At 47.0% G+C, this 144,179-nt stretch overlaps 1 protein-coding gene across 1 annotated transcript; it reads right to left on the minus strand.

Moving 5' to 3' along the window:
• Positions 1-1,881: 1,881 nt before the first annotated feature.
• Positions 1,882-2,620, minus strand: LOC147984292 (uncharacterized). The gene is made up of 2 exons (XM_087543459.1): positions 2,041-2,620; positions 1,882-1,902 (listed from the first exon to the last, which is right to left on the minus strand). Exon 1 carries the CDS (start codon positions 2,534-2,536, stop codon positions 2,054-2,056), a length of 483 nt encoding a protein of 160 aa, XP_087399585.1. The 5' UTR covers positions 2,537-2,620; the 3' UTR covers positions 1,882-1,902; positions 2,041-2,053.
• Between the last annotated feature and the right edge of the window lie 141,559 nt (positions 2,621-144,179).

Below are 144,179 nucleotides of genomic sequence, written 5' to 3' on the forward strand. Positions count from 1 at the left end.
CGGTTAACCTCTCAAGAAAAGAACATCCGAAAATAACAGAAGATCAAAAGGAGGGCACTCATCAACATCGCAGGTAGTAGGATAAGAATAGCCAATCATCAGAGCACCGGGTTGCTAGGAGCCGAAGCATCAGCAAATACTACTATTTACTTGATAGATAAAAAACAGGCCGTTGGCTCGGAAAATTAACACAAGCAACCTTCCGAATTTATATTTAGCGAACCTTCGGAACATTCTTAACCTTGCATACGCATCCTGCAGGGCGAAATCACATATTTGACCTGAGGTCCAAATCAAATCACAAACTGACCTCGTTCCGAAAAAAATTCACTCTGCTGACCCTTTTGTGTGGCGCCCGACAGCTAGGCGCCACACACTACTATGCAGCGCCTCTCTATTGGGCGTCGCACCTCGTGCCAGCGTGGCAGCCCTGGTCCAGTTGCGGCCCCACAGACAGCACTGCAGCGCCTCAGACTTAGGCGCCACACTTGTAATGTGCAGCGCCTAGCTCTTGGGCGCTGCACAGTCTGTGTTCCACTTAGGCTGGCCCCACCCTCTCTCCCATCCCACCCCCACCCCACACAAATCCTTAGCCTTGCGCCTCTCCTCTCTTCCCCTCTCCCCTCTCAAATCCTTCTCAAATCTTGCAAATCCGAAGTATTTGACCGTGGATTTCGAAGCCAACCCCTCCCTTAGGGAGGTAATCTCCTTCGATCCCCTCGTTTTCATCCATAGGAATTGTCACATTTGCTCAAATATTGCTACTTTGGGGAAACCCTAGTTTTGGCTTGGATTTGCAAATTTGTATTAAATCATGTTATGTTTCTTTGCTAATTTGGGTTGGTTAGGCTTTCATAGTATGCTAGGGTTAGAGTTATGTGTGTTTCATGTTGGTGTTAGGGTTATGCTATGGTTAGGGTTGTGGTTATTGTTAAGTGGGGGTTAGGGTTATTAATTCATATATATGTTATGGCATATGTATTTTGTGCAAATATTTTTTGTTAAGTACTTACTTGATATATGTGTGTTTTTTATTATTGTAGGGATGGGGAGAACATGTGTTTATGTTCATCATGTGGATAAAGAGGCCTTTTTGAAAGGCAATGTTGAGCCGGACCCGGATGAGCTTGACATGGTGTTTGAGAGTAGTCCAAGCTATGCGGAGCTCTTGGACCAAGTGAGGAAGGATTTGAATTGGATGGACCCAAGTGACGTTGTTGAGTTCGTGGGAAGGCATAATGTTGGTTTTGGAATGCACATCCGTTGGAAGACAATGTGTGTGAACTCCGAGCAACGTTGGGTTGCATACAAGGAGACGGTTGCCGAATCTCTAGACAAGGCTCTTGAGTTATTTGCCTCCAAGAAGGTTGAGTCTACTTTGAATTTGGACTTGAACCGGAACCCCTCCCCGTTGGTTGCTAGCACTCCACCACCCATGAACCAAGATCAAATGAGTGAACCTCATTTCACGCAACAAGATTGGCCAACATTGAGCCCGACTCCAAACAACCAAAATGAAGGTTTTGAAGAGGAGAATGATGAGTACGAGGAGGATGACAACGAAGTTGATCTCCATGACAACAATGTGGGTGATCTCGACCAATATCATGTGCAAGAGACAATGGACCAATCCATCCCTTTTCCCCATGCATATGCATCGGACTCGGATGACGATGGTCCCGATGAAGAAGTTGATGAGGAGGGGTTCACACCGAAGGAGGCCCAAGCATTCAAGAAGGTATTCGGGCGGGATCACAAGACACTATTGTTCAAGGATCTTAGTCTCGCGGATGAAGCCGTTGTGGATGGTGGCAAATGCATATCTCTTGGACAGTAATATAACACACGATAAGACAGTAATATAACACACGATAAGACAGTAATATATGATTTTTGCCCATCCTGCATACATAAGACAGTAATATAACACACGATACACGTCACCCAATAACCACACAATAGCACTGACACCAATACAACTATATATACGCCAATACAAGTACGCATGTACACCGCGTAGGTACGTGAGGTGGAACATACCGAAGACAAGTCACTAGTATATGTGGGTCTTCTTTGCACGGAGGTCGCGGAAGTATGTCCGGGGAGCACCCTCGAACGCGCCGCGCGGCATGCGCACGCCGCCGCGGCCGGGAGCCACCATCGTTCGCCCGCCGCCGCCGCCGCGGCCGCAGCAGCAGCGGCAGCAGCACCGGGCCAGCCAGAACAGCACAAGCGCGCCAAGCGCGGCCGGGAGCACAACGGTGAAGCCGACGCGCACCCACTGCGCGAGCGTCTCCGAGCGGGTCTCCGGCGGAAAGAGCTCGTCGGCCTTCTTGCCGAGCGCGGCGAGGAGGCCGGTGAGGAAGGCCGCGAGCTCGGCGGCCTTCTGCTTGATGAGCTCCCACAGGGGGGCGAGAAAGCGCCCGGCACCGTCGAGGTCGAAGCCGAGGCCGGCGTCGCGCAGGGACCGCGTCATGGCTCCGCCGCCCCGTAGCAGGAGCTTCCACGCTGCAGGTGCCTCCGGGACGAACGCCATGGATTCGCTTCTTTCTTTGCTCAGCGACGACGACTGGGTTTGGTCTTTGGTGTGAGTGTAGTGGGGACTGACGGAGTGAGGTGCGGGGTCCGATATAAAGATGGAAGCGATCGATGGAAACGAAAGCGTTTGGCTTTTCCCCGAACGAATAACCAGTCCACTTCACCCGGTTTTCTTTTTCTTTTTACGCAACGACTTCACCCGGTTAATAAGCTGGATACATGTTCAGCTCCTTGTAGGTTGTACGTAGTTGTTTGAAGAGACAATACAGCACTGGCTGCACAGTGCACACGAGCTCCCTAGCTCATCTAAGCCACGTGACTCGATGTACTTGATAAAGTTTGATCATATTTATATGAAAAAAATGAACATCTATCATGCTAAAGTTATACAATATGAAAATTTAAATTATGACACATCTACTGATATTGATTTTAATATTATGAATGTTAGTATTTTTTCTATAAAATGGGTCAAACTTTACTAAGCTTGACTTTAGACAAACTATCACAAATGTCCGTGCGTTGCAACGGGAGAAAACGCTGGTTCCTATGAATCTGCCAGATCAAGGAACCATGTCGTTGGACAACGCTCGCTGATGATAAGAAATTGGTTCATTTCATCCGCATATGGGGTATGATTTCAAGTAAATTGATCTATCTGAACAACCACCTCTTGATTTTTAGTTCATTCTATAGATTATTTGTTCATTCTTGAACTTCAATAAATATGAAGTAATAGCAGCAAGCAAACTAACCTAGAATAATAATTGCAACAGCAAGCAAATGAATCGAGAGGAGTAATAGTTGCAGCAAGCATAATCTGTTCATTTAAAAAAATTGTTTAACTGGCATCACAACGTATTTTTTATCAATAATCTAGTGATATGTAGTATATATCCATAAGCACCTGAGTATTTTTTGCAGAAATTTTGTAAACTTACTTAAAGGTTCATTTTCAAGTTCTGCATAATTTGGCTGCATGCCGAGAGTCAAAAATCGTTTACATGAAAGATGAACCATGTATAAGTTGCATCCACACTATTTATAGAAACATGTGCCAACAACCTTGCAATGGAGGCAAAATAAATAAATACAATTCTAGTTCTTTATAGTGTAGCACAACCAGAAATAGTGTAGTGTCAAAAACGCTCTTATATTATGAAACGGGTGGAGTAGTATTTCTAGACTTTAGTAAAAGTGAAAATTCCAGGATAGCAGCTCAATGGTATATTCACACTCATGCCCAGGCTGTCAAGATGTCATGTGCCATGTATTAAGGATAGAGCAAAATGTAAATTAATTCAACCCGTCAGTTCCGCTGATCTCCCATGAAAATTGTACATCGTTGTTCATCTTCCCAAGAATAGCATGCATCTTCCTTCCTTGTATCTATCACGTCTTGCCTTGTTTTCGTATAGCATCGTGTCTCTCGTAGATTCCATGACAATCTGCATACATCCATTATCTCATCAGTCACCACCTAGGTGGTAATCATCCAGCAACCAGTTTCTGGGTAGGTGCAAATTCTGCACGTATATTAACTGGTGTGGTTGGATGTAAATAGTTGAGGTGGGACTATTTCATAATGAGTTGAACTCTTCTTCAAAACTCTAATAATTGCTAGCTCAATTGGTCTCGGCCTTACAGGCTCAATGGGAGGAAGTGAGTTCGATCCCCACGGTACTGCACAAAAATTTTTCTATCTTCGCCAGCGTAGATGGACCAACAATTTTTTTTTTCGGTCTTTGCCAGCGTACATGGGCCAGGCAGGTTGTCGCTGTGAATTCCAGGCGAAAATAATACGGCCTGCCTTAAGCTTTAGTACCACCTCGTGTATATTAAATTCAAACTGAAAGCGTAAATTCACAGGAAGAAAGCGTATTGTGATGGTAAACCCATGGAGTCAATCCGTGCTTTATTATTAGGGATAGATTTTATATGCGAACTAAAAAGGATCAGAGGAGTACTAGCCTGAAAGGTACTTGATGTAGTACTGGCGTCTACTGTGTCCATTAGAAATTCGGAATACAGTATATGGGTCTTGTGTTGGACCTGAAAACATTAGATAGAAATGATGACCAGCCTTTGCTCTGGTAATTTTGTATGAACTATGAGTTCAAATGGTTTTCTCCCACGGACTCCCCTAATCGAACGCCACTATTTTCTTAAAAGTAAGCATAGTATTTCGAAAAGAAAAATGATGTTACTGCACTTACAACTCGAAAAGAAAATGGTGTTTCTCCCCAGGCCCCATGAATAAACTTGAAACCAAAAAGCTCCGGTAGCACAAGTGCCATTCACCTACTGTAGCGTGGGTGCTGTTCAAATGGATCTGACACGTTGATCTTCAATCGGATGGCTAAAAGAGAGACCGGTGACATGTCTCTGGATCAAGCATGCAACATGAGAACATATATATTGATAGATTAATGCATACAACATGAGGACAACGCACATCGCCATCGCTAGCACATTACACAATGCATGCAGAATACAGTACATCTTCAGATATGTGGCGCATCGGATGCAATAGCTAGTGGCTAGTAGATCTACATGTAACTAAGAGCAACTCCAACGGACCGATTCAAACATATGGTAATTATATCTGTTTTTTGTCCGTTTAGGTCAATCAGGCGGACACGAACGTCCGCTTTTGCGTTTGGGTCGACGTATGCGCCAAGCGCTCGTCCGACCCATTTTGACGGCACGGATAAAAACTAAAATTGTGCATGCATATTTAAAATAAAAATAACTTAATTAAACATTAAAGCATGCCAAGAAGGCCGGCAAGAGTCCACACGTCCACACTAGTATTAAAAGAAACTAAAAACAAACTATACAAAGAGGCGCCGCGCTGCCCTATGCATCGTCGTCATCGTTGTCCACGGGGTCGATGAGGTCGATGAGCGTCGGCGCAGGGCCGGTCCAGGGAAACGTCGTGTTCCAGGTGGCGGCGATGTAGGCCGCTGGAAGCTGTTTCGGGGCGGGGGGCTGTGCCAGCGCGGGGTGCTAGACGACCGCCTATGCAGCCGCGGCCTGGCGCGCCTCCTCCTTAGCCTCACGCTGCTCCTCCTCGAGGTCGCGCTCGAGCATCTCGTAGTACTCGCCGCGACGGCGCTCCTTGGCCAGCCGTCGCTGGCGCCACATCTCGAGGTACGCCGCCTCCTGCGCCGGCTCGCCCCCATCAAACCGGTGACGCGGACACCCACTCGCGTAGTACTCCCGTCTAGTAGTAGCACTTGATGGGGGACGGCTGCGGCTCTCGGTCGGCCTTGACGTGGTGTCGGGGAGGGGACGACGGGGCCACCGACGGTAGCACGCAGTCGCCGGCCACGGAGAGGGCAATGGCCTGCGCCATGGCCACCTCGTATCGAGCCTCCTCTTCCTCCACCGCCTCCACCCTGCACCGCTCGTCCTCGTCGCTCTTACCTTAGACCGCCGCAAGGACCGCCTAGTAGGCGTCCTCCACCGCCCGGTCCTCCTCGCGGACGATGAGCGGGGGCGACGACACGTTGCGGTCGACCTCGCGCACGCCGCATCGCCTCGCCTCCTCGTGCTCGAAGGTGAACCACCTTTTCCAGTTCGGCGAGTCGGATGCGCAGGTGGCGTCGCGACGTTGCTCCGGGTCAGCAGCGCCCGCCAGCGCCGCACCTCCTCCGCGTGCGCCCTAGCCGACCGCGGCACCGCCGGCACTGGGATCCTCTCGGGATCCAGATGGCAGTCGTGCGGCAGGGTGACGTCGGGGTACGACAGAGGCACGCGGTGCTGCCAGTGTCACTCCGCCTGATGCACTGGCACGTTCACGCGCTGCCTCTGCCGGCGAGTCGGCGAAGGCAGGAGAAACTCCGAGGGGAAATGGACGGCGGGGGCCTTGCCCTTGGCCTTGCCGCTGCTGCCGGCGCCGGAGAAGATCCCCATTTGGCATGGCTTGGGTGGCTAGGGTTGGCTAGAGTTTGCCGGCGATGGGGGAGCGAGCGTGCCTAGATGTGGAGGGGGCTAGCTGGATGAAGACTGCTTCACTGCACGGTCGAATTAAAAAAGGGCGACCGCCGTCGCTGACGTGTGGGCCCGTGGTCATAAATTTAGCTGACCAGGTAGGTGGCGGGCCGTTGGACGACCGCCAAGTGAGGCCGCGGTGGACACCGAGAAGGCACGCGTGGCGTCCGTTCCGCGTCCGCGCTGGCGCATTTGGGACATAAAATTGGGCCGCAAATGCGTCGGAGCAGACGCCATTTAAGTTTGGATCGACGTGTTGGGCCACCACTTTTGTCCACGCCGACCCAAACGAATATAGCAGACGAAATGAGTCGCCTCATTAAAGTTGCTCTAAGCACAAATATTCGGCGATTAAGCACTACAACTCCATATATAGCGGGCGCGCAAGCACTTCAAATGGAAGACGCGCACGTACGCAGCGATGCCCTACACAGCGAAGGCGGCGGCCGCCGCCGCTACCCCGGCCGTACGGAGGATGCTGAAGTAGAGTTGCGGGTTGGCCACGAACGCTACGCAGGAGATGACGAAGCCGGCAGCTCCAGGCGCTTTCATCATGGCGCCTGCGGGGGGCGGGACGACCGCCGTGGGCCAGAGGAAGTAGGCGCCCACAGCGCCGCCGACGACTAGCGCGGTTCCCGCGGCGCGTTCACGCGTGGCGACCATGCCCTTCACCTTCTACTTCACGAAGTCAAGCGGTGCGAAGAGGTAGTTCATCTCGCAGGTCTTGCTCAGCTGACGAACTGGCTAGATGGGGTGCGTTGCGCTTGTGCTCGTGTTTGATGTGAGACCGGCCAAGGGCACGGGTGGGGTTATAAGGCCAACTCCAGGGCGCGATCCTATTCTGTCCGGGTGCGTTTGTTTAGGGCAAAACGGATAAACCAGACGACCCAGCGCACGGGCACAAATAGATTTTTGTCTGTTTTCTGTTTGCTTCCGATCCATCCCTGATCCAAGTTTGGACGGCTTTTGGAGCGAAACGGACAATGGGCGGACTAAGGGACCCACACGCTTGTCCTCCCCCGGCCCGCTTGTCGGTGGCACAAAGCAAAGCCCCTGCGTCCCATTTGGCGCCACTTCCCCCACGTCCCGCCCATCACTCTCCCCCGTCCATACTCGACGCCCCGCCGAATTCCGGTGGCCTGCCGTCGACCCGTCCAAAAAGGTGAAGAAGAAGGCGGCCAAGGGTCCAAGGAATCCGCGGTCGGAATACACGCCGGAGGAGCTCGTCAAGATGGACGTGAAATTGGTGAAGAGGAGGAACCGAAGGGCGGTCGTCAAGGGCAAGACCGCCGCGGCCAAGTTCGCCGCCGAGCGCGATGCGGTAGAGGCCGCGCGGCGCAAGACCGAGGTCGACGAGAAGGTGGCCATCGTCAACAAAGCGTACACCCTTCTCATGCTTGGTCTTTATCGTCCGGCGGGTTTCTCTGGTGCGGCTGTCGGCCCGGCGAGCACAAGTTCATTGGTCGCCAGGCCTCAGCACCGCCCGCCACCGACGTCGCGTACCACGCCTATGTCGTTCGACTTTTCCCACCAAGACAAGACCGTCAGACCTGTTTTTTGGGGCCGTCGGACGTTGGCGTAATCACGCCGTCCATCCCGCGTTACTCGGTCGTCATCAACCTTAACGTCACGCCGAGTTCCAGTCATCAACCTCAACGTCCCGCCGAGTTCCAGTAGCGACGGTAGGTCATCCGTCGAGATGCAAAGAAAGCAAGCACGGTCAACATTTACGGACACCATGCCGTCACCCCCTGTCCTGTTTGACGGAATGCCAACACCAACACTCGGTCGCTGGCATGGGTACCGGCCGCTGGGCTGTGTGCCGGTGAATAACACATTCATTTTAGATGCTGACTTTGTTACTGGCCGCTGGCTGTGTTGCCGGTGAACAAAAGTATCAATTTTAGAGGCTGGCTGTGTTGGCGGCCGTTAGCTGTGCTGCCAGCAAGGATGTGTAAGCCGATGGCTCAGTTGCCGATGTTGGCGGCCGTTAGTTGTGTTGCCGGCGAGGTGTGTAGGCCGCTGACTCTATTGTCGACGTGAACTAAGGGCGCTGGCCTGAAAAAGAACGTGATATTTTAAAACTTTGGTATTTGAAAATGGAGGGGTGCATGGCTACTGCATCCTAGGCTCTAAGAGCATCTTCAATAGCTTGTCTATATAGATGTCTATACTCGTTGTCTATATGATTGTCTTGTCTAAATATACATATTCTTTATATCGACCTTGATAATGCCCACGCCTGAACAATGTGAAGGCATTGTCTAAACTCAGCTGTAATCATGATTTTTTAGACATCCAAATATACACGTGCTATATAAATCATCCAAATATACACGTGCTATTGATGCGGGAGGTGCTCGGTGCGAACGAAGGAGTTTGGATCAGAATCGGTCAGTGACTCCATTTACACGGTTAATAGCCTGCAACACACAACCAGTCTGCTGGTTGACGTGACAATACGACACTGACTGCATATAGCCACGAGCTGCCTAGTTGTGACTCGGTCTACCCGGTTAATAGCCTGCATCACACAGCTGCCTAGGTGTGACTCCGTTAACCCGGTTAATAGCCTGCATCACACAGCCAGCTGGTTGACGTGACAATACAACGTGGCGGCACGTAGCCGCGATGTGCCTAGTTGATTTGATGGTACAGTACCAGCTTTAGAGTGTTCAAACGACCAAAACTCCTCTGCCCTAGGGTTCCTGCAGACTGCCGTAGTGGCTATTGGTGAGATAGGAGTACTATTCTCTTGCATTTCTCTTGCATTATTCCACGAGTAGCAAGCGCAACTCAATGATAAAAGGATAAAACCACAGAATAGTTAGTGCATGTTGATAGGCGATCATCTTCTATTGGGGATCTCTATTTGAAGCAGAACAGAGATCGGATAATTTCTGAAGTGTCGAGTGGATCATGCAGCCAGTACATGGATAAGATCATGAGAAGACAAGCAAAGCAACACCATGGAGTTTAAGACACATGCATGCACACACACACATATAGCGGTTACTACTTTACATTAGAGAGAGTAGCTTCAGACTGTTGACACGGTAGTAACATGGCCGAACATACACGCACAGCCCAGGTACAGAAGATGACATTGAACCTGATTGACACCAGCTTAGCTTGGGCAATACATACGTGCCCAAGTGCAAAAGATGCAGTCCCTACTCCTGAACTTGATTGAAACTAGCTTAGCTTGGGCAGTACATGCCCAAGTACCAAAGATCAGTCCCTATCCCTAACTCCATACTAGGTAGCAACCTAGCGTACTGCCACTAACTTTGGCATCAAACCCTGGCGTGCCTTGCCTCTCTAGGCTGCAAAGGCGGCGGCAGCCGCTGCAGCGCCTGCGTTGTGGAGGAGCTGGAAGTACATCTGCGGGTTGGCCGCAAATGCGGCGCGAGAGATGAGGAAGCCGGCCGCGCCGGGCGCCTTCATCATCCCACCGGCAACGACAGCCGCCTGCCAGAAGAAATAGGCGCCCACAGCGCCCAGGCCGACGATCACCGCAGCCGCGACGACGTTGAACACCATCTCCGAAGTCTGAACCTCGACCTGAATCTGTGTAGATCTTTCCCTGTGTGTGCTATGCTGCGGCGAGATTGGTAGATGAAGCGGACGTAAGAGCTAGCAGCGAGAAGGGTGACTTATATAGGGCTGGACACTGGAGTGCCCGCGAGCGCTCGCCGCTTCCAGTCGCATCGAGCGATCTGTTCACCGGGGACGCGTGGGCAATGGCCGGAGACAAGATCGATGGAGGGGAGACGCGTGCCGGCCAGGCGGCCACGTAGTCGGGTAGTTCATTTTTTGGCGGTAATCCTGGTAATCGAATGTTGGGTATAGCATTCCGCTTTTTGCTAATTGGGGATCGCATTTGTATCTCGTTTATCCTGGCGAGTTTTTTTTCCATATGTGTCTCATTAATAAAATAAAAAATCAGTTACAAGCCACGTAAACACCGACAATATAGAACTGAAAAGATAGGATAATTCTACGCGTAAAACCAGTGTCTCTCCTTCTCCATCAAGGAAAAAGTAGACAGATCACCTCGTCATCCGAGTTCAACGCGGCTCCATCACGGATCTGCAGCTTTACGGTCCTCCATATTAAGTAGTTTACCTCAAGCAAAATCATTGTCGTTAAAAGAATTAGACATGGACAATGTGTCCCCGGACACGCCATCGAACTCCAGATCTAACACCCCCCACCCCCGCCCCCGCATGACTACGATGTCGGAGGAAGAAACTAGAACTGTGAGCCTCCAACCACCAACCCAACATAGGATGCACCTTCCTCCTGGACGATAAAACCTCCGTGCTCTACCATGACGTCGCAGACAACACCGCAGCAACGGGGACAAAGTAGAAGGAGAGACACACCTGAAGAGGTCGCCATCGCCACCTCGCCGACACCAACCATGAACACTAACACCGCCGATCTGAAGGATCGGCAAACGCGCGATGCCATCAACTCCGAGACGCCGCCATGAAGAACACAACTGGTATGGGAGTGAAGCTGAGGCATATTTATTCGTCCGGGCGCCGCTCCCACCACCCCAACGGCGAACCACAACCTACAGAACCAAACCCTAACTATAGAGTGGAGGAATGGGCCCCCTCCCTCCTGTCATCAGAGCAGCAGTGAAGAGAGAGTAGACTGGAGGTAGAGGATCGCCTCCTTAGTCGCCTTCATGTGGCGGCGGCTAGGATAGGGAAAAGACATGACCGCTCTGGACTATCCTGGCGAGTTCTGTGAACCTTCGAACTGTTGTCAAATAGTATTTTACTTGTCTTTCTACGTCTATTGGTTGGCCTGCACGTGCAATTACGAAGAAAAAAAATGTTCTTCCTAGTTAGGCATCTCGATTCTCAAACCGTATCCGTCCAGATATAGCTGCCCGCACCCTACAATCCATCCAACGCCGATCTCATTGGTCCACGGAGCAGTTCGGATAAAATTTTCCCCGCAAAGTAAAAACACACTAAAGGGGCTTTGCGGGAGTCCAGACACGAGCCACGTATGACTTCGACACCCCCAGCCCACAAAAAACTGAGGTGGAGCCCACCCTTTTGTAGTTGGTCGCACTATTTTGATGGCAAAATCCTCCACTCTCTTCTTCCATCATGTCGCTCTCCACCAAATTCCCGCCTTTCCCCCCACTCTCTTCTTCCCTCCCTACGCCAATGCGTGAACCCGGAGAAGACCCTGCCGGAGACAGAGGTGATGGAGGATCCGAGCATCTCGCTTGCACAAAAGATCAATTTGGCGACACGGCAAAATCGCCAAGTCAAGCGAAGGCAAATGCGGAAACGCTAAAGAAGCAGAAGGCAGGCGGAGTGCGTGCTGGTCATGGACGTGGTGGAGGCCTGGGTCCCCGCCGTTCTCGCCGACCGTGCGGATGCCACCATAGGTGGAACATCACAAGACTCCGTACTACGGATACGCCTCCATCGTATCTAGTTTTCCAAACACGATTGACCTTGTTTTGGACTCTAACTTGTATGATTTGAATGGAACTGACCCGGACTGATGTTGTTTTCAGCAGAATTGTCATGGTGTTATTTTTGTGCAGAAACAAAAGTTCTCGGAATGACCTGAAACTTCACGGAGAATATTTTTGGAATATATAAAAATACTGGTGAAATAATCAACGTCAGGGGCCCCACACCCTGTCCACGAGGGTAGGGGGCGCGCCCCCTATCTCGTGGGCCCCCTGATGCTCGACCGACCTCATCTCCAACTATATATATTCACGTTCGGGAAGAAAAAATTACAGAGAAGGATCCATCGCGTTTTACAATATGGAGCCACCGCCAAGCCCTAATCTCTCTCAGGAGGGCTGATCCGGAGTCCGTTCGGGGCTCCGGAGAGGGGAATCCCTCGCCATCGTCATCATCAACCTTCCTCCATCACCAATTTCATGATGCTCATCGCCGTGTGTGAGTAATTCCATCGTAGGCTTGCTGGACGGTGATGGGTTGGATGAGATTTATCATGTAATCGAGTTAGTTTTGTTAGGTTTGATCCCTAATATCCATTATGTTCTGAGATTGATGTTGCTATGACTTTGCTATGCTTAATGCTTGTCACTAGGGCCCGAGTGCCATGATTTTAGATCTGAACCTATTATGTTTCCATGAATATATGTGAGTTCCCGATCCTATTTTGCAAGTCAATAGTCACCTACTATGTGTTATGATCTGGTAAAACCGAAGTGACAATGATCGGGACCACTCCCGGCGATGACTGTAGTTTGAGGAGTTCATGTATTCACTAAGTGTTAATGCTTTGTTCTGGTACTCTATTAAAAGGAGGCCTTAATATCCCTTAGTTTCCAATAGGACCCCGCTGCCACGGGAGGGTAGGACAAAAGATGTCATGCAAGTTCTTTTCCATAAGCACATATGACTATATTCGGAATACATGCCTACATTACATTGATGAATTGGAGCTCGTTCTGTGTCACCCTATGTTATAACTGCTGCATGAGGAATCGCATCCGACATAATTATCCATCACTGATCCATTGCCTACGAGCTTTTCACATATTGATCTTTGCTTAGTTACTTTTTCATTGCCACTATTACAATCACCACAAAACCAATACTGTTACTTTTGGCACCGTTACCGTTACTTCCATATTACTTTGCTAATAAATACTTTGCTGCAGATATTAAGTCTTTCAGGTGCGGTTCAATTTACAACTCAACTGTTAATACTTGAGAATATTCTCTGGCTCCCCTTGTGTCGAATCAATAAATTTGGTTTGAATACTCTACACTCGAAAACTGTTGCGATCCCCTATACTTGTGGGTTATCAAGACTATTTTCTGGCACCGTTGCCTGCTACCTCTTGAGCATGCGTTGGTTTTCCCTTAAAGGGGAAAGGGTGATGCAGCAAAGTAGTGTAATTATTTCCCTCAGTTTTTGAGAACCAAGGTATCAATCCAGTAGGAGGTAACACACAAGTCGCCTAGTACCTGCACAAACAAACAAGAACCTCGCAACCAACACGATAAAGGGGTTGTCAATCCCTTCACGGTCACTTACGAGAGTGAGATCTGATAGAGATAATAAGATAAATATTTTTGGTATTTTTATGGTGTAGATTGGAAAATAAAGATTGCAAAATAAACAACGATAGAAATAGCAAGTAGATATGAAAATATATGATGGAAGATAGACCCGGGGGCTATAGGTTTCACTAGTGGCTTCTCTCAAGATAGCAAATTCTACGGTGGGTGAACAAATTACTGTCGAGCAATTGATAGAAAAGCGCATAGTTATGAGAATATCTAGGCATGATCATGTATATAGGCATCACGTCCGTGACAAGTAGACAGAAACGATTCTACATCTACTACTATTACTCCACACATCGAACGCTATCCAGCATGCATCTAGAGTATTAAGTTCATAAGAACAGAGTAACGCATTAGGCAAGATGACATGATGTAGAGGGATAAACTCAAGCAATATGATATAAACCTCATCTTTTTGTCCTCGATGGCAACAATACAATACGTGCCTTACTGCCCCTGCTGTCACTGGGAAAGGACACCGCAAGATTGAACCTAAACCTAAGCACTTCTCCCATTGCAAGAAAGATCAATCTAGTAGGCCAAACTAAACTGATAATTCGAAGAGACTTGCAAAGATATTAAATCATGCATAAAAGAATTCAGAGAAGAATCAAATATTGTTCATAGATAATCTTGATCATAAACCCACAATTCATCGGATCTCAACAAACACACCGCAAAAACAATTACATCGAATAGATCTCCAAGAGAATCGAGGAGAACTTTGTATCGAGATCCAAAGAGAGAGAAGAAGCCATCTAGCTAATAACTATGGACCCGATATGTGGTAAACTACTCACACATCATCAGAGAGGCCATGGTGTTGATGTAGAAGCCCTTCGTGATCGATCCCCCCTCCGGCGGAGCGCCGGAAAAGCCCCCAAGATGGAATCTCACGGGTACAGAAGGTTGCGGCAGTGGAAATAGGGTTTCGTGGTGCCCCTTGATGTTCTCGAGGTATATGGATATATATATATATATATATAATAGGACAGGGCTATTTTGTTACTAGTAACAGAATAATATTCTGTTACTCGAGCGCCCTATAGAGAACGAGATGAATTTTCTTCGAACCAGTACGCCCGTGCGAAAAAATTCAAATCACCCACTCATGTGTCTGCAACCACCTCTTCCCACTCGCCGGCCTTCCCCTCCGCCCAGCGCGCCACCGGCAAACCTCCACCCCGCGCGCCCCCTGGCCAGCCTCCACCCTGCGCGCCGCCGGCCAACTTCCATCCCACGCTCCTACCGGCCACCCTCCATCCCGTGCGCCGCCGGCCAACCTCCATCCCGCGCGCCGCCGGCCAACCTCCATCCCACGCTCCCGCCGGCCACCCTCCACCCCGTGCGCCCGCCGGCCAACCTCCACCCCGCACGCCCCCGGCCACCCTCTACCCCGGGCACCCGTTGGCCATCCTCCATCCCGCGCGCCCCCGGCCACCCTCTGTCCCACGTTCCCGCCGGCCATCCTCCAGTCGCGCCACCCACCGGCCACCAACATCGCCCATCGCCTGCCTCCATCGTGTACGGGACTGGATATGCCCCCGGCACCTCTTCCTCCCCCTTCCCCCGCGCATGGAAGCTAGTGACTGGCACCATTCGATGCCGCTCTGCTCCATCAACTTCAACCACCGGCTCATGAGGTGCACGCCATGTGTTTGCTAAATTGAGTCAGTGCAGTGGAGCACCATTTTTACTTTGTTTCATGTTCATTTGTAGGTAGCTCGTTCTTGCCAAATGTTGTAGCTTCGATGACTTCAGAATGTTTATCGTGTGTGCTCTACCGTCACGAGCTAGTCCAAGAATTCCTATCGTCACATAAGTCCATGTATTACTACCATGGGAGTTCAAAGAAATTCCTGTAACACGCGCCGTGCCCCGGCCCCATATTCCGGCGTCGCCCTCCACAACCTCAGCACGCAGGCCGTTCACCTCCGCCACCAGGCCGTTCACCTCCGCCACCGATGTCAGTTCAACGCCACCAGGAGAACCCTGTGCGTCAACACCCCTGTCAACCCCGTGCGACTTTGTTCTCTCAACTTCAAAGAGGGTCAATTCAGAACTTTGAACGCCCAGAGGTTCAGTTCAGAACTTGGCCTGGTGATACATTTGGTTTCTTTTCTGCAGCTCACACGACCGAAATAACAGCTGACCATTTGATAAATTTTGGGTTCAGCTTCACACTGCGCAGGAGTGCATATTCTTCTGCTTGTAAGTTCTAATAATAGATGGGTGGTTTTGCTAATCAGTTCAAGCTCAAATAACAAAATTCCTCGCTGGATTGCATCGTTCTTATCTATTATTTTTTTGCTCGATTGATATCAGCCACTGCAAGTCCTTTTCTCCAGCCATGATAGAGATCCATTCAAATTAGTTGTTCTGTGTTTACACATTCAGATATACGAGTTGATCTGCTGAAAGATACGATATGTGTACCGTTGATAATCTCAAACATGTTTTACTCAACTTTAGAAAACATGTAATATTGTTGTGCTACTTTGCAGTGTCTCCAGCAGTCCTACTTCTCCATGACGACAAGGACGACGTCGCCATGCGTGCACACTCTCCTTTCTTTCTACTTCCGAGACGGTGAGGAGCTCCAGTAGGTGGCCACCGGTGGGATCCGCAGGTCACCCCCCATTTTCCACCTCCCCTACTCTCCTCTTCAGCAGGAGCAACACCATTAGGAGCTCGAAGTAAAATAAGGATGGCTGCAGCGATGCACCGTGCAGTTCGCCCGCTCCTATCCGACAAGTTCCCACCGTGCATTTTTGTGTGTGTAGAAATTCGGCTAATCTAGTTCGCAAATTTGGTCTATTTTTTGTAAATCTGTCAGTTCAAGACAAGTGCCTTCTGATCCTAGAAATTAGGTCCTTTGTGAATATTGCTTGTTTCAGAAAGAAATAGACTTTGTAATTGCATCACATGGTGTACTGATCAACATAAACATGGTGTACTGAACAAAACATACACATTCTATCTATTTAGCCATGAGTAACACTTAAAAAAGTTTGATATGCACAACAACAAATTGAGTCTTTGATACAGGAATACACACACCCAATGCCACTGTAGATAGATAGATGGCCACCCCCTACTTGATGTGTTTAATTCAAAGTTCCAAACCCAATGTAAACTGCTCCTACTGCTTAACAAAAAATCACTTATTTGGACTGAGGAATATTACTTATTGCCATGATCCATTGAAGCCAAGATCCACTGCAGCATTCAAATCCCTTCAATTCACTTCTATCTCCCTTGATAAGTTCAGTGTGTGTAATGGAAAAAACAAATATAATAGTTCAGTTCACTTCAACCAGTTGATATTGGATTATATTGGTTGATTGCAAAATACTTTGGTGTTTGACCATCGCCGTGGCCCTGCTCCCTAACCAACACCACCGGCCAACAACATGGCCCTGCGCCCTGACCATCGCCACGGCCCCTCCTTCTCACGCTGCTGCATCGTGCACTCACCACGCCGTGTGTGGCATCCTCTTGGCAAAGCGCCCGTGCTGTGTCGCGGGCCAATTTTCCGGTGTCACCCTCCGTCGCCTCAGCGCACAGGCAGTTCACCTCCGCCACCCCAGGCCGTACACCACTACGAAGAGAGCCCGTTCTACTATGTGATAGAGAATTTTTGTACCAGACTTAGTATTAGTTCGGTGTGTAATCTATCGCCAGTCCATGAAAAATCATAGAAATAGTTGGTGTGTGTGCAGAAATATCGTCAGTGCAAGTTTCAAAACTATGTAAGTTTAGATATATCATCTAAATAAGTAATGATTTGCAGCGAGTTTCTTCAAAATTATGTAAAGTTTAGATATATCACCTAAAGTATCGTGGGTGCAAGTTTGAAAATTCTGTAAGTTTAGATATATCGTAAAGAAAAATTGATGAGTCATCGTCTGCTTTATATTCATGTTCTCTGCAGCACAGGTAGCAGTGGGACTGACTGGGAGTGATCCCTGAACCATTTGATTAAATGCCATGGTTTCCAACTATGGTAATGCTACTAGAAAGTGTTAGGGTCCATGAAGCCTCTTGGCTTCTCCAATAAGCAGGTTTGGCTAGTCCTGAAGCGCCTCCTCAAGTTTCTGAGTACGTGATGCGTCGATGGACGCATCCTAGGCGGCCAAGCACGACGTGTTTTGTCCTCCACCCAGAAGCTTTGGAGGCGATGTGTTGCCCTTAGTACTTTCTTAACAAATCCAGCAGTGCTAGTTCATATAGAACTTGAAATTACCTATCTGCCATGGGGATGTACTGCCCTCAGTACTCTCTCAACAAATCTAGTAGTGCACGTTCTCTCGTGCACTAAGTATTTCCGGCGGCGATGCCTGCTTATATATTTCTGCTTTCATGTATTAAACCTTATAGTCTGGTACTATTTCATGATAATATGTGAACTGAAAGAAAGGTTCAACTATTTGTTATTTTAGCTGAGTTTAATTTCTTATTCTCATTTAGTTCAAATTCATATTCTACTTCAGTTCAATTTCTAAAATTTTGTTTAGTGTTATACATACCCAAGACTAGAACTCTTGGATGATTACATTAGATGAGTTAATTAATTAACTATGTTTTCCAACCTCAGGTGCAACCTTGCCAGCAGCATGTTGGCGATTCTTTGTTTCTCTTGTTGCTGCTCCAAGCTGCAACACCTCATGCCGTCATCATCTCTGCAGGGCCACCGCTTCAACCTGTCCCTTGTCGCAGCCCCACCACTCATTGCCGATGCACTCCAACCCGAGGACCTCCAAGATGGCGGTCGCCTCGCAGCCTAGCGACGAGGTAACTCATCTTCCGTGTGCGTCCTTCACCCACTGTGCACCCTGCTGCCCTCGACCTCCTTCCTCACAGGCATGCTACCCCAACTTTTATTTTGATTTTCAGTTTAACTTGTGTGTTCTTTTCAGTGCATTATGCTTTAAATGTGCAGAGTCCTGAGGCAAAATGATACATTTTAGTTTGCTTTGCCGCAAGGGCATTGCTGAAACTTAACTTCTGTCTAAACCTATAACCATCCATTTTGAAAACAGATGCTACTTTACTTTGCATGGATCCAGAATAAACACCATAGGGATGGCTAAACTTATTTGCTCTAGTCATCCCTGGTGTCCTTGCTGAATAAACACCACTAGGAATAGAAAGCAAATAGCTTCTATCTAAACTGCTCTAGTCGCCATTCCCTCCGGGGACACCGGCTCCTCCACCCCCATCGCAGTGCTCTGGACGTCATCCTGGAATAGCAAGGATGACTTGGTAGTGAATGGGATTCCCTGCAATGGCCAAATCACGCTGCTCATGATCTCCGCCTCCATCAGCTCCACTTTGCTGGAGCAATCAGTCCAGAGGAGGAGGTGTAGCCGGTCCACCCGATCTCCGACGTATTATTCCACCTCCAAAAAAATTTCTTTTTGATTTCTATTCTTCGTCACAGGTTCACTTCTATTACCTCGGTGCAAAAAGTGCCAAAAAGATCAGTTCGGACTTACTAAATGTCCATATTGTACATACTATTTGCATAGTCTTAAATTTCTGGAAAACAAGCTTCCATACAAAGAAGGTTCAGTACAAGGAAAATGGGTCAGTCAGTTCATCCATATGCAAACCCTCATAACGAAACATACCCCTGGAGTTCCTTCCACGATGCCTCGACCTCCTGTTCAGCCATGGATTCTTGCCATCCACCACGCCATCAGGAACACGATTGGTGAGAAACACCTTCGTGCTCCTCCTCTCCTACCCTTCAGTTCGCATACTGCCATCCATGAAGGCCATTTTTCTTGTAATCTAGATTTTGATCCAACTGAAAGTTCAGGAGTTCTTCGGGGGACTTCTCATAGATGCAAAAAAGAGACAGAGAGAGAGAGAGATGCAAAAAAGAGACATAGAGAGAGAGGCTACTACAATTCACTTGGGGGATGCTTTGTTGTGCAGGATTTGGGGGTGCCTAGTCTGGCAAGGGTTTTCAAGTATAATATGTGTGATAGTGGCAATTTTCAAAAACTTTAATAGTTCAAGTACATAAGAAAACATAAGTCCACTCTGTAAAAACAACAGTAGACGCAGAAAGTTCAGTTTTGCTATATACGATTGGTAATGCCGATGTGTTCCTTTGTGGTTTAGATTTCGGCAGTAAACTATGCAAACAATTTAAAAGTACTCAAGTCCAACTTGCAAACCAGTAGCAGTCCTATAGTGCAACATGCATCAAATTCAAAAAAATAGCAAACCTGACTTGAAGCAAATTCGCATCTGGTTGTTTATTTCGTAGCTCATCGTTTCTAATATAAGCCAATGCTTCTATTCTAATCTAGTTTTTTATTTTGTAGCTCACTTTTTCTAATATAATGTTAAAAGTCAACTAGATGACAAATTCTCTGTGTTAGCGATCAGTACTAGTGCTCATCAGTACGGCAAGCAGCAGTACTGATCAGTATGACTTACACAAATACTAGTACTGATTAGTACTTTCTTAATGTTAAAGATGAGCAGTAAAAGATACAAGTTACAGTTCCAGGGCAACCTGTCTCAGATCCTTTTCAGGTTCAGGTAATAAATGTTTGGTATTCTTATATACTTGCATAAGTTCAGACTCGCGGATACAATAAGTTGAGGGAAAACCCATACAAAAGTTCAAAGTTGAGAAACAGGGGTTCTTTGTTTCAATGTTCGCTAGTGTATGCAGATTGGTTTGCATGCATTTCATAGTTGGATGGCTACTGATCTCTATAAAACCTTGGAATCAGTGCTTGCATTACTAGTCCAACCATACTAGGTAAAACTGAATGTACCTAGCCAGTTCAATAACATCATCTCCTTGTGCAAAAAAGTAGTTAAAAAGGTCAAACTGACATCTGCTTCAGAATGTCGCACAAAAAAATATTTATCTGTATTTGTCTTTTTCATGTTGATTTATTTGAAGTAAAACAAAAATAGCTCACTTTTGTGACTTTCATCATTTGAAAATCTACATGCCTGCAGTTCGAGGATGGACACCCCAGGTTCTCAAGCAGCAAAGTTATCGCACAAAGTCAAACTTGCTGCTGCACCATCTTCACCAAGTCAAACTTGCAGCAGCCAGGGGATCCATAATCGCTGGGAGCTGTCCAAGTCGAGCTATGACCGCAGTCCAAGTGTTACTACGACCACCATCTTCACCCAGCGCTGCACCCATTGAGCACCCACACAGTGAGAACGCCATCTCATTTTTCTTTGAACATTTTCTTTCTGATTCATGCTCGCTGATGGATCAGCTACTATTCATTTAGTTTGTACTCTTTGAACTGTGGCTGGGGTTCTTCGCGCGCTAGCGCCGCTGCCGGCCCCGTACAGCTAAGTCCTTGGCCCACTGCACGCCATGCTGCCCTCGACCTCCCTCTCACAGGCATGCTACCCCAACTTTCATTTTGATTCTTAGTTCAAGTTGTGTGTTCTTTTCGTTGCATTGTGCTTTAAATGTGCAAAATCTTGAGGAAATCATGAAATATTATGTGTGCAATAAAGGTAATTAAGTGCCTTTAGAAATTCTGACAGTCCATCCCAAACTAAGCAAACAATACATGTTAGTGTTGGTTTTTTAAGAGAATTTAGTATTAGTTGATCAACATTTTGATGCTTTTCACTATGTCTACACTTCGTTATAGTTAAGCATTGATCCATTTCTCAGCTGCAAGTAAATAATGATCTTGCACTTCATTATAATGCCCTCCCCGTCTGTTTCTCTTCCTCTCTAAATCCCCTTTCTGTCACTAATTTATTTTCTCCCTGAATGCATCACGAGGGAGGCTGGAGCGACTGCAGATCAGTAACAAGAGCCACTTCAGTTCTGTTGTTTGTGTATTGGAAGTACGTATCTTCTATCTAGGCAGGAGATAGAGGTAATTTCTCCCCTAATGCAACCTATTTTGTAAGTAGCCTGAGACCCATCATGTCCTATATATAGATTCAGAGTTCAACACATCAATGGAAGTTTGTTCTGAAAACTGAAATTGTTCTGGATGTACTGATAGATTAGTTGTTAATTATTATAGTGTTTCGTTCTTGCAGAACAAAAATAAGATGTATGGGTTACTTCTTGTCCCAGCTGAGAGAACCCTCATGTTGAAAAGTACAAAGAAGTTCTGAAGCAATTCCTAGTTTCTTTAGAAGCATTCATGGTTAAAAGCAACAGCAATCTCCTCTGTTCAAGTTGAGCACTGGTCATCGTCCAAGTTGAGCGCTAGATGCCGTCCAAGTTCAAAGATGGTTGTATGCAAGTACAGAAGTTTGTTTTAGTGAGAAAAAATGCGGGTTTTTGGACAATATTCTGTATGTTTGGTTTGCTCAACCTTATAACTTGGAGATATCCACTCTATTTTTCTATGATGAAGGCACACATGAGATCATGTGCAAATGGTTATTCCCCTATTTTGTTTCTTCAAATGTGTATTTTGTTTCTTATAATGTGTTGTTCCCCTGTTCGATGAGGTAAAACAAAGAAAAATAGTGAAAATATCATTCAAGACTTGTCCGGTAGAAAGTGTGGAGAAGAAAGCAGAAGTTTTTAAAACAAGGGAATGGTAAAAATATAAGTCCATTCAACTATATAAACCATGCAGGTACGATGGCGATGACGCCGTCAGTAAGGATGAGAAGGAAATTTTAAAACTAAAACAAAAAGAGCTTTGAGTGATTATTTTTTGAGAAGTACGAACTCTCTAGTACCATAAGTTTGAATATTATTGTGCAAAAGGTACAAAAAAATGAATTCCCAGAAGAAAAGAACACTTACTGATAGAAAAAAAATACCTTGTGAAAGTTTAGAGCACAAAAAGGTCAAGTTGCAGAAAGAATGAAGTGCAGAGTTGAGCACTGGTCCGTTCAGCAAAAAAATACGATTGGCCTCCTCATGTTGAGCACTATGTGCCGTCCAGGTTCAAAGAGGGTTGTATGCAAGTACATAAGTTTGTTTTAGTGAGAAAAATGCAGGGTTTTGACAATATTCTGTATGATTCATTTATTCAACCTTAGAACTTGGCGATATTCAGTCTATTTTTCTATGATGAAGGCACACATGAAGTCCTGTACAATGGTTACCCCCCTAGTGCTTCAAAGATTTGTATTTTGTCCTCAGAATCAGTACAACGAAATGACAGTATCAGTACAAATGCTCGAATTCATCAGTTCAACAATACTAACACGATGGCGTGATGAACTGCTAAAAAGAATAATATCCCCCTCATAAAAATACAATCAGTCCCTTAGGAACAGAGGGTCCATGACATGCTATCCATGCCGAGGGTGAACTTCACAAAAAAATTCATAACAAACATCGATAGCTAGCGACAGGCACACAAGAAAGAGGCCAGAGACAAGGAACTGTACCTTTTCTGAAGGAAGCTTGCTCAAACTTAGCCTTCTCGTTGTTAAATCTTTCACTCTATTATAGGCAATTCTCAGCTTCTTTTTATTTAACTAGAAAATTCATTCTATTACTAAACCCGCGCAGCGATCTCGCTGGCGACCAGCACCGAAACACAGTCTGGAGCCTGCTCGATCCACGAAAGATCAGCAGCTCTTGCCCTGAAGCGAAACGCGGCTAGTTCATGGACCGCCTTATTAGAGTCCCTTTTACAAAAATTCAAACTAAATGACTCAAAGTTTGCATGACATACACTACGCGTCTCGTGTAACAGGACGCCAATCGTGGCCTGGTCGTAATCATCAGAGTTCAGAGCTTGGACAAGGACCTTGGAGTCAGATTCGGGTACCACTCTGTGTAGGCCAAATTCAGCACTCGCTTTTGCTGCCTTCAAACCTGTCATTGTCTCGGCATGCAGAGGTCCCGAGATGTGCTGCATATATCCGTCTGGCCGCCAAGAAATCACCTTGATCTGAATGAAAAACACACCCCTAGGCTCCCTGTCCAGTATCCGCATAAAAGGCAGCATCAAAGTTAACTTTGACAAAGTCAGCAGGCGGCCGCTGCCAAATTTCCTTTAACTGATTATTAGTGGCTTGCTTGGGCTGAACAACAGCCTGCCTGAAGTCCTGAATATGCTGACAGAAACGGGTAGCACATCAGCACACTTGCACCTAGACATACATTAACAAGTACTCAGAGAATACCACAGAACTACGGACAGCGGAGGTAGAGAGCAAAAGGGCGTACACTCAAACATATATATTTACAACAAACTGCAGTTTTTCAACAAGATTGTTTAGTAACGGGGCATCCAACCGAAGCACACCACCCTTTTTTCCTGCAAACATAAGTAAAATGAACCTTAAGAGCAAATCACTAGCGGACTGTATTTGCACTTCCATTTATCTTCAGAGAAAACACAAAATAGTGAACTGTAGCAGACGACGACATGAACCTCTCATCGCTGTGCTTGCAGGAGGCCGTCGGGGGAGAACGGTCGGTGGCGCCGGGTGGACAGCATCGTTGGCGCCGCACGGGGTGAGGAACGGCCAGAACGGATCTCCGCCGGCCACCCGGCCACGGGCCCGGTATCGGGAGGCTCCGGGGTCACGCGCCCGACCAGAACGAAGCTCTGCCGGCCACGGGTTCAGAATCGGGAGGCTCCAGGTCACGCGCCTGCAAGAACGGAGCTCCGCCGGCCACCCGGCCATGGGCTCGAAATCAAGAACCGGGGCCGGCTGCTCCACTCGCTCGGGAAAGGTGGGGAGGAGGGGGAGGGGGAGGGGGGCGTACGAGCATGAAATTGTTCAAGAAGCCGGGGATCTTGGGCGCGTCGATGTCTTACGATGTCGCCGCTGGCGGCCGCCCCCGCGAGCGCCGCCACCGTCGCCCATCGCTGCACCTAGGATGGGGCCTGGGTTGCCGGGAGGGAGGCGGGCGGGTGGATGGATTGGCTGCGAGCAGCTCGGTCGATGGCTGGAGTGGCCGGTGGAACGGGGAGAGAGCGGGAGGGAGCTCTTATTTACCCTTTCAATAAAAACCATCAGTTCAACGAAATGACATCATCAGTAGAACAGCTCGAATCCATCAGTTCAACAATGGTAACAGAATAATATTCTGTTACGCGTAACAGAATAACCCAGATGTATATATATATATATATAGGAGGAAGAAGTAGGTCGGTGGAGCTGCGAGGGGCCCACGAGGGTGGGGGGCATGCCCTCCTGCCTCGTGGCCTCCTCGCTTCTTTCTTGACGTCCACTCCAAGTCTCCTGGATCACGTTTGTTCCAAAAATAACTCTCCCGAAGATTTCATTCCGTTTGGATACCGTTTGGTATTCCTTTTCTACGAAACACTGAAATAGGCAAAAAACAACAATTTGCACTAGGCCTTCGGCTAATAGGTTAGTCCCAAAAATAATATAAAAAGGTATATTAAAGCCCATTAAACATCCAAAACAGATAATATAATAGCATGGAACAATCAAAAATTATAGATACGCTGGAGACGTATCATTGCCGAGGAGCATAGCTCTATTCTTTGAGTCACTCGGGATTTATATCTGTTGATCACTATGAAGAACTTGAAAGATGAAAGAACCAGGATTTTTCCCTCAACTACGAGGGGAGGTAAGGAATTGCCATCTAGCTCTGCACTTGATTCACCTTCTGTTTTGAGTAAACTTGCGACACCTACTCCTGCTATTTATTCTGATATGTTGCATGTTATTGATGATGCCACTTTTGCTTTGCATGATACTTATGATGAAACTACTTCTATGCTTGATAATACTGTGGCACTAGGTGAATTTTTTGATGAAGACACTGCTAGAGACTTTTTAGCTTGCAATGATAGATATGATCTTAAGAAACTGTTAGCTAAGCTGAAAGAAAAATCCTTGAATGCTAGAATAAAACATGACCCTGCTTTTGCTACTTCACCTATTTGTATCTCTGATAAGGATTATAATTTCTCTATCGATCCTAAGTTAATTACTTTAGTTGAATATGATCCTTATTTGGTTGTTGTGGCACATCTTACTAAATTAAATGATATAGCCACCCTGTTCACTAATGATGAGAAAACTCACTATTACTTTATCCTTAAGTTGTTTCCGTTCTCATTAAAGGGTGATGCTAAAACATGGTTTAATTCTCTTGATCCTGGTTGTGCGAGTAGTCCCCAGGATATGATTTATTACTTCTCTGCTAAATATTTCCCTGCTCATAAGAAACAAGCTGCCTTAAGGGAAATATATAATTTTGTGCAAATTGAAGAAGAGAGTCTCCCACAAGCTTGGGGAAGGCTTCTCCAATTACTTAATGCTTTGCCTGATCATCCCCTAAAAAATGTAATACTTGATATCTTTTATAATGGACTAACCGATGCTTCCGGAGACCACCTGGATAGTTGTGCTGGTTGTGTTTTCAGGGAAAGAATTGTTGGTCAAGTTGAATTGCTATTGAATAATATGTTGAGTAATAAAAATGATCGGACACTTCCTGAACCAACTCCTAAGCCAACTTCTAAGAAAAGGGGTATTCTATTTCTCAGTCCTGAAGATATGCAAGAGGCAAAGAAATCTATGAACTAAAAATGTATTAAAGCTGAAGATGTTAAGAATTTACCATCTATTGAAGAAATACATGGTCTTGATAACCCAACATAGGTAGTAAATGTAAATTCTCTCTATAGATTTGATGAAGGTGATATTCCTCGTAATAAGTCTGCTAGCCAATGCTTGGATGAGTTTGATAATTTTATTGTTAAACAAGAAAACTTCAATGTTTATGTTGGTAGACAATTGAAACGTAATGCTTATATGATTGAACACTTGAGTGATTATATGTCTAGAGTTAAAGGTGAACTCAAACTTATTAGTAAACATTCTTCTATGGTTACCACTCAAGTATAACAAGTTCTTAAAACTTAGAATGATTTTCTCAATGAATTAAATAATAAGAAAAATGATGATGCTATTAGAGTTGTGACTAGAGGGGGTAAAATGACGCAGGAACCTTTGTATCATGAAGGCCACCCTAAGAGAATTGAGCAAGATTCTCAGAAAACTAATGTTGATACACCTAGTTCTTCTAAGAAGAAGAAAAAGAAAAACGATAGAACTTTGCATGCTTCTAGTGAACCTGTTGCTGACACACCTGAGAGTCCCAATGATATTTCTATTTCTGATGCTGAAACACAATCTGGTAATGAACATGAACCTAGATAATATTAATGATGATGTTCATGTTGATGCTCAACCTATCAATAACAATAATGTAGAGATTGAACCTTCTATTGATCTTGATAACCCACAATCAAAGAATCAACATTATGATAAGAGAGACTTTGTTGCTAGGAAGCATGGTAAAGAAAGAGAACCATGGGTTCAGAAACCCATGCCTTTTCCTCCTAAACCATCCAAGAAAAAGGATGATGAGGATTTTGATTGCTTTGCTGAAATGATTAGACCTATCTTTTTGCGTATGCGCTTGACTGATATGCTTAAAATGAATCCACATGCTAAGTACATGAAAGATATTGTCACAAATAAAAGAAAGATACCGGAAGCTGAAATTTCCACTATGATTGCTAATTATACTTTTAAGGGTGGAATACCTAAGAAACTAGGAGAACCAGGAGTACCAACTATACCATGCTCCATTAAAAGAAACTATGTTAAAACTGCTTTATGTGATCTTGGAGCCGGCGTTAGTGTTATGCCTCTCTCTTTATACGGTAGATTTGATTTGAATAAGTTGACACCTACTAAAATATCTTTGCAAATGGCTAATAAATCAACTGCTATACCTGTCGGTATTTGTGAGGATGTGCCTGTTGTGGTTGCAAACATTACTATTTTAACGTACTTTGTTATTCTTGATATTCCCGAGGACGATAGTATGTCGATTATCCTTGGTAGACCCTTTTTGAATACTGCATGGGCTGTTATTGATTGCAACAAAGGCAATGCCACTTTCCATGTTAATGGTAATGAGCATACGATACACTTTTTGAGGAAACAACCTCAAGTCCACAGTATAAATTCTATTGGAAAACTTCAACAATTACTATTGGAGGTTTTGAATTTCCTCTTCCTACTGTCAAGAAGAAATATGATATTCTTATTGTTGGTTACGTGCATATCCCCGTTGAGGTAACCTAGTGTTATTCGAAAATTCTCCGGTTTCATGTTATTCGAAAAGAGTTTGTTAACAAGACTTGATCAACCTTGTTAGTGGATTCCTTTTGATGAGTATGAGATGGATGAAGTTAGAAAGCACAACTCTCTGTACGCTCCTCTTACTTTCTATTATTTATATATAATAAAGCAAAAATAGTATTTTCTGTCTGTTTTCTGAATTATCCTTGCAATAAAAAAATACCCCGAAAATAAAAGTTCTCCAAATGTCCTGAAAATTTTATATGATTTTTTTAGAATATTTAAGAATTATTGGCACTGAGAACACACCAGGGGGCCTCACCACCTGGCCACGAGGGTCCAGGGCGCGCCCACCCCCCTGGGGCGCGCCCCCTGCCTCGTGGACCCCACATGAGCCCCTCCACTTATTCTGGCACCCACATACTTCGTATTCCTCCAGAAAAAATCCTCCACCAGCTCAAACCCGAGTTCTAGCTCATCTTGCTGCCATTTTTGATCTCCTTGCTCAAAGCTCCATTCACAAAACTACTTTGGGGGATTGTTCTTCGGTATGTGACTCCTCCCTTGGTCCAATTAGTTTTTGTTCTAGTGCTTTATTTATTGCAATTTTTTGCTGCTTAGGTGACCCTGTTCTTGAGCTTGCATGTCAAATTTATGTGGTCAAAAGTAGTTTTATTGCATGATATGGCCTCTAGGCACTTGTGGGAGTAGTTGCTATCAGTCTTGTTGAGTTTGGTTCACTTTTATTTTGAGTTACTAAAAAATTCAGAATTTGTTTTTAGAGGAAATGATGAATAGATTGTTGAGGGGATCTTCAAGCCGAAGGTCAAAGGATAAGCAAAGTGAAGAGAATAAGAAGTCCAAATATAATCTCCATCGCACTGCGGAGGTTCGGCCGTGCGAATGGCCTTGTGATGAGTTCTTGAGAGCAGCATGGATTTATGAAGACTTTTATTATTTGGCTGAGAATGCAGGCCTCATCGACTTCCTCCGCGACCAACGCGAACAACACGTACCTTGTTTTGCCGGAGGCCGTTCATGCATACTGGAGCCTGACATCAGCTCCAGACCCTGAGCCAGAGCCACCACTCGATCCTTACCGTCAGTCTGTTTATCAGTGAGATACGGAGGAGATTGCCAACCAGTGGCACCCAGAGGACACTCCTCCGTACACCGGAGAGGGCAGCTTTGAGCCGTGGCCATAGACCAACTTAGGCCAAAATCCTAAGCTTGGGGGAGTACGTATTTCTCACCGACATTACATTCATGTTCACACACTCATTCTAGTTGTCAGTGCTCATACTTTTTCATTGTACTATCCATGCTAGTTTATTTTCTTTTCCAGCATTCTTCTTGTGTGTTTGAAAAACCTTAAGAAAACAAAAAAATAGTTGTAGCTTTTAGCTAGTTTACTTTCCATGCCTGTAGTAGTAGTAATTAAAAGAAAAACCAAAAATATATCTCGTTCTTCTTTTGCTTGTTGGGAGCTTTCCTGTGTAAATAGTTTTATTTCCATTCTTTTCTTTGGGGGTCAAGAGGAGAAGACCATGATGAAAATGTTGAGTGACTCTCATTTGCATTATTGTTGATCTAACCAAGAGCCCATATTACCTTGTCTTCTCCCGTGTATTAAACGCTTGTAGATTCTAGCTTAGTCCAATGCACGTGCACTATTAATATTATCCACACCATTCGGTCGTGCAAGTGAAAGGCAATAATGACAACATATGATGAACTGATTGAGATGAGAGAAGCTGGTATGAACTCGACCTATCTTGTTTTTGTAAATATGATTAGTTCATTGTTCTTGATTCAGCCTATTATGAATGAAACATGTTTGCAATGACAATTAGAGATTATAGTTGCTCATGCCAGGCTTAATTAGCTAGGAGTTTATAATGGTTTACTTTGCGTGTCAACATGCTATTAAAATGGTTGTGATGTGGTATGATAGGGTGGTATCCTCCTTTGAATGATTCGAGTGGCTTGACTTGGCACATGTTCACGCATGTAGTTGAAACAAAATCAACATAGCCTCCACGATATTTATATTCATGGTGAATTATATCCTACTCATTCTTGCACTAAGTGTTGATTAATTTTAATGCATGTTCATGACTGTTGTCGCTCTCTAGCTGGTCGCTTCCCAGTCTATTTCTAGCCTTCACCTGGACTAAGCAGGAATACTGCTTGTGCATCCATCTAAATAAACCCTAAAAGCTATTCCATATGTGTCCACCATACCTTCCTGTATGCGGTATCTACCTGCCATTCCAAGTAAATTTGTATGTGCCAAACTCTAAACCTTCAAATTAAATTCTACTTTGTATGCTCGAATAGCTCATGTATCAACTAGGGTTGTCTATATCTTCCATGCTAGGTGGGTTATTCTCAAGGGGAGTGGACTCCGCTCCTCATTCCATGAGAAAATGGTTGGTAACCGGGATGCCCAGTCCCATGCTTAAATTAAAATAATTGCAAACAAAACTCCCCCAGGATTGTTGTTAGTTGGAGGCACCCGTTGTTTCGGACAACCCATGGATTGATGTTTGTTGGTGGTGGGGGAGTATAAACTTTACCATTCTGTTTGGGAACCGCCTATAATGTGTGTAGCATGGAAGATATCGAGATCTCTCGGTTGTTATGTTGACAATCAAAGTATACAACTCAAAATATTATTTATCTCTATTTCAAATGTCGAGCTCTGGCACCTCTACAAATCCCTGCTTCCCTCTGAGAAGGGCCTATCTATTTACTTTTATGTTGAGTCATCACCCTGTTATTAAAAAGCACCAGTTGAGCACCGCTGTCATTTGCATGTATTACTTATATTTTACATTGAGTATGACTGTGACTGGATCTCTTTTACCATGAATTACAATGTTTAGTCAGTCCTTGAATTTAGAGGTGCTCTACATTTATGTTTTGTGGTCCCAAAAAGGGCTAGCAAGATACCATCTTGTTATATCATATTATGATTGTTTTGAGAAAGTGTTGTCATCCGAGATTTATTATTGCTCGTTAGTTGATTATGCCATTGATATGAGTAAACATGAGACCTAAATGTTATTGTGAATATGGTTAGTTCATAATCTTTGCTGAAAACTTGAATGCTGGCTTTACATATTTACAACAACAAGATCAAACAGAGTTTGTAAAAGTTTTACTTTATCACTTTCAGTTTGTCAACTGAATTGCTTAAGGACAAGCAAAGGTTTAAGCTTGGGGGAGTTGATACGTCTCCATCGTATCTACTTTTCCAAACACTTTTGACCTTGTTTTGGATTCTAACTTGCATGATTTGAATGGAACTGACCCGGACTGACGCTGTTTTCAGCAGAATTGCCATGGTGTTATTTTTGTGCAGAAACAAAAGTTCTCAGAATGACCTGAAACTTCACGATGAATATTTTTGGAATATATAAAAAATACTGGAAAAAGAATAAACGTCAGGGGTCCCACACCCTGTCCACGAGGGTGGGGGCGTGCCCCTATCTCGTGGGCCCCCTGATGCTCCACCGACCTCAACTCTAACTCTATATATTCACGTTCGGGAAGAAAAAAATCAGAGAGAAGGATTCATCACGTTTTACGATACGGAGCCGCCGCCAAGCCCTAATCTCTCTAGGGAGGGCTGATCTGGAGTCTGTTCGGGGCTCCAAAGAGGGGAATCCGTCGCCATCGTCATCATCAACCTTCCTCCATCACCAATGTCATGATGATCACCGCCGTGCATGAGTAATTCCATCGTAGGCTTGCTGGACGGTGATGGGTTGGATGAGATTTATCATGTAATCGAGTTAGTTTTGTTAGGGTTTGATCCCTAGTATCCATTATGTTTTGAGATTGATGTTGCTATGACTTTGCTATGCTGAATGCTTGTCACTAGGGCCCGAGTGGCATGATTTCAGATCTGAACCTATTGCGTTTCCATGAATATATGTGAGTTCTTGATCCTATTTTGCAAGTCAATAGTCACATACTATGTGTTATGATCCGGTAACCCCGAAGTGACATTAATCGGGACCACTCCCGGTGATGACCGTAGTTTGAGGAGTTCATGTATTCACTAAGTGTTCATGCTTTGTTCCGGTACTCTATTAAAAGGAGGCCTTAATATCCCTTAGTTTCCAATAGGACCCCGCTGCCACGGGAGGGTAGGACAAAATAAGTCATGCAAGTTCTTTTCCATAAGCACATATGACTATATTCGGAATATATGCCTACATTACATTGATGAACTGGAGCTAGTTCTATGTCACTGTCGGTGTCAAAACCGGCGGATCTCGGGTAGGGGGTCCTGAACTGTGCGTCTGAGGTCGATGGTAACAAGAGACAGGGAACACAATGTTTACCCAGGTTCAGGCCCTCTTGATGGAGGTAAAACCCTACGTCCTGCTAGATTAATGTTGATGAGTACGGGGGTTACAAGAGTTGATCTACCACGAGATCATAATGGCTAAAACCCTAGAAGTCTAGCCTATCTGATTATGATTGTCTTTACAGACTAAACCCTCCACTTTATATAGACACTGGAGGGAACTAGGGTTATACATAGTTGGTTACATAGAAAGGAAATAGTATTTCCGGCCACATGGCTTGCCGTCCACGCAAATAAGAGTCCTATCCGGACACAGGAGAAAGTCTTCCATCTTGTATCTTCATGGCCCAATAGTCCGGCCCATGTCCAATAGACCGGACGCCCGAGGACCCCTTAGTCCAGGACTCCCTCAGTAGTCCCTGAACCAGACTTCAATGACGAGGTGTCCGGCGCACAGATTGTCTTCGACATTGGAAGGCGGGTTCCCCCTTTGATTACTTCAAAGTCCCTGACTTAAAGAGCGGTATTCGGCTTTTCCATTTAATGTCGCGCCCATCGGCTTCCACGCCTTCCTGACTTTAGTCTCCACCTGGCGAGCGAATACGAGAGGTCGGGGTATTTTTGCACATACCACCCTGACCATACGAGAGAGGTGCCTATTTAAAGAGAATAGATCTTAGATCCATTCCACACCCTGCGAAAAAAATCCTCAGAGCTCGCTAAGAGGAACCACTCCAACATGGCTAGTGCTCCCAGCTCTTCCTCTCGTCCCCACGGCTTCGAAAAAGGTGATTGGGAGAGATGCTCCGTATCCCACGGTCAGCTAACAAAGCTGCAAAAACAGGGCCTTCTTCCTCCCATGGATCTAGTCCACGTCCAAGCAGGATTAACGTCCTTCAACGGTGGGGTTCAGGCGGAGAATTTCCCCAATCCGTCCAGGGGGGAATGAGTATGCTTCGTTCCCTTCTTGCTAAGAGGCGTCGGATTTCCAATCCACCCTTTCCTCCGAGGACTGCTGGAGTATTATGGCCTCCAACTGCACAGCTTCACTCCCGCCTCCATCCTCCACATCGCAGGTTACGTTGCTCTATGTGAGTTATTCCTGGGTTGTGAGGACCATTTTGATTTATGGAGAAAACTATTCTGCCTCGTCCCTCGTAATCAAGGGGGGTCAATATTTGAAGTGGGAGGAGCCGAAGTGTGGCGTATCGCTGGGACCGAATACCTGTCCAGCACGCCGAAGAAGGCTTCCGAAGAGTGGCCCTCCGAATGGTTCTATATTGACGACGTCGCTCTTCCTGACCCAGTCTGAATGGGCCTCCCTGAATTTTCAAGCGCTCCATTGAAGAAACGCCACAGCTGGCGTCCTCAGAGCCTCGAGGAGGAGGATAGCGCGGAAGTCAGCCAGTTGATGGGCAAGATTAAGGCACTCGCCTAGTCCAGTTTGTCAATAATCGAGGTAATGGCGATCTCCATAGTGCGGGGGGTCCAACCACTCCAATACAGAGGGCTTCCCATGTGGCACTATAATGGGGAAGATGACACCTCACGCTGCGGTCAAAAGGGTTCGAAAGCCCCCGCCGCTTTGGCCAAAATATTGGTTAAACTGTACAAAGGGGAGAAGGTGGAGTTCACTCGTCTCCAATGTCGAGATGGATTTTCCATGTATAATCCTCCTAGCTGGGTAAGCTCCGATCCCACCATTTTACTCCTCTCCCTGAATCATTTTTGATGGACAATAACCTATCCACTCGCAACAGGAATGGCAGAAGGCTATCGAGGGGATCCATAGCCCCGCCCCTCAGCCATAGGGTCACAACCGGGGACCTTGACCCCGGATTCGAACAAGATCCGGACATATTTGTGGAGCTCGAGGATGGAGTATTCTATCAGATGAGCTACGATGGTACAAAAGTACCCATCATCGTCGATTACCCGGCCTCCTTCCCGCTTCACATGTAAGTAATTTAAAAGACACTTTCTTCGAAAGAGTTTCCTTACTATGCCTCACCCACGACACTATTTCATGTTCCAAAGGGGAGGCGCTCAGCGTCACAACGTGCACTAGAAGCGTCTCCGAGGAGAGCGGCGCCCGCGCCGAGCACATCTTCGAAGAGGAAGGCAAATGATAATACGGCAGAACCCTCGTCAAAGAGGTAAGGCTTTTATTTTGAAGAATATATCTTCTGATCTCCACATCAAATTGTGATGCCATTCGCCACATTTTATCAGGAAAAGTGTCCGTCGGACTATGTCCAGGGATCCTGCCGGTCGTGCCTCCACTAGTCAGGTTCCGGACCCTACCCTAAGGACGGGGGCTGACATGTGAGTGGCGCCGAACTTTCCTTCCGCAGAGGATTCAGACAATATGTCCGTCACGAACTCTGAAGTGGAGAGCGCCATAAATCATCATTATCGGAGGGCCGCTCTCCGTGGCCCCATCTTTTCAAAGGAGGCATTTGATTCCTTCGGCTCTGCCGATGCGTACATCCGAGCTGCTCGGGATGTGCTTGTAAGAGCCACGGACCAGCATCTAAAAGATATGCGGGTAAGTTTATATTGTACCAATCTGATAGTTATATACCAGTAGCCCCCGAGACTTGAAGCAGATGATCCAACTGATTGAAGGATCATTGTATAACCAAGTACTTACGGAGAAGAACAACTTATTATCTCAGGAACTAGAAAAGTATTGGACCCAGCTAACTGCTGCCAATGCCGAACTGGAGAAATCCAAGAAGACGTCACCTGGTAATGTTTCCTTCCATCGAGAAAACATAATGGTATACCAATAATGCTATCATGGCTGCTAAGCTCTTAATAGGATCATCAGATCAACTACAAGAGCAACTGAAAGCCGCTCAAGGGGGAGAGCGAGAAGCCAAAATACTACTAGCCGCGGGCGAGCGTGTGCTAACACGAGTCGTGGAGGAGAAAAACAAGCTCCAGGTTTCCAATACCCAACTGGGCGAGGAACTGAAAGATGTACGGGCCTAGCTGGCTGACTCCATGAAGGAAAACAAGAGGCTTCGAGGTGGCATATTTAGTATGTGGTCAAACTTACCTCCGTGTAATTCAGAAATGAAAGGGACTAACAGATTTATGCCTGTAGGTATGCTCACTGGCTGTCCCGAACAGGAGGTGTCCAGATTCTCGGGCAATCTGCTAGTAGAGCTGTCGCAAGTGCACGAGCAAGCTCAGCAGGCGATACGAAGTGTTGCCAAGGCTTTATGGACATCCGCCTCCCCACCAGGAAGAATGGAGGAGGTTATACAACTATTCAGGGGAGCGCGGCGGCATTTTCAATTATGGAAGATATCGGCCTGCCGGGAAGGTGCACGAGAAGCCTGGGCCATGGTGAAAACACGGTATACCAAGCTTGATCCGAATCATATGGCTTGGGTCGGACCTCTAGGGTCAAATGGAAAATAAATGTCCGTTAGTTTGGTATATGACCAATTTGAAGTAGCCTCCCGATATTCCCAACATGATTGCAAGTTAGACAGCCTGTTAGACGGTATAGAGGAGGAAATTTTTGAGTCTGATTGACTATGTACTTTTCTTGACATATTTGTCCCTAGCCAGATTTGTAAAATGATTGTCATGGCAGACCTTTTCGCTTCAACCTCTGGACCCGAAGGTGCGGAGTGTTTCCGAATACCTGAGCGGCAAAACATAGACCAGGGTATGCGTGGAAACTAGGCGTAGGGGTCATAGTTGCTTGAACAGACAAGTTGTATCCAGCTAGCTATCTTATATTACATTGTGATTGTAAGAAACATCTTCCAGAGAGAATAGTTCCGTTAAGGGTTCCTTTCCCTGGGTAGTCATGCGTTAATGTGCATGTCCGAACTGTGATTTGCAGAAATCGTAGTGTTCGTAACATCTGGGGTGCTCACCATGGGGTGAATGAAAAAACATCTTTAGTCCATCGACTGAATATTCCCTTAAGAACGCTAGCTTTCGGCTTCACCCAGTCTGAGGTACACATCCGGATGACCCGACAGTAACAATCGCAGAGGTGCTCCCTTTATGCCCTAGCCGAACTAACATGAACGTAGGGCATAAGCGCAGGAGCCAGGCAACCCAGCTTGGCCAAAACTTAAGTCATATTGATGCATATAATGGCGAAGAAAAGGTACATATGAGGAGAACACACATATGTTAGGAGCTTGATGCTCGGAAAATAACAATAATAAGCTTCTGTCCAAGAAGCCCCCAGGTATAATGGACGTACATATTTGAGTATGTGTATGTCGCAGGTGCACGGTTGAGCCGCGCAAAGAGCTTTAAAGCTAAAAAAGGAAAAAGTGAAAAGAGAGGAAAAATTATTGGAAATAATAGGTAGAAGGAAACGAACAAAGAGTTCGGCACTAGGCATAGAATCTTCGGAGTCTGGCTGCGTTCTAGTGGTTCGGCTCTAGGCGATTGTCAGATGCATCATGCAGGCGGTATGCTCCCCCAGTGAGAACTTCATCAATGATGAAGGGACCCTCCCACTTTGGCTTGAGTTTGTCCTTTTTCTTCTCCGGGAGGCGTAGAACAAGTTTGCCAACGTTGTAAGTCTTGGCCCGTACTTCTCTGCTTTGATATCTGCGGGCCTGCTGTTGATAAAGTGCGGAACAGGCTTTTGCAACATCGCGCTCCTCCTCCAAGGCATCTAAGCTATCCTGCCAATCGAGCTCGGCCTCTCTCTCTCTCTTCGTACATGCGCACTTGAGGTGAGTCATGAATAATGTCGCAGGGTAACACAGCCTCTGCGCCGTACACCATAAAGAAAGGTGTGTATCCGGTAGTGCAATTGGGCGTGGTCCACAGCCCCCAGAGTACGAAGTCGAGCTCCTCAACCCAGTGCTTGTCTGATTCTTTTAAAGACCGCACTAGTCTGGGTTTGATGCCGCTCATAATAAGACCATTTGCTCGTTTGACTTGACTGTTTGTTTGTGGATGATATTCGAAGGCGTAATCGAGCTTAATGCCGAGATTAGCACACCAGTTTTTCACCTCATCGAGTATCAAGTCAGAGCCGTTGTCAATGATGATGCTGTGTGGAACACCATAACGGTGCACAACAACAGATATAAAGTCTATCACTGGTCCGGCTTCAGCCGTTTTAACTGGTTTGGCCTCTATCCACTTAGTGAATTTATCTACCATAACTAGCAGATATTTTTCTTATGGTTTCCTCCTTTAAGGGGCCCAACCATGTCAAGCCCCCAGCCCGCGAAAGGCCAAGTGATGGGGATTGTTTGTAGAGCAGTGGGTAGCATATGGCTTTGGTTGGCGAAAAGCTGGCATCCGACGCAACATTGGACAAGGTCCTGTGCATCTGCTCGGGCCATCGGCCAGTAGAAACCTGTACGGAAGGCCTTGCTTACAAGGGCCTGAGCTGCGGCGTGGTGACCACCGAGACCAGCATGAATTTCAGCCAAAAGCTGCTGCCCCTCCTCCTCGGAGATACATCTTTGAAGCACTCTGGTAGCGCTTTTCTTGTAGAGTTCTCCTACATGGACTTTATAGGCTTTCGAACGCCGAACAATGCGGCGGGCCTCATTTTGATCCTCAGGGAGCTCTTGCCTATTGAAGTAGGCCAAGAATGGTTCGGTCCATGGGGCAATGACTGCCATTACTAGATGGGCCGATGGTCTTGTTTCGGTGGCTGAGCCTCCGATGATGTCGGTACGTTCGGCATTTGGGGTTATGCTCAGGTCCGGACTGACGTTGCCGCTCTCCCCTTGCCACACCACGGATGGCTTGAAAAGCCTTTCCAAGAAGATGCTAGGTGGGACGGTGTTGAGGATATTACTACTGGAGGTAAACCGGCCTTATGTAGCCGGGTTGACTCTTTGAAGATTAGAAGCCCATGAAGATGCAAGGATGATGGCGCTTTACAGAAGGCCCAAGGCCCGAAGGCGGGTTACAGCCTGTAAATGTAAACCAACCTAGTCATGTAACTTGTATTGTAAGATAGGAAGAGTAGAGACCGAACCGGGCACGTTTATGATCCGGCTTCGGGACTCTGTAGCCCGGCGGGCGTCAACCTATGAATATAAAGGGACGACCCGACCGCAGTTGAGGGACAACAACTCGAGAGCCAGACAAAGCGGATTCGCTCCCTGGCCTTTGAAACCCTAGCAATACCAATCACAACTAGACGTAGGCTTTTACCTTCCTCGAAGGGGCCGAACTAGTATAAAACTCCCCGTGTCCCCTTGTCCGGCTTAACCCCTTTAAGCTAACCCATAGAGATGGCTCCACAACTAAGTCCTTTCACAAGGACATCTGCCGTGACAAACCCACGACAGTTGGCGGCCACCGTGGGGCTATCGCACGATGGTTTTGAGTTCTTGAAGGGCAGCTTTGATGGACTTAAGGGATATGCCGTGGGCCGGATGACGAAGAGTCGTCGCGGCAAGCTCTACATCGACAATGCAGGATGGGGTCCCGAGGCCGATTCAATCGAATACGGGTACCGGGTCCCCTTTGGTGGGATTCATGTCTTCATCGGCAAGATCGGCGAACCGCCCCCTGAACTAGTATAAAACTCCCCGTGTCCCCTTGTTCGGCTTAACCCCTTTAAGCTAACCCGTAGAGATGGCTCCACAACTAAGTCCTTTCACAAGGACATCTGCCGTGACAAACCCACGACAGTTGGCGCCCACCGTGGGGCTATCGCACGATGGTTTTGAGTTCTTGAAGGGCAGCTTTGATGGACTTAAGGGATACGCCGTGGGCCGGATGACGAAGAGTCATCGCGGCAAGCTCTACATCGACAACGCAGGATGGGGTCCCGAGGCCGATTCAATCGAATACGGGTACTGGGTCCCCTTTGGTGGGATTCATGTCTTCATTGGCAAGATCGGCGAACCAGCCCCTGAGCCGGACATCTGCACCGACATCATCGAAACGGCTCGGCGTGCAAGTTCTTCACCGGTTCAGCCTGAGGCAAGGCATGTTTTCATAGGTGTCATCCATGGATTGAGGTATGAGGACGGGCCGGTGTCCGATGGAGAGACCATGGTCTGTTCTGATGACGAGTCTTCTGGAGAGACCGAATCACTTTACCAGTTGCAGGACAGCCGGATTGATGGAGGATTTGAGGGCAACAGTATTCCGGATTCCCCTGATCTGCCAAACCGGGCCGCCATCTTCATGGTCGGCACACAATCGGTGCCTCATTCATCTACCGCCGCAGCAATGCTCTCCGGTTCAACAACGGCCACACCAGCAGGGGCAGGAAGCTCAGCGCCGCCTCCAGCCCAAGTCCTGTCTGATTTGTTCGACACTTTGGCAACGTTGATGGCCGCAGAGGTGGATGCAGCAGCCAGGGATCAGCATAATGTAGAGATTGCAAAGGTAAAAGATCAGATAGCCCAGGCTAAAGCAGACCTGGCAACAGAGAATGCTAGGATGGCTACAGAGCGGGCTGAATTGGAAGCAGAGGCCTACCAGATTAGGCTGGATTAGAATGCTTCAGAGGAAGTCGTGAGAAGAAGGTACCGATCGCGTCTTCTGTCGGTTTATGAGCCGCAGAATCTCTTCAACACACCAGGAGCAGGAGCTGGTAACCAACCCATACTAAACCGGGCGGAGGCACCGAGAACAGGAGCGCCGATTCAACCGCGCACGATGGACCCTCCTCGCCAGAACAACATTGTGCCACAGCATGTACCAACACCTCCTGGGCATTATTCCAACCCGTTGGACAACATTGTGGCCGCCGCTTCACGCCTAGCGGCCCTCCCGACCGACGGCGAGTCACCAGTTGCGGTGGAAGCACGTCAGGCCAGGGATCTCCTTCAAACAACGCAAAATCAACAACAGGCGTATTCACACAGTCGTGAGAGGATTCATTCCACTCCCCGTCCAAGCCGGAGCTATAGGAGACACGTGGAGGACGAACCGGCCGTGTCTAGTAGTGCACGTCGCCGAAATTCACCACGAGGAAACAACCCGGCAGGGGGAGGCGCTAATGCGCAGGATGTTGTGGACCATGGCCGCGCACGTCGGGAGGCCGAGTTGGCAGCTCGACACGGAGCACGACAACATACTCCAGTTCACCCTACGACCTCAGTAGAGCCAGGTGTGGTGTTCAGTTCCTTAGGGGTGCCGTGTCTTACCCTCGCTTTGCGTAATGTGAGACTGCCCAAGGATTTCAAGGGACCTCGTAAGGTACCAAATTACACCGCCGATTTGCAACCAGAGGCGTGGGTGGAGAGCTATGAGATGGCAATGGAGATGTTAGATGTGGATGAAGCAGTGTGTGGTAAATATTTCACCATGATGTTGGAAGGAACAGCTCGCTCTTGGTTGAAGAGCTTACCAACCAACTCTGTCGGATCATGGGCTGAGTTAAAACACCGGTTTATCCAGAACTTCAAAGATACTTGTAAACAGCTGATGTCAATCGTGGATCTGGCCGCTTGTGTCCAAGAGGAAGGGGAATCCACGACCCATTGGGTCAAACGGGTCTTAGCGATTTTTCATTCATCAGATCGTATCAATGTAGACACTGCAGTGTTAACATTAGAGGGTAATTGCCGTTTCTTATCACTCAAACAGAAGTTGGGAAGACTCAAATGTCACTGCAATGATATGTCAACACTCATGGCCGCTTTGGTTAAATACGCCGATTCAGATAATACCAAGGACCCGGACTCAGAGGAGGATAAACCGGGGAAAGGTAAGAAGAATAGCAGTGCCAAAGGTCAGCAACATAATCCGGCAGGCCATGGAAACAGTGGTAAGCGCAAGGCCGACAATAGCTTGGACTTTGTTGCTAAGACCAATGCACAGGAGAATGGCCAGCGCCGTAAGGGCAAGCAGCCCCAGAGGGGCAGAGGTTCAGGCCCTAATTTGGAGCGCCTGTTGAATCAGCCCTGTCCAAAGCATGGATCAAAGGAGAAGCCGGCATCACATCTTTGGAAGGACTGTTATATCATGCGGGATTTCAAGAATTCCAATATGTTCCAGTATGATAACGGCCCGCCCGGCGGTTCAGGAGGAGGTTTCCATGGGCCGGGTTACGGAGGCGGTAGTTTCGGTTTAGGATTTCAAGGCAACCAAACCGGACACATCAATCAAGGGCACCAAGGTAACCAGGGAGGTTACAACCATCAGGGCAATCAGCAGCAGCAGCAACAGTCGGGTTATTAGAGCAATCCCAAGCAGCTAAATAGCGAGCAATATCATGTCTTCACTATTAGTTTGTGTAAGCGTGATCAGAAGCTTCACAAAAGGGCAGTAAACTCTGTTGAACCGGCAGTACCTCAGTATTTACGCTGGTCTGAGCAACCTATTCTGTGGAGTAGAGAGGATCACCCACCCCGGGTTGATAATCCAGGTCACTTGGCCCTAGTGGTAGCCCCTCAAGTTGGGGGATACAAGTTTACCAAAGTACTCATGGATGGGGGAAGTAGTATCAACATTTTATATTATGATACATTCCGCCGTATGGGGTTGAAAGATAAGAATCTTAAACCATCGAATACGGTCTTTCATGGTGTGGTGCCTGGTAAGTCTGCATATCCTGTTGGCAAGATAGCTTTGCAGGTAGCTTTTGGAGATGACTATGATTCAAGGTCAGAAACATTGACATTTGAGGTGGTAAAGATCAAAAGTCCGTACCACGCCTTGTTTGGGCGGCCGGCCTATGCTAAATTCATGGCGAGGCCGTGTTATGTTTATCTACAGCTTAAAATGCCAGGTCATAAGGGGAATATCACAGTACATGGAATCAGAAAGATTGCTTTGGAGTGTGAGGAAGGTGATGCGGCTTATGCTGAGTCGGTTTGTGCCATGGAGGAGTTGAAATTCTATAAGGAGCAAGTTGATCCGGCAGACATGACCTCTTTGAAAAAGCCGACTACGGAACATGATCCGGTGCTGAAGTTCAAGTCGGCTACAGACACTAAGATGGTTGACTTTGTTCCTGGCGATTCATCCAAACAGTTTAGCATCAGCGCTAACCTGGATCCCAAATAGGAAAGCGTGCTCATCGAGTTCATCCGTGAGAATCGGGACATCTTTGCATGGAAACCTTTTGACATGCCAGGTGTACCGAGGGAACTCGCTGAGCACATACTCAACATTGATGCTAAGTTTAAACTGGTCCGGCAGTTCCTCCGCCACTTCAATGAAGAGAGACGTAAGGCTATCGGTGAAGAGGTAGCCCGTCTGTTGGCCGCAGGGTTTATTGTCGAGGTTTTTCATCCAGAGTGGTTAGCTAATCCGGTGCTGGTTCTTAAGAAAAACGGCACTTGGTGCATGTGTGTGGATTACACAGATTTAAACAAGGCTTGCCCTACAGACCCCTTTGCTCTCCCTCGCATTGATCAGATAATTGATGCTACGGCAGGTTGTGACCGTTTGTATTTTCTGGATGCTTACTCTGGTTATCATCATATCAAAATGGCGGTTAAGGACCAGGAGAAAACAACTTTCATAACTCCCTTTGGAGCCTTCTGCTATGTCTCCATGCCTTTTGGACTCAAGAGTGCCCAGGCAACTTACCAGCGATGTGTTCAGAATTGCCTTCATAAAGAAATTGGGCGCAATGTTCATGCATATGTGGATGATATTATGGTAAAATCCAGAAAGGAGGAGACATTGATAGATGATTTAAGAGAAACCTTTGACAATCTCTAGATTTACAAGATGATGCTCAATCCGGAGAAGTGTGTCTTTGGTGTCCCGGCAGGCAAGGTCTTAGGTTTTCTGGTGTCAAACAGAGGCATTGAGGCTAATCCGGAAAAATTGCAGCAATTACGTCCTTGGCTAAACCGGCGTGTATCAACAATGTTCAACGTCTAGCCAGCCGGATTACAGCCTTGAGCCGGTTTATCAGTCGCCTTGGAGAGAAGGCCATCCCCTTATATCAGATGCTCAAGAAAACAGATAACTTTGTCTGGAGTGAGGCAGCTGATAAAGCGTTTGAGGATCTGAAGAGGCAGCTAGCTAAACCGCCCGTGCTCGCAACACCAACCGATAAAGAGCTGTTATTATTATATGTAGCTGCTAATGCCCGGGCTGTTAGCGTAGCCATTGTAGTAGAGCGCAAGGAGCTTGGCAAGGAATATCCGGTTCAACGGCCGGTTTATTATATCAGCGAGGTGCTCATTGAGTCAAAGCAGAGGTATCCGCATTGGCAAAAGCTGGTGTATGGAGTATTTATGGCAAGCCGGAAGCTTAAACATTATTTTCAGGGCCATCCCATCACAGTGGTCAGCTCAGCTCCTCTGGGCGACATCATTGAAAACAGAGAAGCAACTGGCTGGGTTGCCAAGTGGGCCATTGAGCTTGGACCTCATAGGCTCAAATATATACCCCGCACAGCGATCAAATCCCAGGCACTCGTGGACTTCATCAATGATTGGATGGAGTTACAAGCACCTGAAGAGAAACCAGATAATACATATTGGACTATTCATTTTGATGGATCCAGACAGTTGGAGGGCTCGGGGGATGGAGTCATACTAGCTTCCCCACGAGGTGACAAGTTTTGTTATGTCCTCCGTTTAATGTTCCCTTGTACTAACAATGCAGCTGAATATGAGGCTTTGCTCCACGGTCTTCGGATGGCTAAGGAGATGAATTTGAGTCGGGTTAAGTGCTTCGGCGATTCAGATCTAGTGGCTCAGCAGGTGTCTGGCACTTGGGACTCTAAGGACCCACTCATGGCCGCATATCAGCGAGAGGTGGACGCAGTGGCTGGTCACTTTAAGGGTTATCAGGTGGACCATATAGACCGGCGGAAGAATGAAGCGGAGGACGCTTTAAGTTGTCTTGGTTCCCAGCGTAAACCGGTCCTGCCCAATGTCTTTCTTGATGTGTTGCATAATCCGTCAGTTAAGGCGCCAACCGAAGAAGATTTGGCTATTCCTGATCCGGAGGCTCAGTTGGTGGCAGCTCTGCATGCCATACCGGATTGGACGATCCCATATCTGGCTTACATGAACCGGGGCGAGTTACCATACGATGAAACGTTGGCTCGATAGATAATCCGTCATTCAAAGTCCATGACCATACTCAACGGGGAGTTACATCGTTACAGTGTTACAGGAGCAATTCAGCGCTGTGTTTCTCCTCAAGAAGGTTGTGAGATTTTGCGATAAATCCATGAAGGGGATTGCGGTCACCACGCCGGTTCAAAGTCTTTGGTTGCCAAAGCTTTTCGCCACGGTTTTTACTGGTTGACAGCGCATGCTGATGCGGAGGATTTAGTCAAGAGATGTGATGGATGTCAAAAAATTGCCCACCGTGCACACGTTCTGGCTCAAGAGTTGCGGATGATTCCAATTACGTGGCCGTTTGCAACTTGGGGGCTTGATATGGTTGGACCCTTCAAGCGCTCTAAGGACAAAAAGACCCACCTGTTAGTAGCAGTTGATAAATTCACTAAATGGGTGGAGGCAGAGCCAGTCAGCAAGTGTGATGCAGCCACGGCGGTTCAATTCATCAAGAAGGTGATATTCCGGCTTGGCTTTCCACACAGCATTATAACAGATAATGGTACTAACTTGTCAAAAGGGGAGATGGAAGAATTTTGTCAACGTGAGCACATCCGGCTCGATCTAGCGTCAGTGGCTCACCCCCAATCTAATGGTCAAGCAGAGAGGGAAAATCAAGAAATTCTACGGGGTATCAAACCCAGGCTTATGGTTCCCTTAAAGCAGACACCGGGTTGTTGGGTTGAGGAGCTACCTTCTGTGTTATGGAGCATCAACACCACACCCAATAGGTCTACGGGTTACACACCTTTCTTCATGGTCTATGGAGCGGAGGCCATTCTTCCTTCTGACATCCGTCACGATTCTCCCCGTGTGACAGCTTATGTTGAAGCTGATAATGAGAAGGCACGTCATGATTCTCTGGACCTGTTGGATGAAGAGCGTGATCTTGCAGCAGCACGATCGGCGATTTATCAACAAGATCTCCGACGTTATCATAGCCGTCGGGTTAAAACCAGAACCTTTCAAGAAGGCGATTTGGTGCTCGGGCTCATCCAGGATCAGACTGATATGCACAAGTTATCCCCACCTTGGGAAGGACCCTTTGTGGTCAGCAAAAATCTGCACAACGGGTCTTACTACGTCATTGATGTTCGAGATCATAAAGACTCACGTCAATCGGAGGAGGAGACCAAGCGGCCATGGAACATAGCTCTTCTTTGGCCTTACTATACTTGAGCCATAGGCTCTTCCAATGTACATATTTATGATAATGTACATATTATATAATAAATCGGAGCCTCCATTAAAGCGGGGTCTCTGTTCTTTTTACATCATGTGTGTGCTCACAAGAGTTTCTACTAACAAAGCGGAGTTTTTTGTTAAACCGGTCTCTACAGCCGCACGGATATAAAGAATATCACTAGGGGCTTGGTCATATCTGAATCATAGCTACACCTCTTGATCGGTTTGAAACGACAAAGGGATATCACTAGGGGGCTTGGTTTTTATCACACCACAGCTACACCTCTTGATAGGCGTTTAGCCAGAAAGGAAATTATGTGGGGCCAAAAAGAGTGTTGCACAAAGCACAAACTCAAACATGGGCACCCACGGAGCACAGCCCATAAAGTTACTTGGGGGCTCTTTGTGCAAGCAACAAAGAGTTTGAAAGGACCCTCGTAATTGGCTATCAAGCCACGACTTGGAAGCCTGGTGTATTCACCTAAAAACCAGGGTTAACCTGCCTTTATCAAGTAAGCCACTCCTGTCGAGGTAATCCTGGTATGACCCATCGAACGTTTGACATGTCAATCTTTTATAGACCCTGAACTTGTTAAAGTTAAAATGATGATTGGTTAATTGGAGGCCCATCTTAAAAGGCTTTGATAAATGGTTTAACTCAGAGGCCTGGCAGCCCATGAAAAGCCTCGATTTGGAGCCTGGCAGCTCGTAAAAAGCCTTGCATATTTTCCTGTTTGAGTTTTGTTTGTTGAAATTCATAAGTATTTTTTGATAAACCGGTGTCCTTGACCTAACTTGCTTCTCAAGTACAAGTTGTTGACACATGATCAGTTATAAACCGGTGTTTATTGACCCGGTCTGGTTTGACTAAATCACCAGTGTTATAAAGAAAACCCGGTAGTTATCCCGGTCCGGTTTAATATATAAACCGGCAGTATAGAGATGAGGTTATCAACGCTGCGGATTGGTATTAACACCTTTGCCATATACACCGTTGGTCAACCAACGAGGTGTTGGAAATATGCCCTAGAGGCAATAATAAAAGTATTATTATTATATTTCTTTGTTCATGATAATTGTCTTTATTCATGCTATAACTGTATTATTCGGAAATCGTAATACACTTGTGAATACATAGACCATAATATGTCCCTAGTAAGCCTCTAGTTGACTAGCTCGTTGATCAACAGATAGTCATGGTTTCCTGGCTATGGACATTGGATGTCATTGATAATGGGATCACATCATTAGGAGAATGATGTGATGGACAAGACCTAATCCTAAGCCTAGCACAAGATCGTGTAGTTCGTTTGCTAGAGCTTTTTCCAATGTCAGGTATCTTTTCCTTTGACCATGAGATCGCGTAACTCCCGGATACCGTAAGAGTGCTTTGGGTGTATCAAACGTCACAACGTAACTGGGTGACTATAAAGGTGCATTACAGGTATTTCCGAAAGTGTCTGTTGGGTTGACACGGATCGAGACTGGGATTTGTCACTCAATATAACGGAGAGGTATCACTGGGCCCACTCGGTAATGCATCATCATTATGAGCTCAAGGTGACCAAGTGGTTGATCATGGGATCATACATTACGGTACGAGTAAAGTGACTTGCCGGTAACGAGACTGAACAAGGTATTGGGATACCGACGATCGAGTCTCGGGCAAGTAACATACCGATTGACAAAGGGAATTGTATACGGGGTTGTTTAATCCTCGACATCGTGGTTCATCCGATGAGATCATCGTGGAGCATGTGGGAGCCAACATGGGTATCTAGATCCCGCTGTTGGTTATTGACCTGAGAGTCGTCTCGGTCATGTCTGCTTGTCTCCCGAACCCGTAGGGTCTACACACTTAAGGTTCGGTGACGCTAGGGTTGTGAAGATATGTGTATGCAGTAACCCGAATGTTGTTCGGAGTCCCGGATGAGATCCCGGACGTCACGAGGAGTTCCGGAATGGTCCGGAGGTAAAGAATTATATATAGGAAGTGCTGTTTCGGCCATCGGGACAAGTTTCGGGGTTATCGGTATTGTACCGGGACCACCGGAGGGGTCCCGGGGGCCCACCGGGTGGGGCCACCTGTCCCGGGGGGCCACATGGGCTGTAAGGGGTGCGCCTTGGCCTAGATGGGCCAAGGGCACCAGCCCCAAAAGCCCATGCACCTAGGGTTCCACTTAAGGGAAGAGTCCCAATGGTGGAAGGCACCTCTAGGTGCCTTGGGGGGGAGGGAAACCTCCCCTTGGCTGCCGCACCTAGGAGATTGGATCTCCTAGGCTGGCGCACCACCCCCCTTGGCCCTCCTATATATAGTTGAGGAGAGGGAGGACTTCATACCTCAGCCTTTGGTGCTTCCCTCTCCCCTGTTACATCTCTCCCTCGTAGTACACGGCGAAGCCCTGCTACTGTGACGCCCTGCATCCACCACCACGCCGTCGTGCTGCTGGATCTTCATCAACCTCTCCTCCCCCCTTGCTGGATCAAGAAAGGAGGAGACGTCATCCGCTCCGTACGTGTGTTGAACGCGGAGGTACCGTCCGTTCGGTGCTAGGATCTCCGGTGATTTGAATCACGTCGTGTTCGACTACATCAACCCCGTTCTTCGAACGCTTCCGCTCGCGATCTACAAAGGTATGTAGATGCATCTAATCACTCATTGCTAGATGAATTCCTAGATGGATCTTGGTGAAACGAGTAGGAAAATTTTTGTTTTCTGCAACGTTCCCCAACAATGGCATCAGGAGCTAGGTCTATGCGTAGTTCTCTTGCGCGAGTAGAACACAATTTTTTGTGGGCGTAGATGTTGTCAACTTTCTTGCCGCTACTAGTCTTATCTTGCTTCAACGGTATTGTGGGATGAAGCGGCCCGGACCAACCTTACACGTATGCTTACGTGAGACCGGTTCCACCGACTAACATGCACAAGTTGCATAAGGTGGCTGGCGGGTGTCTGTTTCTCCTACTTTAGTTGGAGCAGATTCGATGAACAAGGTCCTTATGAAGGGTAAATAGAAGTTGACAAATCACGTTGTGGCTTTCACGTAGGTAAGAAAACGTTCTTGTTAGAACCCTACTTCAGCCACGTAAAACCTGCAACAACAATTAGAGGACGTCTAACTTGTTTTTGCAGCAAGTGCTTTGTGATATGATATTGCCAAAGTTGTGATGAATGATGAATGATCTATATGTGATGTATGAGATGTTCATGCTACTGTACAAGGAATCACAACTTACATGTCGATGAGTATGACGGTGACAGGATGATCATGGAGCCCCAAGATGGAGATCAAAGGAGCTATGTGATATTGGCCATATCATGTCACTATTATTATTTGATTGCATGTGATGTTTATCATGTTTTGCATCTTGTTTACTTAGAACGACGGTAGTAAATAAGATGATCCCTTACAACAATTTCAAGAAGTGTTCTCCCCTAACTGTGCACCGTTGCTACAGTTCGTCGTTTCGAAGCACCACATGTTAATCGGGTGTGATAGATCCTTACGTTCACATACAACGGGTGTAAGACAGTTTTACACATGCAAAAACACTTAGGGTTAACTTGACGAGCCTAGCATGTACAGACATGGCCTCGGAACACAGAGACCGAAAGGTCGAACACGAGTCGTATGGAAGATACGATCAACATGAAGATGTTCACCGGCGATGACTAGTCCGTCTCACGTGTTAATCGGACACGGCCTAGTTGACTCGGATCGTGTAACACTTAGATGACTAGAGGGATGTCTAATCTGAGTGGGAGTTCATTAATAATTTGATTAGATGAACTTAATTATCATGAACTTAGTCTAAAATCTTTACAATATGTTTTGTAGATCAAATGGCCAACGTCGTATTCAATTTCAACACGTTCCTAGAGAAAACCAAGCTGAAAGACGATGGCAGCAACTATACGGACTGGGTCCGGAACCTCAGGATCATCCTCATAGCTGCCAAGAAAGATTATGTCCTGCAAGCACCGCTAGGTGATCCACCCGTCCCACAGAACCAAGACGCTATGAACGCTTGGCAGACACGTACTGATGACTACTCCCTCGTTCAATGCGGCATGCTTTACAGCTTAGAGCCGGGGCTCCAAAAGCGTTTTGAGAGACATGGAGCATATGAGATGTTTGAAGAGCTAAAAATGGTTTTTCAAGCTCATGCCCGGATCGAGAGATATGAAGTCTCCGATAAGTTCTTCAGCTGGAAGATGGAGGAAAATAGTTCTGTCAGTGAGCACATACTCACTATGTCTGGGTTACATAACCGCTTGACTCAGCTAGGAGTTAATCTCCCGGATGACGCGGTCATTGACAGAATCCTCCAGTCGCTTCCACCAAGCTACAAGAGCTTTGTGATGAACTTCAATATGCAGGGGATGGTAAAGACCATTCCTGAAGTATTTGCTATGCTGAAATCAGCAGAGGAAGAAGTCAAGAAGGAACATCAAGTGTTGATGATGAATAAAACCACTAAGTTCAAGAAGGGCAAGGGTAAAAAGAACTTCAAGAAGGACGGCAAGGAAGTTGCTGCGCCCGGCAAGCAAGCTGTCGGGAAGAAGTCAAAGAATGGACCCAAGCCTGAGACAGAGTGCTTTTATTGCAAAGGGAAGGGTCACCGGAAGCGGAACTACCCCAAATACTTAGCGGACAAGAAGGCCGGCAACACCAAAGGTATATTTGATATACATGTAATTGATGTGTACCTTACCAGTACTCGTAGTAACTCCTGGGTATTTGATACCGGTGCCGTTGCTCATATTTGTAACTCACAGCAGGAGCTGCAGAATAAACAGAGACTGGCAAAGGACGAGGTGACGATGCGCGTCGGGAATGGTTCCATGGTCGATGTGATCGCCGTCGGCACGCTACCTCTACATTTACCTACGGGATTAGTTATAAACCTCAATAATTGTTATTTAGTGCCATGTTTGAGCATGAACATTGTATCAGGATCTCGTTTAATACGAGATGGCTACTCATTTAAATCCGAGAATAATGGTTGTTCTATTTATATGAGAGATATGTTTTATGGTCATGCTCCGATAGTCAATGGTTTATTCTTAATGAATCTCGAGCGTATTACTACACATATTCATAGTGTGAGTACCAAAAGATGTAAGGTTGATAATGATAGTCCCACATACTTGTGGCACTGCCACCTTGGTCACATAGGTGTCAAACGCATGAAGAAGCTCCATGCAGATGGACTTTTAGAGTCTCTTGATTATGAATCATTTGACACGTGCGAACCATGATCATGGGAAAAATGACCAAGACTCCGTTCTCAGGAACAATGGAGCGAGCAACCAACTTATTGGAAAACATACATACTGATGTGTGCGGTCCAATGAGTGTTGAGGCTCGCGGTGGCTATCGTTATGTTCTCACCCTCACTGATGACTTGAGTAGATATGGGTATGTCTACTTAATGAAACACAAGTCTGAAACCTTTGAAAAGTTCAAGGAATTTCAGAGTGAGGTTGAGAATCAACGTGACAGGAAAATCAAGTTTCTACGATCAGATCGTGGAGGAGAATACTTGAGTCACGAATTTGGCACACACTTAAGAAAATATGGAATAGTTTCACAACTCACGCCGCCTGGAACACCTCAGCGTAATGGTGTGTCCGAACGTCGTAATCGCACTCTATTAGATATGGTACGATCTATGATGTCTCTTAACGATTTACCGCTATCTTTTTGGGGCTATGCTTTAGAGACTGCCGCATTCACTTTAAATAGGGCTCCGTCGAAATCCGTTGAGACGACACCGTATGAATTATGGTTTGGGAAGAAACCTAAGCTGTCGTTTCTAAAAGTTTGGGGATGCGATGCTTATGTCAGGAAACTTCAACCTGAAAAGCTCGAACCCAAATCGGAAAAATGCGTCTTCATAGGATACCCTAAAGAAACCATTGGGTATATCTTCTACCTCAGATCCGAAGGCAAGATCTTTGTTGCCAAGAATGGATCCTTTCTAGAGAAAGAGTTTCTCTCAAAAGAGGTAAGTGGGAGGAAAGTAGAACTTGATGAAGTATTACCTCTTGAACCGGAAAATGGCGCAACTCAAGAAAATGTTCCTGAGGTGCCTGCACCGACTAGAGAGGAAGTTATTCATGATGATCAAGATACTTCTGATCAAGCTCCTACTGAAATTCGAAGGTCCACAAGAACACGTTCCGCACCAGAGTGGTACGGCAACCCTGTCTTGGAAATCATGTTGTTAGACAACGGTGAACCTTCGAACTATGAAGAAGCGATGGCGGGACCGGATTCCGACAAATGGCTGGAAGCCATGAAATCCGAGATAGGATCCACGTATGAAAACGAAGTATGGACTTTGACTGACTTGCCCATTGAACGGCGAGCCATAGAAAATAAATGGATCTTTAAGAAGAAGACAGACGCGGATGGTAATGTGACCATCTATAAAGCTCGGCTTGTCGCTAAGGGTTATCAACAAGTTCAAGGGGTTGACTACGATGAGACTTTCTCACCGGTAGCGAAGCTAAAGTCCGTTCGAATCATGTTAGCAATTGCCGCATTCTACGATTATGAAATATGGCAAATGGACGTCAAAACGGCATTCCTTAATGGTTTCCTTAAGGAAGAATTGTATATGATGCAGCCGGAAGGTTTTGTCGATCCTAAGAATGCTGACAAGGTGTGCAAGCTCCAACGCTCGATTTATGGGCTAGTGCAAGCATCTCGGAGTTGGAACATTCGCTTTGATGAGATGATCAAAGCGTTTGGGTTTACGCAGACTTATGGAGAAGCCTGCGTTTACAAGAAAGTGAGTGGGAGCTCTGTAGCATTCCTCATACTATATGTAGATGACATACTGTTGATGGGAAATGATATAGAACTCTTGGACAGCATCAAGGCCTACTTGAATAAGAGTTTTTCAATGAAGGACCTTGGAGAAGCTGCTTATATATTAGGCATCAAGATCTATAGGGATAGATCGAGACGCCTCATAGGTCTTTCGCAAAGCACGTACCTTGATAAGATTTTGAAGAAGTTCAAAATGGATCAGTCCAAGAAAGGGTTCTTGCCTGTTTTGCAAGGTATGAAATTGAGCTCGGCTCAATGCCCGACCACGGCAGAAGATATAGAAGAGATGAGTGTCATCCCCTATGCCTCAGCCATAGGTTCTATTATGTATGCCATGCTGTGTACCAGACCTGATGTAAACCTTGCCGTAAGTTTGGTAGGAAGGTACCAAAGTAATCCCGGCAAGGAACACTGGACAGCGGTCAAGAATATCCTGAAGTACCTGAAAAGGACTAAGGAAATGTTTCTCGTTTATGGAGGTGACGAAGAGCTCGTCGTAAAGGGTTACGTCGACGCTAGCTTCGACACAGATCTGGATGACTCTAAGTCACAAACCGGATACGTGTATATGTTGAATGGTGGAGCAGTGAGCTGGTGCAGCTGCAAGCAGAGCGTCGTGGCGGGATCTACATGTGAAGCGGAGTACATGGCAGCCTCGGAGGCAGCACATGAAGCAATATGGGTGAAGGAGTTCATCACCGACCTAGGAGTCATACCCAATGCGTCGGGGCCAATCAAACTCTTTTGTGACAACACTGGGGCTATTGCACTTGCCAAGGAGCCTAGGTTTCACAAGAAGACAAGGCACATCAAGCGTCGCTTCAACTCCATTCGTGAAAATGTTCAAGATGGAGACATAGAGATTTGTGAAGTACATACGGACCTGAATATAGCAGATCCGTTGACTAAACCTCTCCCTAGGGCAAAACATGATCAACACCAGAATTCCATGGGTGTTCGATTCATCACAATGTAACTAGATTATTGACTCTAGTGCAAGTGGGAGACTGTTGGAAATATGCCCTAGAGGCAATAATAAAAGTATTATTATTATATTTCTTTGTTCATGATAATTGTCTTTATTCATGCTATAACTGTATTATTCGGAAATCGTAATACACGTGTGAATACATAGACCGTAATATGTCCCTAGTAAGCCTCTAGTTGACTAGCTCGTTGATCAACAGATAGTCATGGTTTCCTGGCTATGGACATTGGATGTCATTGATAATGGGATCACATCATTAGGAGAATGATGTGATGGACAAGACCTAATCCTAAGCTTAGCACAAGATCGTGTAGTTCGTTTGCTAGAGCTTTTTCCAATGTCAGGTATCTTTTCCTTTGACCATGAGATCGTGTAACTCCCGGATACCGTAAGGGTGCTTTGGGTGGATCAAATGTCAAAACGTAACTGGGTGACTATAAAGGTGCATTACAGGTATTTCCGAAAGTGTCTATTGGGTTGACACAGATCGAGACTGGGATTTGTCACTCCATATAACGGAGAGGTATCACTAGGCCCACTCGGTAATGCATCATCATTATGAGCTCAAGGTGACCAAGTGGTTGATCACGGGATCATGCATTACGGTACGAGTAAAGTGACTTGCCGGTAACGAGACTGAACAAGGTATTGGGATACCGACGATCGAGTCTCGGGCAAGTAACATACCGATTGACAAAGGGAATTGTATACGGGGTTGTTTAATCCTCGACATCATGGTTCATCCGATGAGATCATCGTGGAGCATGTGGGAGCCAACATGGGTATCCAGATCCCGCTGTTGGTTATTGACCTGAGAGTCGTCTCGGTCATGTCTGCTTGTCTCCCGAACCCGTAGGGTCTACACACTTAAGGTTCGGTGACGCTAGGGTTGTGAAGATATGTGTATGCAGTAACCCGAATGTTGTTCGGAGTCCCGGATGAGATCCCGTACGTCACGAGGAGTTCCGGAATGGTCCGGAGGTAAAGAATTATATATAGGAAGTGCTGTTTCGGCCATCGGGACAAGTTTCGGGGTTATCGGTATTGTACCGGGACCACCGGAGGGGTCCCGGGGGCCCACCGGGTGGGGCCACCTGTCCCGGGGGGCCACATGGGCTGTAAGGGGTGCGCCTTGGCCTAGATGGGCCAAGGGCACCAGCCCCAAAAGCCCATGCGCCTAGGGTTCCACTTAAGGGAAGAGTCCCAATGGTGGAAGGCACCTCTAGGTGCCTTGGGGGGGAGGGAAACCTCCCCTTGGCTGCCGCACCTAGGAGATTGGATCTCCTAGGCTGGCGCACCACCCCCCTTGGCCCTCCTATATATAGTTGAGGAGAGGGAGGACTTCATACCTCAGCCTTTGGTGCTTCCCTCTCCCCTGTTACATCTCTCCCTCGTAGTACACGGCGAAGCCCTGCTACTGTGACGCCCTGCATCCACCACCACGCCGTCGTGCTGCTGGATCTTCATCAACCTCTCCTCCCCCCTTGCTGGATCAAGAAAGGAGGAGACGTCATCCGCTCCGTACGTGTGTTGAACGCGGAGGTACCATCCGTTCGGTGCTAGGATCTCCGGTGATTTGAATCACGTCGTGTTCGACTACATCAACCCCGTTCTTCGAACGCTTCTGCTCGCGATCTACAAAGGTATGTAGATGCATCTAATCACTCGTTGCTAGATGAACTCCTAGATGGATCTTGGTGAAACGAGTAGGAAAATTTTTGTTTTCTGCAACGTTCCCCAACATGAGGTATGTTATGTATACTGCTTTTTGTACAAACACTTCGATTATTTCATCTATGTCCTGTACACTTCCTGGATATATTGACCAGTCTAGCGGTAAACCGCTAGACACTTTTAAGTTGTTAAACCCAGGAACACAAATCATCATGGGTTATGCATAAATATATCCCAAAGGGTGGCACAAGTTGTCATGAGGCATTACAAAACATGCTCGATGGCATGGCAAATAAATGAGTTTTTAGCTATCCTATTACAAGAAGCCTTCAAAACGGCTCCAATGGCATAATTGTTTTTCACAAGATTGGCACACGGTGGATAGTAAACCGGCGACTGGTTTAGGATGCTTCGTCTGGATGGTTTGATGGTTGAGGGTCAGTTGGTGTGGGCACTTCTTCATCCCTCCCCAGACGCTGGAAATCAACCGTTGACCAATCGATTCCAGTTAAAGCTTGAAACACTGCTTCTTCATGGATAAGATTGGAGGGGTTAATATTAGGAGCATAAGTGTGCTTATGAATCGGAGGCACAAGTTCTTCAACTTCATGGATGTCGGCTGGCTGCCTCTTCCCCTCCGCATTGTAAAACGGTTGGAAATGGGACAGATCTTTATCATCAGCCAACTTGCTGGCTGCTGGCTGCATCTGTTTGGTCAGCCATTGGAGATCATCATTGTCAAAGTTGGAACCATCTTCTTTAACACCTGGTTATCCTTTGATGATGTCTTCCGCTTCAAGATCTGGAATCCAGGCTTTTGCTCGAATAAGTGCAGTTAAAGCTCCGGCTCTGGCAACTGCTTTCTTCAACTCGGCGATGCGGGCTGGTAACATGGCCAACTTCTCAAGAGTTTCTTTAATCAAAGTGGGAGCCGGTTTGTTATAAGCTGCCGTGCAAATAGCCCACTGAGACCCAGAGTACAGCTGTTCAATCAATGTGTATGCCGCTTTGAGTTTCATCCGCATATCTGTGCCAAGATGAGCGATCCGGGTACCTATCAAAGATTTTATCAACATTTTGGTCAGTTATAAGGTTCATCAACTTATGCAACACACATAAAGCAGGTACTTACCAAAGATAGCAGAGGTCATAGCATTGATTTGGTGTTTCAAACCGGCTAGTTCATCTACCACTGGCTTCAGGGCTGCCTCGACATCTACATCTCTTTTGGTTAAACCGGATTTCTCGGTTTCCCAGTCAGCACGATCTTTGTTGAAAGATTCTTTCAACTTTTCCATCACGACCAGGGCCTGGGTCAGCTCCTCTTTGGCCTTTTCAGCCTCGGCTTGTTGTGACTTCACATTCTCTTGCAAGTCAGAATTTTGGGCATCTTTGCTTCTCAGTTCAGCCTGCCACGTTGAAGGTATGTTAAACAAACAACATATATATATGTGCTAAGTACAAAGCATATAACAAAGTTATGCACTTCATACTTGGGGGCTAATGCCTATTTGCTCTCAAGTACTACACTTTATAAAAGTCTCCAGAACAATGCAAGCATTATCCTTGACACTTGGGGGCTAATGTGCGTCTGTTCTAAAACAGATGTGTGGATTAAAAACCGGATTAACTTGCCAAGTTAAACCGGCCTTTGGGGGCTATGCCGCAGAAAGTTATCTAATTATTTCAAGATGAGTCTTGTCTATTATTAGAGACCTGCCATTGCAAGGATCAATGATGAGATGTTTAAAGTGTTATAAAGACCCGGTTTATGATTAACAATCATAAAACGGCCCTTGGGGGCTACTTGGGATAGTATTTCAGCTATAAATCAATAAACAAAGGGAGAGGAATTTACCTCATATCGCTCTTTCATCAAGTTCACCAAACCGGCTTCATAATCCCGGTTTGAGTGCAGACGGTTCAAGAAGAAAGAATGGAGCTCATCAGCGTTAAGATGAGCATAGCTTGATAAATCGCTACTCCATTTACCTTTCTCCCTGGCAGCTTGCTCTTCTTTGGCACTGTGTTGAGCCAAAATGACGGGATGGCCAGGAGAGCTGTGGCCCATTCCAGTAATAATAACGTCATCACCTTGGCCTTCAGGGTTTTTGGTTGATGATATTGGAATTTCAGTCTTTCACCGGACTAGCCCGGTTTGGTTCTGCCGGTTCAACATGAGGCGCGGCAGGATCAGCGTCTGCTGGTTCATCAGTATTTTGGCCTTCAAGGGGCGGGTTATCAGAAACAGCTTCAGGATGAGGGCTTTCCGATTCATGAGTTTGTTCCGGTTCACCTCTTGGTTCTTCTTCTTCGGCGACCGGATCTTCGAGCGGATTGGTGGTCCGAGCATTCTTACTGGGTCTGGCTTTGGCCCTGCAAACAGAATAAAAGAGGATTAACATCCTATTCAAAGGATTTATGGCGCATTGAGAGGAAAGGTTTTTACAACTTACCCGGCCACAGTTTTCAAAGGGGGGAGTTGAGTTGCTGTCGATTCACCAGAAGATGAAGGAGGTGTCACCTGATAATTTGAATCGGACGGATTAAGAGGCTGTCTGAAATAACCTGCCTTGGGGTAAGAATGGTCAGAAGTAGGAGAGACCTCAGACCGGCGCTTCCGAACTGGAGTATCAGGTAAACCGGCTGAAGTGACCTGTTGGCCACTGTGCCGGGTTGTCCGGCGAGCTTCATGCTGCTGAGTCTTCAAAATAAATGTTGGATCCAAGTGAGCAAGAGGATGAGAAAAGCTTACTTTCCGGACTGCTTGGCGAGTTTTTTGTGTTGGCATAGAGTCTGAACCGGAGGAAAGGGTAATTACCTCTACATCATCAGCTTGACTAGCTTCTGCGTCCTCCTGAGGAAGATCATTGTTAATGAGATGCATGAAAAGAGAGCCAAGTGAGTCAAGTTCTACCTCAACTTCTAGATCATCAATATCATCATCAAGCTCCATATTAATCCGGCCAACCGTTTTCCGTTTTGACGTCCGTTTTACGACTTTGGTCTTTGGGCGGGATGGCTTGACCGCTTTGTCTCCAGTCGGCTTTGCCGCTTTCTCTACGGTTTTCTGTTTCCAGAAGGGGTCATCTCCCTATATACAAAGAAGAAGGATTACAGGTTGCATAAGCTAAAACTATTAGAGATGAGGGGGAAATATAATGCTTACAGCAGGCGGTTTGTTTTTGGCATAGAAGGGACTCAGACCGGTTTGACTACATATCAGTTCCGATTCATTCAGAATCTTCTTTACACCTTCAGTGACTTCTTACTCAGATAATTGGATGTTGCAATGGTGTTGAGGGTCATCAACCTCACCGGTATATTCACACATTAAACTGGGACGCCGGCTTAGCGGCAAGATACTCCAGGATATCCAACAGTGCACAAAGTCCACGCCTGTTAAACCGTTCGCCATAAAGGCCCGGAGTTTGGCGAGTTGAGGAGCGTATTTTGCCCTTTCTGAAGAGCTCAGGCGTTGTGGCATTGGGTGGGTGTTGGATAGTCTGTGATCACGAAAGCCGGGGAGGGGATTTTCATCTTCAGGCAAAGTGTCTCTGCAATAAAACCAAGTTTGGTTCCATTCCTTTGGGTGGCTATGATGTTTGGCATGGGGAAATTCAACTTCTTTCCGCTTTTGAATCGAGACACCACCAAGTTCTGTGTTCGGTACATTTACAAACTCCGTGCGTCGGTTTTAGTGGAAGAAATCCCAGAACAGTTGTGAAGTTGGTTCTTCTTGTAAATATACTTCACAGAAGACCTGGAAGTCACATACATTGGAGACCGAGTTGGGACCAATATCTTGCGGATGAAGTTGGAAGCTGGCAAGCACATCTCGGTAAAACTTTGACCCTGGCGGTTTGAAGCCACGACCTATGTGATCAACAAAGACCACCACCTCGCCCTACCTTGGGGTCGGAGGATTTCTGTTTCGGGAACTCACCATCTGATTTCAGTTTTCTTAGGTAGGGAGCCAATGCTGACCATCTCATTCAACTGAGTCTCAGTAACCTGGGAACGAGCCCAGTTGCAGGCAGTGAATTGTTTGGACATTGCGAAACAAACAAGCTGAAAATGAAAGGCCGGTTTATAAATCATGCATGATTATATGCACGATACAATGGAGTAAGAGACATACTGAGAGAGGACATGGCATAAACCGGAGATCAATGCAATAATGCATAAAAGGTAATACCACGATAGGGGTACTCAGACACTGTTAAACCGGAATATAATTATGGAGACAAAAGGCTCTTCCGGTTTATCAGAGGGCTAATGGTACAGATTGATTATGCAAAGTTAAACCGCCTATAATGGCGTGAGGAGAAACAGATTTCACAGAGATGTATAAAACTTTCGGATCTAAGGTAAGACAGAAAAGCAAAATATTTCGACCTAAAAAGGGTAAGACCCGAAACAGTTTATGAAGGATTGCAGTAGTTTTTGTATAAGGATTTGTGAGGGTAATAGAAGATTCATCACGACAAGAGATATGATAAGTACGAAGCATTCATCTACGGGCCAAAGGAAGAACAGCGCTATAAGCTCTGACGAACCTCAAGAATAGCGAGGAAACCCTAATGTATCTAGGAAAGAAGGGGGAAAGGACTTACTGTGACCACGGAAGCAGCGGAAAGGGCGCTATGGAACTCTGGTGCGAACAGGTTGATGCAGCGGCCGACGACGAAGCAGAGGCGAGGTTCGAAGATGACGGCGATGCTCGAGTGCAGGGTCGTCGAGAGGAAGAAGAAGAGATGAATGGGTAGAGGAAAGAAAAGAAAGGGGTCCTCTGCCCCTATTTATAAGGCGAAGCGGTAAAACGGCAAGTGCGGGAATCGAGGAGCCCAAAAAATGGATAAGTTAATAAAGGTGTCGCCTTGGTGACTGAATACACATTAAATGAAGGTAATCTCCGACATCTACAAATGGATGATGTCAGGGCGGTTTATCATAATTTGGAAGTATGACGTCACGGCGGTTTACAAGATCAAGGTGAAGATATGAGAGAAGATTTTTTCTAAGTGTAGAAGATTGACATGAACAATTTCAAACCATTCTAGGGCCTAATGTTGGGGATATTACTACTGGAGGTAAACCGGCCTTATGTAGCCGGGTTGACTCTTTGAAGATTAGAAGCCCATGAAGATGCAAGGATGATGTCGCTTTACGGAAGGCCCAAGGCCCGAAGGCGGGTTACATCGTGTAAATGTAAACCGACCTAGTCATGTAACTTGTATTGTAAGATAGGAAGAGTAGAGACCGAACCGGACACGTTTATGATCCGGCTCCGGGACTCTGTAGCCCGGCAGGCGTCAACCTATGAATATAAAGGGATGACCCAGCCGCGGTTGAGGGACAACAACTCGAGAGCCAGACAAAGCGGATTCGCTCCCTGGCCTTTGAAACCCTAGCAATACCAATCACAACTAGACGTAGGCTTTTGGCTTACTCGAAGGGGCCAAAATAGTATAAAACTCCCCGTGTCCCCTTGTCCGGCTTAACCCCTTTAAGCTAACCCGTAGCGATGTCTCCACAACTAAGTCCTTTCACAAGGACATCTGCCATGACAAACCCACGACAGACGGGGTCGCGTTTGGCGCCAATGCGAGCAAGGACATCCGCCGCTTGGTTACTCTCTCGAGCCACATGGTGAAACTTGAGCCCGTCAAACCGAGACGATATTTTGAGAACGGCGTTACGGTAAGCCGCCATCTTTGGATCCTTGGCATCGAAATCTCCATTTATTTGAGATATCGCGAGGTTCAAGTCCCCGCGCACTTCTAGGCGTTGTATGCCCATGGAGACAGCCATCCGAAGACCATGCAATAAAGCCTCGTATTCGGCTGCATTGTTGGAGTCTGTGTATAGTTTTTGGAGTACGTACTGAACTCTATCTCCAGTGGGGGATGTTAGGACAACGCCTGCCCCTAAGCCCGCCAGCATTTTGGAACCATCGAAATGCATGACCCAGTTGGAATATGTGCCGTACTCTTTAGGGAGTTCGGTTTCTGTCCATTCGGCGATGAAGTCTGCCAGTACTTGGGATTTGATGGCCTGGCGTGACTTATATGTCATATCGAATGGAAGGAGCTCAATGGCCCACTTGGCAATCCGCCCCGTTGCGTCGCGATTGTTTATTATGTCGTTCAGTGGAACTTCGGAAGCCACTGTAATCGAGCACTCCTCGAAATAGTGTCGTAGCTTCCGGGATGCCATGAAGACCGCGTATGCTATCTTTTGATAATGAGGGTACCGGGATTTGCATGGAGTTAGGACAGTGGATACGTAGTATACCGGCTTCTAGAGCGGGAATTTGTGTCCGTCCTCTTCTCGTTCAACGACAAGTACTGCGCTCACCACCTGGTGTGTTGCAGATATGTATAGTAGCATTGGTTCGCTGGCACTTGACGCGGCTAGGATTGGGTTGCTTCCTAAAAGAGCCTTTATTTCTTCCAATCCAGCCATTGCTGCATCTATCCACTCGAAGTGATCGGTGCGTCTGAGGTGCCGATAAAGTGGCAATGCTTTTTCTCCTAGTCTGGAGATAAAGCGGCTTAAAGCTGCCATGCATCCACCTAGCTTTTGGACCTGTTTAAGGTCTGTTGGTGTAGCTAATTGTGATAAAGCTCGGATTTTGGCTGGGTTTGCCTCGATTCCTCTACTAGAAAAAATGAAGCCCAGTAGTTTTCCCGAGGGGACGCCGAATACACATTTTTCCGGATTGAGCTTAATGTCATATGTCCGGAGATTGTCGAATGTGAGGCATAAGTCATCTATTAATGATTCAATGCACTTAGTCTTGATGAAGACGTCGTCCACATATGCTTCAACTGTTTTACCGATTTGTTTCTCCAGGCATGTTTGAATCATGCGTTGGTAGGTGGCACCGGCGTTTTTGAGCCCGAAGGGCATAGTGTTGAAGCAGAAAGGCCCGTATGGGGTAATAAACGCCATTGCGGCTTGGTCGGATTCCTTCATTTTAATTTGATGGTATCCGGAATATGCGTCAAGGAAACATAGTGAGTCGTGTCTTGCAGTGGTGTCAATAATTTGATCGATGTGGGGGAGTGGGAATGGATCCTTAGGGCAAGCTTTGTTGAGGTCTTTGAAATCGACGCACAAGCGCCAGGATTTATCCTTCTTTGGCACCATCACCAGGTTTGCTAGCCAATCCGGATGTTTTATTTCTCTGATGAATCCGGACTCGATTAGCTTGGCTAGCTCCTCTCCCATGGCTTGTCGTTTGGGTTCAGAAAAGCGCCGCAGTGTTTGCTTAACTGGCTTGTATCCCTTCAATATGTTGAGGCTGTGCTCAGCCAACCTGCATGGGATTCCTGGCATATCAGAAGGGTGCCAAGAAAATATGTCCCAATTCTCACATAGGAACGCTCATAGTGTGGCGTCCACCGTTGAGTCCAGCTGTGCATCGATGGAGGTTGTTTTCTTTGGGTCCATCGGGTGGACTTAAAATTTGACTATTTCATTTCCTAGTTTGAAGGAGGTGGATTTAGAGCTCTTGTCGAGGATTTTGTCTTCCCTATCCACCGTTGAGCGCAGAGCGTTTAACTCTTCTGCCACAAGGGCCTCAGAGAGTGCCTCAAGGGCCATGGAGGCTGTTTTGATTTCGGCGCGGAGGGCTATATCCGGATCACTTGTGAGAGTGATAATACCGTTGGGCCCGGGCATTTTGAGCTTCATGTACCTGTAATGAGGTATGGCTTCAAAGCGTGTGAATGTGTCTCGCCCCAACAGGGCGTGGTATCCACTATTGAAAGGGGCCACTTGGAAGGTTATTTATTTGGACCGGTAGTTATCCGGCGTGCCGAATACCACATCATGTGTGATTTTCCCTGCGCATCGTGCCTCCCGGCTGGGAATAATTCCTCGAAAGGTCGTGTTACTTTGCTCAATACGGCTCCTGTCTATGTCCATTTTACTAAGTGTATCCTCGTAGAAGAGGTTTAACCCGCTGCCGCCATCCATGAGCACTTTGCTAAGTCGGAAACTGTCCACAATTGGATTGAGGACCAAGGCCACTGGTGCTCAGACTGACCGGCCTTTTTGTTCGTCACTAGCATTGAAAGTTATGGCCGTGTCGTTCCAAGGATTTATTGTTGCGATTTGACAGACTTCTGCGAGGTCGCGGAGTGCCCTCTTGCGCCGATTGTTTGAAGCGGAAGTCTCGAAGACTGTCAATACTCTACGGTTATCGTGTTCCGGGGGGAGTTGTTCCGAGGTATGTTTGGTGAGGATATCCTCGCCACTCTTGGCCACTTGCCAGAGTATCCAACATGCTCTAAGGTTGTGGGTAGGCATGGTATCCGGTGTTGTGTGTATTTTGCACGGCCTATCGAGCCATCCTTCCAGAACGGTTCCGCGCCCCGTAATGGGTTTGGATTTCTTTACTGCTGTTTTGGGCGCCTCTCGAGGGTGCATCCTTTTTGTCCGCACGAAAGGTTGAGTGGGAGCTGGCAGCTCCCAACTAGCTGCCTGAGTTTTCCAGGCGCTTTCCATTGTGCAGTACTTCTGTACAATGGCTGTCAAATTGGCAAAGTATAATATGTGACAGCGGTTGATAGCGTTGAGGATTCCTTCGTCCATACAATTACTACGGAATATTGAGATCACGTCTTCGTCGCGGCAATCTTTGATCTTGTTCTTGACAAAGTGGAATCTGGCCCAAAAGTGATGGACTGTTTTCTGAGACTGCTGCCGTAGGTAGGTGAGATCGCGTATATCTGGGTGGGTGGGTGGATTTAAATCCGAACCCTGACCCAATTTGGGATCTGGAGTTTGAGAAATTTCCGAGCTTACACTACAAAAAAAGACACATCCGTGACATTTTGGGCCGAACGAATTTTTTTCCTGTCATACATATGACACTTCTATGACGATAATTGTGACAAAACCCGGTATCATCATAGATGTGGTGGGATCCTACTTCTATGACAAAAAATCATGACAGAAAATGGGCTTTTCGTCCTGGGCGGGCCGGAGACGCAGCTGCATGACATTCTTTGGGCCATCCATGACGGAAAAACCGTGGTAGAAGGGAGGGCGAGGAAAATTTCAGGGAGCTCCCGGTTATGATGGGAGGTCGGGGGCTGAGCGATGCGTGTTTCTCTCATACACGTACGCGCGTGTGTGTGAGGCATTGGCTCTAACTGAACCCGAGCGAGGCGTTGGGCTCTAACTGAACCCGAGCGATTGCACTGCAGGCTACGCATTACTGAACCCGAGCGATCGATCGATGGCTGTTAACTGAACCCAATCGAGCGATTCCTTCGCTACTGCTACTAACTGAAGCCAATCGATTGGATGAACAGTGAGCATTGCGCGCGCGGGGGGGGGGGGGGGTTGGATGAACAGTGAGTGGTGGCGTTGCCTCTGGATGAACAGGACCCCATGGTGTGGTGGAGGGCTGGATGAACATTAGACGGTGGAGGGGTGCCCATGGAGGGGTGGTTGAACAAGACCCCGTGGTGTGGAGGGCTGGATGAACAGTAGACGGTGGAGGGGTGGTTGAACAGTAGCCGGTGGAGTAGCGCGCGGTGGAGGCTGGATGAACAGGAGGTCGACGGTAGCCCGTGGAGGCTGGAGGAGATCGACGGTGGAGACGAACAATATCCCGTGGAGTCCCGTTTTGCGGTACGCTGCACCCCTCCCGATGAACAGGACCCCCGTTTCGACCGTAGGAGGTCCGTTTCGTCCGTTTTGCGGTACGCCACACCCCTCCCGATCAATAGGACCCCCGTTTCGACCGTAGGAGGTCCATTTCCTCCGTTTTGCTGTACGCCACACCCCTCCCGATCAACAGGACCCCCATTTCGACCATAGGAGGTCTGTTTCGTCCGTTTTGCCGTACGCCAGACCCCTCTCGATGAACAGGATACCGTTTCGAACGTGGCCGGTCGAACACAAGGCCATTTCCTCTGTTATGCGGTACGCCAGGCCTCGATTCCATCACCTGTTCCGTCCAAGCCCTCCCGATGAACACGACCACACATTCCGTTCCAACCCAGCCGGTTGGCTCCCACGCATTCAGTTGCCTCCCGATGAACACAACGCATTCCGTTGCCTCCCCATGAACACGACGCATTCCGTTGCCTCCCCACGAACACGACGCATTCCGTCGCCTCCCCATGAACACGACGCATTCTGTTGCCTCCCCATGAACACGACAACGACGTTGTTTCTCCGTTCCGACCCAGCCATGTACACGAGCCCTGGCCGTACGTATGAGCGAGTAGGCGTTCAAGACCCTGCCCGTATGTACACATACGTGGCCGTATTTTCTTTCTTGCACCCTGGCCGCTGTACGTACGTGTACATGCTACGTGCACGCCTCTACTACGACACGTGCGCGCCTCTACATCGACTAGTATGTATGTACACGTTCGCTACCAGAATGACAACGCTACGTACGCTTCGACCAGGTGGGTCCCGACTGTCAGGCACTTCCTTTGCCTGCGAAGATGTAGCTGGTGGGTCCCAGCAGTTAGGGGGGCGAATCGTTTTGTTTTTTGCCCAGACGCACTTCCTTGTGTGCGAAGGTGTAGCTGCTGGGTCCCAGCACTCAGGGGGCGAATCGTTTTTTTGCCCGGACGCACTTCCTTGCATGCGAAGTAGCTGGTGAGTCCCAGCAGTCGGGGGGCGAATCATTTTTTTCGGATGCACTTCCTTGCGTGCGAAGATGTAGCTGGTGGGTCCCAGCAGTCAGGGGGGCAAATCGTTTTTTTCGAACGCACTTCCTTGCGTGCGAAGATGTAGCTCGTGGGTCCCAGCAGTCAGGGGGCGAATCATTTTTTTTGAGAAATACGGTGGCCCGTCCGATGGGTCCCCGCTGTTAGGTGGAGGAATAATTATTTTGCGCGTAATAAGGAGGCACTTCCTTGCGACTGCCGTGGACCCAGCTGTCAGCCTCTCCACGTACAGTCCACGTCCGATGGAAGTCGTTCCTTGACCACGTTGACCATGCCGCGCCGAGAGCACCAGGGCGGTGGACGACGGCGAGGCCTAGCAAGGGGACGACGCGAAGCCGGGGAAGACGCGACAGTGGATGCCCACGCATAGAGGAGTACGAGGGTTCACTGGTTCGCTGCGGTGTGAGGCTGCCGTCGCCGCAGAATAACAGGGGGTGTTGGTGAGTAGAGGGATGGCCTGGCCAGCGGTGGGAGTAGTAGGGGGCGGTGAGGCCTCTGCCGCATCGCAGCCGGCCACGGGAGGCAGGAGCATGAGGCATGACCGACGCTGGTTTGGGCGGCTGGAGCAAGAAGACCAGAGGTTGAAGAAGCACGACAGCCGTTGGATGGACATCATATGGTCACTGGAGCTAGAATCATTTATATTGACTAAGTTGACAAAGCCCTTGGTACGTCAACTTAGTAGGCCCACAGGTCAGCTTCCAAAACGGTGGGCCCCAGATGTCAGGGGGAGGAATCATTTTTTTGGCGGGTGAAGCTAGAATATCCGAGATTGAAGAAGAAGCACGGCATCCGTTGGATGGACATCCAACGGCCACTGCTGCTAGAACCGTGTGTTGACTATAAGTTGACAAAGCCTTGCATACGCGTCAACTCTGTTTTTTAGGGGACGCGTCAACTTAGTAAGGCCAGAAGTGTGTGGCAGAGAACTTATAGCCCATTTGAGATTTGTAAGAATGTGTAGCCCATTTTTGAATTCTAATGGAATTTACTACAACCCATTTACAGTTTGTTAAAAGTACAACCCATTTCAACCAACCGTTCAAAACAGAATTCAATAAAATTTCCCACATTTTGATGGGATCCGAAATATTTTTATCCTGAAATTTCTAGTCAGATTAAATACAATTTCAATATAAATTTATATTACGTAAAAATCCAATGAAGCATTGCGCTCGCAACAATTAATGAAATTAAAATTTTCAATATCCAAAAATAATATTTTATAAAGTAATCACGTGTTTGGTGCATTTTTTTATAGTTACTGCCCAATTTTTATAATTACATCCCATTTATTATTTCTTAAAGCCCATTTTCTTGTTAAGCCTAATGCATCCCTCCTAGAAAAGATTTGCAGCCCAACTGGGCGGAGAATAACAACTTGACCTTGCCTAGGTATTCCTAAAAAAAGTATAGCTGGGCTAGCCATTTTTAGCTTGAAAAAAACTAATATCTGGGCTGGATATCTTGTCTGGGCTAGACGGGCCACAGCCCGCCCAGTTAATACCTGCAGCGATGTTTTCGTTGTTGTTCAGAGGAGAAAAATTAATATCTGGGCTAAACATCGGAAAACTCTGCAGTGCTCACACCTCAAAAACACAAATACTGCTCGAGCTGCTTGGTCCCAGCTGTCGGCCGCTACTTGTGCAATTCTCTCGTTTATTGACTATAAACCGGAAAGGAGGGAGTACTACATAGGTTGACAATGGTGTGGGACCGTGATGTCAAGAAACCAGGAGGAAGCAAAATAAATTATAGCTATATATATATATAATAAGGAGGCACTTGCGTACGTGAGGCTATGGACCTGGTGGGTCCCCATTGTCATCCTCTCCAAGTAAAGTCATCTCCTCGCCCGCGCGCGCTTTCCGCCCGACACAGTCAGCGCCGCCCGCCCCGCTTCCCGGTGCAGGCAATTGCTCCGCCTTCAAACGACACAAGTGCCGTTTGTCCGTCCATCTGCCGCCCACATTAATGATACGCGGTTGCCGATGCGGCTACTCCGGCGCCACACGTCCGTCCCTCCGCTCGCCCACCATTGCTATATAAAATGTTGTGCCGGCCATAGCCGTAGTCATCCGCATCCGTTCCCTTTCTCCTGTCCACACCACTACTGCCCACCATGTCTTCCTCGCGCTCCAGCACTCTTCGGGACGGGCGGACGACGGACCACAAGGAGATGGCAGCCATTGCTGCCGACCGGCTGGCCGGCAGGCAGCCGGAGGACGACGACGTCCCAATGGAGAACATGGTAGTCGACGATCCGGCGCCAACCCCCTCCTCCGCGCCATCCTCGCCGGTGCATTGCACGATGACCATCGGCGAGGCCTGTGCCCAATATATGGACAGGGTGAGGCAGATGCGTGAGGAGCAGTTCCGGGAGGCGCAAGCCGACGCCGCCTACAACCACCATCTCCTCCAGGAGCACCTGCAGGCGGGGAGCAGATCACCGCGGAGCAGGAGGCGCTGCTCAACTCGTACCGCTCCGCCCGCTAGGGCCGCCTCGAGCGCTGGCGGTACCGCATGTAGGTGGCGGAGGCTGTGGCCGCCTACAAAGAGGCTAGCAAAGAGGGCAATGAAGTGGGCGAGGCGCTGTTTGGCGAGACCGAGGACGAGACAAAGGACAATGCCGGCTCCGACGAGTCCCTGCTCCGCTGGCGTCGACGACGCCCTGCTCCGCCGAGGCCCTGCGGCACCAACAACGAGGCAGAGGACATCGCCGGCTCCAGCGAGGCCCTGCCCCACCAACAACGAAGCAGAGGACATCGCCGGCTCAGTCGAGGCCCCACCTTGCCGGCAACAAGACATAGGACATCACCGGCTCCGCCGAGGCCCCGCCCCACTGCCAACGAGGCCGCGCCACACAGAAAACGAGGAAGAGTAGAACAAGGTAGGTCGCCGCGGCTCGGGTCCAAGTAAGGCCACCGCTGCTACCCTCCAGTTGAAGCCAAGCTAGACAGGTTGACCATTGACGGCCGGTTAGCTTCTTGGCGACGACGTGGAGTTGGAGAGCTGCGCTGGAGAAGAACGCTGCTTCTACTTTACTGCTGGTGCAGTTGGCTGACTGACACGTGGGCTCAACAGGCTACATGTCATTTATGCAACTGCACCTGCAGTTAAGTCACTGAAGCTTCTGTTCGGCTCAGCGGGACACAGGTGGGTAGCTTCGGTTAATTAATTATACCTCCAGCGCACCCCTTTTTAGTTGAAGAATGTATGAAATGTAATGAAATCCGGCATGTTTATATGAAATTCGACCGTGTATGAATGAATTTATTTCGATTAGTTCGAATTCCTGTATCACTGGCATTGGATGAACATGCAAAACAATACGTACTAGCATTATTCCCAGGGTGATCACCTCGTTTGCAGCAGTTTCACATGTACTCCCTCCGGTCCTTTCTAGTCTGCATACAAGTTTTGTCTGTAGTCAAAGTATCTTTACTTTGACCAATCTTATACAAAAAAGTATGCACTTTTACAATGTGCGAAGTAAAAAGGAACATAAGGAGTACAAAGAGTTTGAGCAGCTTTTTAGCATTTCTGTACATTGCAATCAAACACACAGGCCTGACAATTCATAGAGAACATTCAAAACAATCGATGATTATGCATCTCAGCGACTCATATGTCAGAGGCAATATTTACTTCACAACTAAAGAATAAAGAAAAAATTGATCGATGCTGCTGACAGCAAAGGGCGTCCCATTCTAAAATATCAAACGCATGTCTTGCTAAAATCAATGAGCAAAATTTGACAAGGTTGTCCCATTCCAAAATATCAAATGCTTACGGTTGTGGAATGTGCAGGGTTTGCCATCAGTTCGGACATTGACATGGCACCTCATGCTAAATAAACCAGCTGTTCTTTTTGTGCAGTTCCACCAAAATCAACCAAATTCGCGCGTAGCTTGTATGATTTCGCCCTTATATGTTGCAACGCCTTGAACTTATCGGCACCTCCTTTCTTGTGGTGGAAATGAATGATTCGATGTATTCATGAACATTTTGTGCAGTTCCCATTGAAATCAAGCTCAGCACCCCTGTTTGCACAAATACAAAAAAGTGATTAGTATAAAGCAAACAGTACTATGAATTGACAGTTTCAACAGGCACATACATGGTCCATGTAGAGCACACTTTTAGAAAAATGGAACTCACCAGAAAGAATCCTAGAACAACATTGTACTCGCGCATCACAACAAAAAAAATGGAGATTTGTCAGTCCTTCTGAGCTGAAGTTAGGTTGGTCTTGTGGGGAGTAATGTAACCATCCTTCAACTACTCCTTCTGATGAGAAGATAGACATGGCTTCTTCATCCTGGCATAATCGGAACTAGTAATTTCACGTACTCCATATTCTTCTTCAAAGGAAGATGATCCTGTTGTGCAAAGACAAGAGGACTACTAAATGCTAGCATCCTTGTTTGCTCGAAAAAAAGGAAAGGAAATATTTAAAACATCACAGATGAAGCACTTCTCAAGGACAATACCACTTTTTCATGACAGTATCTAAACAGTAGCACAACACCAATAGGGATGACAACGCTCAATCATATAGATGAAATCAGTGGGCGAGTACCAACCTTTGTCAGGAGGCTTATTGTGTAGAGCATACAGATGAAGCACTTCTCCGAAACCATCTATTGCTATCTACGGTGGTGGCCATGCTTACTATATACTCCTTGATTAGTTTAATGTTTCCAACATCTTCTTGTGCAGTTCCACTAAAATATATGGTATCTTTAAAGAAGATCCCTATTTGCACAAGTAGAGATAATTACATATTATATTAAGAGTGGCATCAAATCAGTGGCAAAACAATTTCTCGTTCCAGCCATAGCAAAAAATTAAGATGCAAAACTATATCATTACTTGTGTCATGACAGTTCCAGTGCTTCATTACAGCACCGGGAGTTGATTTTTGTTTTTCTTCCGCTTGTTCTTCCCCTTCATCACTTGGTTCAATAACAGACAAGCTTCGCCTTCAATGTAAGATTTGGCATGTCAATTAGGGAGCAAAAGTATAGTACTAAACTTAATTTTCTGATGAAAGTGGCAAAATACAGGCCAGCAGTTGTGAAATATCCTTATCTTACCTCAATGGGATATTACGATGCACATACAGATTGGAAGTCTTGTCTCCATTTGTGCAATTCACTAAAATCAAGCAACATTATCGTACAAGTAGCACAACATATGAAAGCACACTGCAGAATCATGCGAAAGAAGGCTAGTACTGACCTCTCATGATGTGGAATTCAAACAACTCACAATAAGAAGATGTGAACCAAATTCGCCTTAACGGATAGGAAGTAAGATCTCCTCTTGTGTAGTTCCACTAAGATCAAGCAATCAAGCAACGTTGTCGGTGTGACATTTTGGTTGAACTGCACAAAACACTCTTAAAACAAAAGTGTTTTGTGCAGTGCAACAAAAGGTCACAATGGCAACGAGGCGAAGTAGATAAACCTGTTTACACAGAGGTGCAAAGGAAACAATTAGTGGTCAATAACGGTGGATGACATAGAAGCCAACAAAAAGAAGCATCTACCTTATCTAAATGGGAAAGAAAGCAAGACAGTAGCATTTCTCAAATGGTGACATTGATTAATATTAACATAGAGATTATATTAACAATAAAATTCGTTAAACATGTAATTTGCTTTTAACTGTGGCATTGCATCAATTTTCCAGCGGCATTATTAAAGGGTGTTTGTTTACATGGACATTTTGGTGTAGGGACTAAAAAACTCCGTGTCAGTCCCATCTAAACCAAACAGGAGGGACTTTTAGGGACTAAAAGTGGGCATTTGGGACTAAAGAAAGAAGACCCCGAGGGAGTCTTTTTGGGACTTTTTACAACAGTTGCCCCTGCCACGCATCGCACCTTGTCTCTATTAGTTCATTACTAGGGGTAACATGGTCTTTTAGCATGTCATTTAATAACCTCTAGTCCATGTTTAGTCCCTGGAACCAAGCAGGTAGGGACTAGGGAGTTTTTAACCAAACAGGGCCTTAGATTAACAACAACTAATGAGTTGCAACAAAGAACAAACAACCAAGGAGCATATTTGTGTTGGTCCCAGTTTTGTTATCTTTAGACACATTTCCCTATGTGAGTGCAGCAAATCTAGTCTTGCTCAAACGCTACAGCCTTGTCCCTTCCTTTCCTTTTTGAACTAGTACTTTCGCCCCTTACTTTCCTCTTTGAACCAGGTCCTAGATTTATGCGATACAACTTTCCCCACTACTTTCCCCCATGCCTTTCCTCTTTGAACCACGTCCTAGATTCATGCTATACAACTTTCCCCCTTCATTTCCTCTTTGAACCACGTCGTAGATTCATGCTATATACAACTTTTCCCCACTCCTTTCCTCTTTGAACCACGTCCTAGATTCATGGTATACATGTAGCTAGAGCAATGCATGTGGAGTAAGTAAATTATACCTTAAGGTTCTTGGGGCGTGGTTCAGTGGGTGACGGGACCACGGCGAAGAAGAAGGGGTCGGAGGCCCTCCCGCGCCGCCGCTGGGTGGAAAGTGAACAGCTGCACTGGTAGTCCCTCGCCAACGGCGACAGCGTTAAGCCTCCTTCCCTTCCTGGCGGACAGATCCTGCCGGCTCTTTGAGCAGCATTGAGGGGAGAGAGAGGCCAATGAAGTCTTGTTTAGATCTGGAGAGGGCGAGAGAGTGTGAAGAGAGCAACTACAAGCGCCGAGGCTCCAGCGGGAGAGGGCGAGAGAGTGTGAAGAGAGCAACTACAAGCGCTGAGGATCCAGCGTGTATATATATACTGGAGAGAGAGTGTGAAGTGTGAAACCCAAGAAAACTTTTTGACCAGTCAAAGAATCCTCCTGGCAAATATTATGCTCAAGTGTAGTTATCGAACCCGAGACCTCAAGTTTGATGAGCGAACAGGCTAACCAGCTACACAACCCTCCCGTTATGTTCAACGGAGGGAAATAACCTTTTATACATTCCTGCATTCGTGTGACAAGCATGCCGTGTTTTTTGTGTGTGTGGGAGTCATTGGGATTTCAATCACAATCATGTCATGTGGCTTTGGTGGTAAGACTATCCACAGTGGTGCAGAAATAATGCAGCCTTAGTCACCTTACCTCTCTCCACGTAGTACGTTGGGTCCCACCAGTAAGAGGGTGAAACAAACAAATTAATAAGAAAATTTAAAAGCGCCAGTGGTGTTTCTTACCTCACACATCCCGCTACTGCTCGAGAACACTATCCAATTGATCCCTCTGTTCACTCACGTACTATTTTAAGTAAATCCTTATTATCACATGCACACAAATTTTGGGCACTTGTATTCGACTTAAGTCAGTGTGCCACCGTATCTCGTATACTTACTACTCCCTCCATCTAGGTGTAATAAGTCACGTTAGAAGGTGCAACGGGGCCAAGGTGCGTGTGTGTGTGTGTTTAACAGCATGTGTGTGTGTTAGAGAGAGCGACAGATCGACCTACTCCTACAGAGAGATGTTGTGTAGTGTACGATTTTAGCCGTGAGAGTCGGTGCATCCTCTCGTTTCCGGGCGTGTCCTGTAGGGACATGCGGACAGCTGCCACGCCCGCTCCTGACCAGCCTGACCCACCCAAAGCCCCTCCATCGCCCGCGCGCGCTTCCCATCCGAAATGGTCAGCGCCGCTCCAAAGAATCGGTGCCGCATTCATGCCCGGGCAGAGCGGACGCGACCTCTCACTAGCGTAAGAGTGATGGTTGCTTCGTCCGTCCAACTTACTGCTGGGTCTATGTGATTTGACGGCTCATTGGTCTTTATTACTGAGGTGGCAGGACTGCTGGATGTCCCACGCTTTCAGCGAAAGGAGGTACTACTACTAGATTACAATTTTCTCCATTCTTATAGCAGAGGCGTGCAAGAGCAGTGAAAACACGCAGGCTCAGTGATTACATGGCCCACCTCACACTATCATCGTGCGACACCTAACTGCATGAAAAATGTGGTAGCCAAACTAAATAAACTCCCATCATCATTTAGATCATCCCACGTAAGGAAAAAAGATCAGCGAACTCCTACTGCATAATGGGATTATATTTTTCTTTTTGACATGTTAATGGGACTTAAAAGCTCACTTACATGCATGCTACCGGTGCATGCTTGCATGCAGACATGTTGATGTGATTTAAAACCCACTCACATCCACGTGCCACGGAATTTCTGCATGCTTGCATGTGGCTTAGTGCGGAGCCTCTCAACATCTAGATCAGACGGCTATTATGGACTGATTTACTTCATCTAACGGCTACATCAATTTTGATGATGTAGCTCAAGGAGAGGATAGATAATTCCTAGTAGTGGGGGCTAGCTATTACTAGTAGATAAGTCTTTGTAGAGATTCCACTACATACGGAACAAAATGAATGAATCTACACTTAAAATGCATCTATATACATCCGCATGTGGTTCATGGTGAAATCTCTACAAAGACTTATATTTAGGAACGGGGGAGACGGCGTACTAAGCAAGCTTCTCCTCGTTCTGCGAGTTGACGGGACACATCAAAAGTACTCAAGTGTATAGAGACTTGCCTCTAAGCTAGGCCCCACATGGTTTGCCTCTTTTTTTAACATAACACGTCAAGTCGCAATTTGTTTGTTCAGCCGTGGTAGACGATCCTCCCTCCACCAAGTGGACAATCAGTACACGTGCCAAATTACCACGTGGGCTGCCTTTTTCGTATAGAAATGAGCTCCACCGTGTACCCGCGCGGGTGTGGTTGGGAAAGAGACGGGAGTACGTGCGCCGTGCATGCACCTCTTCTCTTCTCGCACGTCCCCCACCTACGTGGGTGTGTGTGAGAGATACAAGCCCCGTTCGTGAGTGTTTTTTGTTTTGGGGTGGGGTGGGGGTGCGGTGGTGGGTTGATTTCATGAATTATTTGTGGGAATATGTGTCGATGACATCTCAAACAAAATTTTGCATGCAATGTGTGTGAAATGGAGGCCTATCCATATCATACATAGAGGGTCGGGCAATCTACGAGAAGAGAGGGAGGGGTCATAGCTATCGATAGAGTCAAAGAGAGGATCAAGTGGGTGGGTGCGAGATCGATGAAGAGAGCCATCGAAATTGTGTGTGTGTGCAAGTCAAAGATATAGGGCGACTGGCCTACCGGAACATTAGAGGGCACATGTCAAGTTTGTGTGTGGCAGGGAGACATGACTAGAGCGCTCGATGTATTGGTGTGTATGGGGGGGAGGGGGTGGGGGGAGGGGTAGGCAGAGGCCTAACTATAGAGGTAGAACGACTCGTATATGTGTTGAGAAGGAGAGACCCAGCTATGTCTTGAGGGAGATCGGTGGACATTCATACATAACTGAAGGACGGGAAATATGATGGGACAGAGAGAGAGAGGAGAGAGAGAGAGAGGGAGGGAGAGGGAGGGAGAGGGGTAGAGTGCTGGATGGGTGATGGAGTTGCTTCTCGAGGATGGTGGGAGAGGCCTACTAGACAAACTGAGGGTGGAACTGCAATGTTATCAATAAGAGTGGGGATGTGTTTCTGTGTGTGCCTGTGCATGATAGATCTATCGGGACACATCCATGGATGATGAAGGGGAACCATGTGTTTGGTAAGCAAACCTAACTAGATCGGTAGATCAATTGTTGTTTGTCAGAGGAAGGGAGAGACACAACTAATGAGGTAGACCGATTGTTGTGTGGGTAAAAACGAGTTATAAGGACCTAGCTAGCTATATGTATAGCGAGAGATCGGTCGGTGTACGTCCATTTGTTAGAGGCAAATAAGGCCCAGTGAGACAAATAGATAGAGAGAATGGAGCTAGGAGGTGGTGCGAGAGGCCCAACTACTAGCTAGATAGGGGGAGGAGTGTGCGGTTGTGAGATCGATGAAAAGAGGGGCGAGAGTTTACACGTGTGTCTGACCGTATGAGAGACATGAGGCAAGGACACATAAAGGAGGAGATTGAAGGTGTGTGTGTATGTTGTAGGCAGGCAATGCTGGAGAGGTTTATCGATCGGTGTGTGTCGGAAAGGAGTTGTGGAGACTCTGGGAGAACGACTTAAAGAAAAAAATGAATGTGCCCAGTGTATAGAATGCCGAGGGAGGGGGAGGGCGAGGAGGGCGTGTGCATGCACGAGAGAAGGTTAGTGGTAGCTACAAAGGTTAGAGGATTGTGTGGGTGTAAGAGACTAACAAAGATCATAATTTGATATGAAAGCGGATTCATATATTTGAATAGGAGATCATAGTGTTTTAAACATTGCATGCATGAATATAGCGGTGAGACATGTGCTGTGCACATGTTATACCATAATGTGATAATGCATGGAGTTTGCAACTCACAGCTAAATGCCGAACAATCTAAACCATACTATACATCAAACAATCTCACATTTTATTTGAATTTGTGATAATATGTGGCGTTTGCAGCTTACAACTAAATATCGAACAATCTAAACAATAATATATATCAAACATTCTCACATTTTATTTGAATTTGTGGTAATGTGTGGTGTTTGCAACTCACATCTAAATACTTGTAGGCATAGGGGGCAGGGCACCATACATAATGTGATAAACACATTATACATATGAGACATGGTTTAGATTATGAAGATCTAGCTAGAGCTAGAAATGTAATGTGATTTGAAATCAAAATAAAGTGGATTCAAAAAATCTAGTTCGAGTTCATATAGTACACATAGTTCATATGTAACTCGAGACTAATCATGTGGTGTGCTGTGAAGATAATACACAAACGATGGTTTAACTTGACAATAATGATGATTGTAGATCTTATTAAAACAGAGAAACGAATTCAAATGCTTTGACTTCACAACAATCATCACTATAGATCTTATTCAAATAGAGAAACGAATTCAAATTTAGTTCATATTGAAGTAGTAGTATATACGTTTGGAATGCACTAAAATGTTCATTTTAGTAGTAGGTTGCATGCATTATACACATAGCGAAATATTTTAATTGAACATAACATGAATTCAAATTTTTGAATGACATTTGTAGTGTGCATTAATTTGGTACAGTACACGTTAGGCTTGTCTGGAAATTTCAACCCGCGCCTTGTTAGCCCAAAATATTTAAGATATATATTTGTCCCGTTGTGCTCCGACAACTCCATCCATCTCAACCCGCGCCTTGCTATTCCGAAATTACAACGCGCGCGAAAACTCACACCTCCTATGAAATCCCGACACACGAAATGCCCGTGGTACCCCTGAACCGAAAGAACCGCCTCAAATCGGCAGGGGTACTTTCGTAACTTACCCCACATTTCGGACAAGCGCGTCTCTAAGCCATGGTTCCCCACTGCCATCCCATCCGCCCTCCCATTCGTACACCGAGGCCACGAAAACCCGTGATGAAACCCCACACCCTACTCCGTGTGGCACCCAGCCGGAGCCTCTTCCCCGACGACGTCGTCCACAACAACACCTCGACGTCCCTCATCCACCGTACCGGATGAGGATCCGTCATCGATCTCATCGTCCCGCCGGTTCATCCACCCCGTCCTCCACCTCCAAGGAGCTGCCCCGATGTTCCCCTCGTCTTTCGCGCCACCTCCATTCCCACACCGCCGTCTTCACCTGCACCACCAGAAGAGCATCATCATCACCATTTCCTCGGATGAAGCTGCGGCCTAATCGGCGACACCAAAGAGGTAGTACACTAATCGCCGCATTTTCTTCTTGATTCGATCTCACGGTGCTGCCAGCGCTCGGTGCCGAGCCGGCACGGCGCGGCTCCATCCATGGCAGCGTCGCCGGCCACTTCCTCCATCGCGTCGCTCCCTCGGCGGCGACGTCCACATCAGTAGGAGCTGCCGCTACTTTAGCTCTCGGTCGCTCTGCTGCTCTGCTCTTCCTCTCGGTCCCCTTCCTGGTCTGCTCTTGCTATTGCTCTTGCTCGCGCTGCTGCTCTTGCTCTTGCTCTTGCTTGCGATGCTACTCCGATTTAGCTACACTTCAGTCGACTGAATCGACTTTTGGGTCAGTCAATTTTCAGGGGGGGCTCACCGGGGTGAAGGAAGAACCAGCCGCATCGGGGAGGGGGGCTCGCCGGAGAGGTACCCCACTATCTATCTTAGGGTTCAGGATGGTGGCGGTGGTCACCGGCGGTGGCGGGGCGTTGGCGGGGCGGTGGCGTGGGGATCGCCGGAGAAAAAGCTCAGCATGGGGGGGCCTAGAGGGATGGCCGGGGCGGCGGCGGACCGACGGTGGGGAGTGTTTTCGAGGCGGGCGGGGCGGCGCACCGCCGGCCGCGGGCGGCAGGGGGCTGCTGTTTGGCCGGTGGTGGCTGGCGGCTCAGGGGGGTGGAGGTTGAAGATGAACCGCCGGCCCTTGATTTCGTATCCAACAGCTGCAAAATCGACTGACCAGGGATGAAAAAGTTAGTCGACCGACATGTAGCCTCACCTTGCTAGTGCGTTCAGTTTCGACAGCAAAATTTAGTTTCGACAGTTAAGTTCAGTTTCGACAGTTAAGTTCAGTTTCGACAGTTAAGTTCATAGATGAGCGGCTGATGTATTTTACATCTAGCACTTTGTGGTTATGTATTTTACGTCATGTATTGGAGATGCTATTAGAATTCCACTCAGGTTAGCGTTGTTCGTTGTCTCTCTTGTCCCGCTTCAGCCTCGGCGTCGTACAACTCACCGGAGCTGCTCCAATCAAGAAACCCTCCATCATAGCGGAGCAGTACCTCGGGCTCCATCTCTAGACGCCTAAGATCTTCTTCCCCTCCTCCGACAGCAAAGTCAGCCGGAGCATCCTCACCGGCCAACCCAATCACGCTGAGATCGACATGGCTTCGCCAAAGAGATTGTACACTTGTTGCATCTCTTTTTTACTCTACATGTTATATATATTATCCACTGAGCACACGGATTTGTTCCTTTAGTGTCTCCTTGAAAGAAAAAACGTAGGAATTTTAATTTTCACTTGTCCTCCTTTTCAAATTCCTATTCATGAAGCACAAGACTCAGAGATAGTAGCATAATAGCATTATAACCGTACATTTTCTTGTGGTTTGACTTAATCTCACCATGCTTCTTTGCATCCTGTGATCTTCCAATTGTTGTGAATCAAACACCCAAATTGGCAGAAATCCTGTGTTTTTAAATTCTCTGTTTTGCACGTGCATTCCTATCCTATTCCTGTCTATTTCCTATCCCTGCATTGTTGGAATCCTCCAATTCAAACGAGCCCTTACAGAATTACTTCTCTTACATATAGTTGTCAAAGAAAACCTTGCGTGGTTTGTTCCGCTCCTGCTGCGCCGTCGTCCACCCCAGCTCAGCTGCCCCAACGACAGAAGGGTCCAGCACAACAGGGATCCGACCTCCAGACTGTCTTTCGCCGCCTCAGATCTTCTTCCCCGCCGCTGGCGGCCATGAAAACTGCATTACCATCATCAATCGAGCAGATGACCTCGAGGACTACATGGGTCCGCAAGAGAGGTCGCACTCTTTCGTGTCTGCTTACGTTATGCATCGCTTAATATTACATGCTACTTTATCGTCCTGTTCACCGATTAGACTCTGAGTCAGCTCCAAACTAATGGTCAAACTTGAGTTTTTAAATGGTTGTGGGGTACATATCGGGGCCGCTATCAATAGTATCTATCTACTATCTGGTTAATCTCCGGTGTTTACTATGAGTTTCATGTTGGGTGGGAAACAAACAGTAAAGAAGCCATTATCTGTATTTTTTAACTGAAGCCATTATCTTCCTGCTATTATTGGTTTTGGGTCTATCCACAGGTTGCTACCATCACTCTGGATTTCTGCATGCACTCCTTACATAATCCCACTATGTTTTATTCCTATGCATGACAGTTATTGTAAACAATGGAACTGAACATGTAGAGCAAAAGAGACGAGCCTTGCGTGGCAATAAAATTTCATGCAGACGTCGCTCCATGGTAGGCGCAAAGGCAGCCCCCTCCACGCATTTCAGATTGTAATCGAGAGGAAGATATCTGTTCTGAGGGGGATTCAGTAGGAGAAGACAACTCCTATTTACCCCCTGAGGTCTTCGCTCTAACTTGGCATGCTGATGTTGGTTATATCATGCATATGGTGTCTTGCATTGCTTACTTTATACATCAAATATGTTATCTTCTTAGTTTAGACATCCTTTGTGCGAATGCCATCTATTTAGTTTATTCATCGTTTATGTGAATTATGCATCGCCATCTTGTTTAGCCAGGCATCATATATGTGAATTTTGCAATGCCATCCTGCTTAGCCAGTCATCTTATATGTAAATTATATCAGGACATCCTTTTTTTTGTTACATATTACATTTTTCAACAATGTTAGTACATTCAACTGCTCTTCGTGTGCATCAGCCATTTGACATGGTGATGGCAAATTATGGAGTGAAAACAAGGTCTTCAGAGCAGACTATGCTATCTGACGAAGCGCATATCTCGTTGCTTACAGATAGCTCCTCAGAGGAGGATTCAGAGATAGATGACCAGTCCTATTCCCCCAAGGTGTATGCTCTAACTTGGTAGGGTTATGTTGCTCATATCGTGCGTATGGTGTCTCGCATTGCTATGTCGTTTGATTAGTTTAGACATGCTTTGTGTGAATGCCACCTGTTCAGTGTATAATTACCATATATGTGAATTATGCATTTCCATCTTGTTGCAAGACATTATATATGTGAATTATACAATGCTATCTTGTTCTAAAGGCATTATATATGTGAATTATGCAATGCCATGCTGTTTAGCCAATCATCATGTATGTGAATTATATCATGCTATCATTTTTTGTATTACGTGTTCCATTTGCCGACAATCTTTGTATATTCAACTACTCTTCCTATGCATCAGCCATTTGAAGCCGTGATGGAAGTATCTGGAGTGAAAACAAGGTATTCAGAGCAGACAATGCTACCTGCTGAAGCAGACATCTTGCTGGTTACAGAGAGCTCCTTAGAGGAGGATTGAGAGACTGATGACCAGTCCTATTTCCCCCTGAGGTCTATGCTCAAACTTGGCAGGGTTATATTACCCATGTCATGCATGTTGTCTTGCATTGCTTAGTTTTTACATCATATATGTATTGCCATCTGCTTACTTGCTTACTATATAAATCATATATTTGAATTATATCATGCCATCATGTTTACATAGTACATACACATCATCTATCTGAATTATGGCATGGCAACCCATTTAATAAAGACATCATATAGTTATATCATCTCATCCTGTTTAGTGTTTACAGTCATGATGTTTTGAATTATGGAATTTTATCCATGAATGTGTGTGAATTATGGCATGCCAACCTATTTAATAAACACATTATATAGTCATGTCATGTCATCCTGTTTACATAGTCTCATATTTTGAACTATGTCTTTCCATCTTTTTTAGTTAGCCATCATAATGTGAAATTGTGTCATGCTATCATGTTTAGTTAGCCATCATATATGTGAAATTGTGTCATGCTATCCTGTTTGGTTAGACAACATGAATATGAATTATTTCATGCCCTCTTTTATTCCCCACTATCCATTGCACCTGTCTATCATACAATGTCTATACTTTCAATTACTTTTCTTGTTTATCAGCCATTTGAATTGGAGAGCATGATGGCAGTATCTAAGGGAGTAACAACACGGTCTTCAGAAAAGATAGTGCTACCAGTTGATGCAGATAGAACCACGGTTTTACTTGCCCAAGGACCAGATCCATCACACATAACCCAGACTCTCGCAGATTTTACCCCTACCCAGTTGGACAGAGAACCAGCCACACCCCTTCTAACCCCAACCCTGACAGATAGTAACCCAGTTCCAGTTGACACAACACCGTCTCCACCACAGAGCACCCAAACACGAGCAGTTAGTAAGGGAACTGCAGTGCCCAAAGCACGAGGACCACCACTCCGAATCCCAACTCAATGCTTAAAGGAGAAGAAGATTTATTCTCAGGTCAGGTTCTGTAGCTATGGTTCATACTCCTTTGCTCTTGCATTACTATATTTACTCATACCAACTATTTTCAAATTTGAAGGATGGAATTGAAACTCCAATGGAGCAACAATTATGTTTTAAACCTGTTTCTTTAACTGGTTTGCTGTTGTAACCTGCTCTATGTTGATTTCAGTTTCAATTGAATAAACAGTTATGTTCTCATGTCATGCACATTACAAGTGTTGTTATTGCTCTATAGTTACCCACACTTATATTCTGTCTATTCTGCTTTGTCTTGAACAAATATTATTTGAACTGTGTCTCTATCTTGATTTGGCAACAAAAACTAGAATGATATAGACCATAAAGTGACCATGGTACATAGATATATGTTTGTTTCATGTTGTTATCCTGTCCACTTTACTACTGAACTCATTTACCAAAATGAGTTTCATATACAACATGGTAAACATGTGATGTGTCTGCTTGTTTCTCTTTTAGAATGCGGACAAAATATTGGAGAACAGTACCACGTTATCCAATGGTAAAGGAAGTAATGCAGATAAGGTTCAAGATAGTGAGACATCCCTGTTGGTCTCCAAGAAAGCTGATAAAAACTATCTTGACGACAGTGAGGGAACCCAAAAGTCCTGTCTTGATGTAGTGTTCGAGTTACTGTACACTACTGCTGGCACAAGCTCTTCGAACTCGCTTCCTGAATCAGTTCGTCTTCTTGAGTCTCAGCTTCAATTTGAAAGACATCGATCATATGTGCTGCGACAGGAAGCTGAAGGACTGAGGAAGTCCCTGCAGAATTCAGATGCATATTTTCTGGTACAATAGCAAGCGTTCAAGGATTTAAGCGCTAAACAGGAGAAAGTTAATAAGCTTGCTAAGCATCTTGCCAGCACTATGGGTACCCAGGATATTGTTTCTTGAGATCTTCTGAAGTGGTTTCAGTTCTGGATTTTTTTGCTGCGGTGTTTATTTGCGCTGGTCGCCAACTTTGACAACCAGTGTATATGATATGCTGCTTTGTTCCCTATATTTGCACTGGTGGCAAACTTTGACGCCTAGTGGATGTAATATGTGTAATAGCCATGATAGCCTAGCGTTAGTTGCTTGCTTATTTATTTCCTTGTTGTCTTGTTTATTTGTTTGCTTGTAGTCATTGCAGTTCTTTTTCCGCGGTTAGCTAGTGGCTGCAATAACCTATTTTTTTAAAAACTAGGCCACAATAACCATGGGCTAATATTTACTGTAGTGACACTGGGCCTCCTACTGGCCGTAGAAACAGCGGGCCTTCTACGGGCCGTAGAAACAATGAGCCTTCTACGGTCTGTAGAAACAATGGGCCTTCTGCGGGCCGTATCATCAATGGGCCTTATATGGGCCGTATGATCGATTGGCCAAACATGGGCCAAACAGACCGCATTATGGCCGTAAACGGGCTAGAGTTGGAATCGTCCGTTCATGGGCCGACCATAACGGGCCATCGTTAATAGGCCGTATTTGATGACGCTATGAAAACGGCCCAACGTATTAACGGACCATAAACGGGCCGACTGTAACCACGGGCTGAATTTGGCCCACAAGCAAAAAATGACAGTAACGGGCCATAAGAAAACGAATGCTGGAAATGAGCCCAAGAGTAAATGGGCTCTAAGAAGGCCGAAAGATAACATGGGCTGGAAACGGCCCAACGGAATAACGGGTCGTTAATGGGTATAAAGTGATACACTGTTCATTACGGGCCAGTTTCACCACGGGTCGTTAATGGGTGTAAAGTGATACACTGTTCATTACGGGCCAGTTTCACCACGGGCCGTTAATAGGCCAAGAGTTACATAGGGCCTCATATGGGCCGAAAGACGTCATGGGCCAGAAGTGAAAACGGGCTAGAATCATATTGGGTGGCCCAGATGACGCTAATGGGCCTAATTCGGATAGGGCGTAACGAGCCTTGAGTTAGCGGGCTGTAAATGGGCTATATGCGAACATGCCATTAACATGCTTTACATGGGCCGGCCCGCCACCTTTTGACCAAGTCAAACGGGCCGGCCTTTTCACAGGAATGGGCCTCTATTGGGCCGTGCCACGTGTTGACGTATCATAGGCGCCTTCTGTCCAATGAGTGGATGACATCTGTCCCAACGATGAGCCGACACATGTGTCCTCCAGCCAATGATGATTTTACACGTGGAAAATCCCCATTGGTCGGGGCTGCTAACGGGTTATCGGATCCAAAAACCGACCTGATAGCTTAATGGCGTTCCATTATGGTGGATGCCACGTGTCGGTCACCCTTGACGAAAGCACTTCTGTAACGCGGGATTTATCGTCATGGAAGTGGACACTTCCGTGATGATAATTTTGGTAATCTCATGGAACACTTCTACAACAGCACATGTATGACTATCTTGATTCTGTCATAAAATTGTCATGGATGTACATGCATGACAGAAAATGCGACCTACTGTGAGAAACACGTATCATCACGGAAGTGTATTTTTTTGTAGTGTTAATAGTTCGGATTCCGGGAGATCGACCGATTTTTCAGGTCTACCGTCTGATTCCAGGCTTAGAGGACAAGGCATGTCGTTCTATGGACGGATGTCCGGCTCTACGAGCTCAGGGATCCGAACATAGTTCATCCTCTATATAGAGGGAGAATTGTTGTTTTGCTCCTCCACTACCGCTATCTGGTGGGTGACCGACGGAGATTTGATTTCTCTCTGATCGGGTTTGAGGCCAATCCGACCGTAGTCTGTGGCGACCCCCATGGCGGCGATGCGATTCAGGAGTTCATTCAAGGACGATAATTCCGTCGGATTCATTTGTCTGGAGTATTCAGAGTCAATTCGGAGGCGGTTTTCGATGACCCGAGAAGTCATCATCGGCTCACCGGCCGAACGGGCGGTCATGATAACGCCACCCAACCGGAGGGTTTGGCCCGAGGCCAGGGCTCCATCGGCGGTGATGTTGTCCTTGATCACAAGGCGAGCCATCAACCCTGACTTTGACGTCACAGTGGAACTCTCAATGAAAGCACCAATGTCGGTGTAAAAAACGGCGGATCTCGGGTAGGGGGTCCCAAACTGTGCGTCTGAGATCGATGGTAACAGGAGACACGGAACACAATGTTTACCCAGGTTCGGGCCCTCTTGATGGAGGTAAAACCCTACGTCCTGCTAGATTAATATTGATGAGGACGGGGGTTACAAGAGTTGATCTACCATGAGATCGTAATGGCTAAAACCCTAGAAGTCTAGCCTATCTGATTATGATTGTCTTTACAGACTGAACCCTCCAGTTTATATAGACATAGGAGGGAACTAGGGTTATACAAAGTCGGTTACATAGAAAGGAAATAGTATATCTGACCGCCTGGCTTGCCGTCCACGCAAAGAAGAGTCCTATCAGGACACAGGAGAAAGTCTTCCATCTTGTATCTTCATGGCCCAATAGTCTGGCCCATGTCCAACAGACCGGACCGCCCGAGGACCCCTTAGTCCAGGACTCCCCCGGTCACCCTATGTTATAACTGTTGCATGAGGAATCACATACGACATAATTATCCATCACTGATCCATTGCCTACGAGCTTTTCACATATTGATCTTTGCTTAGTTACTTTTCCGTTTCCACTGTTACAATCACTACAAAACCAATACTGTTACTTTTGCCACCGTTGCCGTTACTTCCATATTACTTTGCTACTAAATACTTTCCTGCAGATATTAAGTATTTCAGGTGCAGTTGAATTAACAACTCAACTGTTAATACTTGAGAATATTCTTTGGCTCCCCTTGTGTCGAATCAATAAATTTGGGTTGAATACTCTACCCTCGAAAACTGTTATGATCCCCTATACTTGTGGGTTATCAACTAGTATGCCGCCAAGCAGCTGGGTAGGCAGTCCTCGGCATCCGTCGTCGTGCCGTTAATCGTCGATGTCAACGTGGCGCCACTACTTTTCTCAAAGTGTTCATCACCGCAGGTTGTCCAGACGCGGGCGTCGGGCATGGAGCAGGTGCGTGCTCACACGCTGTTTGCTGGTATGCCTAAAGCCGGCGAGTCGGGTACCATGATGTCGCTTGAAGCTACATCGGTATTTCCCCAAAGAGGAAGGGATGATGCAACACAGCGGCTGTAGGTATTTCCCTCATATGTGAAACAAAGGTTATCGAACCAGTAGGAGAACCAAGCAACACAACATAAACAGCACCTGCACACAAATAACAGATACTCGCAACCCGACGTGTAAAAGGGGTTGTCAATCCCTTTCGTGTAACGGCGCCAGAAATTGGCACATGGAAGGGAGAAAGTTGTAAATACTGATAGATCGAACGCCAAATAAAATAAATTGCAGCAAGGTATTTTTGTATTTTTGGTTTAGTAGATCTGAAAATAAAAGCAAAGGAAAATAGATCGCAAAGGCAAATAATATGAGAAAGAGACTCGGGGGCCGTAGGTTTCACTAGTGGCTTCTCTTGAGAAATTTACCAAATGGTGGGTAAACAAATTACTGTTGGACAATTGATAGAACTTCAAATAATCATGACGATATGCAGGAAATGATCATTATATAGGCATCACGTCCAAGATTAGTAGACCGACTCCTGCCTGCATCTACTACTATTACTCCACACATCGACCGCTATCCAGCATGCATCCAACATGCATCCGCTCTCGTTTTATCCTTAGTAGCAACGATACATACGTGTCGGTTCCCCTTCTGTCACTGGGATCAAGCACCGTAAGATCGAACCCATTACAAAGCACCTCTTCCCATTGCAAGATAAATAGATCAAGTTGGCCAAACAAAACCCAAATATCAGAGAAGAAATACGAGGCTATAAGCAATCACGTATAAAAGAGATCAAAGAAACTCAAATACTTGCATGGATATAAAAAGATAGATCTGATCATAAACTCAAACTTCATCCGATCCCAACAAACACACTACAAAAAGAGTTACATCATAGGGTCTCCAAGAGACCATTGACGGTGTCGTGTACCAGGGGTAGGGCAATAGACATGATCTAAGCACCCTCCCTAAGGACACTGCCTTATAGTCAAAGACATCCAAAGGACAATAAATTCTGCCGACTGGATTACTTCAAGGTGCAACCCACTCGACCATGAGTTCCACTCGGATAATCCAATTCCATTCGACCATGATGTAATCATTCGACCACATCACAACCCACTCGGAGCGCAGAATATCAAAGGCTACTCAGGATGGCAACGGTCAGGCGCTCACTCCGTAACCTTAAGGGTCATTTATATCACTTTAATGTTGACGTTACCAGTAACGTCCCTTCTTTATGTACATTGAACCCTTGTAACGTGGGCTGGCTGGGGTCCTGGTGCACTCTATATAAGCCACCCCCTCCTCTAGCACAAGGGTTCACACCCCCTGTAACTTCACGCATAATCCAATCAACTGAGCCTCCGGGCACCGAGACGTAGGGCTATTACTTCCACCGCGAAGGGCCTGAACTCGTTCATCTTGCGTGCACAATCTCACCGTAGCTAGGATCTTGCCTCTACATTCCTACCCCCTACTTTACTGTCAGACTTAGAACCACGACAGTTGATGCCCATCGTGGGGCATGTGTCTTAGCGACTTTCCGGTGAGGTTGCGATTTCTCCGAGTCCTTTCATCGTGGTTTCTGGTAGAGGTTTGGCGGAGGGCCGCGACATCCGTGTCGGCACGCTCGTCTTCATCGCCGATGACTCCGCTTGGCTTCAGGAAGCTCCTCTCGACGTCGAGGCGCTCCCCATCCGTGGGGCGACCCACTTTCGCGCGTGCGTTCGCGGCGTCCTTCTGCGGCAACCGTCGACTCAGTATCGGTCGGCCCCCTCAGCATCTTCGCTCCCCGCCACTCGCGGTCACAAGCGATCCGGTCAGTCACGGCTTCAGTGGTGGGTGAAGCACGCGGTGGTGCGTCAGTCGGCCACCCCTCAAGTCGCGGCAATCGAGCCCGACAAATCTCTCTACGGCCTGTTCAACCTGTCGACTGGCTCTGTCGAGACCCTGTCCGAGTGCGACAGCAGCAACCCTGCGGCAGAGGTCCTGATGGTCGACACACCTCGCAGCCCGCCTGGCATGCGTCGCAATGGCGGCGACGATGGCGGTGGCGATCCGTCACGCGTTCAAGAAGAGTACCACCCCAAAACTCTCTCTGCTCAGCAGAGGGAAGAACTTCACCGCCATAATACAGAGGCCCTCCACACGCCCGTTGTTGGCGAGTCCTCTGAGGCTCGGGCCTTGGAGACGGCGCGTTTGGCCACTTTGGCTGAGCGCACTCGACTGGAGAACCTTCAACGTGCACTCGACGACCGCACTCGACGACAGATTCCCGAGTCCAGTCGACGGCAGCGGCAGTTGTTTCCACCGGAACCATAGGTATACCACACTTCGATTCAGAATCTTACGGTTGCGGCCCGTATAGCAGAATCCATTCAGTCGTCCCAGTCGGATGCTAGTAGAGGTTTAATGCAGATCAGAGCACTGCTCTGAGCAACGGGAGAGCAGAACACTGCAGTTTCTCAGTCGCGCAACAGAATCCATAGTAGATCTGTGGTGGCTGATACCGTTCAGTCGGCTCACAGCCCAAGATCGCCTCTGCGGCATGAGGGACGTCGGCATCGTCAAGGGCAGTATTTGGGTAAGAACCATGAGCAACAAGATCGTCGGCTCGACCATGATGACCGCCGTCGAGTGCCTACACCCCCTCCGAGGGGAGAATCATACGTGCCCCGGCATTATGATGATAGGCGCCCGTACAGCGAAGAGCGGAGGAGGCCGATCGACCCAAGAGAGCCAGGGTTCGACGCAAGGTTGATTTTGGTGCAAGGACTAGTGGACAGGAATCGAGCACATAGGGAAGGGCAAGACAGAGATCTCCTGTCTGGAAGCAGGGTGCATGTTTCTGGTCCCGAGTGCTTTAGCAGGGCCATCAGGGCCGCAGAGATCCCTCCCAACTTCAGGTTGGCGTCTGGGGTCAGTAAGTTCACTGGTGAATCAAAGCCCGACACCTGTCTTGAAGATTATCGAGTGGCTGTGCAGATCGATGGAGGAAATGAAGAACTTGCCATGAAGCATCTCCCCCTGATGCTCGAAGGGTCAGCTAGAGCTTGGTTGAATCAGCTGGCTCCAGGTAGTAATTTTAGCTGGGAAGAGTTGGCCCAAGTGTTTGTCAGAACGTTTGAGGGCACATGCAAACGGCCAGCGGGATTTATAGAATTGCAGCATTGCATACAAAAGCCGAATGAAACTTTGAGAGATTATATCCAGAGGTGGACCACTTTACATCACACTGTAGAGAATATGTCTCATCATCAAGCAATTTGCGCCTTCAAGGAGGGCATTCGGTACCGGGAGCTCAACCTGAAATTTGGTCGGACAGTTGGGGATCATTGCAGAAATTAAAAAATTTCTACGCATCACCAAGATCAATCTATGGAGAGACTAGCAACAAGATAGAGGAGAGTGCATATTCATACCCTTGAAGATCGCTATGCGGAAGCGTTACAAGAATGCGGATGAAGGAGTCGTACTCATAGCGATTCAGATCGCGGTTGATTCCGATCTAAGCGCCGAACAACGGTGCCTCCGCGTTCAACACACATATAGCCCGGGGACGTCTCCTCCTTCTTGATCCAGCAAGGGGACAGGAGAAGTTGAGGGAGAGCTCCGGCAGCACGACGGCGTGGTGGTGGAGCTTGCAGTTCTCCGGCAGGGCTTCACCAAGCACTATGGAGGAGGAGGAGGTGTTGGGGAGGGAGAGGGCTGCGCCAGGGGAAGGGGTGCGGCTCCCATGCGCCTCCCCACTATATATAGGGATGGAGGGGGATGGTTTCTTGCCCTCCAAGTCCATTGGGGCATTGGCAAAGGTGGGGGAAAGAAATACCATCATTTCCCTTCCCCACCGATTGTTATCCCCCTTTTTTAGGGATCTTGATCTTATCACTTCGGGATATGATCTTATTCCTTCTAAGGGGGGATCTTGGTGCGCCTTGACCAAGGGTGTGGGGCCTTGCCCCCACTACCCGCGTTCATGTGGGTCCCCCCATGCAGGTGGGACCCACTCCGGAACCTTCTAGAACCTTCCCAGTATAATACCGAAAAATCCCGAACATTTTCCCGTGGCCAAAATAGGGCTTCCCATATATAAATCTTTACCTCCGAATCATTCCGGAACTCCTCGTGATGTCCGGGATCTCATCCAGGACTCCGAACAACATTCGGTAACTGCACACTAATTCCCATAACAACTCTAGCGTCACCGAACCTTAAGTGTGTAGACCCTACGGGTTCGGGAATCATGCAGACATGACCGAGACAGCTCTCTGGCCAATAACCAACAGCAGGATCTGGATACCCATGTTGGCTCCCACATGTTCCATGATGATCTCATCAGATGAACCACGATGTCGGGGATTCAATCAATCCTGTATACAATTCCCTTTGTCAATCGGTATGTTACTTGCCCGAGATTCGATCGTCGGTATCCCAATACCTCGTTCAATCTCGTTACCGGCAAGTCACTTTTACTCGTTCCGTAACACATCATCCCATGATCAACTCTTTGGTCACATTGAGCTCATTACGATGATGTCCTACCGAGTGGGCCCAGAGATACCTCTCCATCACACGGAGTGACAAATCCCAGTCTCGATTTGTGCCAACCCAACAGACACTTTTGGAGATACCCGTAGTGTGCCTTTATAGCCACCCAGTTACGTTGTGACGTTTGGCACACCCAAAGCATTCCTACGGTATCCGGGAGTTGCACAATCTCATGGTCTAAGGAAATGATACTTGACATTAGAAAAGTTTTAGCAGACGAACTACATGATCTTGTGCTATGCTTAGGATTGGGTCTTGTCCATCACATCATTCTCCTAATGATGTGATACCATTATCAACGACATCCAATGTCCATGGTCAGGAAACCATAACCATCTATTGATCAATGAGCTAGTCAACTAGAGGCTTACTGGGGACATATTGTGGTCTACGTATTCACACATGTATTACGGTCTCCAGTTAATACAATTATAGCATGAACAATAGACAATTATCATGAACAAGGAAATATAATAATAACCATTTTATTATTGCCTATAGTGCATATTTTCAATAGTCTCCCACTTGCACTAGAGTCAATAATCTAGTTCACATCACTATGTGATTGTAATGAATCCAACACCCCTGGGGTTTGATCATATCTCGCTTGTGAGAGAGGTTATTAGTCAATGGGTCTGAACCTTTCAGATCCGTGTGTGCTTTACAAATCTCTATGTCATCTTGTAGATGTAGCTGCCATGCGCTACTTGGAGCTATTCCAAATAAATGCTCTACTATACGAATCTGGTTTACTACTCAGAGTCATCCGGATTAGTGTCAAAGTTTGCATCGACATAACTCTTTACGACGAACTCTTTTACCACCTCCATAATCGAGAAAATTCCTTAGTCCACCAGTTACTAAGGATAAGTTTGACCGCTGTGATGTGATCCATTCCTGGATCACTCTTGTACCCCTTGATTGACTCATGGCAAGGCACACTTCAGGTGCGGTACACAGAATAGCATACTGTAGAGCCTACGTCTAAAGCATAGGGGACAACCTTTGTCCTTTCTCTCTCTTCTTCCATGGTCGGATCTTGAGTCTCACTCAATGCTCACACCTTATAACACAGCTAAGAACTCCTTCTTTGCTGATCTTATTTGAACTCCTTCAAAATCTTGTCACGGTATGTATTCATTTGAAAGTACTATTAAGCGATTTTTTATCTATCCTTATAGATCTTGGTGATCAATGTCCAAGTAGCTTAATCCAGGTTTTCCATTGAAAAACACTTTTCAAATAATCCTATATGCTTTCCAGAAATTCTACATCATTTCTAATCAACAATATGTCAACAACATATACTCATCAGAAATTCTATAGTGCTCCCACTCACTTCTTTGGAAATACAAGTTTCTCATAAACTTAGTATAAACCCAAAATCTTTCATCATCTCATCAAAGAGTATATTCCAACTCCGAGATGCTTACTCCAGTCCTTAGAAGGATTGCTGGAGCTTTGCATACTTGTTAACATCTCTTAGGATTGACAGAAACCTTCTGGTTGTATCACATACAACCTTTCCTCAAGAAAATTGTCGAGGAAACAATGTTTTGACATCCTATCTACAAGATTTCATAAATAATGCAGTGACTTCTAATACAATTCCAACAGACTCTTAGCATCGCTAGGAGTGAGAAAGTCTCACCGCAGTCAACTCCTTGAACTTGTCGGAAAACATCTTAATGACAAGTCGAGCTTTCTTAATGGTGATACTTACCATCATTGTCCGTCTTCCTTTTAAAATCCATATGTACCCAATAGCCTTACGACCATCAAGTAGTTCTTCCAAAGTCTATACTTTGTTTTCACACATGGATCCTCTCGGATTTTATGGCCTCGAGCCATTTGTCGAAATCCGGGCCCACCATCATTTCTCCATAGCTCGTAGGTTCATTGTTGTCTAGCAACATGACCTCCAAGACAGGATTACATACCACTCTAAAATAGTACGCATCCTTGTCGACCTACGAGGTTTGGTAGTGACTTGATCCAAAGTTTCATGATCACTATCATCTGCTTCCACTTCAATTGGTGTAGGTGGTACAGGAACAACTTCATGTGCCCTGCTACACACTGGTTAAAGTGACGGTTCAATAACCTCATCAAGTCTCCACCATCCTCCCACCCAATTCTTTTGAGAGAAACTTTTCCCCGAGAAAGGACCCGTTTCTAGAAATAATCTCTTTTACTTCCGGATCCGAAATAGGAGGTATACCCAACTGTTTTGGGTGTCCTATGAAGATGCATTTATCCTCTTTGGGTTTGAGCTTATCAGGCTAAACCCTTTTCACATAAGCATCGCAGCCCCAAACTTTTAAGAAATGACAGCTTAGGTTTCTCTAAACCATAGTTCATACGGTGTCATCTCAACGGAATTACGTGGTTCCCTATTTAAAGTGAATGCGGTTGTCTCTAATGCCTAACCCATAAACGACAGTGGTAATTCGATAAGAAACATCATGGTTTGCACCACATCCAATAGGGTGCAGCTATGATGTTCGGACACACCATCACACTATGGTGTTCCAGGCGGCATTAGTTGTGAAACAATTTCCACAATGTCTTAGTTGTGTAACAAACACGTAACTCAGATATTCATCTCTATGATCATATCATAAACATTTTATCCTCTTTTCACGACAATCTTCAACTTCACTCTGAAATTACTTGAACCTTTCAATAATTCAGACTTGTGTTTCATCAAGTAAATATACTTAGAATCTACTCAAATCATCTGTGAAGTAAGAGCATAACGATATTCACTACATGCCTCAGCACTCATTGGATTGCACACATCAAATGTATTACTTCCAACAAGTTGATCTCTTGTTTCATCTCACTGAAAATGAGGCCTTTCAGTCATCTTGCCCATGTGGTATGATTTGCATGTCTCAAGTGATTCAAAATCAAGTGAGTCCAAACGATCCATCTGCATGGAGTTTCTTCATGCGTATAAACCAATAGACATGGTTCGCATGTCTCAAACTTTTCAAAAAAACGAGTGAGTCCAAAGATCCATCAACATGGAGCTTCTTCATGTGTTTTATACCAATATGACTCAAATGGCAGTGTCACAAGTATGTGGTACTATCATTAGTATCTTATATCTTTTGGCATGAACATGTGTATCACTAAGATCGAGATTCAATGAACCATTCATTTTAGGTGCAAGGCCATTGATGGTATTATTCAAATAAACAGAGTAACCATTATTCTCCTTAAATGAATAACCATATTGTGATAAACATAATCTAATCATGTCTATGCTCAACGCAAACACCAAATAACAATTATTTAGGTTTAACACCAATCTCGATGGTAGAGGGAGCATGCGATGCTTGATCACATCAAACTTAGAAACACTTCCAACACATACCGTCATCTCACCTTCAGCTAGTCTCTGTTTATTCCGTAGCTTTTTATTTCGAGTTACTACCACTTAGCAACCGAACGGTATTTAATACCCTGGTGCTACTAGGAGTACTAGTAAAGTACACATTATAATGTATATCCAATATACTTCTATCGGCCTTGCCAGCCTTCTCATCTACCAAGTATCTAGGGTAGTTTTGCTTCAGTGACCGTTCCCCTCATTTCAGAAGCACTTAGTCTCGGGTTTGGGTTCCACCTTGGGTTTCTTCACTAGCGCAGCAACTGATTTGCCGTTTCATGAAGTATCCCTTTCTTGCCCTTGCCCTTCTTGAAACTAGTGGTTTTACTAACCATCAACAATTGATGCTCCTATTTGATTTCTACTTTTGCGGTGTCGCGAATAGCTCAAGGATCATCATATCTATCCCTGATATGTTATAGTTCATCATGAAGCTCTAGTAGCTTGGTGGCAGTGACTTTGGAGAACCATCACTATCTCATCTGGAAGATTAACTCCCACTCGATTCAAGCGATTGTAGTACTCATACAATTTGAGCACATGCTCAATGATTGAGATTTTCTCCTTAGTTTGCAGGCTTAAGAAACTTGTCAGAGGTCTCATACCTCTTGACGTGGGAACTAGCCTAAAATCCCAATTTCAGTCCTTGGAACATCTCATATGTTCTGTGATGTTTCGAAAAATTCTTTGGTGCCTCAATTCTAAACCATTTAGCATTACACACTGAACTATCATGTAGTCATCAAAACGTGTATGTCAGATGTTCGCAACATCCACAACCGACGCTCGAGGTTCAGCACACTGAGTGGTGCATTAAGTACATAACCCTTCTGCGCAGCAATGAGGACAATCCTCAGTTTACGGACCCAGTCTGCATAATTGCTACTGTCAACTCTCAACTAAATTTCTCTAGGAACAAATCTAAAACAGTAGAACCAAAGCGTGAGCTACAACATAATTTGCAAAGATCTTTTGACTATGTTCATGATAATTAAGTTCATCTAATCAAATTATTTAATGAACTCCCACTCAGATAGACATCCCTCTAGTCATCTAAGTGATACATGATCCGAGTCAACTAGGCCGTGTCCGATCATCACGTGAGACGGACTAGTCATCATCGGTGAACATCTTCATGTTGATTGTATCCACTATACGACTCATGTTCGACCTTTCGATCTCCTGTGTTCCGAGGCCATGTTCGTACATGTGAGGCTCGTCAAGTCAACCTAAGTGTTTTGCATGTGTAAATCGGGCTTACACCCGTTGTATGCGAACGTTAGAATCTATCACACCCGATCATCACGTGGTGCTTTGAAACAACGAACTTTCGCAATGGTGCACAGTTAGGGGGAACACTTTCTTGAAATTTTATGAGGGATCATCTTATTTATGCTACTGTTGTTCTAAGCAAATAAGATGTAAATACATGACTAACATCACATGCAATCAAATAGTGACATGATATGGCCAATATCATTTTGCTCCTTTTGATCTCCATCTTCGGGGCGCCATGATCATCATCGTCACCCGGCATGACACCATGATCTCCATCATTGTGTCTTCATGAAGTTGTCTCGCCAACTATTACTTCTACTACTATGGCTAAAAGTTAGCAATAAAGTAAAGTAATTACATGGCGTTTTCATTGACACGCAGGTCATATAACAAATTAAGACAACTCCTATGGCTCCTACCGGTTGTCATACTCATCGACATGCAAGTCGTGATTCCTATTACAAGAACATGATCAATCTCATACATCACATATATCATTCATCACATCCTTTTGGCCATATCACATCACACGACATATGCTGCAAGAACAAGTTAGACGTCCTCTAATTGTTGTTGCAAGTTTTTACATGGCTGCTATAGGTTTCTAGCAAGAACGTTTCTTACCTATGCCAAAACCACAATGTGATATGCCAATTTCTATTTACCCTTCATAAGGACCCTTTTCATCGAATACGATCTGACTAAAGTGGGAGAGACAGACACCCGCTAGCCACCTTATGCAACCAGTGCATGTCAGTCGGTGGAACCTGTCTCACGTAAGCGTACGTGTAAGGTCAGTCCGGGCCGCTTCATCCCATGATGCCACCGAATCAAGATAAGACTAGTAACGGCAAATAAATTAACAAAATCGACGCCCACAACAACTTGTGTTCTACTCGTGCATAGAAACTACGCATAAACCTGGCTCTGATACCACTATTGGGGATCGTTGCAGAAATTAAAAATTTTCTACGCATCACCAAGATCAATCTATTGGGAGACTAGCAACAAGAGAGAGGGGGGTGCATATTCATACCCTTGAAGATCGCGATGCAGAAGCGTTACAAGAACACGGATGAAGGAGTCGTACTCGTGGCGATTCAGATCGCGGTTGATTCCGATCTAAGCACCGAACAACGGCGCCTCCACGTTCAACACACGGACAGCCCGGGGATGTCTCCTCCTTCTTGATCCAGCAAGGGGAGAGGAGAAGTTGAGAGAGAGCTTCGGCAGCACGCCGGCGTGGTGGTGGAGCTTGCAGTTCTCTGGCAGGGCTTCACCAAGCACTACTACTACGGAGGAGGTGTTGGGGAGGGAGAGGGCTGCGCCAGGGGAAGGGGTGCGGCTCCCATGCGCCTCCCCACTATATATAGGGGTGGAGGGTGCTGGTTTCTTGCCCTCCAAGTCCACTGGGGCGTTGGCAAAGGTGGGGGAAAGAAATCTCATCATTTCCCTTCCGCACCGATTGTTATCCCCCTTTTTTAGGGATCTTGATCTTATCCCTTTGGGATATGATCTTATTCCTTCTAAGGGGGGATCTTGGTGCGCCTTGACCAGGGGTGTGGGGCCTTTCCCCCACTACCCACGTTCATGTGGGTCCCCCCATGCAGGTGGGCCCCACTCCGGAACCTTCTAGAACCTTCCCGGTACAATACCGAAAAATCCCGAACATTTTCCGGTGGCCAAAATAGGACTTCCCATATATAAATCTTTACCTCCGGACCATTCCGGAACTCCTCGTGACGTCCGGGATCTCATCCGGGACTCCGAACAACATTCAATAACTGCACACTAATTCCCATAACAACTCTAGCGTTACCGAACCTTAAGTGTGTAGACCCTACGGGTTCGGGAATCATGCAGACATGACCGAGACAGTTCTCTGGCCAATAACCAACAGTGGGATCTGGATACCCATGTTGGATCCCACATGTTTCACGATGATCTCATCGGATGAACCACGATGTCGGGGATTCAATCAATCCTGTATACAATTCCCTTTGTCAATCGGTACGTTACTTGCCCGAGATTCGATCGTCGGTATCCCAATACCTCGTTCAATCTTGTTACCGGCAAGTCACTTTTACTCGTTCCGTAACACATCATCCCGTGATCAACTCTTTGGTCACATTGAGATCATTATGATGATGTCCTACCGAGTGTGCCCAGAGATACCTCTCCGTCACACGGAGTGACAAATCCCAGTCTCGATCCGTGCCAACCCAACATACACTTTTGGAGATACCCATAGTGTGCCTTTATAGCCACCCAGTTACGTTGTGACATTTGGCACACCCAAAGCATTCCTACGGTATCCGAGAGTTGCACAATCTCATGGTCTAAGGAAATGATACTTGACATTAGAAAAGCTTTAGCAGACGAACTACACGATCTTGTGCTATGCTTTGGATTGGGTCTTGTCCATCACATCATTCTCCTAATGATGTGATACCATTATCAACGACATCCAATGTCCATGGTCAGGAAACCATAACCATCTATTGATCAACGAGCTAGTCAACTAGAGGCTTACTAGGGACATATTGTGGTCTACGTATTCACACATGTATTACGGTCTCCGTTTAATACAATTATAGCATGAACAATAGACAATTATAATGATCAAGGAAATATAATAATAACCATTTTATTATTGCCTCTAGTGCATATTTCCAACACGGATAGGTGACATGTCTTTGACTCGAATGATGGAGATAGCCACTCGGTATGCTAATGGTGAAGAAGAAGACCGACTCCGCAGTCGCAAGAGTAAACCAATGGGCCAAGACACCGGAGGAGGTAATTCCAATCGGAAGCAAAAGCGCAAAGCAGAACCTGCAGCGCCTGGAGAGGTTGCATTCGTGACCCAAGGAAAAATTAAAGGAAAACCTAAGGGGCCCTGGACCCCTAAGAAGGTGAAAGATGCAGCCGGGAATGACATGTTGGATTTACCATGTCACATTCACATCAAGAAGGATGAGGAGGGAAACCTCATCTATCCTAAGCATACCACTCGGCAGTTCCGAGTCCTTATACAACAGTTCAGAGAAAAGCAACCCAGTGAGAAGGAGAAAGAATCTGATAAAGATGAGGACAAGGTACAAGATGATGGTTTTCCCAATATCAATTCCACCTTGGTGATTTTTGCTGATGTTGAAAGGAAAAGTCGACTGAAAGTCATCAACAGAGAAGTAAACATGGTTGCTCCGGCAACACCGACGTATCCGAAATGGTCAAAGACTCCTATCACATTCGACCAGTCAGACCACCTGCCGCACGTTGCCACCCCTGGGAGGCAAGTGTTGGTGGTCGACCCAGTCGTTGGAGGCACCCGACTGACCAAAGTTTTGATGGATGGTGGCAACGGATTGAACATCTTGTATGCTGAGACCCTCCGAGGGATGGGCATTCCGATGTCCAAACTTAGTGAGAGTAACATGCGGTTTCACAGAGTTATACCTGGGAAGAAAGCCGATTCACTCAGACAGATCACCGTTGATGTGCCTTTCGACGATTCAAAGAATTACCGGAAGGAAAGTTGACATTTGAAGTCGTGGATTTTCACAGCGCTTATGATGCTATCCTGGGCAGAACTGCTTATGCCCGTTTCATGGCTCGACTGTGTTATGTCTATCTCAAGCTCAAGATGCCTGGGCCTAGGGGCATGATTACAGTCACTGGTAATCGGCAACGGGCAGAAGAGTGCTTTCAGAATGGCTCGAAGATTGTCGATGAACAGATGGCAACAATAGAAATGGAGGAGTACAAGAAGACAGCAGATCCGAGTGATTTGTTGAGAGCTAAGAAGCCTGCTTCAGAGTCCACATTTAAGTCATCTGGTGAAACAAAGATAGTTCATAATCACCCGACTGATCCCAATGCTGCTCCGACTCACATATCAACAACACTCGACGGCAAATAGGGAGAAGCGCTCATCCAGTTCCTCCGTGAGAACTGGGACATCTTTGCATGGAAACCTTCTGACATGCCAGGTGTTCCCAGAGAACTGGCTGAGCACCATTTGCGATTCGACCCAAAAGCAAGACCTGTCAAAGAACATCTCCGACGGTCCGACGTGGAGAAAAGAAAGGCAATCGGCGAGGAAGTGGCTCGGCTTTTGGCAACTGAGTTCATCCGAGAGATTTACCACTCCGAGTGGCTCACCAATGTAGTTTTGGTTCCCAAGAAGGATGATTCACTCCATATGTGCATCGACTTCAAGCATATCAATCGGGCCTGCCTGAAAGATCACTTCCCTCTCCCTCGCATCGATCAAATAGTTGACTTGACCGCGGGATGTGAGTGACTGTCCTTTCTAGACGCATATTCTGGGTATCATCAGATCCGACTGTATGGACCCGATGAAATAAAAACAGCTTTCATCACCCCGTTCGGGTGCTTTTGCTATGTTACCATGCCCTTTGGTCTCAAGAATGCTGGCGCCACATTCATGCGTATGATTCAGAAGTGCCTTCTCACTCAAATCAGCCGGAATGTGGAAGCATACATGGATGGCATCGTGGTTAAGTCGCAAAAAGGTTCTGACCTGCTGACTGACCTCGCTAAAACCTTTGCCAACTTGAGAATATATGATATCAAGCTTAACCCGTCAAAGTGTACATTTGGAGTTCCAGGTGGAAAGTTACTCGGTTTCCTCGTTTCCGAACATGGGATTGATGCTAATCCAGAGAAAGTTGGCGCAATACTCCGAATGAAAAGCCCTATGCGCATACACGACGTTCAGAAGCTTACTGGTTGTTTGGCTACCTTGAGTCGATTCATCTCTTGTCTCGGTGAAAAGGCATTACCTCTTTACCGACTGATGAAGAAATTTGACAAGTTCGAGTGGACTCCTGAAGCTGACGCAACATTTGCAGAGCTCAAAACCCTGCTTTCCACCCAGTCGGTGCTCGCTGCTCCAATCAGCAAAGTGCCCTTACTGCATTATATCACAGCCACTGGACAAGTTGTCAGTACAGTACTCACGGTCGAGCGGGAAGAAGAAGGTAAAGCCTACAAATTTCAGCACCCAGTGTACTATATTTCTGAAGTCTTAACTCCATCCAAGCAGAGATATCCGCATTATCAGAAGCTTGTATATGGAATTTACTTGACTTCAAAGAAGGTGGCACATTATTTCTCAGATCACTCCATCACAGTCGTCAGCGATGCTCCATTATCAGTAATTCTGAACGACAGAGACGCAATTGGTTGAGTGGCAAAATGGGCGATTGAACTCCTTCCACTGGATATCAAGTTTGAGGCAAAGAAAGTAATCAAGTCCCAAGCAATAGCAGATTTTCTTGTCGAGTGGATTGAACAACAGCAACTGACTCAAGTCCACTCGGAACATTGGACTATGTTTTTTGATGCATCCAAAATGTTGAATGGTTTTGGTGCTGGAGTAGTTTTGCTATCCCCATGAGGTGATAAACTCAGTTATGTCCTTCAGATTCACTTTGATTCCTCCAACAATGAAGCTGAATATGAAGCACTGCTATATGGGTTGCGAATGACCATTTCACTCGGCAACCGTCGCCTAATGGTCTACGACGACTCAGATTTGGTGGTGAATCAAGTGATGAAAGAGTGGGATGTCAGAAGCCCAGCCATGACTGGCTATTGCAATGCAGTAAGAAAGTTAGAGAAGAAGTTCGAAGGTCTAGAGCTCCACCATATTCCCCGACTGAAGAACCAGGCAGCAGATGACCTGGCTAAGACAGGTTCCAAGCGAGAGCCCATTCCCAGCAATGTGTTCTTGGAGCATCCTCACACACCATCAGTCCAGGAAGATCTCTTCACAGAAGAGCCCCCGCAACCTAAGAGTTCCACTGATTCGACTAAAGTTGAAATCCCAGCTGTGGTCGACCTAGTTGTCGGTGTCAAAACCGGCAGATCTCGGGTAGGGGGTCCCGAACTGTGCGTCTAAGGCGGATGGTAACAGGAGGCAGGGGACACGATGTTTACCCAGGTTCGGGCCCTCTTGATGGAGGTAATACCCTATGTCCTGCTCGATTGATATTGATGATATGAGTATTACAAGAGTTGATCTATCATGAGATCATAGAGGCTAAACCCTAGAGGCTGGCCTATGGTATGATTGTTGTTGTCCTACGGACTAAACCCTCCGGTTTATATAGACACCGGAGGGGGCTAGGGTTACACAAAGTCGGTTACAAGGGAGGAGATCTACATATCCGTATTGCCAAGCTTGCCTTCCACGCCAAGGAGAGTCCCATCCGGACACGGGACGAAGTCTTCAATCTTGTATCTTCGTAGTCCAACAGTCCGGCCAAAGGATATAGTCCGGCTGTCCGGAGACCCCCTAATCCAGGACTCCCTCAGTAGCCCCTGAACCAGGCTTCAATGACGATGAGTCCGGTGCGCAGATTCATCTTCGACATTGTAAGGCGGGTTCCTCCTCCGAATACTCCATAGAAGATTTTGAACACAAGGATAGCGTCCGGCTCTGCAAAAAAAGTTCCACATACCACCGTAGAGAGAATAATATTTCCACAAATCTAATCTGCTAACATGTTTAGCAACATGACATCATGCCATGGCCCGGTCTTTATTCGAACCATTTTTCTCAACCAGCACTGCACATATCGCGAGGTGGTTTTCCTGACACGTCTTGTCAAAGCAGAGATTGTGTCCCCCTTATTACAGGATTCTCATCAATACGAACGTGGGTAACACCATCGTCCCTATTGGTATGTCTCCTCGATTTTAGGCAAGTCCCAAACGACCACGAGGAGGACACTTGATATTCACCCTCTTTATAATGAGGCCAAGGCCTGTCCTTTTTTCCCTCTCATGCTCAATCGAATCCATCCCCCGCCTTGAGTTTCAACACCCAAGGCTCAGGTTAGGCGCTCTGGACCTTCAACCATGTCTGGATCCAACCTCCAAGGTCGGTGGATGCCTTCCTCTGTTACAGAAGAGGACATCAAGAAGCTGAGAGAGGCCAGGTATCTAACCGCCGAAATCTCGCACAAGCTTCCTGCCCGTGGGCAGGTCATCCCCACTCCCGAACCGAATGAGAGTGTTGTGTTCATCTCTCACTTCCTCCGAGGGCTAGGCCTTGCTCTGGATCCCTTCGTTAGGGGGATCATGTTCTATTATGGGCTGGATTTCCATGATCTGGCCCCGGATTCCCTCCTTCACATCTCGTCGTTCACCGTCATGTGTGAGGCCTTCCTTTGCATTACCCCACACTTCGGACTGTGGCTCAAGACTTTCAATGTGAAGCTGAAGATGATCGAGGGGCGTCACGCAGAGTGCGGAGGTGCTGCAATAAGCAAAAGTGCTGATGTTCCGTGGCCAGAGGGTTCCTTCCCAGAGGTGTCCGATTTATGGCAACGGGAGTGGTTTTATATCACAACTCCCACTACAAAAAAAAGACACATCTGTGACATTTTGGGCCAAACGAATTTTTTTCTGTCATACATATGACCCTTCTATGATGATAATTGTGACAAAACCCGATATCATCATAGATGTGGTGGGCTCCTACTTCTATGACAAAAAATCATGACAGAAAATGGGCTTTTCGTCCTGGGCGGGCCGGAGACGCAGCTGCATGACATTCTTTGGGCCGTCCATGATGGAAAAAACCATGGTAGAAGCGAGGGCGAGGAAAATTTTGGGGAGTTCCCAGTTACGGTGGGAGGTCGGGGGCCGAGCGATGCGCGTTTCTCTCGTACACGTACGCGCGTGTGTGCGAGGCATTGGCTCTAACTGAACCCGAGCGAGGCGTTGGGCTCTAACTGAACCCGAGTGATTGCACTTCAGGCTACGCGTTACTGAACCCAAGCGATCGATCGATGGCTGTTAACTGAACCCGCTCGAGCGATTCCTTCGCTACTGCTGCTAACTGAAGCCGATCAATGCTGCCTCTGGATGAACAGTGAGCGTTGCGGGGGGGGGGGGGGTTGGATGAACAATCCCGGTGGGGGTGGATGAACAGGACCACGTGGTGTTGCCTCTGGATGAACAGGACCCCGATTGATCGAGCCGGTTGGGGCTGGATGAACAGGACCCCGTGGAGGGCTGGATGAACAGGATCACCCCGTGGAGGGCAGGATGAACAGTAGACGGTGGAGGGCAGGATGAACAGTAGCCCGTGGATGGGTGGTTGAACAGGAGCCCGTGGAGAGGGCTAGTTGAACAGTAGCCGGTGGAGTAGCACGCGGTGGAAGCTGGATGAACAGGAGCCCGTGGATGAACAGTCGCAGGTGGAGGCTGGAGGAGGTCGACGGTGGATGAATAGTAGCTCGTGGAGGCAGGAGGGGGTCGACGGTGGAGATGAACAGTATCCTGTGGAGTCCCGTTTTGCGGTACGCCACACCCCTCCCAATGAACAGGACCCCCGTTTCGACCGTAGCGCTCCAACACAAGTCTGTTTCGTCCGTTTTGCGGCACGCCACACCCCTCCCGATCAACAGGACCCCTGTTTTGACCGTAGGAGGTCCGTTTCCTCCGTTTTGCGGTATGCCAGACCCCTCCCGATGAACAGGATCCCGTTTCAAATGTGGCCGGTCGAACAAAAGACCGTTTCCTCCGTTCTGCGGTACGCCAGGCCTCGTTTCCATCACCTGTTCCCTCCAAGCCCTCCCGATGAACACGACGCATTCTGTTGCCTCCCCATGAACACGACGCATTCCGTTGCCTCCCCCTGAACACGACGCATTCCATTGCCTCCCCATGAACACGACGACTGTTGGGGAACGTAGCAGAATTTTAAAATTTTCTACGCATCACCAAGATCAATCTATGGAGTCATCTAGCAACGAGGGAGAGAGGAGTGCATCTACATACCCTTGTAGATCGCGTGCGGAAGCATTCAAGAGAACGGGGTTGATGGAGTCGTACTCGATGTGATCCAAATCATCGATGACCAAGTGCTGAACGGACGGCACCTCCGCGTTCAACACACGTACGGTTGGAAGACGTCACCTCCAACTTGATCCAGCAAGGGGGAAGGAGAGGTTGATGAATATCCAGCAGCACGACGGCGTGGTGGTGGATGCAGCAGGATCCCGGCAGGGCTTCGCCAAGCGCAAGCGGGGAGGAGAGGTGTTACGGAGGGAGAGGGAGGCGCCAAGAGCAAAGGTACGGCTACCCTCCCCCCCTCTTTATATAGGGGCCTTGGGGGGGCCGGCCCTAGGGAGATGGATCTCCAAGGGGGCGGCGGCCAAGGGGTGGCTTCCCCCCCAAGCCAAGTGGGGGGCGCCCCCACCCCTAGGGTTTCCCAACCCTAGGCGCAGGGAAGGCCCAAGGAGGGGCGCACCAGCCCACTAGGGGCTGGTTCCCCTCCCAATTCAGCCCATGGGGCCCTTCGGGATAGGTGGCCCCACCCGGTGGATCCCCAGGACCCTTCCGGTGGTCCCGGTACAATACCGGCGACCCCCGAAACCTTCCCGGTGGCCGAAACTAGACTTCCTATATATAAATATTTACCTCCGGACCATTCCGGAACTTCTCATGATGTCCGGGATCTCATCCGGGACTCTGAACAACTTTCAGGTTACTGCATACTAATATCTCTACAACCCTAGCATCACCGAACCTTAAGTGTGTAGACCCTACGGGTTCGGGAGACATGCAGACATGACCGAGACGACTCTCTGGTCAATAACCAACAGCGGGATCTGGATACCCATGTTGGCTCCCACATGCTCCACGATGATCTCATCAGATGAACCACGAAGTCGAGGATTCAATCAATCTGTATACAATTCCCTTTGTCAATCGGTACGTTACTTGCCCGAGACTCGATCGTCGGTATCCCAATACCTCGTTCAATCTCGTTACCGGCAAGTCACTTTACTCGTGCCGTAATGCATGATCCCGTGATCAACCACTTGGTCACATTGAGCTCATTATGATGATGCATTACTGAGTGGGCCTAGAGATACCTCTCCGTCATACGGAGTGACAAATCCCAGTCTCGATTCGTGCCAACCCAACAGACACTTTCGAAGATACCTGTAGTGTACCTTTATAGTCACCCAGTTACGTTGTGACGTTTGGCACACCCAAGGCACTCCTACGGTATCCGGGACTTGCACAATCTCATGGTCTAAGGAAATGATACTTGACATTCGGAAAAGCTACAGCAAACGAACTACACGATCTTTGAGCTATGCTTAGGATTGGGTCTTGTCCATCACATCATTCTCCTAATGATGTGATCCCGTTATCAATGACATTCAATGTTCATAGTCAGGAAACCATGACTATCTTTTGATCAACGAGCTAGTAAACTAGAGGCTCACTAGGGACGTGTTGTGGTCTATGTATTCACACATGTATTACGATTTCCGGATAACACAATTATAGCATGAACAATAGACAATTATCATGAACACAGAAATATAATAATAACCATTTTATTATTGCCTCTAGGGCATATTTCCAACAGTCTCCCACTTGCACTAGAGTCAATAGTCTAGTTACATTGTGATGAATCGAACACCGATGCAGTTCTGGTGTTGATCATGTTTTGCTCTAGGGAGAGGTTTAGTCAACGGATCTGCCACATTCAGGTCCGTATGTACTTTACAAATCTCTATGTCTCCATTTTGAACACTTTCACGAATGGAGTTGAAACGACGCTTGATATGCCTGGTCTTCCCGTGAAACCTGGGCTCCTTCGCAAGGGCAATAGCTCCAGTGTTGTCACAGAAGAGAGTCATCGGGCCCGACGCATTGGGTATGACTCCTAGGTCGGTAATGAACTCCTTCACCCAGACTGCTTCTTGTGCTGCCTCCGAGGCCGCCATGTACTCCGCTTCACATGTAGATCCCGCCACAATGCTTTGCTTGCAACTGCACCAGCTTACTGCCCCACCATTCAAAATATACACGTATCCGGTTTGTGACTTAGAGTCATCCAGATCTGTGTCGAAGCTAGCATCGATGTAACCCTTTACGATGAGCTCTTCGCCACCTCCATAAATGAGAAACATATTCTTAGTCCTTTTCAGGTACTTCAGGATATTCTTGACCGCTGTCCAATGTTCCATGCTGGGATTACTTTGGTACCTTCCTACCAAACTTACGGCAAGGTTTACATCAGGTCTGGTACACAGCATACCATACATGATAGACCCTATGGCCGAGGCATAGGGGACGACACTCATCTTTTCTCTATCTTCTACCGTGGTCGGGCATTGAGCCGTGCTCAATCTCGTACCTTGCAATACAGGCAAGAACCCCTTCTTTAACTGATCCATTTTGAACTTCTTCAATATCTTGTCAAGGTACGTACTCTGTGAAAGACCAATGAGGCGTCTCGATCTATCTCTATAGATCTTGATGCCTAATATATAAGCAGCTTCTCCAAGGTCCTTCATTGAAAAACACTTGTTCAAGTAGGCCTTTATGCTTTCCAAGAATTCTATTTCATTTCCCATCAACAGTATGTCATCCACATACACTAAGAGAAATGCTACAGAGCTCCTACTCACTTTCTTGTAAATGCAGGCTTCTCCATAAGTCTGCATAAACCCAAACGCTTTGATCATCTCATCAAAACGAATGTTCCAACTCCGAGATGCTTGCACCAGCCCATAAATCGAGCGTTGGAGCTTGCACACCTTGTCAGCATTCTTAGGATCGACAAAACCTTCCGGCTGCATCATATACAATTCTTTCTTAAGGAAACCATTAAGGAATGCCGTTTTGACGTCCATTTGCCATATTTCTTAATCATAGAATGCGGCAATTGCTAACATGATTCGGACGGACTTTAGCTTCGCTACGGGTGAGAAAGTCTCATCGTAGTCAACCCCTTGAACTTGTCGATAACCCTTAGCGACAAGCCGAGCTTTATAGATGGTTACGTTACCATCCGCGTCTGTCTTCTTCTTAAAGATCCATTTATTTTCTATGGCTCGCCGATCATCGGGCAAGTCAGTCAAAGTCCATACTTCGTTTTCATACATGGATCCTATCTCGGATTTCATGGCTTCCAGCCATTTGTCGGAATCCGGGCCCGCCATCGCTTCTTCATAGTTCGAAGGTTCACTGTTGTCTAACAACATGATTTCCAGGACAGGGTTGCCGTACCACTCTGGTGAGGAACGTGTCCTTGTGGACCTACGAAGTTCAGTAGCAACTTGATCTGAAGTTTCATGATCATCATCATTAACTTCCTCTCTAGTCGGTGCAGGCACCTCAGGAACATTTTCTTGAGCTGCGCCACTTACCGGTTCAAGAGGTAATACCTCATCAAGTTCTACTTTCCTCCCACTTATTTCTTTCAAGAGAAACTCTTTCTCTAGAAAGGACCCATTCTTGGCAACAAAGATCTTGCCTTCGGATCTGAGGTACAAGGTATACCCAATAGTTTCTTTAGGGTATCCTATGAAGACGCATTTTTCCAATTTGGGTTCGAGCTTTTCAGGTTGAAGTTTGTTGACATAAGCTTCGCATATCCAAACTTTTAGAAACGGCAGCTTAGGTTTCTTCCCAAACCATAATTCATACGGTGTCGTCTCAACGGATTTCGACGGAGCCCTATTTAAAGTGAATGTGGCAGTCTCTAAAGCGTAGCCCCAAAATGATAGCGGTGGATCGGTAAAGAGACATCATAGATCGCACCATATCCAATAGAGTGCGATTACGACGTTCGGACACACCATTACGCTGAGGTGTTCCAGGCGGTGTGAGTTGTGAAACTATTCCACATTTTCTTAAGTGTGTGCCAAATTTGTGACTCAAGTATTCTCCCCCATGATCTGATCGCAAGAACTTGATTTTTCTGTCATGTTGATTCTCAACCTCGCTCTGAAATTCCTTGAACTTTTCAAAGGTCTCAGACTTGTGTTTCATTTAGTAGACATACCCATATCTACTCAAGTCATCAGTGAGGGTGAGAACATAATGATAGCCACCGCGAGCCTCAACACTCATTGGACCGCACACATCAGTATGTATGATTTCCAATAAGTTGGTTGCTCGCTCCATTATTCCCGAGAACGGAGTCTTGGTCATTTTACCCATGAGGCATGGTTCACACGTGTCAAATGATTCGTAATCAAGAGACTCCAAAAGTCCATCTGCGTGGAGCTTCTTCATGCGTTTGACACCTATGTGACCAAGGCGGCAGTGCCACAAGTATGTGGGACTATCATTTTCAACCTTACATCTTTTGGTATTCACACTATGAATATGTGTAACATTACGCTCGAGATTCATTAAGAATAAACCATTCACCATCGGAGCATGACCATAAAACATATCTCTCATATAAATAGAACAACCATTATTCTCGGATTTAAATGAGTAGCTCCTCGAATTAAACGAGATCTTGATACAATGTTCATGGTCAAAGCTGGCACTAAATAACAATTATTGAGGTTTAAAACTAATCCCGTAGGTAAATGTAGAGGTAGCGTGCCGACGGCGATCACATCAACCTTGGAACCATTCCCGACGCGCATCGTCACCTCGTCCTTCGCCAGTCTCCGCTTATTCCGCAGCTCCTGCTTTGAGTTAAAATGTGAGCAACCGCACCGGTATCAAATACCCAGGAGCTACTATGAGTACTGGTAAGGTACACATCAATTACATGTATATCACATATACCTTTAGTGTTGCCGGCCTTCTTGTCCGCTAAGTATTTGTGGCAGTTCCGCTTCCAGTGACCACTTCCCTTGCAATAAAAACACTCAGTCTTGGGCTTGGGTCCATTCTTTGGCTTCTTCCGTGCAACTTTCTTACCGGGCGCGGCAACTGCCTTGCCGTCCTTCTTGAAGTTCTTTTTACCCTTGCCTTTCTTGAACTTAGTGGTTTTATTCACCATCAACACTTGATGTTCCTTTTTGATTTCTACCTCCGCTGATTTCAACATTGAATATACCTCAGGAATGGTCTTTTCCATCCCTTGCATATTGAAGTTCATCACAAAGCTCTTGTAGCTCGGTGGAAGCGACTGAAGGATTCTATCAATGACCGCGTCATCCGGGAGATTAACTCCCAGCTGAGTCAAGCGGTTATGCAACCCAGACATTTTGAGTATGTGCTCACTGACAGAAATATTTTCCTCCATCTTACAGCTGAAGAACTTGTCGGAGACTTCATATCTCTCGACCCGGGCATGAGCTTGGAAAACCATTTTCAGCTCTTCGAACATCTCATATGCTCCGTGTCTCTCAAAATGCTTTTGGAGCCCTGGTTCTAAGCTGTAAAGCATGCCACACTGAACGAGGGAGTAATCATCAGCATGTGACTACCAAGCGTTCATAACGTCTTGGTTCTCTGGGACAGGTGCATTACCTAGCGGTGCTTCTAGGACATAATCTTTCTTGGCAGCTATACGGATGATCCTCAGGTTCCGGACCTAGTCCGTATAGTTGCTGCCATCATCTTTCAGCTTGGTTTTCTCTAGGAATGCGTTGAAGTTGAGGACAACACGGGCCACTTGATCTACAAGACATATTGTAAAGATTTTAGACTAAGTTCATGATAATTAAGTTCATCTAATCATCTAAGTGAAACATGATCCGAGTCAACTAGGCCGTGTCCGATCATCACGTGAGACGGACTAGTCAACATCGGTGAACATCTTCATGTTGATCGTATCTTCTATACGACTCATGCTCGACCTTTTGGTCTTCTGTGTTCCGAGGCCATGTCTGTACATGCTAGGCTCGTCAAGTCAACCTAAGTGTATTGCGTGTGTAAATCTGGCTTACACCCGTTGTATTCGAACATTAGAATCTATCACACCCGATTATCACGTGGTGCTTCGAAACAACGAACCTTCGTAACGGTGCACAGTTAGGGGGAACACTTTCTTGAAATTATTACGAGGGATCATCTTATTTAAGCTACCGTCGTCCTAAGCAAATAGTGACATGATATGGCCAATATCATTTGCTCCTTTTGATCTCCATCTTCGGGGCTCTGTGATCATCGCTGTCACCGGCATGACACCATGATCTCCATCATCGTGTCTTCTTGAAGTTGTCTCGTCATCTATTACTTCTACTACTATGGCTAACGCTTTAGCAATAAAGTACAGTAATTACATGACGTTTATGTTGACACGCAGGTCATAAATAAATAAAGACAACTCCTATGGCTCCTGCCGATTGTCATACTCATCGACATGTAAGTCGTGATTCCTATTACAAGAACATAATCATCTCATACATCACATATATCATTCATCACATCCTTTGGCCATATCACATCACAAAACACTTGCTGCAAAAACAAGTTAGACGTCCTATAATTGTTGTTGCAAGTTTTTACGTGGCCGCTATAGGTTTCTAGCAAGGACGTTTCTTACCTACGCCAAGACCACAATGTGAATTGCCAATTTCTATTTACCCTTCATAAGGACCCTGTTTGTCGAATCCGATCTGACTAAAGTGGGAGAGACAGACACCCGCCAGCCACCTTATGCAACTAGTGCATGTCAGTCGGTGGAACCAGTCTCACGTAAGCGTACGTGTAAGGTCGGTCCGGGCCGCTTCATCACACAATGCCGCCGAATCAAGATAATACTACTAACGGCAAGATAATTGACAATATCGACGCCCACAACTACTTTGTGTTCTACTCGTGCATAGAAACTATGCATAGACCTAGCTCATGATGCCACTATTGGGGAACGTAGCAGAATTTTAAAATTTTCTACGCATCACCAAGATCAATCTATGGAGTCATCTAGCAACGAGGGAGAGAGGAGTGCATCTACTTACCCTTGTAGATCGCGCGCGGAAGCGTTCAAGAGAACGGGGTTGATGGAGTCGTACTCGACGTGATCCAAATCACCGATGACCAAGTGCCGAACGGACGGCACCTTCGCGTTCAACACACGTACGATTGGGAAGACGTCTCCTCCAACTTGATCCAGCAAGGGGGAAGGAGAGGTTGATGAAGATCCAGCAGCACGACGGCGTGGTGGTGGATGCAGCAGGATCCCGGCAGGGCTTCGCCAAGCGCAAGCGGGGAGGAAAGGTGTTACGGAGGGAGAGGGAGGCGCCAAGAGCAAAGGTGCGGCTGCCCTCCCTGTCCCCTCTTTATATAGGGGCCTTGGGGGGCGCCGGCCCTAGGGAGATGGATCTCCAAGGGGGCGGCGGCCAAGGGGTGGCTTCCCCCCCAAGCCAAGTGGGGGGCGCCCCCACCCCTAGGGTTTCCCAACCCTAGGCGCAGGGGAGGCCCAAGGGGGGCGCACCAGCCCACTAGGGGCTGGTTCCCCTCCCAATTCAGCCCATGGGGCCCTCCGGGATAGGTGGCCCCACCTGGTGGACCCCCAGGTCCCTTTCGGTGGTCCCAGTACAATACCGGCGACCCCCGAAATCTTCCCGATGGCCGAAGCTAGACTTCCTATATATAAATCTTTACCTCTGGACCATTCCGGAACTCCTCGTGAGGTCCGAGATCTCATCCGGGACTCCGAACAACTTTCAGGTTACTGCATACTAATATCTCTACAACCCTAGCGTCACCGAACCTTAAGTGTGTAGACCCTATGGGTTCAGGAGACATGCAGACATGACCGAGACGACTCTCCGGTCAATAACCAACAGCGGGATCTGGATACCCATGTTGGCTCCCACATGCTCCACAATGATCTCATCGGATGAACGATGATGTCGAGGATTCAATCAATCCGTATACAATTCCCTTTGTCAATCGGTACGTTACTTGCCCGAGACTCGATCGTCGGTATCCCAATACCTCGTTCAATCTCGTTACCGGCAAGTCACTTTACTCGTGTCGTAATGCATGATCCCGTGATCAACCACTTGGTCACATTGAGCTCATTATGATGATGCATTACCGAGTGGGCCCAGAGATACCTCTCCGTCATACGGAGTGACAAATTCCAGTCTCGATTCGTGCCAACCCAACAGACACTTTCAGAGATACCTGTAGTGTACCTTTATAGTCACCCAGTTACGTTGTGACGTTTGGCACACCCAAGGCACTCCTACGGTATCCGGGAGTTGCACAATCTCATGGTCTAAGGAAATGATACTTGACATTCAAAAAAGCTACAGCAAACGAACTACACGATCTTTGAGCTATGCTTAGGATTGGGTCTTGTCCATCACATCATTCTCCTAATGATGTGATCCCGTTATCAATGACATTCAATGTCCATAGTTAGGAAACCATGACTATCTTTTGATCAACGAGCTAGTCAACTAGAGGCTCACTAGGGACGTGTTGTGGTCTATGTATTCACACATGTATTACGATTTCCGGATAACACAATTATAGCATGAACAATAGACAATTATCATGAACAAAGAAATATAATAATAACCATTTTATTATTGCCTCTAGGGCATATTTCCAACAACGACGACGTTGTTTCTCCATTCCGACCCAGCCATGTACACGAGCCCTTGCCGTACGTATGCGCGAGTAGGCGTTCGAGACCCCGCCCGTATGTACACATACGTGACCGTATTTTCTTCCTTGCACCCTGGCCGCTATACGTACGTGTAAATGCTACGTGCTAGCCTCTACTATGACACGTGCGCGCCTCTACATCGACCAGTATGTACGTACACGTTCACGACCAGAATGACAACGCTACGTACGCTTCGACCAGGTGGGTCCCGACTGTCAGGCACTTCCTTGCCTGCGAAGATGTAGCTTGTGGGTCCCAGCAGTCAGGGAGTGAATCGTTTTTTTTGCCCGGACGCACTGCCTTGCGTGCGAAGATGTAGCTGGTGGGTCCCAGCAGTCAGGGGGAAACATTTTTTCGCGAAATACGATGGCCCATGCGGTGGGTCCCGCTGTCAGGTGGAGGAATAATTAACTTACACGTAATAAGGAGGCACTTCCTTGCTGCGGCCTGGACCTAGCTGTCAGCCTCTCTGAGGGAGTCCTGGATAAGGGGGTGTTCGGGTAGCCGGACTATACCTTCGGCCGGACTCCTGGACTATGAAGATACAAGATTGAAGACTTCGTCCTGTGTCCGGATGGGACTTTCCTTGGCGTGGAAAGCAAGCTTGGCGATGCGGATATTCAAGATCTCCTACCATTGTAACCGACTTTATGTAACCCTAACCCTATCTGGTGTCTATATAAACCGGAGGGTTGTAGTCCGTAGGCAATCGACCCCATATACAACAATCATACCATAGGCTAGCTTCTAGGGTTTAGCCTTCTTGATCTCGTGGTAGATCTACTCTTGTACTACCCATATCATCAATATTAATCAACCAGGACGTAGGGTTTTACCTCCATCAAGAGGGCCCAAACCTGGGTGAAACAAAGTGTTCCCTGCCTCCTGTTACCATCCGGCCTAGACGCACAGTTCGGGACCCCCTACCCGAGATCCACCGGTTTTGACACCGACATTGGTGCTTTCATTGAGAGTTCCTCTGTGTCGTCGCCTTTAGGCCCGATGGCTCCTTTTATCATTAACAATGATACGGTCCAGGGTGAGACTTTTCTCCCCGTACAGATCTTCGTCTTCGGCGGCTTCGCTCTGCGGGCCAATTCGCTTGGCCACCTTGAGCAGATTGAAAGCTACGCCCCTGGCCATCAGGTTAGGTTTGGAAGCCTAAACTACACGGCTGACATCCACGGGGACTTGATCTTCGACGGATTCGAGCCACAGCCAAGCGCGCCACACTTTTTCGATGGGCATGATATAGCTCTGCCGCCGAACAGCACGTTGGAGGCCGCACACGCATCGGTTCTGACCCCTAACTCGGAGCCTATTGCGCGAGGACGAGCGGTTGGACGTCACCTCGGGGGCTGCGATCCCGAAAGCGATCGAGCCGAACGCTAGCCCCGCACTCTGCACGACCCGTGACTCCGAGGATCCGGACTCCTCCCCGGACTCCGAACCCCCCGCGCCCCTGCCAATCGAATCCGATTGGGCGCCGATAATGGAGTTCACGGCCGCAGACATCTTTCAGCATTCACCTTTTGGCGACATCCTGAATTCTCTTAAGTCTCTCTCTTTATCAGGAGAGCCCTGGCCAGACTACGGTCAGCGAGGGTGGGATACGGACGATGTGGAAATTCAAAGCCCACCCACCACCCACTTGGTAGCCACTGTCGACAATTTAAACGACGTGCTCAACTTCGACTCCGGAGACATCGACAGCATGGATGACGATGCAGGAGATATAGACGAACCAACGCCCATAGGGCATTGGACAGCCACCTCATCTCACGATGTGTACATGGTGGATACCCCTAAAGGAAGCGACAACGAGGAAAAAGGGGATGGGACAGAAGATCAACCCCCCGAAAAGCAATCAAAGCGTCGGCGTAAACGCCGACCCAAGCCCCACCTCGACAAAAACCCAGCCATAGAGCAGGCCTTAGAGCAACCGTCCGAACAGGGCAACACGGATAGAGAAACCGAACATCCCTCCTCCGGCGAAAACGGCATTCCAGACGACCTCACGCCGAATAAACCTATGGAGCAGAAGAATCTCCACGAGAGGCTCGTTGCAACTGCACGCAGCCTAAAAAAGCAGAAGTGGCAGCTAAAAACAGCGGAAGATGCACTCCGGATTAGATGGAGCAAAGTAATCAATACCACAGATAAGTACGATGACAGTCGCCGCACTAAAAGCTATCTGAAAAGAAAGCTACTGCCTGAATTCGACGAAGAGGCCCTAGAGCCCTCGCATTCAAAAAATGAAAAAGCCACACGGTCGGATAGATGACCCCATAAAGCGGCAAGCGGCGCCGCACCTAAATCGGCATGCGACCCACTTAAGGATTCACATCATGGCCCAGTCAGGTCCATTTATGGGCCAAGAAAGCAAGTTCTCGTAAGCAACGCTATGAAGCCATCATCAGAATCCGGCACACCCAAATACAGGGGCGCCGCACACCCCCTATGTTTCACCGATGAGGTCCTGGACTATGAATTCCTAGAGGGATTCAAACCCGTAAACATAGAGGCATTTGATGGAATAATAGACCCAGGAGTTTGGATCGAGGATTATATCCTCCACATACACATGGCTAGAGGAGATGATCTCCACGCCATAAAATATCTACCCCTTAAGCTTAAAGGGCTAGCCCGACATTGGCTTAAAAGCCTTCCTGAAAACACAATTGGAAGCTGGGAAGAGCTCGAAGATGCTTTCCGAGCAAACTTTCAAGGGACCTATGTCCGCCCTCCGGATGCAGACGATCTTAGTCACATAACTCAACAACCCGGAGAATCAGCTCGGCAGTTCTGGAATAGATTCCTCACTAAAAAGAATCAGATAGTCGACTGTCCGGACGCCGAAGCCTTAGCGGCTTTCAGGCATAATGTCCGAGACGAATGGCTTGCCAGACACCTCGGCCAAGAAAAGCCAAGAACAATGGCTGCACTAACAAGCCTCATGACCCGCTTTTGTGCAGGGGAGGACATCTGGTTGGCAAGGTGCAGCCCCAGCGACCCAAGTACATCCAAAACTAGGGATGGAAACGGAAAACCGCGACGCAACAAGGACCGTCGCTAGACTAAGGACAAAAGTCCGAAGAGCACGGCAGTCAATGCCGGATTCAAAGGCTCACGACAAAATCAGGAAAAATCGCCCCCCCAAGATAACAGGGACGATCCATCCAACCTAAATAAAATCCTGGACAGGATATGTCAGATACACAGTACTCCCGGGAAGCCTGCTAACCATACCCACAGAGACTGTTGGGTTTTCAAACAATCCGGCAGACTCAATGCCGAACACAAGGGGCTCGACACACCAAGCGAAGACGAGGACGAACCCCAAAAGCAGAGCACCAGGAAACAAAAAACTTCCCACAAGAAGTAAAAACAGTGAACTCACTTCACATAACAAAATGTGCGGCGCCCGTAAAGGTACGCACCACACGGCCCATCCCCAAAGGGTCCTGCCACTGGTTGTCAAAACCGATCATCTTCGATCAGCTAGATTATTCTAGGAATATCAAGAATGTAGGCTGGATTGCCTTGATACTCGATCCAATAATTGGCGGACTCCAGTTTTCAAATATCCTTATGGACGGCGGCAGTTGACTAAACCTGATATATCAGGATACAATCCAGCACATGGGGATAAACCCAGCAAGAATCCGCCGCAGCAAAACCTCCTTTCAAGGGGTAATACCTGGTCCGGACACCCATTATATGGGTTTTCTCCGGCTCGAAGTCATATTTGGCTCTACCGATAACCTCCACCGTGAAAAGCTGACCTTCCATATCGTCCCGTTCTCAAGTCGCTATCATGCACTACTGGGACGCGAAGCTTTCGCTCGCTTTAACGCAATACCGCATTATGCATCTCTTACGCTTAAGATGCCCGGTCCACGAGGCATCATCTCTTTGAAGGGGAAGCACTAAAGTGCACCTCCCCAAGCGGAGGACTGTGCGGCCGCTTTGACAGCCCCACAGCAAAATAGCCTCACCGGCCAAAAAACTTCGAAATAGGTCGTTCAAGACCACGAACGCGGATAGACGAGTTTGGTGCAAAATCATCATTGATGGAGGCCTAGAAGCCATATACCCCCGCACTAGGGGCTCCACGCATATACAATAAGAGACAATAAAGCTCAATCTAGTATATCTTACTTTATACTTTGCTTATTTTAAACTTTTTCGACACGACCTGTTTTCAACTTAGTTCCTCTCTTTTACAGATGAACGTCGTGCGGCGCCTGTCCAGGATACGGCACAACGGAGATACAGGCGCAGACGTGCAGTAGGGACCCGTCCTAAAGGATCCTTTTTAGATTAAGACCTTGCGTAAACCTTTTTTACTGTCTCTTGTTGCTACACATCCCCTGGTTTTTTCTTTCTGATATAACCAAGGAGGAGGCTGGCGTCTTGGCATGTGGCCACGTCAGAATTTTTGCACGTACCTGGACACTAGGGGCTTTTTTAATAAAGAGTGTTGTTTCGCCCGCACTCATAAAGACCGAACACCTTAGGGAGTGTTCGGCGTCGTGAGTTTTGGCATTATATGCATCAGCTCCGAATCATGTCTTTGGTCAAACGTTGGGTTGCCCGGCTCCTGAGTTCGGCTACCTTACGTTCCGCTCTATCGGCTAAGGTAGCACCAGGAGAACTACTGCGATTGTGCCCCGGTTCGGCCGGGCGAGCACCTCAGTAGAGAAAGCCAAAAACTGACTGTCATGATGTAGCGTGAGACTGGTCAGCCACTCGATGACCTATCGAAATCTATCGGATTCCTCCGCTTTAACGAAGGGCCGCTTCCCGGTCAGGTACACACGCGCCCCGAACTCGGACGAGCGCAGTTGCCACCAAGGAGCTACCTAAATAGTCTCACTATCAAACTCCTATGGCTAAGTGAAAGTGTTAAAGCATTATAGTCCGGTTTCCTGGCCCGCTGCGCTATCACCTCCGTTGTAGGACCAAGACGTTGGGTTAAGTGTGAAAATGCGTCTTCTGCGAGCAGCCCCGCACTATGTGCGTGGGGGCTGAAGCCAACGACTGCCATCTTTCAGATTCTGTATATATATATATCTTAAAACGGCCGCACAGGAGGTGTTCCCAATACTTGGAGGCACAAGTATAAAAGAGGCCACTACAGTTTATGAAAATATTACTTTATAATTACATATGCTATCATAACATAGCATCTTTCGGGCACTGCGTCTCTATTACACGAGCGCCTTCAAGAACTTCTTGAAAATAGTGCTCGGAGGGTACTCGGCTTTTGTCCGAATCTCGGGACGCAACAATGGTGGTCTCCATCTCTGCCCAGTATGTCTTAACACGGGCAAGAGCCATCCTAGCACCCTCTATGCATGCTGACCTCTTCATTGCATTTATACGCGGTACCGCGTCAAGGAATTGCTGCACCAAGCTGGAATAACTCTTCGGCTCCGATCTCCCCGACCACAGGTGTCCCATGACGTACTTCATGGCGAGTCCAGACAACCTATTCAGTTCGGCCCATTGAGCCAAACGATCATCCACTGCCAGTGGACGCTCTGGATTGTGGAACTGTGACCAGAAAAGCTTTTCCACTTCGCGATCTTTTAGATCTCGAAAGTGTTCGGTCGCATCAGCAGCACTTGCTGCCAAATCCAGATAGGTGTCCTCCACACTCCACATTCGGTCCAACGGAGCAAACTTCGGATCACAAAACTTCCTCAACAGCATAAAGGGCTTTCCAGCCGCAATCTATTCGTCCTGACACAGCTCCTCCTTCGCAGCTCTCATCGCAGAGCGAGCGTCCTTGGCATCGGCAACGGCCTTCTCTAAGTCCGTCTGTCTCGCCCGGTCTTCTTTCTCAAGAAGTTTGCAACGGTCTGCAGCGCTCTTTAACTTCTCGGCCATCTCGGCCATCTCTTCTTTGCTTCGGCAGTGAGCAGCCTGTTCGGCTCTCATCTCTTCAAGGGCTTTCTCGGCAGCCGCATTGCTTTTTCTGGCTTGCTCCTTAGCTCGGGCAAGCTCTGCCCTAAGATTCTCCACGGCGGCCGTACCATCTGCGTCAAGCACACACATTGTAAGACACTGGCATGAAGCTCCTCTTACCTGATGCCGCCCGAAGAATTACATACCTTGAGCCTCATCAATCCACTTATTGACAAGCGCGATGCCGGCATCTGCCACGTCCAGTTGCCGCTTTAGTTCGGCCACATCATCAGTTCGGCTTGACTCCAGACACCTCGCCACCTACATTCAAAGGTGACATCTTAGACCTGGGATTATGATCCTCTGCATGCCATCATTTCTTGACAACGCGCAGAGTCTTAGGGGCTACTATCTACACAGGGCGCATCTTACTTATGCGCAACTGACAAAAGTGTACATTATCTAACGTACCTCAAAACCCATCAGTAAACTTTTGACGGCCTCATGCAATCTGCTTTCTACGGATGAAATCCTTTCAATCACCGTGCCCATCAATGCACGGTGCTCCTCTGAGATAGAAGCTCGCCCCAGCAGAATCTTTAGCTCCTCTGGCCGAGCACCAGACAGTGCCGGACTTGTCCTATGGCCTCTTTCGAAGGCCGGATGCGGAGAGCCTTGGGGGGCCACATAGCTATCTTCCGCCCCTGCCGGATTCAGAGAAACCCTCCATGACGACACCTCAGGGTCGCCCGCCTCGCTAGGCGGTACGGCAGGGGGAGGCGTCCCGCTCTCCATCATCTCCAGAAGAAGATCCCCCGAAGACGAGCTCTGCTGAGAAGGGCTGAGGTCCGAGCTACAAGGTAAAATTTCGGTTAATCTTCTCAGATATAAATCAAGGATTTCTCTCATCCCTCAAAAGGAAAACCTCTCTCTACTTACGGCTTGCTGGAGGGCTGATCCCTTCAAGGGCGTAGTTCGGCCGAGGAACTCCCCGGCGTCGGACCCTCTGACGAGGATTTTCTCCCCCGCTTCGGGGCCATGGTCTCCGGGTCGTCAGAGGTGGCCCTCTTCTTCCCCTTGGGAGAGGAATTGTCGGTTCCTCCCTTCGGAGCAGCCTCCTTCGAGGATGCCATAGTTCCCTTGTCCTTCCCCTTACTTCCCTCCAAAGGCATTATCTTCAACATCCTGACAAGCACGGGATCCGCCCTGGTTTCGGGAAGGGGAGCTGGACACCTGATCAGATTTGCCTTCGCTATCCACTCCTGTTTAAAAGGACAACTCTTTTAGGGGCAAGTTTATGACGATTATATGGATAGTAGGTCCGGGCACAAGGTTACTTACTTGGGTACCCGGGCGATTGCAGTTTAGGCCTGCGTCCTCGGTCAAATCCGGACACATCATTTGTGATCCGAAGAACAGTTTATACATCTCCACGGGTGTTGCGCCCATAAAATGCTGGAGAGCTCGTGGTCCCTCCGGATTAAACTCCCACAGACGAAGGGAGCGACGTCTACCGGGCAGTGTTTGGCGAATCAGCATGACCTGCGTCACCTTGACCAGGTTGAGGTCTCTTTCTAAGAGATCCCTGATGCGGCCCTGCAACAAGGGCACATCTTTGGATAACCCCCAATCTAATCCTTTGTTGACCCATGACGCTAGCCGTGATGGGGGACCAGAGCGAAAGGCAGGAGACGCCGCCCACTTGGCGCTCCTGGGAGCGGTGATATAGAACCATTCTCATTGCCACAAGCCGAGCTCCTCTTGAAAGGAGCCCTCGGGCCATGGAGCATCAACATTCTTACTTATGACAGCGGCTCCGCACTCTGCGTGTCGTCCCTCGATCATCTTCGGCTCCACTCCAAAAGTCTTGAGCCATAATCCAAAGTGAGGAGTAACACGGAGGAACGCTTCGCACACAACGATGAATGAGGAAATGTGGAGGATGGACTCCAGAGCTAAGTCATGAAATTCCAGCCCGTAATAAAACAGCAGCCCCCTCACGAAGGGATCCATCGGGAAGCCTAACCCTCGAAGGAAGTGAGACATGAACACTACGCTCTCACCGGGCTGGGGAATAGCCTGCCTTTGAGCAGGCAACCTATGCGAAATTTCGGCGGTCAAGAACTTAGCCTCTCTCAACTTTAGCACGTCCTCCTCCATCCATCAGCCTTGAAGGTCGGAACCGGACATTGTCGAATGTCCGAAGCGCCTGGAATCTGGAGCCTAGGGTGTTGGAACTCGAGGCTACGGGCGAACTCGTTTGAGTTTGGAAAAAGGAGTAAGGACTTGGTCTCTTTATAAGAGGTTGAATACCAGGAGCCCTCCCCGTAACCGTTTGGGGCTCGCCTTTAATCGAGAAAACATGCTAACAGGCACGATTGGGTTACCCACGTCCGTATTGATGAGAATCCCGTAAAAGGGGGGCACACGATCTCTGCTTTGACAAGACGTGCCAAGGAAACCGCCTCGCAAAACATGCTGAGGTGGAAAAGTGAAAATGATTCGAGTGAAGAACTTGGCTGTAGTGTGATGATGCACTGCGGAATACGTCAGCAGATTTGATTTGTGTTAATATTATTCTCTCTATGGCAATATGTGAGAGCTTATTTTGCAGAGCCGGACACTACTCTTAGTGTTTACAATCTTCTATGAAGGACTTGGAGGAGGAACCCGCCTTGCAATTCCGAAGACAATTTGCGCGCCGGACTCGTCATCATTGAAGGCTGGTTCAGGGGCTACTGAGGGAGTCCTGGATTAGGGGTGTTCGGGTAGCCGGACTATACCTTGAGCCGAACTCCTGGACTATGAAGATACAAGATTGAAGACTTCGTCCCGTGTCCGGATGGGACTTTCCTTGGCGTGGAAGGCAAGCTTGGCGATGCGGATATTCAAGATCTCCTACCATTGTAACCGACTTTATGTAACCCTAACCCTATTCGGTGTCTATATAAACCGGAGGGTTGTAGTCCGTAGGCAATCAACCCCATATACAACAATCATACCATAGGCTAGCTTCTAGGGTTTAGCCTCCTTGATCTCGTGGTAGATCTACTCTTGTACTACCAATATCATCAATATTAATCAAGCAGGACGTAGGGTTTTACCTCCATCAAGAGGGCCCGAACCTGGGCAAAACAAACTGTTCCCTGCCTCCTGTTACCATCTGGCCTAGACGCACAGTTCGGGACCCCCTACCCGAGATCCGCCGGTTTTGACACCGACACTCTCCACGTACAGTCCACATCCGATGGAAGCCATTCCTTGACCACGTTGACCACGCCGCGCCGAGAGCACCAGGGCGGTGGACGACGGTGACGCCTAGGAAGGGGACGATGCAGAGCCGGGGAAGACGCGGCAGTGGATGCCCTCGCGTAGAGGAGTACGAGGGTTCACTGGTTCGCTGCGGCGTGAGGCTGCCGTCACCGCAGATTAATAGGGGGTGTGGGTGAGTAGAGGGATGGCATGGCCAGCGGTTGGGAGTAGTAGGGGGCAGTGAAGCCTCCGCCACATCGCAGCCGGCCACGGGAGGCAGGAGCACGAGGCATGACCGGCGCTGGTTTGGGCGGCTGGAGCAAGAAGACCAGAGGTTGAAGAAGCACTACGGCCATTGGATTGACATCATACGGTCACTAGAGCTAGAAACGTGCATATTAACTAAGTTGACAAAGCCCTCCATCCCCGTCAACTTAGTAGGCCCAAAAGTCAGCCTGCGACTATACTGGGTGCCAGCTAACAGGGGAGTATTCATTTTTTTATGCGTAATAAGGAGGCACTTCCTTGCGTGCGAAGATATAGATGGTGGGTCCGAGCTATCAGCGGCGGTAACGTTTTTTCGCGAAATACAGAGGCCCTTTCGGCAGGTCCCTGATGTCAGGTGGAGGAATCATTATTTTGCGCATAATAAGGAGGCATTTCCTTGCGTGTGGCTGTGGACCCAGCTGTCAGCCTCTCCTCGTAAACTCCACTTCAGATGCATGTCGGTCGTTGACCACGTTGACTAGGCCGCACCAAGAGCACCAGGGCGGTGGACGACGGGGAGGCCTAGGAAGGGGACGACACAGAGGCAGGGAAAACTCGGTAGTTGTTTCCCATGCGGAGGGGAGTACGACTGTATGAGGGTTTACTGGTTCGTCTGCCGTCGCCGGAGAATAACAACAGGTGTGGGTGAGTGGAGGCATGGCTAGGCCAGCGATGGGAGTACGGTCGGGCGGTGAGGTCTGCGCGGCAGCATAGCCGGACACGAGGAGGAGGGAGCAGGAATTCCCGCCGGCGCTTGTTTGAGCGGCTGGAGCAGGAAGAGCAGAGATTGAAGAAGCACGACGGCCGTTGGATGGACATCCAACATTCAGTGCTTGTGCGTCAACCTTTTTTTAGGAAAGCCTCAAATCTATGGAAAACAACATACAACCCATCTGCCATTATTTCTAATAATTTATAGCCCATTTGCTAATTTAAGGTTTTTTTGGAGCCCATATTCTTTTTGTTAGCATTACAGCCCATATTGTGGCAATGGTTAAAAAATTATACAAAATTTTGCATATTTTGGTACGGTCCGAACTGTTTTTAATCCCGAAATTTCGACTCACATTCAAACTGATTTTAAAAATAAATGGATATCAATATAAAATCCAACAAATTCTCCATGCATAAAAATTAATGTAATTTAAAATCTTGAAATGAAAAAAAGATATTTGAAACTAATTGCCGGTTTGATGTGTTTTAACAATGTACAACCCATTTCTCTTTGCTGATGGGCCATTTTCTCGGCCAGCCAAATGAAAGCTCTCCTCGTCTTGAAAGATTTGCAGCCCAACAGTCCTGACAAAGCGAATTACTTCGCAAATCACAAAAAAACTGGGCTGTGGCCGTGGACCGAGCTGTCAGCCTCTCCACGTACAGTACTCTTCCGATGGAAGTCGTTCCTTGACCACGTTGACCACGCCGCACGGAGAGCACCACAACGGTGGACGATGGCGAGGCCGAGGAAGGGGACGACACAGCAGCGGAAGCCCGCGCGGAGAGGACTACGAGGGTTCACTGGTTCGGCTGCGGTGTGAGGCTGCCGTCGTGGCAGGGCCTGGCCAGCGGTGGGAATAGTAGGGGGCGGTGAGGCCTCTATGGCAGCACAACCAGCCACGAGAGGCAGGAGCATGCGGCACGACCGGCGCTGCTTTGGGCGGCTGGAGCAAGAAGACCAGAGGTTGAAGAAGCACTACGGCCGTTGCATGGACATCGTACGGTCACTGGTGCTAGAATCATTCATATTGACTAAGTTGACAAAGCCCTTCGTCCTCGTCAACTTAGTAGGCCCACAAGTCAGCCTCCCAGCAAGGTGGGTCCCAACTAGCCGAGGGAGTATTCAATTTTTTGTGCGTAATAAGGAGGCACTTCCGGTGGGTCCGAGCTGACAATGGGGGGAACGTTTTTTTGCGAAATACGGTGGCCTGTCCGGTGGGTCCCAGCAGGCAGGGGGAAACGATTTTTTTCGCAAAATAATGGTGGCCCGTCCTGTGGGTCCCCGCTGTCAGGTGGAGAAATAATTATTTTACGCGTAATAAGGAGGCACTTCCTTGTGGCTGCCGTGGACCCAGCTGTCAGCCTCTCCATGTACAGTACGCTTCCGATGGAAGTCGGTCGTTGACCACATTGACCACGCCATGTCGAGAGCACCACGGCGGTGGACGACGGCGAGGCCTAGGAAGGGGACGACGCGGAGCCGTGCAAGACGCGGCAGTGGATGCCCACGCAGAGAGGGGTACGAGCGTTCACTGGTTCGGCTACGGTGTGAGGCTACCGTCGCCGCAGAATAACAGGGGGTGTGGGTGAGTGGAGGGATGGCCTGGTCAGTGGTGGGAGTAGTATGGGGGCGGTGAAGCCTCCGCGGTAGCACGGCGGCTAGCCACGGGAGGTAGGAGCAGGCGGAACAACCGGCGCTGCTTTGGGCAGCTGGAGCAGGAAGACCAGAGGTTGAAGAAGCACTATGGCCGTTGGATGGACATCATAAGGTCACTGGAGTATTGACTAAGTTGACAAAGCTCTCCATCCCTGTCAACTTAGTAGGCCCGCAAGTCAGCCCAACAATATGGTGGGTCCTAGCTAGCAGGGGGGTATTCATTTTTTTGGGCGTAATAAGGAGGCACTTCCTTGCGTGCGAAGATATAGCTGGTGGGTCCGACCTGTCAGCGGGGGGAACATTTTTTTCACGAAATACAGAGGCCCTTCCCGTGGGTCCTAGCTGTCAGGTGGAGGAATCATTATTTTGCGCGTAATAAGGAGGCATTTCCTTGCGTGCGGCCGTGGACCCAGCTGTCAGCCTCTCCACGTACCGTCCACTTCCGATGGATGTCGTTCATTGACCATGTTGACCAGGCCGCGCCGAGAGCACCAGGGCGGTGGACGACGGTGAGGCCTATGAAGGGAACGACACGGAGCCAGGGAATACTCGGCAGTTGTTTCCCACGCAGAGGAGTATGAGGGTTTACTGGTTCGTCTGCCGTCGCCGGAGAATAACAACATGTGTGGGTGAGTAGAGGGATGGCCAGCAATGGGACTACGGTGGGGCCGTGAGGCCTGCGCGGCAGCATAGCCGGCCGCGGGAGGAGGGAGCAGGTAGTCCCGCCGGCGCTTGTTTGAGCGGCTTGAGCATGAAGAGTAGAGATTGAAGAAGCACGACAGCCGTTGGATGGACATCCAACAGTCACTGCTCTCGTGTGTTGACTAAGTTGACAGGGCGTTGCGTGTGCGTCAACTCTTTTTTTATGAAAGCATACGCGTCAACCTGTAGTAGGCGCACAAGTCAGCCTCAAATCCATGGAAAATAGCATACAACCCATCTGCCATTATTTCTAATAATGTACAACCCATTTGCTAATTCTTAAGAATTTTTTTGGATCCCATCTTCTTTTTGTTAGCATCACACCCCATATTGTGGCCACGGTTAAAAAGTATACGAAATTTTGGATATTTCGGTGCGGTGAACAGTTTTGAATCCAGAAATATCGATTCACATTCAAACTATTTTGAAAAATAATTTATATAAATATAAAATCCAAATAATTGTCCATGCATAAAAATCAATGGAATTTAAGATCTTGTAATGAAAAAAAATTGAAACTAATTCCCGGTTTGATGTGTTTTAAAAATGTACAGCCCATTTCTGGGCAAACCGAATGAAACTTTCCTCGTCTTGAAAGATTTGCAGCCCAGCAGGGCCGATAAAGCAAGTAGGCCTTGTTTGGGTATTTCTTTTAAAAAATAGAGCTCGGCTAGCCATTTTCAGCAAGAAAAAAACACAACTGGGCTCATGATGTGGTAAACATAAATAAAACCTTGGCTAGACGGGCCACAGCTCCCGCATAGCCCCGTTGTTACCCTAATCCGTCGCTAAAACTAGTATAAATAACAAATGCTTGTTCCTAAAAAAACTGCATGACTTGCTGGGTCCCTGGTGTCAGCCGCTCGTAGTGTAATTCTCTCGTTTATTGACTACGTTGACAATGGCGTGAGCCCCAGATGTCCAACCATTAGGAGGAACCATATTTTTGGGCTTGTGCTATAGAGGCACTTGCTTGCATACTGCCATGACGTTGGTGGGGGCTATGCGGTCATCTCCTTGTTCCTCTCGGTTGTTGACGACGTTGACAACGCAAGAGGGCGGCGCACCACGCACGGCGAGCGAACCAAGGCCGCAAGGCGGAGGATGATGGCGAGGCCTCGGACGGAACGAACAGGAGCCATTGAAGATGCGCCAGTCCAGTCGCAGGCAGAGGGGAGTACGAGGGTTGACTGGTTCGGGCGCGGGTGCGTGCTGACGTCGCCGGAGAATAACAGGACGTGTGGGGGAGTAGAGGGAGGGACTGGCCAACGTTGGAGGTACGTACGGTAGGGCGGCGGAGGCACAGCCAGCCTTGGGAGGCGGGAGCAGGCGGAGCCGAGGGGGTGGTTTGGTTTGGGCGATTGGAGGAAGAAGAAGACAAGAGATAGAAGATACACGACAGATGTTGGATGTCAATCCAACGGATGGTAGGCAGAATCATTTGTTGACTCGCTAGTAAGTCGACACCACCTTGGATAGGCTATTTCCTCGCGGGTCCCAAATGTCAGAATCCAAATCTGTCATGGTCATGCAGCCTTTCCTATGAAAATTTACAGCCCATTTGATGTGCTAGTTCGAAATAAGTTTGTTGGTGCTGGTGGGGGCTAATCACTTGGCTTATGTAATGCACAGTGAGCTCAAGCAGCCGGCGAGAGTGATGTTATTTCCCTTGGTTTGGATTTGTTACAATATTTCACTCTAAATTAAACGAATGGCAAGCCATTTTCCTTCTTTCAAAGAAAATATGACAGTCACAGCCGAGTTGAAAAGGGCAGGAACATCTAACTCCAGCTTACAACCTGTACAAAAGCACGAGGGTTAATTGTTCATCAGGTTTACAAAAAACAAGATTGAAAAGGGCAACAACATCTAACTCCAGCACTGTTTTCAGTAGTCACAGTCAAATGGATCGGTCAGGTCCATAGAATGAACATCCTGGGTCGTAAAATTTACTGAATTATGACCACAATATGTTGTAAATAGAAGCCCGGCATGTTCAGAAGCTCTTTTGCCCACCTGAAACTCCTTTTTTTGCTCTTAGACATACCCATCCATCAAAACCATGCTGCTGATAAACTTAAGCCTGATGGACAATAGTAACCTCGCATTCAGCAGGAAGAATGTGACAAATCTTGTGTTTGCACGGTTGGCTACATATCGTTCTAGCATTATTGTCTTCAATCGAATCTCATGAGAAGTGAGAAAATCCCGATGCTTACGAATCCACCGATTGGTTATAACTTTCTTACCCCGTCCCGTTGCCTAAATAGACATGGAGATTGAAAACAGTTAAGGTCTAAAAGAAGAGTGTCGAAAGAGCAACAACTGAACAGTTAATTCTAGTACACTATATGCGGGCTTCCGATGTGCGTGAAATTATCACCTTTATATACAACTTCTCCAGACATGGAAAGCATTGCAGCAAGCCAATAATCTTGTTCAGATCAAAACTATTCATTTGGATATATAAGATCTTGATAGAATCCAGCACCATTGATAGGCCATCCATGGAGAAACTCTTAATTGAGCATAGAACATAATATTAGTACAAAATGTGTACTCCAAGATGATATATAAATTATGCGCAGAAATTTAAAATGCAGCTTATGGTTACAAGTGTAGATGATAATATAAAGTACCTGAAGAACTGTGGAGCCAAACACCATATTGAAATGAGCACAGAGATCATGTATTACACCAAGGTCTCCAGTTTAGGCGCAGAGAGGACGGTTATTTGCAACGGTGAATAACTAGAATCAAGGATCAACCTTTGAAGTGAAGGGGCATCTTGGATGATGAACTGTCTTCCGTTAAAAGAAATTCCAATTCTTACAAGGTTAGGAGACTTTATTTGGAGACAACCGATTCTAACTGTGAAAACAAGCACCAAGCACTCCAATGCAGGGCAACTTGAGTGGATGATGTTGTGCAATGAGGCCTCCGATATACGAACCCGCACAAGTGAAAGTTTCTTGAGAAATGGGAGTCGAAGGTTTAGTACCAGATTGTCTGGTAGGTAGCACTGCGCAAAGGTGGCGGTGTGGAGAGAGGACGAAAACCCCGAGATGGACATCCGTGCTGAGGGCACAAGTTCATGGCGTCCGATATGTGGTTTGTGATTTCCAGGGGAATAGTAGAACTCAAGCAGTTGTAGTTCTGTGAATTCAGGGGATTCCAGCCAGGTGTCCACCGTGCAGGGCATGGTATGCTTGCTCAGGTAGCATGACGGGATGCAGAGGCTTTGAATGGAGCCCTGGTGGGAGGAGATGATGGCTCTGGGATTTCAAAATCATTGAACAGAGATAGCTGACGATAGTCGAGATTAAGGGGAACGGTGCGCCATAGAGGGTGCCACCGAATTGAGAGGACTTGGGTGCGGCAGCAATCCTTGGTGGGGAGAAGCGAGATGATCTCCCCAAGGATGGCGTCCGGGAGATCACTGATGCGGTCCACCCGAGATTCTACGGGTTCCTGGGATCCGGTGGGGGCAGGGTCGCCACTTCTCCCCGCGCTGCCGGGTGCGGGATCTACAACAGGCGTTGCCACTGGCGGGAGCCTCATCTTCTTGGTGCTGGGGTCAGCCGACTCCATTTTCCTCGAGGGCGTCGCGTCGCGTTCATGGATTTGAGCAGAGTAACGAATGACGAGCCTAGTTGTAGTGCGAGCGAAGAAGAAGGGGAGCTGGGGGTTTTCTGTAGGAGTGAGGAAGAAGGGGAGTTGGCGTTTTCTGTAGGAGTGAGGTGAGGAATTTGGGGGTACGAGTGGAGCGAGCTGACGTGAGGTGGGTGGGAGCGAGGAGGAAGAAGAGCACCCAGGTTTTTGAATTGATTTTACTATTTACTAGTGTGGATGGGCTGTTTTGTCTTGGGACCCGAGAAACAATTACTACTAGTACAGTGGAGACACTCTACAGCTACCCGGAAAAACAATTACTACTAGTACAGTGGAGACACTCTGCCGCTTCTGGCTCCTCCTAGGTCATTGAAACGTCTCCCTCTACTGAATGCCGTTATACTTTTGTTCACCGACATGCGGGCCATGTAGCGCGCGGGCCCAAATGCCATCCACCAAATTAGAAGGCAGTATGCAGGCGGAGAGTCGCCCCGGTTGTAGCGCAGCAGTAACGAGCCGTCGTATCACAAAACCCCACCTCCCCGCAGTCTAAGTTTGACGGACGAAGCAACCATCATTTCACTCTTCGTTGAATCCCCTTCTCCCTCACCGTCTTCAAGAAAGGCAACACTTGCATCTACCACTGTTCTTCTCTTCGAACGAAGGGAAGGTAAGCGGATCCGTGATGTTGGTATATTTTCGTTCAGAGGAAAAAAAGAACTTTTGCAAAGCAGTAACCGATCCTCACTCTCTTTTTTGTTTCATTGTCATTGCGATTGTGTTTTTCTTTCAGTGGACTCCTAGTATTCGTCAGTTTCATGATGGACCAAGGAGAACCAGGCAAAGATCTGCCGATATTGGAGCAGACGCGGGAGGCTGATCCCCACGAGACAAAGAGCTCCAAGAAGATGGAGGCAACCACCGAGGCGACCCGAGATACTGAGATGGTCAACGCCCCGTTTGAGGTTACAGCCCCCGTGGCACTGCAGGAGCAGTTTTCCCCCTTCGAGGATGTTCCCCCCCCCCCCCGCTGAGCTGCCCAAGGCGATTTCCTTCTTTGCCGATCTCGATTGTGGTTTTTCATCTAAGTATGTGGTGATTAATAATGCAAAATTTTATTAGCTTCGATGCCATGGTATACGTAGTGGTTTAAATAACTTGTGTTTCTTATACTGAAAAGTAATTCAGAATTTGTTTCTGTTTCAATTAGAGCCCTAATGCAGACAAGGATTGTGTGGTTGTACATGTCAATCGCTATGAGGCGGACGACCTGAATATACGCACTGGGAAAACAGAGTTCTTAGGCTGCTGGATCCTGGAAGCCATTTGTGGTTATACCAATGAAGAGTTGTATTACAGCCTCACCGTTGTCAGGCGTGTTGTCCAGGGTGTACTGAAGCACAAGAAGTTCAAAGCTACTCCTTCGTTTGTGAGGAATACTGCGCTTGTCAAGCATACGCAAGAAGATGATGTGGCATGCCTCCACAAACAAGTTTATAAGTGGCAAGGCCACAAGGTTGTCTTCATGAAGGTTCACAGGATTGAGCTGCTGTGGGACGTCCTCAATGATGTTCATGGCATGGTCCGTCTCGTGTCTAGCCCAAATTAGATCGAGGCATGAAATAGTTGCCCCAGCTAGTGTTTAATAGTAGTTTGGATTGTGTCTAATTATCCGAACCTTGCATGTTATCGACCCCTCTGGGGCTAATACTCTGTTTGAATCCGTCTATGGGAACAACTGCTACTTTTGTGTGCCCGTGAATCATGTGAGAACCATCGTAATTGTTGCCGAAACATATGCGTCCTCACTAGTTTTTTCATGAATATGGAATGGTAAGACATAAGTTGTCACGGTTTATCATATGAGCAGTGTGTTTTGATGAAATAGAGCACTCGTTCGAGAATCGTGCGCTGACATATACACAAGTACTTGTAAACACTGTTGGTGCTACCCCACTTGTAAGCAGTTGTGCAAAACACGGCACATTGGCTCAGCTTGCTTCAACACTAGGCTATCGACCAGCTAACAATCAACAATCTGCTGTCTGAGATATAAGCAACTATGTATCTTGTTACAGTGGTTCATGCAGTTAATTGAGGCCACAAAGTAATAAATTCCAAACGTTCACACGCTAGTCCAGCGCTCATGTGGAACACTCACATTAAACTCGTCTTCATAAAAAACTTGAAAAGCATAAGTTAAGCAATTTTGTACATCTCAATGATTCATAGAACATAACAAACATATACTAGTTCACAGCAAAAGACAAAGTTGTGAGAAGGTTTACAAATCAGGAAAAAACAAGCAAGGCTTCTTTCTGAGCAAAGGGCCTCCCGGCAGGCTTAAATTTCCTGAAGTTCACTCTGGTTTTTTCTTGTTGCCACCATTCAGGGTTAGGTTCTTTCATTCCAGAATAACCAATTATAATTGTGGTATCTCCTGGAATGCTGAACTGAACCATGCAGTGTACTGACCAGCTGAAATGCTTGTGCATTCAACTAAATTTAAGCACCGCTATTTGCAGAAATAAGCAGACCACAATGCCTCTTGTCCGCGCGCCTGTCCAAAAAACTGCCGTGCAGCCGTGCCAGCTAGTCCTTGGTCCCTGGATGAAATGGTAGAAAGTGCATTCCGGACTAGGATGCAGTTGTTTTCGCTCGTCCCTGCACTGCAATCAGGAAGTAAAACGTACGAATCAGCTTCTTTTAGATTGCGTTGGTCATTCTACCTTAGTTACTACCAATGTAGGGATACCTTGAAGACGGGAGGTTAGACGACACCAGCGAGGCATAGCCATCTCATTTTGCGCAGTTGTACTAAAACTGAGGTGTGTGCTTTTGATTACGCGGATAGAAACGATACGAAGACAGACATCCCGAAACGATATGGAGACAGACATCCCTGTTTGCGCAAATAAGATATACGGTTATTTAAACAGTGACAGATATTACTACTTTCCCCCGTTTCCTCTTAGAACCAAGTCCTAGATTCATGCTACAACTTCCCCACTTTCTTCCCTTTTTGAACCAATGCTTTGAGTCGACTGTATGAAATAGCTTTACTTCTAATCTACTTCTACTACTACTATAATGCGGCAATTTTGAAATTGGATTTACCACTCCATTTTCGGTTCTCCCGCCCAAACAAGCATTGGCTCAAAATCCACCGTTCATTTCCCCTCTCATGCATATCATTGCCGTCCATCAAACCAAGGACGACATGATCTGACGGCTAAGAGCTGCCGGATTCGCTCCCGCTCCTTGTGCACATGGCCGACTCTGCTCTCCAAGTAAACAAATAAAGAAGTCCCCGTTGAATCTGGATTGCACCTACTGAAGTTGATAAATGTCTAGAAACTGCTGCCACCTCCTCACATGCAAGTACGACAAGTTGGCAAATAGCTAGCACATTTTGGTTCCCCGTTGTCACCTGGGAAATAAACACTCTACTACTAACTTATTTTTTAGATTACTGTAAAAATGGATTTTTTAGATGCCGCTATACTGCAAAGTTTACACTGTTCACATAACATAACATTGCATGGCTGATGCTAGCTAAAGTTTTATTCTGCTTCATCGAGAAATGTAATATTTTTATTATTTGCAGAAAAAGTGTAATATTTTATTTCAGTCATACATAAGCTATACCTCAAGCTAATACAGGACATGAGTGTTTGTCAGACCTAAATGACTTATTTAGTTGCACAAAATAGTCCATAGACATGCATGTAAACCGTTAAACAACTCTGGAACTATACATCAGTGGAACCCATGAAACAACATATAATAAAACTACAACTTTTATCTTGTAATCAAATTCTTACTTGGAACTTAGTTTGATTTGTGCAAGTGATTTTCTTCTTATTTCAGAATAGTCCTTAGATCATGCAAACAAACACAGTATGATATCTACTCAAGATACGAGTACCCATTTATCTCTCTAAAAAGAAGGTATATGAGTATCTATCATACAGAACATACGTGCAAAGCACGTGCCTTAGTAGAAGTCTAGGTGGCTTTGGAACAGTGGACGGAATTAGAAAAGGATCCACACGAAGGGAGCTGGGGCAGTAGAGGAATGCAGGTTTCGAAGGAATATATACCTGAGGGTCGTCGGCATGTCGCAAAGACGGCGTCGAGAGGCCGCATCCTGGCCACAATACCGCAGGGAAGAAGAAGGGGTCGGAGGCCCTCCCGAGCCGGCGCTCTCTTGGAGAGAATGGCACGGTCGCCGATCGGGACGCTTGGGCAGCCGTTGGTCTCCTCCCTCGCCGCCGACGACAGCGTGAACGATGCACCTACACCTCTGCCCCGGTCGAGGTTGTCCGGCCGGATTTGTGACCAGCCGTGAGCTGACAGAGAGTGTGGCCACCTATGTGTTGCTTAGATCTGGAGATCATGAGAGAGTGAACAAGAGGAACCCTAGTAAAGCAAGCGCTAAGGCTCCTGCTTTTATATATAATGGAGTGATTTTGTTGTACCAGCTTCAAAAAATGTGCTCCTACGTGTACCCACGAGTGGGTGTGAGAGAACTAGTGCGTGCGTGCACCGCTTCTCTTCGTGAGAGTACAATATACTATGCCCAAAGATCGTTCGCCGCAAGAGTAATAGTACAACTGTGTGACGTGTGAGCTAAAATAAAATGTGTGCGCCGTCTTTTGTTTTTTAGAAGTTCTAAGGGTAGGGTGTGAAGAGCATATTTGTGCGTGACGTCTACCTGCAGATAGACAGTGGGTGCGACGTGCGAGTCTGCAAGAGGACTCGGGAGAGTCGTGACTCGTGAGGGTGCGTGTGCGTGAGAGAGAGGGGGCACGTATCAATGCAATGCATGTGTCCGTAAATCATTATCCGACAAACGTTCGCCACAAGACTTTTCCCGACGAACGCCGTAAGGACCGTTAGATCGGCATCCGACAGTGTCAGTTTTGCCATGTCATTTAACAGAACAGCTACTCCTCCTACACACAAATCTTCCACATGAGTGTTAGCAACTGCCGTATTCTCCCTCTGTTCCGAAATGCAGTGCATGTAGCTTTATTGAAAATTTGAACCTCGCAAACTTTTACTGAGTTTTCGTTTACCAAATTGCACATATAGAATACCATGTATATATCATTTCATTCATTTTCGAGAGGTAACTATAAATTTGGATGAGGAGTCTACAAAGAAAGACCATCGTATCACCCGCAGCAATTTCAAGCATCCTTTAGTGTCGTGGAATATCATAGGAACTCTATATGATATGATTTTTATATGATTTTTTCCTTTAGAGCCAATTGGTTCATAGGAATAGATTCATATACTCCACATTTCATAGGAAATAAACATGATATCATTTCTATAGCTTTAGAGCCACTTGGTTCATATGAATGGATTCCTATACTCCCTTAATTTCAAAGGAAAATAAACATTAGCGTATATTCAATAGAAAAGTTCCTATGATATGAACCAAATTACATCTCTTTTCTAATCCCTCCTCATAGGAATTGAGAAACATGTCATCTCTATATTCAATTGAAAAGTTCCTATGATGTGAACCAAATGACATCTCTTTTCCAATCCCTACTCATAGGAATTGAGATGCTCCATGTCATCTCTTTCCCTACAACTTCCATGTATACATCTTCTATTCCTAAATAGATAGTTCAACCCACTAGTAGCTTTTTTTCCAAAACATGCAACTATGGCACAAGAACTATATAGTGTGCCAATAACTTTGAAAGATGGTCGCTGGATGAAGCTAACCCGACAGTGCAGAGATAGGCAAATCTGAGCACTACTGGCCGTTGGATATCATCAACATTCCACCAGATTTGCCACATGTACAATTTAGAAGACTCCATGGTTGAACTTAAGCATAATGCACAAACCTCAAAACACAAGCACTTCTCCTTTGTTCTAGAATCTTCTGTATCATAATTGATTATATTTTTCTAAATGGATTGCCATTATTTGTTTTTTACTTTATGATTTAGTACAATGCACAACCCCATGAATCTTAACTTTTTTATAAAACTTATTGATTTTGAATGAGATGAACTATAAGAACTAGACGAACATCTACATCATGCATATATGACTCAAAGCTTTACATCCTATAGTGTGTATTTATTCATAATTTGGTTTCGAAATATCATGCGTTCAATACATGTGTACCTTACTAGTTTTGAGTAGAGTAGCAAATTTCACGCGGCCCCGGGTATATCAAAATGCAGGGCCCATGCATCATTGCCTTTCGGTCGAACCTACGTCCACAATTTTTTGTACGTACTATATCTCCACTGGTCCCCGAACCCAAAATGCTGCCTCGTTCTCGTAAAACCAAGCGGCCCACACATATTTAAGGCGTCGGCTCGAACCCGTTAACTACGATGTGGCCCCCCACGCCGTAGTACTCCTACAAACCCTACCGCCGCACTCATCATCGGTTTTCTTCAAGAGGACGAGGGAGAAGCCGATTTGTAGTGGAGGCGCTTTAAAAAAAGGATCTGTTGTGGAGACCCCTACCCTAGGTAGCTGTCGCACGCATCATTGTTTTCTCTTTTCTTTATGCTCTTGCGCCCTAGAGTGAAATGATGGTTGCTTCGTCCGTCCAGATTAATGCGGGAAAGGTGGGGCTTTGTGATTTGACCACTCGTCGCTCATTTTCTACTACTGCGGCGCTACGACCGGGGTGCCTCCAATTCCAACCGCTGCTCCGAACTGTAATTTGGTGCATCGCACGTGGAACAAGACGGTGGATGAGCCACATGTCGGCCAAAGGGGTCCTGTTAAGTGTGTCGCCATTTCGTGTGCGGACTGACCCTGCTTGAGTTGCTATGCCAACACGACAGGAGCAACCTACCACTTGGTTTTGCTCCTTGGTGAATCCCGACTATATTGATCTAAAAAGATATGTGCTGAACTACCCTCTCCGTCTCGGTTTTTTTATTTTTAGGCGTCTCGGTTTATAGGGCCTGCATGTAGTTCTAGGTCATCCATTTGACTAACTAAATATGAGTTACTATGTCACAAAAAGTATATCATTGGATTCTTAAGCGGATGTAGTTGTATTTAAAAGTCGAGGGCGGGGCTTTTCCTGCGCGGTAGGCGGCGGGCCAGTTCCGCCTAGTCGGTTCGACAGAGACGCGAGAAGACGAGGGAGTAGCCTGCTGCAAACGTAGGGCTGTGTGATTTGACAGCGAGTTACTGCTGGACAGGTGGGGCCCCGTGATTTGACATGCCATTATCATTTTAACTGCGGCGCTACGACCGGCGTGAGTCTCCCAGATTCCTGACCACCTCCATACAGGTGCCTCTCCCAATGCTCCACCATGTAGTAGAGGCTGGCTCTTGCATGAGAGCCCACTTCTCCACTTTTTCCTTGCCTCTCTTTCCTCCACATATGCAAAAATGCCATGTAAAGTGCACTATTGTACTTACTTTTACTTGTTCCTACAGGTGCTTAAGCTTTCCACATAGGCATAAAGTCTGATGTGGCAAGTTAATCAAGAAGAGAGAGACTAGTTTGGTGACCCAAGGAAGAAATGGTGCTAAGCGCGTGTACCTAGGTGAAAAGACAATTTTGAGTTTATAGCTAACTAAATGAAGCAAACTTAGCAACACCATTTCATTGGAAGATGTCACTCTTTGGCAAATGCAATAAATACACGCGCTTAGCACCGTTTATTCCTTGAGTACGAAGAAAGAGATAGAGAGGAGTAAAAAAATACTTATAGCCAACCTTGTTGTAGTATGACTGACTAAGTGATGACTATGTATGACATGCCAACATCAGATAGCCTAACACACCGTTTTAAATCTCCAAGGGCGTGACCGCACGAGCGACGCGACAGTCGTGGTAGGCGCGACCATGATACGGGCTGCTGGCAGCCCTTGGATCTGAGATCAAACGGTCGCATGCTAAGTTGCTGAAAATTTACAGAATAACCCTCCAGGATAGGATATTCACCCATAGGTCTAGAATCACGCCATGCAACCATTCGATCTCACATCCAAGGGCTCTCGGAAGCCCGTATCATGGGAGAATGGAAAGCCACTGCCCTACCGTTCGCACGCTGGCAGTTCGCTCCTACTCGTCCCCGCACGTCCTTCAATACTACGGTGGTTCGCTCCTAGTCGTCCCATCCATTCACATTACGGCAGTTCCACTAATCCTAACCCTCCTCCCAAATCCATGGCGTCCCAAATTTCCACGATCGGCGGTGAGTACAAGGTTAGAACCATCACCGGTGATGAGTTCGACGTCATCTACACCCATTCTTCCGCGACGGTGAAAGGATGCCTTTCTCGCTTCAATCGCATGTTCGAAAACTCAGATGATGAGTGGGTCGCTGGGCTAGATGTTGAGTACACCACAGTCCTGGGATGAGAGAAGGCTCTAAAGGACGAAGAGAGGAAGAAGCTCGCCGTGATCCAGGTTTGCGTACATAACGTTTGCTTGGTCTACCACATATGCCATGCCGACGTTGAGTGCCAGGATTTTAAGAACTTCCTCAAGGACAAAACAGTGAAATTCCTTACTGTAGACTTTGGTAACGACAAAGAAGTCCTGCGTAGGATAGGCCTCGTTGACAACACCTTCAACCTCCAGAAGAATCGGCTCATGTCCTCTCGTCAGCCTTCAATGCTGACCCTGGCAGGAGCCATGGTTCATCCTTCGTACGGTAAACTGGAGAAACCTCCTTACACGTTTCATCGTCATGCATGGCAGTGGAATGTACTAGATATAGACCACATCCACTACGGTGCAATGGATGGCTACCTTTGCTTCAATATCTACAAGGGTTGGATGAAGAGCAACAGCCAAGTGTGCGGTTCAAGCAAAGAAGTATCGGCCAAGAGGAAGAGGGACAAGGACGAAGTCGAGGACGTGGACGAGGACTCCGAGTAAGGTGGCAGTGTCATTGCTCATGGTGGTTCTAATGCAGTGTCTACCGGAATAGTTGCAAAGTTTAATTTCAGGTGTGCTTAATTTAATTTGAGGGGTGTGTTGTGCTGAGCCCCCAGCAGAACTATGTTATGTTTCTTCTCGTTACTTTAACTCTTTAGTACGTACATACTAGTATTTCTTATATTTCATCTTTTAGTTGGTATAGTACTACCACTCGTTTCTTCACATTATATATGTACAATATATATGGCCAACATCATATAGCCAGCAGTTTAGTTGTCAAAGAATTTCAGGGTGCTTAGTTTTGTCAAAGAATTCCAGGATGCTTAGAGGGTGCTTGGATCCAAGGGACTTATTTTAGTCTGACTAAAAATAGTCTCTTTAAGAGGCTGAAGTTCCAAGCACCCCTGACTAAAGAGGGGCTAAAACTAGTCTTGAGACTAATTTTTTTTAGTCAGGAGTACCCCTACTAAAATGTGGATTAGTCCTCTCTCTACTCATTTAACTCTCTCCTTTAACATAGGCGAGTTTTGGATTGGAGGGTTTGGAGGATAATAAGTGCTCATTAACTTGATTTTAGCCTTTTTAGTATTTGGATCCAAGCATGGGTGAGGCTAGCATGTTTTAGTCCCACTACTTTTAGTCATGGGACTAAAACGTATCCAAGCACCCTCTTAGTTTTATTTGAGGGGTGGGTTGTGCTGGACACCATTATTGTGACTAGCCTTTTTAATAGTATTATATGCATAATTTGGCGACGAGCGCTCTCTATATGTACCACCTTTTTTTTTAATTTCAATTTTTGCTCCATGGCGCAATCCATCGATAGTACTACTGTACAAAAGTATACATTTTTTAAAAGTCTAGAGTATTGTTCATCACATATATAGCCAGTTAAATTCTCAACCTAGAACGACGTGCATGCCATGTAGTAAACCAATACGGAGGAAGTATAGTAAAAATGAGGTGATTTTACCGAGCGATCGGTGGGGGAGCATGGCCTGTCATGCGGTCCCACGTGTCATGATGTACCAAGGCGATGCGTGTGTCCCTCTTGAGGCAGAAGCAATACTAGTACGTGGTTTGAGATGATGGCGAACCGAAGTGTGAAATAATGGTTGCTTCGTCCATCTAGGAAAGTGCGGCATTGTGATTTGACGTCTCATTGCTCATTACTACTACTGGGCCGGTACGAGTGGGGTGCGTCCCCCCTGCTGTTCTGCACTGTTATTTGGTGCTTGACACGTCGACCCGGTTGCTATATGTCCCACATGTCGGCGACAAGAAGTACAGAATTCATGAAAGGGAGCGTCGACAGAGGAGTATACTACAAAATTCATGAAAGGGAGCGACTTAGTTTTGGAAAAATCTGTTTTTACGGAGTACGTACCCACTAGGGTTTATAGGACTCATCTAAAAAACATTTGTTTTTCAGTTTGATAAGTCTCAATTCTACTATACTAGTAGTAGTAGTATCATTACATGTTGGATTCGAGGTGCGTTAGATCACCCGACGCAAGCAGTGTCAAGAGGAAACTAACCAATGCATGTACAAGTTCATGGAAATTTAGTGGTCATTCATGCATTCGTTCTAATTAATGCCTCGTTAAACATAACTTCTTGAGAAAAACGAGCGTACTAATTACTTGTGCAAAATACGAAATTAATTCGACCACTCACCGTCTACCTTGGTTCGAGAGATTTTGAAATTGAGCCATAAACTAGAAAGGAGGGAGTAGTAGCTTTTGTCTCGATTACTATTTGTGTCCGTGTATAGATGCAAAATGTTTTTTTTATAGTGGCCTTGTATAAGTAAATGGAGGGAGTACTAACCAAAGTACGTAGTAGGGACGAGGAGTAAACGGAGGGAGTAGTAAAATTTTCTCCTCGTGCTACGAGCCACCACGCGCGTGGGAAAGGGAGCGGGCGTAAGGCGTAGTAAGCAAGCTTCACCTCATCCTGCGAGCCACCGCGCCCGTGGGCGGGGGAAACGGCATACTAAGCAAGCTTCTCCTCGTTCTGCGAGTTGACGGGACACATCAAAAGTACTCTAGTGTATAGAGCCTTGCCCCTAAGGTAGGCCCCACATGGTTTGCCTCTTTTTTTGATTTAACATAACGCGTCAAGTCGCAATTTGTTTGTTCACCCGTGGTAGACGATCCTCCCTCCACCAAGTGGACAACCAGTACACATGCCAAATTACCACATAGGCTGCCTTTTTCATACAGAAATGAGCTCCACCGTGTACCCGCGCGGGTGTGGTTGGGAAAGAGACGGGAGTACGTGCGCCGTGCGTGCACCTCTTCTCTTCATGCACGTCCCCCACCTACGTGGGTGTGTGTGAGAGAGATAAAAACCTAGACATAATGCGCCGTCCATCCCCATGCCTCCGCCCAGTCCGACCACCAGTCACCACCACGCCCCACTCCTCCTCACCTTATCTCTCATCTTTCTCCCTCCATTTTTATATACAAGGGGCCACTATCAAAATTACAATTTGCAGATATACAAGGCCACTAACACTAATCTATGCAATATTAATGGTGTTTGCCTCGTGGTACTAGCAAAGGAGGACATTAATTATCCCTTGCATGCATGCGGGAGTTTGTAAAAAATGCATCTTGATGTTCCGTGCAATGCACGGGCATCTTGCTAGTCCATTAAAACAACACATGGCAAAATTTGACTCTGAGCTAGGACACCGCGCCGTTCTTCCACTGACATGTGGGCTCTTTGGGTGCATGGCATGCATGTAAGTGACCCAACGCAGGCAGCGCATAGCAGAGGAACCTTTGGTGGGCCAGGGCGGTCAGAAGCGGGCATTTCATAAACCGATGATTGTTCATTGAGTGTGACGCCATCTTTTTTCATGTAGATAAGCCTACTATGTTGATAGCCTGTTTGATATGTTGTGATTCATAAAGACCGCTGCAAACATCAATGTTCTGCTTATCATAGATAAGATTGATTAATACCTGTAACAATCCATGTCCTTAACAAAGGGTGCATGCACGTATAGGTTGAACGTGTGTCTTGCGTCGTGTGTTGTGTGCATGCAGGCGTGCGAGTGTTGCGTGCGTGCAAGGGTACGTTTCAGTGTTGCATGCATGGGTGTGTACGTGCGTGTGTTCGTGAGTGCATGTGTACGTGTCAGTGTTGCACGCCAGCATGCGTGCGTGTGTACGTGTCAGTGTTGCACGGCTACATGCGTGTGTGTCTTGCGTGCGTGTCTTGCGTGCGTGCATGTGTACGTGCAGGGTGAGGCTACACGTCAGTCGATTGACTTTTTCATCTCTGGTCATTAGATTTTCCAGCCGTTGGATACGAAATCAAGGGCCTCCAGTTTATTATCAAACTCCACCCCTCTGAGCCGCCAGCCACCACTGGCTGAACCGCCAGCCCCTGCCGCCCGCGGCCAGCCCGCCCTCCCCGAAACCACTCCCCACCACTGGTCCGCCGCCGCACCGGCCATCCCTCTAGCCCCCCCCCCTGCCGAGCTTTTTCTCCGGGGATCCCCACCCCACCGCCCAATGAACGCCCCCCAACCACCAATGACTGCCACCCAGAGGTCTCACGACTTCGAATACCCACTGACCACTAATTTATTACCATTTCTGTCCTTCATATACGGGTGGGCCCTATGGTAATGTGTGCAGCTGAATGTGGACCGTTTGACTGGTCAATTGATCGTGTTATCAACAAATTACGGAGCTGTATGGTGAGCCAGTGACCGTATGATCACCCTAAAATGTACTCCTATTTTATTAACATAGTATAGACTCAAACTACCATTTCTTTCTTTCATATACGGGCTGACAGGTGGGCCCCACGGTTACGCGCCCCGATGGTGCAACACAAGTTGCGCCGCGTGGAACGTTTGACTGGTCAATTGATTGTGTCATCAACAAAATACAGAGTTATATGGGTGAGCCAGTGACCGTATAATATATGTATTTGTTTAACACGGTACAAACGCAAGGGCTCATATATATGCGCAAGCACTCACCGCTATAAGCGCACACACGTGAACCCTACCCCTATGAGACCCTTTGAGAGAGTGGGCCAGCATATATGATCTTGAGATTTTACGAAGTCACCATAGGTGCCTCGTAGTCGAGTGGAACGTCTCCTCCCACTGAATGTACGTCGCCGGAAAATACTGAAATTAACACAAGATAAATGCGAGCACCGGTACTTTAACCTTGGTGGGCTCGAGAAACCACTGTCCTTTAACCATCCAACCACATGTTGGTTAGCACGACAAAATGTATGTGGTGACCGTGATGAGCTTATTCTGAAGTCCAGTGACCATATCATGCTTTCGCTTCAAATACAATGACCGTAAGTGTTGTCAACAAAATACGGAGCACGCATCAAATGCAAAGTTCGTCAGTGTCATCAACAAAATATGGAGACGTATCGTGAGCTAGATACCGTTGTACTATTGTATATGCTTATTTTCTTAGTGGCTGATTGCGTGTGTGGTGTGTTGGGCACATCATTTCTAGTTGTGGTGGGTCAACATGAAGACTCATGGGTCGGTTCCATCCTGCGCCACATATAGGTTGGACCGAGACGTGTTATACGAAGACCCAAGTGGAGGACTCGGCATACAACACGAAGCTACCAGAGTCGCGGAGGACTCTATCCCCACTGGTGATAAGCCGACTATATATGATTTGTAACCCTAGGCCCTTAGTATGTTATACAAGCTTGGGGGCTAGTTCGTCGATAGTATACACACACGCACAATGACTGGTATTCACGTGTACTTTGTACACACCCCTATCACTAATATACAGTACCAGGAGTAGGCTCTTTCTTCAACTGCAATTGAATTCTAGCATCTGCATGTGTTTATTTCATATTATCGATCCATAGAGTGAGAGCGGTTTGAAATACACGCAATGGATGCTTTTGCAATTCATATAAAAACATTAATTAGTGCACTCCATGTTGCTAGTGTGAAGCACTTTATAAATTTTTCACTTGCATGGATACATTCCAAATTGCTAGCTACGAAATAGAATACATGTCGAATTCAACATAAAGGGGGTTTCAAAGATTCGAATTCATAGGAAGTGCATTCATCTATTTCAACCCGAGATAATGGCATTTGTAAATCAGATGTAAAAGGGGGCATCAATCTTTGTTGTGAGTTTGAACATGCTATATATATTCATATGCATATCTAACTTTTTTTGCAACCAAGGAGATTATATCTGGAACCATGCATGAACTGAGGTAAGTTGCATATTTTTTAATATATACTCGTGTACAATGTATATTCAAATGTACCCCCTCCATTCAAAAATAATCGTAGCTTTAGGATTTTCAAGAGTAAAGATTTGTGAAGTTTGACAAATCCTGAAAGTTCAATTCAAGAGAACATAAAACGTTAAGGTCTCCTTTGGTTCATAGGGTAGGGAAATCATAGGAATAGAAAAGTCATAGGAAATGAGATGACATGCATCTCAAATCCTATGAGTAGGAATAGGCAAGAAGATGTCCTTTGATTCACTTCATAGGATTTTTTCCATTGAGTCTAGGCTAATGTTTATTTTCCTATGAAATGTGGAGGATAGGAAGAATATAGGAATAGGATTCCGTTCGTACAAACCAAAGGGCTCTAAAGGAATTTTTCCTGCAAAAATCCTATCCTATGGAATTCCTACAAAAATCCTCCAAACCAAAGGAGGCCTAAGGCCTTCTTTTGTTCATAGGATAGGAATTTTATAGGATTAGGAAAATCATATGAAGTGAGATGACATGCATGTCAATTCCTATAGAGAAAGAGATGTCATTTGGTGCATAGGATATGATTTTTTTCCATTGAGTCTAGGCTAATGTTTTTTCCTCCAAAACATGAAGGATTGATTCCTATCCTACATAGGAATAGGAAATCATTCCTACAAACCAAAGGGCTTCAAAGGAATTTTTCCTTTGCAAATCCTATCCTATAGAATTCCTACAAAAATCCTACAAACCAAAGGAGGCCTAATGCTTCTGCTCCCAAATATTGAACGAAGCGCCAAATAGGCCTCTGGTCACCCGAAACCACGCGAGCCTAATGTTTTGGTGGTAGGAAATTATTGTCCTGACTCTGGCCCGTCAGCCCGTTGTCCAAAGGTCTAAACTGGGGTAGGTTTGTAACTTCACCAAGACGCCAGAGAAGCATTCATACGCCGTGGGCGCCTACCCATGCGCTCGGCCGAAATCTATCCCGCCCACATTTGGGACACCTGATATGACTGTCCTACCCCCAACCCGCAATATGTCCAAAATTTTAGATGGGGGGAAAGTTTGTAACTTCCCCAAATTTCAAACAAGCGTGTCTCAAACCGAAAACACCCTCCATTTCCTGCCTCCCTCTGTTTCCCCATTCATACTCCATGGGCGCGAAAACACCCTCTCCACCAGCAGCAAAACCCCAGCCTCCTCCGTCCTCCACCCCATAGCGGCCAATCCACCACCGCCCTCCTCCATCACGCCGGAGCTGGTACCCCGATGTCATCGTCCAACGCAACCGCAACCGCAACGCCCTCAAGGACTTAGCAGCTAAAGCCGAGGCAGAGCTGCCTCCATGACGCCGACGCTAACGTGTGCCATACCAGAACCACTCTGACCATGCCGTCCTGCGCCTCACTGCTGCGGCTCCACTGTCGCAACCGTCCACCACACCGGAGGTGTTCCTGCTACGCCGTCGTTCGCCGCCTCGGATCTGCTTCCCCGCCGCCGACAGACGGCCACCGCATCACACCCAACAACTTGGCCATGGGTTCATCCAAGGCTACACCATCCTCCACAACTTCTGGTTTCCGGCGAACAACAAGAAGATCGTCGGAAAAACAGAAGGAGGACACAACACTGCCAGCAGAAAGAGGTACTCCTCTTCCCTTATTCGTGCAAATCTTACGTCTTCGCTCACACCGTATTCATCCCACGAAAGAAACTAGTTGAGCGCTTCTTACTGCATCTTCTTCGTGATACTAAATGCACAAGGTTTCCTCCCTTTTACTATTTCACCTTTGCTAGAGGTCAGTAGCCCGCCTGGATTTCAATTCAGGGTCAGCCGAACCGCAATTAAA

The sequence above is a fragment of the Triticum urartu genome, chromosome 2A, assembly GCF_056163025.1.
Source record: "Triticum urartu cultivar PI428250 chromosome 2A, HENAU_Tu73, whole genome shotgun sequence".
Taxonomy (NCBI): Eukaryota; Viridiplantae; Streptophyta; class Magnoliopsida; order Poales; family Poaceae; genus Triticum; species Triticum urartu.

What these genes read in the sequence shown, in the direction of transcription:
- LOC147984292 (XM_087543459.1), bottom strand. Translation starts at nt 2,536, where the DNA reads ATGGCGTTCGTCCCGGAGGCACCTGCAGCGTGGAAGCTCCTGCTACGG.